The sequence below is a fragment of the Pongo pygmaeus genome, chromosome 10, assembly GCF_028885625.2.
Source record: "Pongo pygmaeus isolate AG05252 chromosome 10, NHGRI_mPonPyg2-v2.0_pri, whole genome shotgun sequence".
Classification (NCBI taxonomy): domain Eukaryota; kingdom Metazoa; phylum Chordata; class Mammalia; order Primates; family Hominidae; genus Pongo; species Pongo pygmaeus.
This window is the reverse complement of record NC_072383.2, coordinates 104,135,879-104,280,057: the sequence shown is the minus strand read 5'-3', so window position 1 is coordinate 104,280,057 and position 144,179 is coordinate 104,135,879.

The window sequence follows — 144,179 nt, the reverse complement described above, 5'->3', positions numbered from 1 at the left end:
AAGTCTGGCCAATGGACCAGTGGAATTGTGATGGGGTAATTCAAAAGTCACGCTTAAAAGATAGGTGGTTTTGACCTTTTACTTCTTTACTTTGTTCTTCATCCTCTGCCTAGAATGCAGATGTGACAGTTGATAGACTAGCTGCTACATTGGACTATGAAGACAAGGGTCACCCCTCTGGATGGGACAGTGTGGAGTTGGAAGAAGCTCAGCTCCCTGAGGATTTTGTGGAGTAGATCCATACCAGCCCATACAGGCTGACTGCAGACATTAATTTTATGTCATGCCCCTGGAAGCTGAGCCCAGTTCAAATGGCTGCTATCTTTCTATCTACTGTGTAAAGAACAATATTGGAGGGACAAGAGTGAAAATAGGGATAATCTCTATTTCATACATAGGAACCCTGAAGCCTGAAGAAGTTAAATGAAGTACATTAGGATTGTGGGCAAAAGTATTGGCTTTAAAGTTAGTAAACGTGTCTGTATTTAAATCCTCCTCCAATACTTCCTAACCTTGTAACCTTGGGCAATTCCTTAGCCTGGGTAAGCCTGATTTCCTCATCTGTAGAATGGGTGATAACAATGCCTATCTTAGACTATGATTGTGTGTATTAAATAAACCATGAAAAGACCTAACACAGCCTGGTAGAATTGGCATTCCTTGCCTGCCGGTTCCCTGTCCCTCCTTCGCTTCTTCTAACCTCTTGCATCTGTCCAGGAAATGGTGATCCTTCCAAGGTGGGTGAACAGCACAATCAGTTAAGAGAAATGACTTTTGTTACGAAGAGAGGGCAAAAAGAGGGAGAGAAGGGAGAAAGAAGGAAGCCTTAGCACATGAATGGATACGATGGACTTTCAAGTACCCAGAGGTTTCAGCTCACAGGAGACAAATGTCAGTAGTGAGCCTGGCGTACTGAAAGATCTAAGAAAAGAAGGCCAGAAGTTCAGCCTTCAGCTTCCAAGCTGTTCCCTTGCCAATCGCCTTCTTTTTCTCCCTTTCTCTATCACCTCTTCTCTTTCCTCTTCCAAAATAAAAATAGGAAGCGTGAAGAGCTTGGTAAATCATCTGGTTTTCAGGCTGTTTTTCCTTGGAGTGGCTAAGACTGCTTTTTATTGGCTTGGCAGGATGTTTTGAGATTGTGTGGAGAGGACTCCTCTGTGTGTGTGCCCATGTGTGCGTATGTGTGCCTGCCTGTGTGTGTGTGTGCACACATGTTGCGTGTTTATCTGAGTACTGGGCTTTGGAATGCAAAGTAGCACATACGTGTTTCCTTTTTGGTAGCAGATTCTCTTCCTAATTATGTTTTGCTCAGGCTAATATTAAAACGAATTGGTTTCCTCTGACAACAACAAGTGTAATAATAACAGGAAATGGCCCAGAATCACACAATAACAAAAATAGAGCCAGAGAGGAAGCAACAAGACTCTTGAGAACATTTTGCTGATCTACTTTTCCATTCCATTTTGTCCATGTATTCATCTCTTCATTGATTCAGAAAACTATGCTTATTACTGGTGAGACTAATGGGAAGCCTGAAAAAAATTCAACTTACTCTCTTTAATCAGAAATTTGTGAACAACTAAATATTAAAAATTAGGAAAAAAAAGATGCATGTCAGCTTCTGTATAAAGATTGACCTGTATTCTACCCAATACCACTCTTTTGTAAGAAGGGTTAAGTCAAAATAACACTTCCATTAATTACCTTATACATCAAAGGTTCTGATAAATTCTGCAGTAAAACAACCTGGCTCAATGTGTCAAAACTAGCAATGCCCAAATTTATTTGATCATGCAACTATCTTTTCCTTTTTTATTGACTACTTGTGAACTTTGAAATTAGGATTACAGAATACAAATCTTTCAATATTTTCATTCTCAATAAAATGCTCTACTTGTGTTCTGAATGCTGTCTCTGGGCATTTATTCTTAATATCATGCACATTAATTCTGCTATTTGGTTGCTTAAGCCTCTGTAAAGAGACTATTCTCTTAACAATAGCATATTCTATTCGCCATCATAATTGATTCAAGCAGAAGTTCGGAAGATAAAATGCCTTTGCAAGCTGATAACCATCATCTTGACCTTACCTGATACGTTCAGGAGGAGGAAAAGGGATATCTCTATTCCAAAGCACTTTCTTCTTTGCCCTCCCTGCACGGAAAGTCTTTGGGGTCATTTCTACCAGTGGATGGAACCTCAGGCCAGTTCACTTCCCACCACACACAGACCCTCTTTCTTAAGGAGAGAGATAAGCACCAGTAACAACCTCTTTACTTACTTAAATCTACGCGATGAAGGGTCCATAGTAATCCACCAGGGATTCACAGGGTGAATGGGTGGGTGAAGAATCTAGCTACAATAACTATTTACAATTGATGCCAATAAAGCCCTTGAGTCTAGCCTGTGTGTGTATTAAATGAGATGACAGAAGACGAGGCCGAGGTCTGAGTTCAGGGAACCTAGTCTAAGTACACTCCACGGGTCCAGGTTTGATCAGCAGACTGGGTACACACAGCAATCAACTATCAACCAGTTTGTCTGATTAATGACAACTGCCAAAAGCGGTCGCACACAAAGTACCAAAGCCCAGCTAAGCCCAAAAGGGGTCAGCTTGCTGGCCACAAAGGCTTTTTATTAGGTAAGACATCTGTTCAGATCTCTGTTGCCAATTAGGTTGTTACTGGATTCTGCTAACACGTATTGATAGCTGATAGTGGGAGATGCCATTGAGAGGATACATTAGCACCTTCACCGCTAACTGTAAATCAGCCTGCTCTGTCTGCCTGAGAGCATCTGAATAAGCACCTCCCCCTGGCTTTCCCAGCTGGGGGTTCTCCCCTGTTCCTGGAATGAGGCACAGCCAGAGTGGCTGTCTAAACACCCAGCAACCAATCAGAGCATCCAGGGCAAAAGTATTGAGCTCCACAGAGAAACTTTTGTATAAAAACATTCATTATTTTTATCATTCTAAAGTAATACACATGTGGCAGAAAATTTAGAATATTGTAGGCAATCAAAAGAAAGGAAATCAAGATGACCTATAGAGTCATAATCTTGCTATCTCTCCTTAGAATTTTTTTTCTCTACACTTAGTGTATTTCCACAGGGCCGAAATCATGCTGTTCCTGGCATACAAGCCTTTGTTTTACTCCATTCCAACCACACTGGCCCCCTTGAGATTCTCCCAACATGCCAGGCATATTTCCCACCTCATGGTGGAAAACCTTGCGGTTTTGCCCTCATGGAATGTTCTTCCTCCGGACCCTCCAATGACCAGCATTCACACCTGCGTCAGGTCACTGTTCAAATGTTGTTCCCTCCAAGAAACCTTCCTGACCAAATGAGCAAAAACAATTGTTTCTCTTTGCCATTCTTCGATTTCTTGTTCTGCTTTATTTTCCTTCAAGGCACTACATGAGCTGATAGCATGTTTTATAGTCATTTGTTTGTTATCAGTGTCTCCCACTGCAGTTTAAGCTCCACACAGGCAAATACTTTGCTTTGTTCACCATCAAATCCCTACAACCCAAAATATCGCCTGCCTGACCATAGCCAGTGTTCAATAAATATTTATTAAATACGTGAATATATTTTGTTTTGTGGCTTGATTTATTTCCCTTTAACAATATTCTACAGAGCCTTCAGGATCACTAAATATTCTTTAGTAAACTTTAAAAAAGACTACATCACATCCCATCCCATACTATGGCTGTATTATAATGAGTCTAATCGATTTCCAATGGTTGAACAGTTAGGTTAAATAGTCACCCATCTTTTTTTTTTTTTTTTTTAAGAGAGAGAGGAACTTGCTCTGTTTCCCAGGATGGAGTGCAGCAGTGTGATCACAGTTCACTGCAGCCTCGAACTCCAGGCTCAAGTGATCATCCCACCTCAGCCTCCAGAGTTGCTGGGACTACATTGGATGCCAACATGCTTAACCCCCCACCCCCCCACCCCCACCATCTTTTTTTCTCCCATTTTGAAACATATGTAGTACCTTGAAAGTATTTATATGATTTGTCTGTACAGGGCAAACCTTGACCTTGAAGATTTAGTTGAAAGTTTAACTGGAGGAACAGTCATTGGTAAACCCTTGACCCAGAAGGAATTTGAATTCCTTTGATAGAGAAGGTAGAGAGGATTGCACATCCCCAGCTGGCAGGATTGGCCACATTATTTTCAGTGGTCAGTGATGTGATAGTCACCCCACATGTGACTTCATGCAAGTACTCAAGCCTTGCGTAAAAGAAGAAAGCATACAGAGATATGTAGGCGTCATGGGCTAAATTGTGCCCTCCCATTCATATGTTGAAGCCCTAACCCCCGGTACCTCAGAGTGTGACTGCATTTGGAGATAAGGTCTTTAAAGAGGTGATTAAATTATAAGGAGGGCATGAGAGTGGCCTTGATCTAATCTGGCTGATGTCTTTAAAGAAGATGACATTTGGACACAGAGAGAGATACCAGGGATGTACAGGCACAGAGGAAAGACCATGTAAAGACACAGGCAGAAGACAGCCATCTCTAAGCCAAGGAAAGGGGCCTCAGAAGAAGCTATCCCCGTCAACACCTTGATCTTGTACTCCCAGATTCCAGAACTACGAGAAAATAAATTTCTGTTGTTTAAGCCACCTGGTATTTTATTATGACAGTCAGAGTAAACTAGTACAATAGGTAAGTGCAATGATGTTAAGATGTCTCTGAGCTGAGCGCAGTGGCTCATGCCTATAAGCCCAGCACTTTGGGAGGCTGAGGTGGGCGGATCACCTGAGGTCAGGAGTTCGAGACTAGCCTGGCCAACATGGCAGAACCCCGTCTCTACTAAAATACAAATTAGCCAGGCGTGGTGGCGGGCACCTGTAATCCCAGCTACTCGGGAGGCTGAGGCAGGAGAATTGCTTGAACCAGGAGGTGGAGGTTGTAGTGAGCCAAGATTGTGCCATTGCGCTCCAGCCTGGGCGACAAGAGCAAAACTCTGTCTCAAAAAAAAAAAAGATGTCTCTGAAAGGGGATTTGGGACTTGGTAAGTATATATTTTATTGCATCTCGAAGGTCACAATTTTCTATACAAACATTTCTAAAATTAAAATGAAAATTGTTAGGTGCATATAAATCAATAGTTGAACATTTACTTAACATGTAACTTTTCTGGAGCTCTTGGTGGTAAAAAAATTAAACAACAAAAGTGAATGTATCTGATCTCAAGAAATCAACGTAGATTTCAAATTACTGGTAATTTCTGTGCCTCTTGAGGGGTATTTTATTTCTACTCTAATTTGTCCACCTTTTTAACTGTTAATTAATTAATTTGACTAATATGTAGTAAGCACTTACTATGCAACCGTTCCTGGGGATACAGCAGTGTGCAAGGTAGATGCTTCCCAACCATCATGGAATTTAAACTTATTGTGAGAGTTAAAATGACAGGCAATTGCAATAGGGCACCTCTAACTGGCAAGGGAAGCTTCATTTCCTAAGTCAGGGGTTGGCAAACTTTCTGTAAAGGGCCAGAAAAGAAATACTTACAGCTTTGTGGGCCATGCAGTCTCTATCTCAACTACTCAACTCTGCTGTTGTAGAGTGAAAGCAGCCATAGACAGTAGGTAAACAATGAGCATAGCTGTGTTCCAATAAAACTCTATTTACAAAAACAGGATGTAGGCCAGATTTGACTTAGGGGCCATAGTTTGCTGACACCTGTCCTAAACTCTACACTGGAGGATTGTATCACCGTTTTTTTTTTTTCCTCAGGCCAATAGTAGACATCTCTGCATAAATAGCCTGTCAAGTGAGATGTGTCCAATAAAGCATGGATAGATTATTGGGCTCTGTAGCTTATGCAAGAGAACAGATGACTCTTGCAAGATCTGTCTGAGACCCCTAACTACACAAAACATGAAATTGCATATCCAGATGGTTCTACCAGAGATATGAGGTGTGGTCACCTGAGCTTGTGACACCAGTCCCTCCCTTCTCTAACTCTTCGGAACATTGAACACCACCCTTTCATATAATTCAAGGCAGAATGCTGGTGGGTGATTGTGCCTGAAGTTTGGGGCTGGGCTGGCAGCCTCTGAGCATTGCTGTCCTCCATTAGGGCTTATTCATGCTTCCTATCCAAGTTTCCAGTGCCTTTGCCCTCAAAACAGCCCTTCTCACAAACCATGATTTGTGGCCTAAACTGCATGTACCACACCCTGAAGTAAAACTTCCAGACCACATTAAAACATGGGTGTGAACAATTTCCAAAAATTTCTATGTCGAGTTGATCCACCTAGATATAGAAGTGGTATAAAGTCTTCAGTCCTGCAATTACAGGCTCTCTGAAGCCCTCACTTTCCAGTATAAAAAAGTCCCAAATCATTGGGAACTGCATCATAATCATGACTGAACTTTCGAACATCATTCCACACAAAACAGTTGCTCAACAACAAGCAGGGACAAGGTGTGAGGCACGGAGGACAAACAACTTTTCATCACTGAGGAGCTCATTCATGCATTCAACAAACATTTATTCTCTGCTTGCTATGAGCCAGGCACTGTTCTAGGTGCTGGAGAAGACAAAAATCACTGCCCCATGGAGATTACAGTCTGCACCCAGAAAGGCTTCCTGGTACAAGAGACAATTGAACTGGGAGGGGTTTTATATTGCACAACTCCGGTGGGGTGCCGTTCACATCACAGACTATTTGAATAGCATTCTCTGGTCTATAGGCATACCACTCTGAATGCAGCCAATCTCGTCTGAATAGCATTCCCTGGAATTGTGAGATGTACAACCCATGTGGTCTTATGTAGTCACCATGACTGGAGTCTTGAAGAAGGATGAGGATTTTAGTAGGTCCAGAAATGAAGGAAGTCAGTCCAAGGAGAGGGAAATAATATGTGCCAAGGTATTAATAATCATTTATTTAGTGCCTATTACATGACTCTGGGCCCCAGGGCTACTAAGAGGTAAACTCTTTTGACTTGCATTATAACACCACATCACTCCTTCAGTCATAGAATTTTTAAAATTGTTATTAGGCACCCACTGTGTTCTGGGCCCTTTTATAAAATACAGGGATGCAGCAGTGAAGAAATCAGAAGTGGTCCCTAACCTCATAGAATTCACAATCCAATGGGAAAGACATTTTCGCTAATTACAAGAATAATGAGTAATTCAAAAGTAAAGGCTGGGACTTAGGAAACTTGTAACTGGGTAGTTAAGAGACTTCTCTGTTGGATGAGGGTGGAAAGAAGGGAATAAAAGCTTGAGAGAGGGGAATAGATTTGGATTATCTAAGAAATCAAAAGTTCACAGCAGCAGCAAACCAGGTCCACCCTTTAGGAAAGTGGGCAGCTCAACTAGCAGAGATGTAACACACCATCTTCTTGCTAATCCTGGATATTAGGTCTCCCCGAGAATGAAGGAAAGGGAAGGTTGACCTCAATGTGCATTCTGTGGACACATGACTTGTTTCTTTAAATGACAGTGTAGGCATCAATATAAACTTGCTGAATACTAGGGGAACAGATTTAGGAAGAGCAGTGGTCCATGACTCCACACCCAAATATTTCTGAGAGTTTGACTTTTCTTCCCTTGGAAATGTTGAAGCAGAGGAATCCCAGAAACAATCTCTATAAGGAGGGGAAACTTGGGAACTCGAGAGAGAATAGGATGTGCTAATGCGGAAATTATGGACTGGGGCTAATTTTTGAGGTCAGACTTCTCTGAAGATGTCTGACATATGATCCAGAAGCCAGCAGGATGCACCACATTTTATTTATCTGGGCAAATTAACCTCAAAGTACAGCAGCCCTAAGGAGATTTGGAAAAGATGTTCTATAGTAAACACAGACACAGCAATGGCAGGTTGGGTTAAGAAGGAAAAGTCTCAATACTTTAGAAGAGTAGTTCTCAAACTATGGTGTGCATTAGAATTGAACTACATTTTTTACAAATTCCCAGATGATGCTCATACCATGGAACCACCTGTTTATAACCACCGTTTCTGCGTATATTTTGAGGCCTTCCAGAATCTGGCCCCAAATCTCCTGTTCACACTTCTTTGCCACATTTATGCTTCTCATCATGCACCTGACCATCCCAGAAAACTGAGATTCTTTTCACATGTCCAGAACATGCCAAAAATGAGGCCTTCTCTATGTATTTGTTTATTCTGTTTTCTCCATTCTTAACTCCTCACTCTGCCTCATAAAACCCTTAAACACCAGCTCAAATACTGCCTTCTCCAGCAAGTTTGTCTAAACAATTAACTCAGAATTACATTTTTAAGTTCAACTAGTGTTCAGTGCACTAATGTTTTGTGCAGATTATTATCTCCCTAAAGATATACACCTTGTTATTTAGGCATTTATTCAGCAAATACATATGAGGTACCACTGGGTTCATGTGCCAGGGCCCAGCTGGGAGCTGAAGTTATAAAGGAGAAAGATACAATCTCTAGACTTTCCAGGAGCATATTTCATGGGAGAAAGAGAAGGAAACTGGTCACTGCAACATAGGGTGATGAGGACTAAAAGCTGGTTACAGGAGCACTTGGGAAAGTCACCCAACAGTACTGACTAATTCAGGAAAGACTTTCCTGAAGAAATGATTGCTTTCTGACATGTCGAGGATAAGTGGGATTTATTGATGAAAGTGTAGGAAGAACAAAGTAGGGTAAGAGAAAGGGTGACCCAGGCCAGAGATGAGAGGGAAGGTATGACTGAACAGTCAAATCCAAGAGAGGAAGGATGAGAGATGAAGCTGGAGGGCAAAGCTAGGATTGGTTCATGTGATCCCTAGATCCATATGTGTCAGCCTTGGTCCAAGCAGGAGACAAAAACCACATGGTATGTTAAACAGGGAAAATTAGAGGCAATAAATCGATACCTGACATACCATGTCAGAAAATTTAGACTTCATCTATAAGGATTTTCAACAGGGGAGTGACAAGAACAATTACAAGTAGTATTAAATAGATGCTCAATAAATCTGACCTGAACTGTCACTTTCTCTTCTCAATACATGCCTAAGAAGGAAAAATAGCTCTTTCCACAAATAATTTTCTATGGAGTCCACCACACACTAACACCACCACCACCATCCAGTACTGAGCTTTAGAGCATATCTTCTACCTAAAGCCATATACCAGATTCAGGATTTTCCAAGAGCAACTGAGAGTTCCTCAAGCCAAGCCTCAAGAAAATTCATCCAAAATTCCCAATTGCAATGAAACCCCAAATCTAAAAAAGGCAATTTGTGCAGTGCCCATTATGGTTTTATTATGGAAGCTTTTGCACAGTTGTGGTTAGGGTCCTCCCAGTGCTTATGAAGTGATGAGTCACAGCAAATGAATAAAAGTGTGCATTATTCCATGAGGCTGACCATACAACATATTTAATATGTGATATTTAAGATCCTTCATAGTAAACATATACTAAATTTAGATATATGTGTATATGTTTGTATATAGAAGCTTTGTGGACTAGTGAATAACCCTCTTTGTGTATGTTTTAAAGGCTTAACAGAGAGCCAAAATTAACTCTATCTCCTCCTTTATGATACTTGTTTTGCTATAATAAGAATCAAGTGGTAAGAAAATGGGATCAGAGACGTCAGCAGATACTTCAGTTCTCTTATCTGGCTGAGAAAAAAAGTAGAGGGTTGAGAGTAGAGGGAAAAAATCATGAAATGCTTATCATTAGACCAATTAAAATTTCTTGTAAAGCCTTGGATTGTTTCTTCTGACAAAACTCCCTTTTACACTTTTGATTCCACCCTCCTAGTGTTCTTCTCATACTCCTCATCCTGCACTTACTTCCCAAATGAGGTTCCAGCGCCAGTCTTATCATTCAATACCCTCCCTTCTGTGTGCTGAAAAATATGCCTAAGGCTTCCACTATCAACTATGAATTCCTCACTTTTGAACTCCAGTCCCACCTTTCAACTGCCTATTTATGGTACACTGAATTATTCCTCCCAATTCTTTAAACCTCTCAGTTAAAGGATAATACAACCATATCCTCTGCCAGTAATTCAGCAAGATCTCTCACTAGAGTGGGTGAAGTTCATTTCCCCACCACTTTGATGTTGAGCTTTGCCATGTGACTTGTTTTGGCCAATGGAATGTTAATGGTCATGAAACAAGGAGAAGTTTTAAATGTCCTTGCATGATGTGGCTTGGCCTCATGTGCTTCTGCCATCAGCAAGGGAAGAATATACCGTATGAGCTGCTGGTCCCAGATTGAGACACCTGGAGCAGACTCCAACCTCACCTGCAGCCTGGAGCCAACCAGCCAAATTCAACCACGACCAGACAATGTCAGCTAAACTTCAGCTGACCCATAAACCTATACATGAGAGAAATAAATGTTTGTTGTTATATGCCATGATATTTTGGTATTATTTATGCTGCCGCATTATTAAAGTAGCAATAGCTGACTAACACTTACTGAATTCCTCAATCTGGAACTAATGTAAGTATTTCAAATTCAACACTGAATTCATCTCCTTTCCTCCAATCCTAATGCTTCTTTGCTTTTCTCTACATTTCATTCATTTCATACTCTGTTTCTTCCTTCATTCACTAATGTACACAATGGTTATTAAGCTGTAGATCATGGTGAAGGAGAATAAAAGAAAATAAATTTACTACTGAGACCAGACTCTAATCCCACAAACAAGAAATCAAAGAAACAGCCAAGTTTTCATTTTAATTCTTCTTCACTTCTTATATGCAGGCCTTCATATGCTTATCAATTGTACTTCTAACAAAGGAAAAAAAATCTATTATTTCTTTTTCTAGGGATGCCAGATTCCAGCAACGGGAGAAGCTTTTGTTTTCATCCTCAGTGTAATGGCTTTTACATTCTGAAAGCAGTGTTAAGGATTCAGTAGAGATATACAGTCTTGGAGACAGATGCCAGAAAAGAGTAGCTAAATTATATTGCCTAAAAACAAGGGAGAGATGAAAGGGCCCTAGGGTAGATCTGGCATTAACATAATATGAGCTTTGGGAAAAGGAGGGCAGTTGAAGAGTGGAGAGGAGAAGCAGCAACTACTTGGAAGGTGAGAAGAATCAGGAAATACATGTTGCACAGAGAACTTTCTAATAAAATGCTGAGTGCTTGCTGCACACTGTAAACTCCCACCTCTATTATTTCTACAAAATCTTCAGAAAACCCTTTATTTCTTATTAAGCAGTGTGAAGTGGGTTTTCTTTTCAGAGAATAAAAATAAGAAGCTGCCTTTAAAATTCATATGGTGCAAAATGGGTAAGTTGTCCTGTGTACCAAAGCAAAGTACATCTGAAAAAAAAGTTACATGGTTCCTATGTAGATCCCAATATTGAGCATTTCTTTTGACACTCATTTTTGGTAATGCAATCATTTTAAGTTTTCTGAAGTTCCTTAACATGGCATGCCTTTGAGGTCACTTCGTCTTTGTAATTTCTGCCTAGAATGACTTTCCTCCCTTTCTTCATCTGTCTAATGTATACTCATCCTGAAATTATATTAATTCCCTAAGCCTCAGTTCAAAAGACAAGCTTCCAAAAATGTTGACATCCCCTGCCAAGGTAATGGGAATTCAGAACCAATGCAGACAAATAGTTTTTGTTATATTATTTCTAAAATGATAAATCTGAACTTCTAATTCCAACTGAGATGGTGCTAGGATATTTGCAAGAAGGAAGAGGAGGAAGATGAAGGAAACTGACTCATAATTTGTAACATATACAAATATTTCATATGAGAAAATTTTTGTGACTTGGATTAGGCAAAGATGTCCTAGATATGATACCAGTAGCTTAATCCATAAAAGAAGAATTAATAAATTGAACTTTTAAGTAGAACTTCTTTTTAAGAAAAACACTGTAAAGAGAACAAAAAGACAAGGCACAGACTGAAAAAAGTATTTGGTAACCACATATCTGGTAACAAACTTAGCTCAAGAATATAGAAAACCTTCTTAAAACTCAAGAAGAAAACAACCCACTAAGGATAGACAAAAGATTTGAATTGATATTTTATAAAAGAAGAGATGCAGATGGTAAATAAGCATATGAAAAGATGATTAACACTATTAAGAGGGGAATTCAAATTAAACCTACAGTGAAATACCATTATGCCCCAATTAGAATTGCTAATATTAAAAAGATTGATCATGCAAGAATATGAAAGAACTCTCATACACTGTTAGTGAGAGTGTAAAATCATACAACCACTTTGGAAAACAATCCACAGCAGTTTGATTTACAATTGCCCCAAACTGGAAGTAACTCAAATGTCCATCAGTAACTGGGTATATATATTGTAATACAGTAGTCCCTCAGTATCTATGAGGGATTGGTTGCAGGACCTCCCTTGGATACCAAAATCTGCGGATGCTCAGGTCCCTTACATGAAATGGTCTAGTATTTGCACATAACCTACAGGCATCCTCTCCTATACTTTAAGTCCTGTCTACTTACAATACTTAATATAATATAAATGCTGCATAAATAGTTGTTTTACGGTATTTTTAATTTGCATTATTTTTATTGCTGTATTGTTATTTTCTATTGTTCTTTTTTTCCTGAATATTTTTGATCGCAGTTGGTTGAATCCAAGGATGCAGAAACTACCAATACCGAGGGGGCTGACTGTATATACGTATAAAGGGACACTCCTTAACAATAAAAAAGGACATATACAATACAAAATAGTTACACTGGAGAAAATCCAAACCAAAAAAGAGTGCATGCTATGATTCTATTTACATAAAAATCTAGAAAATGCAAAGTAATCTATAACAACAGAAAGAAAATCAGTAGCCTGCTAGAGATGAGAAACCAAATGGGGCTGGAGAAAGAACTTACACATGAACGATTACATATGAGCAAATTTTTGGGGTGGATAGCTATGTTATCTTGATTGTAGCAATGGCTTCACAGGTATATTTCTATGCCCAAACTTATCAAATTATATACTTTAAATACTTGTAGTTTATTATATGTCAATTATGCCTCAATAACTGTTCAAAAGACATACCGTAGTTTTGGTTTTTTTTTTTTTTTTTTTTGAGACAGAGTCTCACTCTGTCACCAAGGCTGGAGTGTAGTGGCGCAATCTCGGCTCACTGCCAGCTCCACCTCCCAGGTTCACGCCATTCTCCTGCCTCAGCCTCCCAAGTAGCTGGGACTACAGGTGCCTGCCACCACGCCCGGCTAATTTTGTTTCTGTATTTTTAGCAGAGACGGGGTTTCACTGTGTTAGCCAGGATGGTCTTGATCTCCTGACCTCGTGATCCTCCTGCCTCGGCCTCCCAAAGTGCTAGGATTACAGGCGTGAGCCACTGCGCCCGGCCGACATATCATAGTTTTTAAATGATGAGCTGTTAACATAAAATTTCAGGCTTGATAACAGGGTTTTGTCATATTAATGAAGGATTCATTTGCAATTGTTCTCCATTTGAGATAAGTCCCACATTCAGTTGGTTTCTTTTTGATTATATTATTTCATTTACAACATTAGATTGTTCTAAATACATTTTTTAATCTATTGGTGTGGAGAGTTACCCATGCTATAATTTGGAGTGATTAAAAAGCAAGTTGCAGAGTAAAATGCATGGTATATCTTCTTTTGTTAATAAAAAAATGAGCAAAGCAAGAACATATGTACCTGTATTTATACATGTTTAACACGTTTGAGCATAGAGGAAAGTGGTTGGGGATGGCAACAGGCACATAATAGTTTGGATATCTAGTTGTTAAACAAATCTTATCCAAAAGCTAGAAACTATACTTTTCAACTTGGGAGATGATGGTCAGTGAATTCCTAATAGACCCATTTGTTGCCTTCTGTTCTCAAAAGTATTTCCTCATGGCATGTTGGAGCATTTGGATGTGGTTTTAAAATACGGCCAATAATATAACATCAGTGATTATTTTCAACAAGCAAAGAAAATTAGCAAGCATTGGAAATGAATCAAATTCCCAGTAATGGAAGTATTTGTTCCACTTTGGTTTTCTTAAGTAATCCTAATATCTTATCTAATTCTTGACATTTATAGTCATAGCATTTGAAACTGGAGTATGTATATTGAGACAGTCTGCTTGAGCAAACCACTTAAAATGAATTTTTTAAAAGGTATTATAATGTCATAGAAAAATGTGGGGTTTTTTCCCTCATCCTTCATTTGAAAAAAAAAAAATTGTAAGAACACATTCTCCCTCAAAAGCTAGCATACTCTAGTGCCAGAAAGCAAAATGTTATTTATTACTCCCTGCTTAGTTATTAACAAAGGGCTAGAAAAGACATATACTCATTAGATGGAGTTGTGTGGACTTGCGATTTTCACCAATTCTTTCAACCCTGAATCAAGAGCAGGAGGCAGAGTCGGGGCCACCTTGTTGTATAACTTCGACTGGTCATACAGACGTTGTATTTCCCTAGAGCACAAAGCCAATAGTGTTCCTTGGAGTTGTGTCTGCCAGTTCTCTTTGGATCAAGCAGTGTGTGACCTGGCATTCAGGGCAGCTCTTTTATTTGTGTAGATATGCTTCACTACTGAGTCTAGCCACCTCTTGCAGCCAGCGCATGAATCACAGAATAACTGTTAACTGCATGGAAATGCCCTCTCCTGTGACAGGGGCTCTAAGTAATTAAATGAAACAAGATGTTGTCTTGCACTTTCCCCTCGTACGTGTCCTGCATAAAGGCTAGGAGCTGGTTCACACTCTGCATATCAATAGATTCATCTAACAATGAAGCCATAGCAAATTCTTTCCCTTGTGCACTACCAATAATAAGTCCAAAAGTGTCACTGAATAAAGGAGTCTTGCCAAAGGCCCCGATTTCTCTCAGGGCATAGTATTTTTCATTAACGTGAGGGCATAGTATTTTTTATTATAATCATCTTAACTACAGTATGGCTAAATATGAATTTGGATGATACTTCAAGAACTTTTGTCTCTTCACTGACTTAACTAATTCGCCAATTTTGTATCGAAAAGCATTATTCTGACCTTGTTTTAGAGAAATTCAAGTGCTAAACAATCATATCATCAAGATTTGTTTAAAAATTAAGTGAAAATGTTGTTGGGTTTATGTCTAAAAATTTCAAAACACATAATAGCCTAGGTGTTGACAAGTAATATAACTGACCTTCAGATATTCATTCATTCATTCATTCATTTGTCAATTCAGGATTACTTGGGTGTAATTTGCTTACAATAAAATGTACCCTCAGAAATTCGTTCTGATTATTCCTATGCATACATTTGTGGGGGGGGGGAACTGTCAGAAACTTGTCACATTAGCACACATACTCGCTTGTTCCAAGACATACATATTCACATTTACATTCAAATTCTATTTCCCGTTCATGTATAGGACATTATTTTGAGCTATAGTAACTATGTACCTATTGTCATCATTAACATTATGTTCAGCCAATCACTTTTGAGACACTTGTCTATTTATGAGAATTGTAAAGACACACAATAATGATGGGAAATGAGAACTCAGCAAATTCTTATTTAAGCAAATACACAAATGAGGTAAAAACACACTAGTCAAGTTAAGTGAATATTAGCAAGACAACCTGTAAAAACATAATGGAATCTGTGACAACAACAATTATTTTACATTTCAAATTTGCAAATAAATATGAATAAGTTTAAGTCATCAATTTTTCCTTGGAAACTATCAAGCCATTTCTGACTGCCAACAAGGCAGCATTCCAAGAAACACAGCTCTTAAGTGTCTCTCATGATGTTGAATGAATGAAGGAACTGAATTGAATGATTTGGAGAAACAAATTGCCAGATTAATTTATGCCATAGTTCAGCATAAACATAATCTCTCTCTCCTAAAGGCCAAGAATGTCCTATCCAGACAGAGGAGATCATTCCAAATTGACAGAAGAGCCACATGTACCAGTAGAGAGCTACCAGCAAGCTCACAAATATGGGACATGAGAAACTCCTTAATTTGAGATTACCACTTAGGCAAGTTTTAAGAAATTTTTCCTTTTACTGTAACAAAGAGCAAAATGAATGGCAGGAATTTACACAACCTCTTAAATGACTGATCACAGTCCCTATGAGTTCTCCATGTCAGGCCACAAAAGCTCTTTGGGCTTTTTGAGCAACGATGCAGGGTCCTTTTAAATGTATGGATATCCACGCAAGGATTATCAGGTTTCCTCTTTGTCTCTGGATTTCTTTTTCTTTTAATCTGATGACAATTTGCAAAGCATTGACTTAATACTTTTTTATTAGCAACACTTGCTGCTTGGGATTATTTTGGAAAGACAATGGCAAATATAGATATTTATACCTTATTTCACAATCTAGTGCATTCTATCTGACTTGAGATTTCAATATCCCCACTCTGCAAGATTCAACATCACGACAAGTGAGATTACTTTTTGTTTCATCGCCAAAGCCAGTTTCCTCCCATTGCCCCTGAAGCAGCTTCCTAAGTCTCAGCCTTAACTTTAGAAGATGCATGTTGGCATCTGCTGTAATGATTTTAACTACAAATCGTGCAAGCTAGATTCACCATGGCTGAAACAAATCAGGGTTTCTTTACCTGACGTAGTAAGACATCAACATGTAAAGTGTGACTGGGGTTGGTGCAGCCAGCACAATATGCTGGGGCTGACTGTCCTGTGATTCTCTCAGCCTCATTGTTACAAAAGGGCTTCTGCACCCCCTGACAGACAAATATCACATTCAAGAATGAATGAAGCAGATGGGAAATGGGGGAATGCTAGCTACCTTGTCCCTTTTTTTGAGAAATCAAGAGCTTTTCCAAGTCTTCACTCACGGCCTCTCTCTGCTGACTTCCACTTCTAACTCTTTGCCTCAAACTGTGTCACATGGCCAGCTGTTGTGCAGAGGATGCTGGGAAATAAAGTGTGTAGCTTTCTAGTTTCATAGGTTAGGAAAGTCAGGGAGAAGGGACTTGGGATAGATGCTTAAAGAGCCAAACTGCAATGTCTACCATCAATATGCTATTCTAAAAAAAACGAAGGGGAACAGAAAAGGAAAGGGGAAAGGGGGAAAATGGGCTACAGATGGGATAAAGTTTAGTTCAAAATCTGCTACTTCCTACCTATGTGATCCTGGAACTTTGAAAAAGTTTTTTAATGTGTCTATGCCTCAGTTTTCTCATCTGTGAAATGGGGATAATATAAATAACTACCCTACAGAGAACTGTGAATATAAAATGTGATTCATGCAAAGAGCTAAGCCCAACACCTGGCACATCATAATCACTCAAGGCTACTACCACTACCTTATGCCTCTTACTATTACTAATAATAACTCTACTGTTACCGATAATCACCATTATTATTACTATGTGTGAAAATATTTCCACTTACATAAGGCATTCTATAAACAATAACATTTATAAAATTTTATACATTCCCTTCCTTCTGTCTCTTCCCTTCTGGCCATTTGGCAACAGGACGTTATCATAGCGAACACTTTAAGAATTATCTATAGCCTTGGGATTTCATTCATTCATGAAATCAATAATATTTATTGAACATCTGCTATGTTACAGGCACTCTGCTGAATACTGATGATAAGGTGGTGAATAAAAATAGACAAAGTTTCTGTCCACATGACAAGTACAATCTGGCTAGACAGATGTTAAACAAATAGTCACAAACACGAAAGTGTAATTCAAACCTTGGTCAATTATAAAAACTGGGGTTTGCCTCTTTTAAGAACATGAATGCTTTTTAAAAGTCCAGAAGTTGAGGGATTTTCAGACATCTGTAAAAGTTATTCTGAAACTCTGAAACAACTTGAAACTCTTTGCCTGCTTTTGCATTAAGGCCATTTTGAAAATTAATTCCTGTACCTTGTTAGGAATGTATTTCTTTGCATGAGAACTATAGTTCCTGCAACTGAAAATTAATGTAAGATGTTGGCTGCCCTGGAATGGAACAATCGACCGTATGAAATCATTTTGTGGTTTGATACTTCATTATTAGCCAGTGAAGTCTCCACCCCCTCCCCGTCCCCCGACCTCATGCCACTGGAAATCGCAATTAGTTGAAGTAGAAAAGATTATAGCCAGGTGCACTGTTTGAAGTGGGATTTTTTTTCTCTTTCACTTGTGGTGGGAGTGAGAGTGTTGAGGGTGAGGGTGAGGGGGGTGTCAAGGAGGAGAAACTCCTTTTGTTAAGTATTTGCAGTCTATGAGCATCCTGGTAATTCAACAGGCATCTGTGGAATCTTAGGGCATTGGGACTCTTTGTGTTTAACCATCAAGCTCTAACCTCAAGGGTGTTTGCTGTGAGTAGAAACTGGAGATGTGAGGCTATTCACTGATGTGCAAAATGACATGATCCTCTTAAGAGCTAGAGTGAGTTTCACTAGATGAAAGGGAACGACATGGCTAAGCTAAATATCTTATAAAGGAATCCAGGAGATATTTATTAGAAATTGAATTATCTCTTTACAAATGCATAAGATGTGGCAGATGAAGTCCAGATAAAGTAAGTTTGCATCACGGCCCTTTTACAACCCCAACAAACAGGTGAAAAATTACCTGTAATCTTATCCTTTTTGATTATTTTAGAGTTCTTTAAAATTCTTGGTATAAATATTTTATATAAGTTTTGATAATTAGAATTGAATTAAAAGAAATATATTGAGAGAGTGATATTAGAGAGGTTCTCCTGAGTTCTAAAACTCTTCCAGTGTATTACTGACTACATTGGTCTCCAAAACTCCCCAGACAGGACAGAGTGACTTCAGGTATTGGACCCTGCATACACAATGAAAAGTGGTCAACATCCTTAGACTGGCCCAGTCTTCTCATTCATTAAATAACAGAAACATCAGTCGTTCTGTCTTGCTCTCAGAGCATCATGAAGATGAAGCGGGACAAAGGAAGTGTCAGTGTTTCTCTAAAACAAATTCCAACTATACAGATCCTCGGAGAGTAATAGAACATGCCCTTTGGTTGAGCCACATGTTATTTGGCCTCATTCTTTGAGCCAAAAACTTTAAAAACAAAGTCCTTCTGGTTTCCTGTCCAACCATAAATTCTGATCACATGAAAACACGTGAAAGAAGACAAAAAGAAGAGTGATCTAAAGAAATGTATAGGAAAGTATAAAGTCAACAATTCCATATAGGTAGAGATGCTTAAATCATTCAAAATAGAGGCCCATTCTCATATAATAACAGGATCTAGAGTCAAGCAGTCATGGTTCAAACTCAACTCTGCTATCTCAATTTCCTCAACTGAAAAGTGGGCACAATAACTCCTAACTTACAGGGGTATGGTAAAGGTTAACTGAAATATTCTCTGTAAAACACCTAAGCTCATTCGGAACAAGTGTAGCTGCCTGGTATAGAAAATCCAAAATAACAACAGCTTAACTGCACAAGGCTTCGTTTCCACATGCAAAGACAGCTGCAGGCTGGGAGTAGTGACTCATGCCTGTAATCCTAGTGCTTTGGGAGGCCAAGGCAGGAGGATTGCTTGAGGCCAGGAGTTCAAGACCAGCCTGGGCAACATGGTGAGATCCCATCTCTAAAACAAATTTTTTTTTTTAATTAGCCCACTGTGGTGGCATGCACCTGTAGTCCCAGCTACTTGGGAGGTTGAAGCGGGAGGATCTCTTGAGCCCAGGAGTTTGAGGTTACAGTGAGCTATGATAACACCACTGTACTCCAGCCTGGGTGAAAAAGCAACACACTGTCTCAAAAAAAATTTTTTTTAAATGTTTGGAGATAGCAGATTGCTGCTAAGATGTTGGTTCCATGACATCACAGGGATTCAGAATTTGTTCTTTTGGCTCTGGCATCTTAGAGACAGACTGCTCCTTCTAGGTAATCTCATGATCCAAAATGGCTCAGTGCAAGTACCAGTGTGACTTACCAAATGCTTATGTCCCCCCACCAATTCATATGTTACAACATATGAATGTTGAACCATTAACCCCAAGGTGATGGTATTAGGAGGTGGTGCCTTTGAGAGGTGATTAGGTCATGAGGATGGTGGCCTCATGAATAGGATTAGTGCCCTTATAAGAGGTTGCTGAGAACTCCCTTGCCCCTTCCATCACGTGAGGACACATGGAGAAGTCACTGTCTATGAATCAGGAAATAGGACCCCACCAGACATCAAATCTGCCAGCATCTTGATCTTGGGCTTCCCAGCCTCTAGACTGTGAGAAACAAATTTATTATTTATAAACCACTGAGTTTATAGCATTTTGTTATAGCAGCCCAAATGGACTAAGACAATTGAGAATGGGGAAAAGAGCTTTCCTAGAATGTCTATCTACCTTTTAGGAAGCCCTCTGGAAGTCCTTCTCAACATCTTTGTTCCAGCTCACTGGCTGGAACTTGGTCACAAGGCCATAGCCAACTCAAAAGAGCATGTAGACATGTGCATCATTACTGTCAATGAAATGGGAGTTCTGTTAGTAAGGAATAACTGGTGGTTTTTGCCATAGGAGCTGGTGCAAAGCCAGTTGCCTAAGATTAGTCGCTGCTACTATTGTGGTTAGAGATATGCCAATTACAAATGTATCTTTAAAATGGACTCCTATTATTCTATACGACCAATAAAATAATTCAGACACCCAGATGTCAGAGTATGTATGTGCCTCCAAACGAGTACTCCCTGGCTAAAGTTGTTACCAAGAGAGTTTAGATTAACTGTTTTGAGGTTGCTTTTTTTTAAAAAAAGGAAAAACATTGTTTTAATCCTTAGAGTTAGCCATTATTCAGTTATTAAGCATATATATTGATTTAGCACTTAGGCCCTATGCTAAGTGCTAGAGGCTATGAAGAGATCAGTTCCAATTCTCTAAGAGATCACAGATAAGTGGTGAGAGCAGCCGATAGAATATTACAATATGGTGGGGACAAAGGTAAACATTGGAGGCCCAGGAGTGCACAGGACAAACAATACGGCCTTGGAGGTCTGAGGATGAATTCTAGGGACACAGAGAGCTCAACTGATTCTGAAAGACAAGTTGTGAAACTAAAGGTGGGAGGGAGGAAGAGCCCTAAAGTCGGAAGAAGCCCAAAGACCCAGATACCAGAAAGAACCACGACTTAGAGGAAACTTTGATACCATGGTTCCATACAGCTTTAAGAACCTGCAGCACAACATCTTACATAACCTCAGTAAAGAAAATTTTCATCCTTTGTACACTGACGTGACTTTTTGAAACAGTCAAGTTGTGTGAACAAAGTGGACAATGGAGATGAGTGTTTCTATTTTTTTTTTTTTTTTTTTTTTGAGACCTCACTCTGTTGCACAGGCTGGAGTACAGTGGCGTGATTTCGGCTCACTGCAACCTCTGCCTCCTGGGTTCAAAAGATTCTCCTGCCTCAGCCTCCCAAGTAGCTGGAATTATAGGCGCATGCCACCATACCTGGCTATATTTTGTATTTTTGTAATTTTTAGTAGTAATTTTGTATTTTTGTAATTTTAGGGTTTTGTCATGTTGGCCAGGCTAGTCTCAAACTCGTGGCCTCAAGTGACTCACCTGCCTCAGCCTCCCAAAGTGTTGGGATTACAGGCATGAGCCACAGCAGGCCAGGCCACACAGAAACACACCTGGCCAGGGTGTTTCTATTTTAAAGTAAAAATCAGGTTGGTGGCCTAAGTAGTGGGAATTCTTTCTAACGCAATGCCCAGCTGACTTTAAAAATAACCTCCTTCAAAAAGGGTAGAAAATTTGCAGAAATGATGGGCAGCATCATTACAGTCAGACTGTAAACTTCCAAGGCGACCTCTTGAGACAGACAACATGTTAGAGTGTTAAAGTGCCACCCTATATAATGGCTACACTTATTTATGGTATACAGAGTCAACAGAATGATCACTACAATTCAAACTCTTGGTATACATTTAAATTCTGGACCTGATATAAAAAAATGTCCAATACAGAAAGAAATATCTTGCCTCTGCTCTCTCTTTTAAAAACCCTTTATATTTCTTTGAAGATTTTTTTAAAAACTGTTCATTAATTTACATTTACTGGCCCTTTAAGAAAATCTGGGATTTGCTGATATTCTTGAACCTCCCAGACTTCAGAATGTTCAGAAAAGGGAGACTATTTTAATCTTCTCCTTCTCTTTTCACATCTAGTAAGCCACTGTTTTTTAATTAACTCCCTTGCCCCATAAATATTTCAAATGTAGCCTCTCTTCCTTATCACCATGACTATTGTCTCAGTCCAAGCCTTCATAATCCCCCACCTAACTCAGCATTTAATTTCCCAGCTGCTTTCACTGCTTCTCCTCTCCTCCTTTCCCTAATCCATTCCAAACACTGCCACCAGAGTGACCTCTCCAAAAGGAAAATTGAATGATTTTCCTCCTTTACTTAAAACTCCCCAAAGGTTCCCTGAACATCTGAAATCCTTCCATTTGAAGAGAACTTCAAAATGAGGTCCTGCCTGCCTGCTCAGCCTCCTTGCTCCTGTTCCCAGTCTGCATTCATGGTTCCACTAACAGGAGTTCCTTGGTGCCTCTCTGGCACCCAAGGCCAGCATCTAATCTATTAGCAAATCCTATCCCTTGGCCTTGGGAGTACACCCTCTCTGTATCCACTTCTCACCACCTCCACTGCTAATTCTCTCACCTAACACCATTATCTCTAGCATCTGTGAAGACCATGGGCACCTCCTCACAGGTCTTTCTGCTGCTTCTTTTGGCCCCTGCAGTCCAGGCTTCCCACTGCTATAAATAACATTGTGACATTTTCCTGATTTCTTGTTCTACTTGGAATGCGAAGTCTTTACCTGGGCCTACAGGGCCCCACAAACTCTATTCTGTGGTTCTCTCTCCAGCCTTCTCTATCTCACTTCTCTACAGCTGGATTAGTATCTTTGATGTTCCCTGAACACGACCAAGAGATCATCTTTTCACAACCTTTGCATGTGCTGTTCCTTCTGCCAATAATGCTCTTCCCACCTCACACACTAGAATATAAGTGTCAGGGCACTGTTTTAGGCTCATCTCTGTATCCCTAGTACATAGGACAATGTCTGATAAAAGGTAGGCACTCAATAAATATTGAAGGGCTAATGAATGAGTCTATGTTTTGCCGTTTTTTGTTTGATACCTTTGTCCTAGGCAACATGGAAAGAGTAAAACATGGTGAGTTTGAATCCACGTCTGTGTTTAATGGGGTTATCTTGGGCAGGTAATCTCTGATCCTCTGTTTCGATATTTGTAAAAATGAAGCAGCCAATTTATGAAACACTCAGAATTTTTATGAGATTAAATAATATGTTAGTTTTTTCCTCTAGGAAACCTGAGATGATGCAAAGACAGTCAAGAGATCCTTGTGGCAACATCCTGAAGTGTCCTGAACACAGAAATGTGACTTCTTCTTTGGGGCCAGATGGAAACTTCTGATTGTTAGAAATACCTAGCTGGTTTCAAAACTATGATTGGAATTTCTTACTCTTTAAGAATTGCATTCTCATCTAGTAATGTAAAAATTCATTTTAAGTGAATTTTTTCTTCAGTTCACCCTACTTTGAAACAAAAATAGATTATAAACAACAGATTGGTTTTTAAACACTACCTATTGTTAACATTCTTCCTCATGTCTTTATCTTACCTTTGCCTCATGCCTATTGCCCTGAATAAGAAGGAAGGCAGTGTTCATAGACTCTGTGCCCCTGTCAAATATATTTTCTTTATTTACTGCTTTCTGATTCACACACACTCAGAAGTTTCTGCAAGGAGTAGGACCATGGCTGGGGTGTCATCTGTCCTGGCTTACACCTGTTGTCCCAGTGCAATTATTAATAATACCCCTTTCACTCTCAAACATGTCCTGGTTTGGGCAATAACTTTTGTTGTCACCCTAATTATAGTTCATGCATAAAAGCACATTTTGACTAGAATAAACTTCTGGGGTCTGTTGCATTCCTTTTCTTTTCTTTCTTTATTTTTTCTATTGCTGTCTTACTTAGATCTAGCCATAGTCTTGACATACTTTAAAAAACTGCTACTCTCCAGTTACAAGCATATTGCAAACTGAACTTGAGGGTCATTTTATTCCTACAATATGTGATGTGTCCATCCTGCTTCCCTCCAAATACTTTCCTCAATTTAGAGGACTTTTCTGATTACCTTTTCATGTACCTCTAGTAGCATCAGATAGAAATAAGCCTTATTCAGACAAATGGATGTGTTTGCAGAGAGAAGGGGTTTACTTACCTGATTTTTCCCACTCTGGGTTGCAGAGGCTTGACTCTACTTGTCCAGTATGGTTCACCTGGCTTATGACATGACAATTCACACAGAGATTCTTTAATTCTGGACTTTGAAGAACGGATAAAACAAGGTAGCATATCTGGAGGCATAACATTGTGTCTCAATTTTTAGTTTTGGTATCTTTATCCCAATAAAAATACATAAGGTCAGCTTGAGAATGATAGATACCCAGAATGTCCAAGCTCAAAGAAGCATTGGATTCAGTGAGTCCCACCTCACCTGGAGGGGAAAAATGGCTAATTCAACATAAACAAGTATGATTTAACGGTAGAGAGGGGGTCAGAATAGTCATAGAGTTGGAAGGGCAAATGGTGTTCTACTTGAGTACAACGCTATTCCATTGGTGTTGGCTTCTTAGAGTGGTGCGTTAAAAGGGGCATGAGGCTGAGCCTATGCTCAGAAAGAGGGATATGATTGATTAGTGATGTCAGCCCTGTGCACAGGGATGGAAAGTAGCTGCAACAAGGTCCGTGCATGAGTGACCTCTTTTCTAGGGTAAGAGGTTCAGCAGAGAAACTAACAGCACATTAATTGGTGTTAGATCAACAGGTCCAACTCTTCGTTTTATTGATGGCATAGCTGTGGCCTCAAAGGGGGAAGTAGCTTTCCTTAAGTTCTCCAGCTCAATCGGTTAGTAGCCTAGCCATTATCAGCCAAGGATCTGGCTCACTGAATATTGTTACCTCAAAAGGCTAAAGAAAGGTACAGAGAGAAAGAGTGGGGAAGACACACTTCCAATATTTTCCAGTGTTGCTTCAAGTTATCCCTACGTATAAGAAAGCAAAGCAAAATGAGGCAAAGCAACAAACAAACAAATGAATGAGGCTGATTTTTAATGGCCCATATAGATATTTCTAAGTTCAAAAGTCATGGGCCACAGATAGTTCCCTTTTCCTTAACAAGGAAAGTTTAATTTAAAAACAGCTTGATGCTAGCTTTGTCATTGAATCCAATCAAGTTTTCCTCTGGGGATTAACATCAGGACATACAGGGCAGGCAGTGTCTAGGGCATATGTCCTCTGTTTGGAATTTTTCCGGGAGGGGCTGGAATGAACTGTAGCAGCTGTGAGTAGCTTTCAGAGAACTCTGCGCTTTTGCTGCGGGTTTCAATTGTGTGGTCTGAGTGACTGAATTTATGTTTAAAAACAGCTTGGTACTAGCCTTGTCATCGAACATAATTAGCCTTATTCATGAATTTATTTTTGCTATGTCCCCTGCTTCCTGAAAACGAACCAGCTTGGGTCATGTGCAAACGATGGGGGAAGAGTACAGGAATGAACACCATCATTGTCACTCCTGCCTACCTGCAAGTCTGATGTTTTCCAAAACCAATTCTGACAAACATGGGCTAGCTTGAGAAGAAAAGAACTGCTGTGACAAAGCACCACGGACATTGCCTGATTCACAGTAAAGAGGCCCGGCCCACTGATAAAAGAAAAACTTCAGCTAAACTAAATTTAAAGGAGTTTAATTGAGCAATGAAAGATTCGCAAATTGGGCAGAATCACAGCAGATTCACAAAGTCTCCAAGGGTGCCCTGTGGTCAGAACAAATCTATAGACAAAAAGGGTAAAGTGACGTACAGGAACAGGAAGTGAGGTACAGAAACAGTGAGGCTGGTTACAGCTCGGCGTTTGCCTTACTTAAACACAGTTTGAAAACTCAGCAGTCTATGAGTGGTTGAAGTATGGCCTCTGGGATTGGCCAACACTCAGCTATTGTTAAAGGTGCATACTATTAAGTTAGGTTTTCAGTTTTGTCTGACTATTAAGGTAGGTTACATTTCATCACAAGGATTCAAATATAGAACTATGGAGTCCTTCTCAGGCCAGATTTAGTTTGCTTTAACACCACTGAGGGTTCATTTGAGGGCCACACTTAGTTGGAATAAAGAATCATCTTCCACCTGGTTCAGACAACACTGCAATATTTTGCCTGGGTCAGAAATTCACAGGGGCTTTATCTCTGGACCTCAAGGTGCTACTTATATCTGAAACTGACATTACTAGTCCCTGCTTCCCTGAATATCCCCAACCCCATGGCACTTCATCCAAAGGAATTATTCTTTATTCTTTTTGCTTTTTTTTTTTTTTTGAGGTGAGGTCTCATTCTGTCACCCAGGTTGGAGTGCCGTGGCACAATCACAGCTCACTGCAGCCTCAACCTCCTGGGCTCAAACAATCCTCCTGCCTCAGCCTCCTGAGCAGCTGGGACTATGGGTTCTCATACCACCATGCTTAGCTAATTTTTTAAAATTGTTTTTTGTAGAGACAGGGTCTCACTATGTTGCCCAAGCTGGTCTCAAACTCCTGGGCTCAAGTGATGCTTTAGCCTTGGATTACGGGTGTGAGCCACCGCGCCCAGCCAAGAATTATTCTTAAATTGTGGAGTTTCAAAATCACTGAGATTTGATTAGCCTCTTCCAACCACACAAATGTTTATCCTGCCGCCATATAGGGGGATTGTTCTTAGTTTTAAAGACTAGAAAAAACTGTCCTCCCTCCCATCATTAGGCCATAATATGAAGTGCTTTCTAAAATTGGGCTGCATTGGGGTCTGTAGACTCAAAAATATATAAAGGCCAGTAGATTAAGAAAAATGTGCAAATGGGAAGAGTATCAAAGCCATGGAGATTAGCGGGGCCTGAGGAACTGGATGGTACCTGCTCCTCTAAAGCTTTTTAAATTCGTTTTTTAAGACACTGATTATCAAGAAAAATACTCCAGTTTGCAATTGCTGAACTTCAAGATCCAGTAACGAAGCACTTCCTAAGTGGCAGGCTTTCCCCTAAAGGGATCACAAATCATCAGGGAAAAAAACAAAAAAACAAACAAACAAAAAAAAAACACCTGAAATAGCTATCATTACTATGTCTGACTTACAGAAAATGAAACTGAGGCACACAAATAAAGTTAATCACATAGTCAATAAGTACACGAGCCAAGATTTGCACTCAAAGCTCTCTGGCTCTAGAGACCATGCATTTAATCAAGAGCAAAGACCAAAGCTGGTGTCCTCACATCCTGCCAAGAGATTTAGAACCTAGATGCTGCAACTATTACATGGATGAAGAAGTCAGTGAGTGGTTTAAAATAAGAGGGAGCCCAGGGGAGATAGCTACCCACCCCCCAACCCCAGCCATGCCAAACCCCAGAACACTGAGTGGCCTCTGTAGATGAAGATGGTACAATTGAATGTAACGATTGTTTGTAGGTGTTTTCTGTGCCCTATTACAGTAATATTAAATCTTAATAGAGTTCTGTTCTACTCACTTGGCTAGCCAGCATCCACCTGTTGTTAGTTAATGCCAAGTTAAAGCTCCACTTGAATGCTGGAGGTGCCTTTTCAATTATTCAGACAGCATATGACTCTCCTTCAACAAAACTATTGTCTGAATGGTCCATTGCTATGGTGATGATGTACCTGGCTCCAGGCAGGTGACAGATACTGCTTATTGTCTTTTTAAAGACACACAAGTGTGATGTATTCTTATAAGCTGCCACCAATGTGAGAGAACAAAAGTCACAGGTAGTCATAGGAAGCCCCTTGCCTTTAGCCTTGTGATTGTCCAACCTCCTCCTGAAAATTTCTAACTAGATGTCTCCTAGGCACCTAAAGCTCAGCAAGCTCAAAACTGAGCTGTTCATCTCTTCCTTCATTCCCAAATCTGTTCTCCTGGAGAATTTTTTTATGATGGTTAGCAATTCCACCATCTTACTAGTCTACCTAACTTGAATGACCTTATACTTCTTCCTCTCTCTCGAGGCTCACATCCAGCTGGTCACCCAGTCTTGCTGATTCTTCCTCTGAAACATCTCTCAAAGTTACCTTTCCTCCTACTTTGCTATGATTGCCTTTGCACAAGCCCCCATTTTTTCTCATCTGAAACAGTGAAGTTGCTTCATTTTTCTCTCTAGCTCCCCATCATTCCTCACTCCAGTCTGAGTGACCTTCCTAACACATAAGCATCCTTGAATTTACTTTATTTGTACTTCTATTGGCTCTGTTTCTTACAGTCCAATAGTCTTAGCAAGTTCTTTTACCTCAATCTGCCACCCGTTCCTTATCCATGCCCCATCACCCCAAGCCAACACCTTCCAGAACTTTATCCTATAGCCCACCTTCGGCCATTTGCATATGCTTTCCATCCGTTTGGGTGTTTCTCCATTTTGAATGCTCATATTTATCTTTCAAGACACATCTCAAATATTACATTCTCCATGACATCTCCGTAGATTCCTTTGGGCATATTTCATTGCTCTCTTCTTTGTATCCCAAGATATATGGCCATCCTTGTATTATTACATTCCTGAAATTAAGAGCTTCAAAGTCTGTTTTCTGCACTAGATGATGAGATTCTAAATATAAAGGGCAATATCTAATGTATATTCACATCCCCAGAGAATGTCACATTTAGTGTTGTTGAATAAATCTATCCAACTTTCATCATTTAACAACTATTTATCAACTGCCTGTCATTTCACAAGCATTGAACTAAACACTTGAGACACAATGGTGAGCAAAACCAGATATGATCCCTGTCCTCAGGAAGCTCCTAGTCAATTGCAGAAACAGATATCAATCAAGCAAAAACAAAGATACCTGTAAATTCAAAACTGCACTAAACTGCTTTAAGTGTTCTGAAGGAAGATCCATGGTATTATGGGACTAGGTTATGACCTAGCCAGGGAAATCAGAGAAGGATTTGAGCTGAGTTATGCCCTGTGAATAGCAACTACTTCAATGAAGAGATAAGGGAAGACCAAACACAAGGAATAATGTGTGCAAAGTCTCTGTGGTAGAAGGGAGTCGAGAAAGAATGAAAAACTGAAGGAAGGCCATAGTGGCTGGAGCAGAGAAAACAAAATGAGCTTGTTGGAAGATGAAGTTGGAGAAGTAGGCAGGATTCACACCAGGCAGGGCCTTGTAGTTCATGTTGAGAAGTATCGTCTATCTTAAAAGAGGAATGGGAAACCATGCAGCATTTAAGCCAGGAAGAGATAAGATCATTTGGCATTTTGAGATCACTTTGGCTACTAGGTGGAGAAAAACTGGAATGTGTAAACAACACGCAAAAAATTAGGATGAAAGCCTGAGTAAGAGAGGCAGGTAACTTGGACTAGCAAGATAAGTAGTGGCGGAGATGAAAAAAGGTGGATGGATTTGTGAGATTTTCAAGAAAGTAATAGGATTTGGGGTGGGTTCAATATATATGAAAAGATAAATAAGATTCTAAGGTAGGAGATGTTTGAGCTGCTTATTGAGCAGTACATACTACAGATTTTCAACATTATACTGGACTTAGAAACCATTTACATTTTCTACTGCAGATCTCAGGAATGTGGGAAGAAGAGGGGATTAGGACTCTAGCTTTAACTGGTATCTCTAAGGTGGGTGATAGCGAGAGCAAAGGCAATAAAGATTTGGTGGGTCAGAGTGAGGACTGGTTCAGATGAGCTGCTAGATGTACAAGTGCCATGGAAGATCAGAAGAGGAGGTGAGAATGGTCAGGGCAGGCTTCCCAGTGAGACCTCAACTGTGCCTCAGATGATGGGTAGGTTTCAGACAGTTACAGAGATGGGGAAAGTGTCTCTGGCAGGAGACCATGGGGCCTGTGTGATGACAGGGGAAGGATGAGCTATTGGGTACCTCTTCTAATTCTCCTTCATTTCCTTTAAACTGGGGAACAAGATAAGCAAGCTTGTTATAGATTCTGCTCAAACGAGAAGTGTCTATGCCTGAGGGCATGAATTAGTGCAAAGATGCACCATTGGCCTTTTTAGAGGTCAGAGAGTGTTTATGTTTTGTCCTTCAGAGTTTAAGGCTGAGCGATCAAGATCTGAGATTGCACCTACTTTAAATCACAGCTGCATCCTTGGCTCAGTGAGATTCATGAACAGATTTTGAGAGTCTACTGTGTCACAGGCAGTGCACTAAGTTCTGAGACTAGAAAGATGAATAAGATGTGGCCTCTAACCAGCATGTCTTGCAATCTATACAATGCCATTGAATAAAGTTAAACTATAATAGTAATAATACATGTAAGCCTTTGAGTATATAAAATAGTTAAAACAAAAATAGAAAAATTCTAACTGGACAAAATTGAGTATGTATTAGACAAATGTTTCTGAAATTACAATCTCCCCGGACTAGAGGCAAATCAATCATCATGAAATGCCTGTTAAAATACAGATTTTTGCACCCAATACAGTTTACAGAATCAACACTCTGAGAGATGAGGCCTGAGAATCAACATTTTAAACAAGTTCCCCCAGAGATTCTAATGCCCACTAAAAGTACCACCCTATCAAACCAGAAGTGAATCTGGATATTACAAAATTAAAACCCCATTTTCTATTCTGTTGCCCTTTTTTAAAAAATGAATAAATAATAAATGTGACGAGGGCCAAATTCCTTGTATATCCAGCTTCAAAATTAGGATCCAGGCTGAATGTGGTGGCTCGCACCTGTAATCCCAGCATTTTGGGAGGCCGAGGTGGGCGGATCACCTGAGGTCAGGAGTTTGAGACCAGCCGGGCCAATACGGTGAAACTCCCTCTCTGCTAAAAATACAAAAATTAGCCAGCATGGTGGTGCATGCCTGTAGTCCCAGCGAATTGGGAGGCTGAGGTAGGAGAATCACTCGAACCTAGGTGGTAGAGGTTGCAGTGAGCCGAGATCACGTTACTACACTCCAACCTGTGCAACAGAGTGAGACTCCCTCTCCAAAAAAAAAAAAAAAAAAAGACTAGGATCCTAAATAGTCGATAGACAGGGAGTTTCAATGTTAAAATTCTTTCCACTCTCTTTCACCCATACATAAGTAGTCTGTGTTCTTATTTGCCAATGCTAAACAGAGGCCTTCCTATGTGATTATTTATGTTGTCAAGTATATCACATAAAATATAAGACATAAATTACTCTATGTGTGGCTTCTTATCAGCTTTGAGTGTATACATTTTCAGCCTCAATGTGAAATTAGAGTTTGCTTCTAAATGGTATCTGGACATGCAGAATTTGTAAAGAAATCTATCCTCTTTGTTTAAGAGAAGATATCAATGTAATTTTGCCTCGTGCAGATTCTGTCCTTATTTTTTTTTTTACTTTAACTACTTTAAAAACCTTTTTTTTCCCGGTACAAAAGGTGAATCCATTTCACGAGGAAGAGCTCAGTCAAATTTTATATGAGGGGAGACCAAGTTTGATCTTGCTGAGAGATCCTCGTTCTGTAAACCCCGTAAATAGGAGTGTGAAGGGAGAAAGCCAGAAACGGGTTTTAATATGGATGTGAAAAAGGTTCAAGGAAAGAGGAAGAGGAAAAGAAAGCAAACCTCCCGTGTTTATCTGCTCCATCTATTTCCTGCCTGTAATTTATGCCATAGGTTAATTCCTGGGAAGTAGGAAAAAGACTCACCTTGTACTATAGTTAAATCTTGTGGAGAATAAGTAAAATTCCAAATATATGCCAAAGTGATGTAAGAGCAGAGGCGTCTTATTTTGCGGAGGAAAGAGGCCTCCTAAAAATGCTGCACACAGATGTTTAAGCATCAGAGAGGCATGGACTAGTAGATCCTTGGAGCGAAAAGGTGCAAAGAGAGAAATTGCCCAGTCCAGAGGAAGAACATGAACCCCGGAGTGAAGAGGAGTCCCTCCCAAATTTACAGGGCAAGTCAGTGGCAGAGCTGGTCTAGAAACTGCACCCCTGACTTCTAGCCCCTGCCTGATTCTGTGTGCCCATGTAAGCTCTAAAGGACGCCATTCACCATGTGGTCCCAGTCAAATCTTTTATGTGCTATGTACGATGGCTGACCCAAAAAGAACTGTCTCATCATTGCCCTTCCTCTCCCCTCTGCAAAAAAAACAAAACAAAACAAAAAACAACCTTGTGGCTTTGTCCTTACTAGGCAACAATTTCATCACACTTTGTCATTTAGTAAGTATAAAACAGCCAGCCAACTTCTAAGGACAGAAATACACATCCCTGGTCTAATTCTTGCCTCCAGCCTTTCAAAGCTCAAGGCCTGGCTTTGGGGCAAGAGGGTCCACGTGTGTATGTGTGTGTGCACATGTGTGCATGTGTGTGGGTGTGTGTGGCAGGGGATAGAAAGCCCATCACATGTACCTGGAACACAGCTTTGATTCACATCTTTCTCAGCCCAGTAAAAAACTTCTAGCCACTAAAGCATCTGAGCACTGAAGCATCTTAACCACTAAAGCATGTGGGGCATTGTCATCAGACCCCACTGCCATAGGCCCCTTTTTACAGATGGCTGAATACTTTCTCAATGAGGCCATTGCACTTGCCCTGAGGGGGAGGACCTCTCATCACTCACCTGCTGCCATTCTTTTCCAGGGCCCAGAACAATCCCAGGGGCCTTAACTACGGGCTCTAATTGGGCACATCGGCATCATGAGTAGGACTCCTCAGGTAAGAAAGGGGCACATTTATGTTTCTTATCATGTGTCTAAAGGGAGGGGCTGAAAAGGACTCAACAGCCTATGAAAACTTGTATTGCAGATGGGGAGGAGGGATGAGGGGAGAAACAAAAAATAATATACAGCACTTTATCCAACCATTTTATAACAAGTTGAAATCAGGCTCCTTCCAGATTGAAATGGATCTTCCAGTCCCGTAATTAAATTGGGAAAATGAAGCCATTTCATGCCTTTGGCTCCCTTTGATCATTGTTATTTCTGTGACTAACGTGTAACTGGAGCTGCTTTTTCTGGGGCATGAGCCTCGCCTGGGCGGCTGCTAGGAGAGTGTGGCCTGGTCTCCTGTTGTCAGCACAGGCTGACGGCACCGCCAGGGCTCAGCAAGGTCAGGTTAGTCTCAGCCAAAGTGGACCAGAAGAGATGCACCTGCACTGACAAGCAGCTATCTGTTCCCATTTGCCTCTGATTGCATTTCTCCAAGGCCTCCCTTGTCCTGGAGAACTCTTGGGTGGGAACTGGTGTTTTTTCCCTTGAAAGGAAGAGATAGAGGACATTTCAAGAGATAGGAGCAGAACATTGCCTCTCAAATTGTAAAGGTGACTTCTGAAGCTCATCATTTTAATTTTCCCTCCCTTTTGTCCCTTGTCAACTTCTATTCCTGCATCCTCCCTAACTCCTCCATGCGTGCATCACACACACACATACACTCACACTCACACGCTGGGCACAGCAGGCATGCAAGCACAGTTGGGAACTCTGTGAGTCCTTCTAGACTAAGGAAACTCAAACTAAAAAGTAAAATCTAGTAATACAACTCCCTCCTTCCCATTTCCTATGGAATTTGCTCTTGCGGATTCTCTAGAGCGCCCTCATGTGACGCCCTGTTGTAATAGCATTCAAGACTTTGGAAGGATGTAAGAATCTGTTGAAACACTGTATCACCACAATTCAAAATATCACTTTTCTGGATGAATAAGGCCTAGTATTTGATAGCACGAAATGAGGACTGTAGTCAATAATAATTTAATTGTACATTTTTTTAAATGCTCAAATTATTTAAATTTCAGAAAGAGATGGGCCCTTCAGGGAGAGGAAGTCTTGGCTGTCTTAATCTCTGGGAGCCCTGTAGAAGAATGAGAAGACGAACAGCTGACTTTTTTCAAATTTTTAACGGCTACTTGTGGACCAAGGTGACACTTAGGAATCCCAAGAAGCTCCATCTATAAAGGGAGTCGGTATCCTTCCTCCAACTGTAAACCCCAGCACTCCCATTGAACACACTGGCCACGCCAAAAGTTCACACACCGGCCACGCAAAGAGCTCAAAGAGATCCATTCAGTACCTGGGAAGGCACGATCACTACGGGGAGAACTAGAATCCACGCGATTGCCAGGTGGCCTTCAAAGAAGCCTCCTCCAGAAGGTCCGGAATCCCATCTAGAGACATTTCTGTCACTCTTCTCAAGCCACCTCATCATCTCTCTCTGCAGTTGAACTGCTGATGTTTCTGAGATTGTGGGTTTGTTCAAAATGAAGCTTGGCAGAATCATAATTTATAGGCTAGTATCTTATAAGTAGAGAGAATTCATGACTTAGAATCTTATGAATAAATTGCTCCCGTTTTATTGCTCTGCGTGTGTGTGTGTGTGTGTGTGCGTATAACTTTTCTTTTTCCACGTTTACCTCTTGAGTGGGCCCATTAAACTGAGAAGTACTGTGTGAGGTCTTGAGACAGCACAAGCCTTCGCCACCCCTGTAAAAGTGTGACGTGTGTCTAGGCAAAATCCTGGCAGGTCTCCAGGCGGTCCTTCTGAGTTAGGGCTCTGAACACTCTCTCTTAAATACCTGAGCTATGAACACAGCTTTGAACTGGACAGAGAAAGACCAAGTCAGACGGGGAGCAGCTGTGTCCTTCTCCTCTCTGCTTCATTATAGACAAAATTGACTCTGGGCCAAGTCTCATTAACTAATTGAAGAGTTCATATTCACACAGTGTGTCTCAAAATGAGATTCAGAGAACACGAGCATCAGAAACATCTGAAGTGTTTGTTGGAATTGCAGCTACCTGGGCCCCAATTGGTGCCTGTTGAATCAGAATCTGTGGTATGAGAACCTAAGATCTGCATTTCCAATACACTTATAAGTTGAGTGTCAAGCACAGTAAAGTTTGGGCAGCCTGTCCCTTAATCTTTTCACATCCCCTCAGATTACAGATTCATATTTTAACAAAAGCCTTTATTTCCATAAGCCAACAGGGGAACTTCAGATACTGCTGTGGGGCAGCAGGGGTGATGTTGTTAAGTAAGCAAAGGGAGAAGGGCTTCCAGCGCCTCTTGATTTTTTCTGCAGAGGTAGCTGCACATGCAACTGGTCAGAGTTTACCTTCTATGTCCTACCCCTGTGAATGCACCCCAGAGCTGGAGCACGCATTGAGGTCAGTGGGGCGCCTACCTGGAAGGACCTACCTGGAAACTGGATATCCAGTTAGGAGGGGAGAACGGACTGTCAGAGAGTCAGCTCACCTCTAGAGGGCGGCAACTCAGGAATAAGAGGAGCTTGTACTTCCGGTCTCTCCTCCCTCATCCCTTTCTGGTTGGGAAATTTTGTTCAAGCCACGGCTGTATGCTTCTGTTTTCTCTGAAGAAAATGGAGACTAATATTTGTGCCTGCCTCAATAAATACATTTTTATTATAATTAATTTTGAAAGGTCCTGAGATTGGTAGGAAGATCACGTCCTCAGAGGCAGGTGTTGTGAACAGTGGATATGAAGTTGCATGGAAAATCTTCCACATGCTCAGTCCATCCCCAAGGGAAAAGGAATGTCTGGTGGGAAGTGAAGAGCTCTGAGCCCCTGTCTTCTCTGCTGCAGCACCCACCATCCTCCTCTTCTATTCCAGCCATGCGAGGCTTTTTTCTATTCCTTGAACCCAACAAACATTGCTCGTCTTCAGCCAGGATTGGGAAGCACTGCTCAATCCACTGCTGTATATAAATCTAGCTCACGAGTTGGGACTTTGCGGGCAGGGAAAGGCCCGGGGCTCATTAGGAAACTGAGGCTGGTTTTGGATGTTTCCAGGTCAGGAAGGTTGTATGTAGGTTTTCTTCTGCATTGGGCACAGAGCATTGGATGGTCATTCTCATTCCCATCTTTGGCAAAGGCTGGGATGAAGTATGTGCTGGTGCTTCCTGAGCTGCCTAGCAGAGACGTGGGCTTGGGGAGGAGGACATTTTCCTTCCAGCAGGTGCTCAAGAGGACTCAAAGAGGTGATGAATGGAGCAAACAGAGCCTGGACTCCGTCCAGGTAGACAGGGCTTATAACCAAATCTGTCACTTACTAGTTGTATGATCTTGGTTAAGCCTTGGTTTCCTCCTCTATAAAATGACTCTAAGTAGTAACCTACCTCAGAGTTGTTATGAAGATTAACAGACATAAGGTGTGTAAACCAATTACACTGTGTCTAGTACACATGACTGCCCTGTTCATACTAACTATGGTGATTTGATGTCTGGGAGCCGCACTTTTTAGTCGTTAAGGTCTGTGTAAGATCGCTCTCTTGTTTTATTTTATATTTCCCCATTTATTCTCTATTCTCACTCTTGTTTCCTCCCATTTCTCTCTCCTGTCTTCCTTCCTGGGATTTCTTATATGTCCTTAGATTATCTCCAAAAAACACAGAACTTGGTTTTGTGTGTATATTAAAGTTTAATATCCTTAAGTAGTAACATGCTATAAATCGTTTACCACCTTTTGCACTCAACACTAAGATTTTTAGAGGTATCCATATTATGGTTTGCCAATGGTTCTCAACTTCACTATGAAACAGAATCACTTGGGAGCTTTTGAAAAATTTCAATACCTGGACCTCCATTCCAGTTATTCTGATTTAATTTGTCTAGGGTGTGGGCCAAGCCTCAGGTCATTCTGAAGTGCAGCCAGGATTGAGAAGCACTGCTCAATCCACTGCTGTATACAAATCTAGCTCACAGGTTGGGACTTCTCAGGCAGGGAAAGGCCCGGGGTTCACCTTTTTCTGCCTCATCAAGTCTCTGCAGCAAAATCAGGTGATGACGACCCTAAGGACAGCGTTAAAAGGAAAAAGAAGAGAGGAGAAGGCAACTTGTAGCCTAAGGCATATGTAAGGAAGAGCAGAAATCAGAACTCCTACTCTGCCCTATTTGTCAGAGTCATGTTATTGATTCATCTGTTCATCCATTTAACCACACAGGATTTACTGAGCTCCTCAGACATTCTTCTAGGTGCAGGGAATACAACAGTGAACAGGGTAGACAGTCTCAACACTCAGTGGCTTTCATACCTGTTAAAATAAAGCTTCTCAGGCCTCATTTCGAGAGGTTCTGACCCAGTAGGTACAGGGCTTGGCTCAGGAGTCTGCATCTTGAAAAATTGCAGCAGGTGATACCAATGCCTATGATCCTCGGAATCTTTTGTAGAAAATTGGTCTAGCCAATTTATGAGTCAGGTTGTTTTAAGCATGCTTGGTAAATTTAGCCCATTTCTCCCTTTTAGAATTTTTTTTGAAATAGCAGAACCCTTATTTACTATGTGTCTTTAGCAGCAACTACAGCCTTAGAACTCTCTTCCTCTGACCAGACATTCCTATACATGATACCGCCAACAATTAATTCATTGTTGCTGGTGCACCCATATTATACAGTTGCTATAGAGTCATGGTCACATTTAAGCCCTATCAAAACTCTGCGAGGTAGGTCTCATCCTTCATATGAGAAAACTGAGGCTCATGTTGGTTAAGTGATTTTCCCAAGATTATACCTCCAGGAATTAACCACATGTCCCTCTGCTTCAAGACCTGGGCTCCTCGCCACCACATTGCATGAGGCTCCCTAGAAGGCCAGGACAGTCTTTACTCATCCTGTTATCTCTTGGAATACCCAACTACACTAACAGATGGCTATTCCAGTCACAATCGCTGAACCAGTTATTAGCTGGATGCTACATTCTTTCCATACGCAAAGTATACAGAGGAATCCCTCTCATCTGGAGTTAACTGGCACTAGTAGCTGGTTGGCTCATTGGAAAAACGTAGCTAAATCTGGGAATCATTAAAAGGTGATGTATATATACAGTAAGTATTTTATTTTAACCTGAAACATATAAATGTATATTCATGAACCAGACTTCTAATGTGGAGCCAAAGGGTTTTTTTATTTTTTTCCACTCTAAGTTCTCTGATTGGAGTTTCAGTACTCTTTTTAACATAAACTATACCCATAATATATATTCTAGAATTTCTAATGTTTATTTTCTTAAAGTAGAGTAAAACATATTTGTACCTTCTAAATAAGCTAAGTACAAAATCCTATTAAAATACATAATTCAGGAATATATTAAGATTTTAAATATACAGATAAGTTGATAGAATGGCAAGATAAACACCAAATACCCACTGCTTAAATTAAACAACTGTTAACATTTTGTCATATTTACCTTATTTCTCATGCTAGTTTTAGAGCTGCATCTATATCCATTCATCTATCATCCATCTATACATTGTTTTTTTGCTAAATATTTGAAAATAAGTTGCAGACATCATGACACTTCACCCATAAATACGTCAGCAGCTACCTCCTGAGTATAAGAACATGCCTCTATATCATTTTCACACCCTGAAAAATAATGGTAACTTTAAAATAACATCTGATATTGAGCATCAAATTTCCCCAACCGTCACAAGACTGTCTTTTAGAGGTCATTTTTTTCTCAATCAAGATTCAGTCTTGGTTCATGCATTGCATTTGATGTTATATTTTTTTGGCTCACCATTTTTTTTTTGATAGTGACTTTTGGAAGGGTTCAGACCATTTTTTAATATTCTGGATTGAACTGTTTTCTCATGGTACATGTTTCTCTTTACCCTGTGATATAGTTTGGATATTTGTCCCTTCAAAATCTCATGTCAACATTCGATCCCCAACACTGGAGGTGGAACCTAGTAACAGGTGTTTGTGTCATGGAGGTGGATCCCTTATGTATGACTTTGTGCTGTCATTGCAGTAATGAGTGAGTTCTCACTATACTAGTTCTCATGAGATCTGATTTTTTTTTTAATATTTAACTCTTTTTTATTATTATTATACTTTAAATTTTAGGGTACATGTGCACAATGTACAGGTTAGTTACATATGTATACATGTGCCATGCTGGTGCGCTGCACACCCTAACTCGTCATCTAGCATTAGGTATATCTCCCAATGCTATCTCTCCCCTCTCCCCCCACCCCACAACACTGATACCAAAGCCGGGCAGAGACACAACCAAAAAAGAGAATTTTACACCAATATCCTTGATGAACATTGATGCAAAAATCCTCAATAAAATACTGGCAAACCGAATCCAGCAGCACATCAAAAAGCTTATCCACCATGATCAAGTGGGCTTCATCCCTGCGATGCAAGGCTGGTTCAATATACACAAATCAATAAATGTAATCCAGCATATAAACAGAACCAAAGACAAAAACCACATGATTATCTCAATAGAGCAGAAAAGGACTTTGACAAAATTCAACAACCTTCATGCTAAAAACTCTCAATAAATTAGGTATTGATGGGACATATCTCAAAATAATAAGAGCTATCTATGACAAACCCACAGCCAATATCATACTGAATGGACAAAAACTGGAAGCATTCCCTTTGAAAACTGGCACAAGACAGGGATGCCCTCTCTCACCACTGCTATTCAACATAGTGTTGGAAGTTCTGGCCAGGGCAATCAGGCAGGAGAAGGAAATAAAGGGTATTCAATTAGGAAAAGAGGAAGTCAAATTGTCCCTGTTTGCAGATGACATGATTGTATATCTAGAAAACCCCACTGTCTCAGCCCAAAATCTCCTTAAGCTGATAAGCAACTTCAGCAAAGTCTCAGGATACAAAATCAATGTACAAAAATCACAAGCATTCTTATACATCAATAACAGACAAACAGAGAGCCAAATCATGAGTGAACTCCCATTCACAATTGCTTCAAAGAGAATAAAATACCTAGGAATCCAACTTACAAGGGATGTGAAGGACCTCTTCAAGGAGAACTACAAACCACTGCTCAAGGAAATAAAAGAGGATACAAACAAATGGAAGAACATTCCATGCTCATGGGTAGGAAGAATCAATATCGTGAAAATGGCCATCCTTCCCAAGGTAATTTACAGATTCAATGCCATCCCCATCAAGCTACCAATGACTTTCTTCACAGAATTGGAAAAAACTACTTTAAAGTTCATATGGAACCAAAAAAGAGCCCGCATCGCCAAGTCAATCCTAAGCCAAAAGAACAAAGCTGGAGGCATCACACTACCTGACTTCAAACTATACTTCAAGGCTACAGTAACCAAAACAGCATGGTACTGGTACCAAAACAGAGATATAGATCAATGGAACAGAACAGAGCCATCAGAAATAATGCCACATATCTACAACTATCTGATCTTTGACAAACCTGAGAAAAACAAGAAATGGGGAAAGGATTCCCTATTTAATAAATGGTGCTGGGAAAACTGGCTAGCCATATGTAGAAAGCTGAAACTGGATCCCTTCCTTACACCTTATACAAAAATCAATTCAAGATGGATTAAAGACTTAAATGTTAGACCTAAAACCATAAAAAACCCTAGAAGAAAACCTAGGAATTACCATTCAGGACATAGGCATGGGCAAGGACCTCATGTCTAAAACACCAAAAGCAATGGCAACAAAAGCCAAAATTGACAAATAGGATCTAATGAAACTAAAGAGCTTCTGCACAGCAAAAGAAACTACCATCAGAGTGAACAGGCAACCTACAAAATGGGAGATCTGATTGTTAAAAAGAGTCTGTCACCTCTTCCCTCTTCTAATCTTGGCAGAAGGTGCACAGGGAGCTTGTCACATGGCTCCCTCTCTTGTTATGTGACATGCCTGCTCCCTCTGCACCTTCCGCCATGATTAGAAGATTCCTGAAGCCCTCACCAGAATCAGTTGCTGGCACCATGCTTCTTATATAGCCTGCAGAACTGTGAGCCAAATAAACCTCTTTTCTTTATAAATTACCCAGCCTCGGGTATTCCTTTATAGCAACACAATGGTCTAAGACACCCTGAATTCACTGTAAACTGGATTACGGTTATAAGCTTCAGTAGATTCAGGTTGAATATTTAGGACAGAATTCTTCACTGGGAATGCTGTGTACTTCATATGGCATTACATCTTCTGCAGGTATTTCTGGCAAAGAAATGTAAGCATTTATCTTAAGTACATACTTGGAAATGAAATTTCTGGGTCATAGCATATACAAATGTACAGTTTTTTCAAGTCGCCATATCAGTTGTCACCCTTCAAATTCATCCTACAAACAGAGTTCCAGTGACTCCACATCCTCACCAACATTTGAAATTGTCAGTCTAATAAGTTTGTAATGGTATTGGATTATGATTTCAATTTGTCTTTCTCTGATGACCTCGAGCTTATTGTATGCTTATTGTTTAATTAGATGTAAAGTGCTTAATTCTTTTGCCCAGTTTTAAACTGGCATGTCTTCCTTTTTAAATAAGTGATTTGTAAGATTAAACATGAGTCTGATTGTTGGTTATATATACTTAAAATACCTCCAACTATGTGGTTTGTATTTTCACATGCCAAATAGTGCCCTTTAATGAACATAATTCCTAATTTTAATATACCCAAATTTATAAATGAATTCCATTTTGTTTAGTGGTTTCATATCCTGTTTCAGAAATCTTTGCCTACCCCAGTTATCATGAAGATATGTTATCTTATAAAAACTATTTTTTTCTTATACATTGAGATTCAAAATCCATCTAGAATTAGTTTTTTTACATGATGTAGACAGGAATCAATATTATTTTTTCCATGTGACCAAAACATTTTATTAAGAAAAGTACCCACTTTCCAGGGCTTTACTACATTCCCTTTGTCATAAATCATGTGTTCATATGTGTGTGAGTCTCTATCTGGACTTTATTTTGCTCCATTGGTTTGTCTATTTTTATGTCAAGAATGTCATGCTGTTTTAATTACTATAGCTATAAAACTCTTAACATCCAGCAGGATATGAGGTCTAAACTTGTTCTTCCTCCTCAAGATTGCCTTGGTTGTTGGGGGAGGAGTTTGCATTTCCATATAAATTTTCTAAAGCAACTTGATAATTTCCAATAAAAGCTACCGGATTTTTATGAAGATTGCATTGAAACTAGCTCATTTTGGGGAGAAGCCATAGTATCTCTCTGTATTTATTTAGATCTTGTTTAATTTCTTTTTATAATGTTTTGTAGTTTTGCTTAATTCACTATTGATTTTAATATGTGCAGATTACTTGAGATTTTCTAGGTACACAATCATAGCATATATGAATAACAGTAATTTCTTCTTTTTGTATTTTTATGCATTTTATTCCTTTTTCTTGCCTTTATTGCACATGCTGGGCCCTCTAATACAATGTTGAATAGTGGTGATACAATGATGAGATATAATGATAATCAGTAGTATTTCTTCTTCAACCCCAATCTTAGGAAGAAACTGTTCAATATTTTACCATTGAATATAGAGTTTTCAGTAGATTTCTTTTATAGGTATTTATCAAATTAAGGAAGTTCCCTCTATTTTAGTTTGCTATGAATCTTCTTAAGTTCTGAACTGGTATTAAATGTTATCAAATATTTTTCTGTATCTGTCAGTACGATTATGTGATTTCCCTTCTGTTTTCTATTAGTGTACTTAACTTTATTGGTAATTTTCTAATGCCAAATCAACTGTGCTTTTTTGAGAGAGAAAAAGCAACCTGGTCTTGTTGTATACTTTTTTTCTATATCATTTATTTATATATTTGGTTTAAAATACTATCATGGAATTTTAGATTAAGACTGCAGATAGGAGGCAGGACTAGCTTGCAGCTCCCACTTGGAAAGGCAGAGCAGTGTGTGGAGACTCACATCACGAACTTTTGCACCAAGAACTACTGCAGGAACATACCAAGAATGCTGAGAGAATCCACAGACCTTTTGAAGGAACTGGATCACCACAGCAGGCTCCCTGAGACACCAAAAAACTGTGAGTCGGCTTGCTTTCTCAACAGGGAGTCTCATGGTCTGGGGCAAGTTCTCAGCCCTGGTCACCTGCTGCCTGGAAGTAAACTTGGTGCAATTGGTGGGGTGGGGGTGGCAGGGACACAGCGAGAGTGAGACTGGCTTTTAGGACTGTGGGCTGCATATCCCTGGGAACCTGTATGACTCAGCAGAGGGAGCCATAATCCCCCTGGGAATATAACACCATTAGACTGGGAACCACACCCCTACCCCCCACAGCAGCACAGCAATCCCTACCCAAGGAGAGATTGAGCCCAGACATGCCTATCCCCACCCTGACCTGGTGATCTTTCTCTACCCACCCTGGTAGCCCAAGACAAAGGTCATAATCTCTTGACGGCTCTATGGCCCTGCCCACCACCTGAGAAACCTGAATACCTAACTAGGTGTCCCTAGGGCAAGTTTGCATCCTCCCTATAGGATCACAGCTGATATGCTCTTGAAAGCACCACCTCCTGGGTGGAGGCTAACCAACACAAAACCAGTGCATTAAACAAAAACAGTCAATGACCCTCACAGAGTCCACTTTACTCCCCTGCTACCTCCACTGGAGCAGATGCTGGTATCCATGGCTGAAGACCTGAAGATGGATCACATCACAGGACTCTTTGCCGACACTCCCCAATACCAACCTGGAGTCTGGTAGCTCCGCTGGGTGGCTAGACCCAGAAGTGGAAAAACAATCACTTGTCAGGAAGCCCCATTCCCAGGGGAAAGCAGAGAACACCAGATCAAGGGATTACCCTGTGGGATAAAAGAATTTGAATAGCAGCCCTTGAATTCCAGATCTTCTCTCTAACGTAGTCTACCCAAATGAGAAGGAACCAGAAAAATAATTCTGGCAATATAACAAAACGAACTTCTTGAACACCCTCAAAAGATTATACCATCTCACCAGCAATGGATCCAAGACATGCAAATACATGGAAATTAAATAACCTGCTCCTGAATAATTATTGGGTCAAAAATGAAATCAAGATGGAAATTTAAAAATTCTTTAAACTGAATGACAATAGTGACACAACATATCAAAACCTCTGGAATACAGCAAAGGCGATGCAAAGAGGAAAGTTCATAGCCCTAAACACCTACATCAAAAAGCCTGAAAGAGCACAAACAGGCAATGTAAGGTCACACCTCAGGGAACTAAAGAAACAAAAACCAACCAAACCCAAACCCAGCAGAAGAAAGGAAATAACCAAGATCAGAGTAGAACTAAATGAAATTGAAACCAAAAAAAAAAAAAAAAAGATAAATGAAACAAAAAGCTAGCTCTTTGAAAAGGTAAATAAAATTGATATGTCATTAGCAAGATTAACCAAGAAGAGAGAAAATCCAAATAAGCTCAGTAATAAATGAAATGGGAGATATTACAACTGACACCACAGAAATACAAAAGATCATTCAACGCTACTATGAACACCTTTATGCACATAAACTAGAAAACCTAGATGAGGTGGATAAATTCCTGGAAACATACAACCCTCTAGCATAAGTCAGGAAGACTTAGATATCCTGAACAGACAAAAACAAGCAGTGAGAGTGAAATGGTAATGTAAAAATTACCAACAAAAAAATGTCCAGGTCTAGACAGATTCACAGCAGAATTCTACCAGACATTTAAAGAAGAATTGGTACCAATCCTATTGACACTATTTCACAAGATATAGAAAGAGGGAACCCTCCCTAAATGATTCTATGAAGCCAGTATCATCCAAATACCAAAACCAGTAAAGGACATAACAAACAAAGAAAACTACAGACCAATATCCCTGAGGAAAATAGATGCTAAAATCACTTAACAAAATACTAGTTAACTGAATCCAACAACATATCAAAAAGATAATCCACCATGATCAAGTGGGTTTTATACCAAAGATGCAGGGATGGTTTAACATATGCAAATCAAGAAATGTGATATAACACACAAACAGAATTAAAAACAAAAATCACATGATCATCTTAATAGATGCAGAAAAAGCATTTGACAAAATCCAGCCTCCCTTTATGATTAAAACTCTCAGTAAAATCACCATACAGGGGACATATCTCAATGTAATAAAAGCCATCTATGGCAAACCCACAGCCAACATAATACTGACTGAGGGAAAGTATGAGGAAAAGTTGAAACCCTTCCCTATGAGAACTGGAACAAGACAGGGATGCACACTGTCACCACTCCTCTTCAACATAGTACTTGAAGTCCTAGCCAGAGCAATCAGAAAAGACAAAGAAATAAAAGGCATCCACATTGGTAAAGAGAAAGTCAAACTGTCACTGTTTGCTGATGATATAATTGTTTACCTAGAAAACCCTAAATCTCCTCCAGAAAGCTCCTAGAACTGATGAAAGAGTTCAGCAAAGTTTCCAGATACAAAATTAATGTACACAAATCCGCAGCTCTTCTATACACCAACAATGACCAAGCTGAGAATCGTATCAAGAACACAACCCCTTTTACAATAGCTGCAAAAATAAAAAAATATATACTTAGGAATATACCTAACCAAGGAGGTGAAAGACCTCTATGAGAAAAACTACAAAACACTGCTGAGAGAAATCATAGATGACACAAACTAATGAAAAAACATCCCATGCTCATGGATAGGTAGAATCAATATTGTGAAAATGAGCATACTGCCAAAAGCAATCCACAAATTCAAAGCAATTCCCATCAAAATTCCACCATCGTTCTTCACACAATTAGAAAAACAATTCTAAAATTCATATGGAACCAACAAAGAGCCCACCTAGCCAAAGCAAGACTAAACAAAAAGAACAAATCTGGAGGCATTACATTACCTGATTTCAAACTATGCTATAAGGCCATAGTCACCAAAACAGCATGGTACTGGTAAAAAAAAAAAAAAAAGGCACATAGACCAATGGAACAGAATACAGACCCAGAAATAAACCAAATACAGCCAACTGATCTTCAACAAAGCAAACAAAAACATAAAGTGGCGAAAGGACACCCTATTCAACAAATGGTGCTAGGATAATTGGCTAGCCACATGTAGGAGAATGAAATTGGATCCTCATCTCTCACCTTCTAAAAAAAATCAACTAAAGATGGATTAAGGACTTAAATCTAAGACATGAAACTATTAAAATTCTAGAAGATAACATTGGAAAAACCCTTTTAGTCTTTGGCTTAGGCAAGGATTTCATGACCAAGAGCCCAAAAGCAAATGCAATATAAGCAAGGATAAATAGCTGGGACTTAATTAAACTAAAGAGCTTTTGCACTGCAAAAGGAACAGTCAGCAGAGTACATAGACAACCCACAGAGTCTGAGAAAGTCTCCACAATCTATACATCTGACAAAGGACTAATACCCAGATCCACAGTGAATTCAAACAAATCAGCAAGAGAAAGACAAAGAATCTCATCAAAAAGTGGGCTAAGGCCATGAATAGATGATTCTCAAAAGAAAATATACAAATGACCAACAAACATATTAAAAAATGCTCAACATTGCTAATGATAAGGGAAATACAAATCAAAACCACAATGTGATACCACCTTAGTCCTGCAAGAATGGCCATAATCAAAAAATCAAAAAATATTAGATGTTGGCATGGATGCGGTGAACAGGGAACACTCCTACACTGCTGGTGGGAATGTAAACTAGTACAGCCACTATGGATAACAGTGTGAAGATTCCTTAAAGAACTAAAAGTAGAACTACCATTTGATCCAGCAATCCCACTACTGGGTATCTACCCTGAGGAAAAGAAGTCATTATATGAAAAAGATACTTGCACATGTATGTTTATAATAGCACAATTCACAATTGCAAAAACGTGGAACCAACCCAAATGCTCATCAACCAACAAGTGGATAAAGAAACTGTGATTTTTATATATATATATAATGGAATACTAATCAGCCATAAAAAGGAATGAATTAATGGCATTCGATACCACCTGGATGAGATCAGAGACTATTATTCTAAGTGAGGTAACTCAGGAATGGAAAACCAAATATTGTATGTTCCCATTCATAAGTGATAGCTAAGCTATGAGGATGCAAAGACATGACAATGACACAGTGGACTTTGGGGACTCAGGGGGAAGGGTGAGAAGTGGGTGAGGGATAAAAGACTCCAAATAGGATGCGGTGTATACTGCTCAGGTGATGGGTGCACCAAAATCTCACAAGTCACGACTATGTAACCAAACACCACCCCTTCCCCAATAACCTATGGAAATAAATTTTTTTAAAGAAATGTCTTCATTGGACTATTGCATGAGTCAGTAAAATTCTCTTTTTTAAGGCATTGAGATTTCGAGGTTTGTTTCTTACAATGCCTAGCATTATTTTAACTAGAACATATATGCAAATGATGTGGACTGGGTGAATTTCTACAGTAGTGCTGTCATAGTGTTTGTTGGTAGCATAGATAAACATTTATTGGATTTTAAAACATTAGTTATTATGTGTTTCATTATAAGATTGCCACAAGCACATGAAATTGTTTTTCTGGTAAGGATCCTATCAAAGGTAAAAACATTTAACAACGCAATTTAAGAAATTCTTACTTGTTACTTTTCATAAAGAGATAATTGTGTTTGTAAATTAAGTTTGACATTGTGTATAGTTGCAATTTTTAAAGATCACCTCAATATTCTTCATGGCTCTATGATAGAGAACACTAAATATTTTGAATGGAAGTAAAATATTAAGTTGATTCTCAAGCTTTGGAATGACTATAAATCATGTGAGAACTTGACAAAAATGCAAATTTGAGATTGATTTCCTCAGAAATTTGACTTATAATTTGGGGTAGGAGCCCAGAAATATGCATTTATATATAATCCCACAAGTTCTTTTCATTCGGTGTTTTACAGATTCGGCTTTAAAACGTCCTGACATGAGTTTGTGAGTTCCACATAAATGCAAAAATCCTGAACAAAAGACTAGCTAACTACATCCAACAGCACATCAAAAAGATAATACAACACAATCAAATGGGTTTTATTCCAGGGAGGCAAGGTTGGTTCAACATATGCAAATCAAAAAATGCAATTCACCACATAAACAGAATTAAAACAAAAACCATGTAATCTTATGAATAGGTGCAGAAAAAAATTTAATAAAATCTAGCATCGCTTAATGATAAAAACCCTTACCAAACTAGGTGTAGAAGGAACATACCTAAAAATAATAAAAACCACATATGAGAAATTCACAGCCAACATCACACTCAACAGGGAAAAGTTGAAAGCATTCCCCCTAAGAACTGGAACAAGACAAGGATGCTCACTATTACCACTTCTACTCAACAGAGTATGAGAAGTCCTAGCTAAAGCAGTCAGCCAAGAGAAAGAAATAAAAGGCATCCAAATTGAAAAAGAGGAAGTCAAATTATCTGTATTCACAGTTGGTATGATCTTATATCTAGAAAACCCTAATCCAAAAGACTTCTAGATTTGATAAATGACTTCAGTAAAGTTTCAGAATACAAAATCAATGTACAAAAATCAGTAGCATGTCTACACACCAATAGCAATCAAGCTGAAAAGCAAATTAAGAACTCAATCCCATTTACAATAGCTACAAAAAAAAAGTACCTAGGAACACATCTAACCAAGGAGGTGAATGATCTCTTCAAGGAGAACTGCAAAACACTGATGAAATAACACATAGATGACACAAATGGAAAAACATCCCATGATCATAGGTCAGAAGAATCAATATTGTTGACATGACTATACTTCCCAAAGCAATCTACAGATTCAACAGTTCCCATTAAGTTATCAATGTCATTCTTTACAGAGTTAGAAAAAAAACGATCCTAAAATTCATATGGAACTGAAAAAGAGCCCAAATAGCCAAAGCAATCCCAAGCTAAAAGAATAAAGCTGAAGCTATCACATTACTTCACTTCAAATTATACTATAAAGCTATAGTAATGAAAACAGCATGGTACTAGCATAAAAACAGACACATAGATCAGTGGAACAGAATAGAGAACCCAGAAATAAAGCCACATATCTACAACCAACCAATCTTTGAAAAAGTTGACAAAAATATAAAATGGGAAAAAACACCTTATTCAATAAATGGTGCTGGGAAAATTGGAGAACCATATGCTGAAGAATGAAACTGGGCCCCTATCTGTCACCATATGCCAAAAATAAGTCAAGATAGATTAAAGAATTAAATATAAGGCCTGAAACTATAAAAACCCTAGAAGAAAACCTAGAAAAAATTCTTCTGGACATTGGTCTAGGCAAAGAATTTATGACTAAGTCCTCAAAAGGAAATGCAACACTATCAAAATGAGACAAATGGGACTTAATTAAACTAAAAAGCTTTTGCTTTTATAATCAACAGAGTAAACAGACAACCTACAGAATGTGAGAAAATATGTGCAGTTTTGCAAGGGATAATATCCAGAATCTACGAGGAACTCAAACAACTCAACAAGAAAAAAAAAATAATAACCCCATTAAAAAGTGGGCAAAGAACATGAACAGAGACTTTTCAAAAGAAGACATACAAGTGGCCAACAAACAAATGAAAAATGCTCAACATCACTAATCATCAGAGAAATGCAAATCAAAATTACAGTGAGAAACCATCTCACACCAGACAGGATGGCTATTATTAAAAAGTCCAAAAGCAACAGATGTTGGCAAGGAGAATAAGGAAGCTTATGCATTGGTGGTGGAAATGTAAATTAGTACAACATCTATAAAAAACAATATGGAAATTTGTCTAAGAACTAAAAATAGAACTACTCTTCAATCTATCAATCCTGCTACTGGGTATCTACCCAAAGAAAAAGAAATCGTTTTATCAGAAAAGACACCTGCACTCATACATTTATGACAGCATTAGTCACAATGGCAAAATCATGGAATCAACCTAAGTGTTTATCAATGGATGATTGTATAAAAAACTGTGAGATATACATATATATATGTGTGTATATATATATCACACACACACACACACACACACACACACACACAACATGGAATGCTACTCAGCCATAAAAATGAATGAAATTTGCTGGGTGGGGTGGCTCATGCCTGTAATCCCAGAACTTTGGGAGGCTGAGACACGTGGATCACGAGGTCAAGAGACAGAGACCATTCTGGCCAACATGGTGAAACCCTGTCTCTACTGAAAATACAAAAATTAGCTGGGCGTGGTGGCAGGCTCCTGTAGTCCCAGCTACTCGGGAGGCTGAGGCAGGAACCCGGGAGGCAGAGGTTGCAGTGAGCCGAGATTGCACCACTGCACTCCAGCCTGCTGACAGAGCGAGACTCCATCTCAAAAAAATAAAAAAATAAATAAATAAATAAACAAATAATAAATAAAATAAATGAAATCATGTCTTTTGCAGCAACGTGGATGAAACTGGAGGCCATTATCCTTAGTGACATGACTCAGAAACAGAAAGTCAAAAATTGCATGCTCTCATTTACAAATGCAAGCTAAATAATGAGTAAACACAGACATACAGAGTGAAACAATACACACTGAAGACTGCAGAAGATGGGAAAGTGGAAGGGGATGAGGGATGAAATACTACCTGTTGGGTACAATGTACACTATTTGGCTTACACTAAAAGCCCAGACTTCACCACTAGGCAATGTATCCATGTAACACAACTGCACTTGTATCCCAGAATCCATAAAAGTAATTCTTTTTTTTTTTTTTTAGCAAAAAGAGTTTGTGAGTTCTGGCAGGTAAAGCTCCCATGAGAATAAGAATTTTCATCAGGATATGAATCTTGCCAGGGCTGTGAAGATGCTAATAATGTTCATTTCTATCACAGGCAATTGATTTGAAACCCATGCTTTTTATTGTAGTGTGCATTTGTATTGTTTAGATTGGGTTTAATTACAAGAAAGAGAAAACCCAACCTAGTAGTTTGAACACGCAGGGTTTATTTCCTCATGCAAACATTCTGGGTCAACCATACAAGTCTAGTGTTATAATTTCATGAATCTATCAGGAACCTAGGCTTTTTCCACTCACTCTGAGATTCTTACAGTATGGCTCTCATCTTTCTTGTTCTAGATGACTGCTGTAGCACCAGTCGTTTTGTCCAAATTCCATTCAAAATGAAAAAAGAAAAAGGAAGGAGAAGGTAATATTCTTTCATTTTGAGGAATACTTGTGAGATGTTGCACACATCTCTTCTGCTTAAGTCCCATTGGTCATGCTTAGTTAGAAGAGAGATTGGAAGCTTTAATGTTACTCTGGGTAAACTGACTCAAATATAAGAGGTATGTTATTTAGAGACTCGGAAATAATAAATATTGGGTGACAACGAGCAGTGTCTACACAATTTTCTTGTTGGAATAGAGATTCCTCTTGGATTCCACAATAACAACCATATGTGACCTCATTCTAGTGTTTTAACATTTATATTTCATTATGTTATTAGATCCCTACAATAACTCTGGGAAGTATAGGAGGTATTGTGATATCCATAGGGGAATGAGAAAATTCAGTCTCAGCATGTTCAAGTAGCAAGTAAGTAATAAATTCAGGGTTCAACTGGAGTCTTCTGGCACTTGCTTTATTATCCAACAGCTCCTTGTAGGCAGTAGGTATCAAAAGCAGGTCCCAGATATGCAAAAAGGAGACTAAGACTCAGAGTCCTGGCATGATCTGGGCACAGAAGAAGTCCTCAGTAATAGTTAGATCCAAGGCCACTTTGTTATTGGATGAGACAAAGAAGGAAAGGCATTTCCAGCACCAGAAGACAGGTCTTTAAGGAGTCAGTGTATATTGACTCTGAGAAACCATGCTAGAAGCTCTCTCTAGTGTTCTTCCTTAAAGAAAGTGGGGGATTAGGCACACGAACAATCATATCAATAGAGGACTTCCACTTCCACTGCAGGCTGTAACAGGTGTCAACATCTCCACTGGACTGGTGTTACAGAAGGCCAAGTAGGGAGCCGGGACTTTCCTTTCTATCAGCCAGTAACAAATTCTCTTTCCTCCTGTTGTGTTAATGGAGGCCACATAGGGAGGCTGGTCCTTTACTCTCATCAGGAGGTAAAAAAGATCCCATCCTGTCCTCATGGGATTGATATCAGAGGAGACCTAGTGGAGAGTCATGGCTTTAATCACTGCTCAGGAGTAATGAGCCACCTTCACTCTCCAGACAGTGTCAGTAGTGACAATGTGAGAAGCAGTAAGGAAGCCCCCTTCCCCTCTCAGATGCGTGGTATCAGCAGAGGCCCAGTGGAATCCTCACTCAGTAAGAACAAGGAGGCTCTCTCCCTCTGGGTGTCAACATAGACTAAGTAGAGAACCCAAACATTCACTCAGATCTGGCAGTAATAAAGGATCATCTCTCTATGCGTGCACAATAGTTAAAATACAAGAGTTAAATAAGATCTACAGTCTTATAACATAATACCCAAAATGTCCAGGTTTTAATAAAAGTCACTCATTACACCAAGAATTAGGAAGATCTTAACTTGAATGAGGAAATACAATCACAGATGCCAATATGAGATGACACAGAAGCTAGAACTATCTGATAAGAATTTTAAAACAGCCATTATAAAATAAATGCTTCAAGGAGCAATTATGAGCAAATTTTTAAAATACAAAATCTCAGCAAAGAAATAGAAAGTCTCAGAAAGAAAATGAAAGATACAAGGAAAAACTAAAAAAAAAAAAATTAGAACTAAAAATGCAACAACTAAAATTAACTAAATAAATAACTAAAATTATTAATAAAAACTCAATGGATGAGCCAAACAAGAGAATGGAGAGAACAAAAGAAAGAATCAGTGAGAACTTGAAAACAGAACAATCAAAATTACCCAACATGGATGACAGAGATAGCAATAGACTGAAAAAATTAACAAAGCTTAGAAATATGTGGGAATGTGACAGGAGATTTAAAATTCATGTCATTTGAGTTCTATAAGGAGAGGAGAAAGAGGGTCAGGCTGAAATAGCATTTGAGAAACAATGGCAGAAAAGTTTTTCCAAACTTGGCAAAATATATATATATATACAGATTCAAGAAGCTTAGAAAACTTTAAATTGGGAAAACCCAAAGAAATCGACACAAAGATATATTATAGTCAAGCCTCTGAAAAACAAGAGAGTAAGAAAAAAATCTTATAAGCAGACAGAGAGAAACAATGCGTTACCTATAAAGAAAAAAATATATAATGACAGTATATTTCCAGGTCATAAAGAAGTGACACAATATTTTTTAAGTGCTAAAAAAAAAAAACAACCTTGTGAACTCAACATTCTATACACTAAGAAAATATCCTTCAGGAACCAAGACATTCTCAAATGAAGAAAAAGTAAGAGAATTTATTGTCAACGGAACTACACCAAAAGAATGGCGAAGGGAAGCTCTTTAAACAGAAAGAGAATTACAAAAGAATGAATCTAAGAATATCAGTAAGAAATAAAGAACACAGAAAGGGGAAAAATATGGGTAAATATAATATATTTTCTCTTGAGTTTTCTAAATTGTGCCTGTCAGTTGAAGCAAAAATCATGTCTGATGTGGTTTTCATGTGAAGGAAATATTTAAGACAAGTATATTATAAATAATGGGAGGGCTAAGGGACATAAAGGGAGATAAAATTTCTCCACTTTCCTCAAACTGATAAAATGTTAGCAAAAGTAAATTGTGATTATATATATAACATATTATATAATATGTTATATATGTGATCATATGTTATATATGACATATGATCACATATGGTATTATATATACATAATCACATATATATGTTATATATATCACATTACATATATGTAATATAGTACCTAGAGCAGCCACTAAAAATATGTACAAATATACATACTCAAAAATATTATAAATATATTAAAGTAACCCACAGGGAAATGAAAACATTGTGACAGAAAACAAAGACAACAAAGAAAACAGCAAAAAATAAGACGGCAGACTTAAGCTTTAACATAATAATTACATTAAGGGTAAATAGTCTAAATATACAAATTTTTAAAAACAGAGGCTTGCAAAATGGTTTAACAAAATATGACCCAATTACATGCTGCCTAATAAAAAACTTACTTCAAATATAATGACATAGGTAGGCTGAACATAAAAGGAGAGGGAAGGATATGCTATAAAAATATTAACAAAAAAAACAGGAATGGCTAAGATACTATCAGATAAAGTAGACTTTGGAGCAAAGGAAATTACCAGGGACATAGAGTGACATTGCATAATGTTAAAAAAGTTAAGCCACCAAGCAGACATAGCTATCCTAAACCCACATACAGCCAACTAGTTTTTAACAAAGATGCAGTTCAATAAAGGAAGGATAGTCTCTTTAACAAATGGTGCTGGAGCAATTGGATATCCATGGACAAAAAAACGATGTAAGCTGAAACCTAACACCTTATAAAAATTAATTCAAAATGGATCATAGATTTAAAACATAAAATTATAAAACTTTTAAAAGAAAACATAGGAGAAAATGTTTAGGGCTCGGGGCTTTGTGAAGAGCTCTTAGCTACAACACCAAAAGCATGATCCATAAAATAAAAAATTGATAATTTGGACTTCATCAAAATTAATAACTGTTGCTCTGTGAAAGATCCTATGGAGGATGCTGAATAACTCAGCCAAGGCTCACAAGCATGGATCATGATGCTCAGGGCACCAACCAGGAACGCATGCTGCAGCAAACCAGGAAACAATTCAGGTAAAGGATGTTGAATGCTGAAGAAGACCCAGATCAAGCCAAAATTAAATGCCTTTTTAGCTACTACCATAACCAGAAATTCATTGATTCCTTATTACATATTCGTATTAAGAAATAAAACTAGGAAATGGATTTCTGTCATCATACCATCAAGCATCATTTTCATTTCAAGGAGCCAAAGTAAGTTTAAGGTTTCAAGGTAGAAAACAAGAAAGAAGGCAAAAAATTCCACTTGGCTTCTGAAGCAGAAGCAGAAGCAGACATGCACAATCATTCCTGCCCCTTAAGCTTTCGCCTGGAATGCAGGGTCCTGGGAGGAACTGAATGCAGAGATGATGTCTTAAATGAATCATTTAAATGAAAACCCTTCAGAAGTTGACTTTGTTAAAACCAGTTCAGAAGGTTGTGGAGAGAAAGCCTATAATTAGCTTTTCTATAGTAACTGACTCTTTCTATTTTCTGTAAATACCAGTTGCCATATTTATACGTTTGTAATTAAGTTACATTTTAATCCTAAACTTACTCCCTGTTACATTTTAATCCTAAATGTACTCCCTGTACAGGAACTATTTAACTAGACCACTTCACACAAAACAAGTGTCCAACAGAAAGTATAAAATGGATTTGAAGGAGGGGTAGCAGTGGGGAGGAGAGGAGAGTATAGAAAGTATAAAGCAGGGAATAGAAGATTGTGGCAGAGACTATTATAACTCCAGTTAAACCCTTCCTTCCAACGAAAACATCAATTATTTAGCACCTATTATGTGGCAGTCACTAAAGATGTAAAGATGATATTATATAAGTTATTTCTTATCAAAAGAAAGTGAGATCTTTTCCATCAACTATTGCCTATTTTTTAAAAAAGAAAAATGTTAGAGCTTTACGGTCAAGAATAATAATCAGTTACCTAACACTTGCTCTATGCCTGACAAAGTTTCAGCCCTTTCATTTGATCATCCAGTAGTGCATGCAAGGTAAAAATTATTCTCCCCATTTTACAGACAAGGAAATGGCAAATCAGGAAGGAAAAGTAGCGTGCCCAGACTTTGAAACCTAGGACTGTCTGAATGCAAAGCTCATATGAAGAGATCTTGTCTTGAACTTTTCTGTATACCCCATAACCTGTAGCATATAGAACCATAAAGCCCTCCATATTAGTCACGGTTCCCTAGGGGGACAGAACTAATAGGATATATATGGCAGTTTATTAAGTATTAACTTACACAATCACAAGGTCCCACAACAGGCTGTCTGTAAGCCTGAGGAGCAAGGAGAGCTAGTCTGAGTCTCGAAACTGAAGAACTTGGAGTCCGATGTTTAAGGGCAGGATGCATTCAGCACAGGAGAAAGAGGCAGTATGGGAGGTTAGGCCAATCTCGCCTTTTCACATTTTTCTGCCTGCTTTATATTCCCTGGCAGCTGATTAGATGGGGCCCACCTGATTAAGGGCAGGTCTGCCTTTGCCAGCCCACTGACTCAAATGTTAATCTCTTTTGGCAACACCCTCACAGACACATCCAGGATCAATACTTTGTATCCTTCAATCCAGTCAAATTGAAACTCAGTATTAACCATCACAAGTCCATCCCTTGTCAACTGAAACCCATGCACATTGGCGATCATGTATAGTCTTCAAATAAAGAAAATAGTAAGGTCATAATTATGCCTAACATAATACAGCTATCCTTCCTACAGTGGGAAACACCAATCCCCAACCCAAATACTATTACATAAACTTAACAATACTTAAATGCTGATGTGAAGTCAATAAATCTTATGTCACATGATAAGGGAGAAAGGAAATAAAATAAAGATATTTTCTTAGTACAAGTGTATACATCCACAAACATGTTTTTAACAAAAGAAGGAGAAAATACTCATGACAATTACAGTCCTCGTTTCTGCAGCTCATCACGTGGTCATAACTGGTATTGATGACTACCTTCTTCTACTACCCATTCTGTATTCCCTTGGCCTTCAGTAATCACCTCAGCAGGTTGTGGCTTCTTTCCTGGTGGAGTGACCCAAACCTTCATTCCTGAAGAGTCTGGGCCATTTGTAGTCCTGCCTGGATTGGGCTATTGTAGTTTCCCATTGACCTTAATCACAAGACATGGTAATGCTAAAAGATGCTCTAATGGATTTCCTGTATTCCATGCATACTCTTCCTTACCTCCACTGTGGAATAGTAGACTGATTTCATCTTGATAGTCCAGGTCAGTCACCACAGCCCACACTGTAACTCCCTTCTTAGCCTGTTGACTTAAAGGTAGGATGAACCCAAAGTGTCTAGGTGGCAATCTTAACTTCCAGTTTAACACAATCATTGTTGTATCTCCGTATTGCTGCATTCCTCCCTCTGGAACTAAGACCTCTAGGCCAGCAGAACATAGTGTCGCAGGAAGAGCAAGCAAAAATTTTGCTAGTGGATCACTAAGGGTGATGGTGAGTGGTGCCACTTTCACTTCCACCCCCTGATTCTTGGACCCGTGAATCTTGAATATGGGAGAAACAGTACCATATATTGGATGCTGATTCAGCACATACATGCCCTTCTGGAGAACTTTGCCTCAGCCCTGTGAAGTATTGTCACCTAGTTGGCATTGTAATCACAACATCAAAAGGCCATTCCAGCATTCTATCAATCCGGCTGCTTCAGGATGATGGGGAACATGGTAAGACCAGTGAATTCCATGAGCATGAGCCCACTGCTGCACTTCTTCAGCTGTAAAGTGAGTGCCTTGGTCAGAAGCAATGCTAGGTGGAATACCATGATGGTGGACAAGGCATTCCATGAGTCCATGGATGGTAGTCTTGGCAGAAACATTGCATGCAGGATAGGCAAACCCATATCCAAAGTGAATGTCTATTCCAGTGAGGACAAACCTCTGCCCTTTTCATGATGGAAGAGGTCCAATATAATCAACCTGCCACCAGGTAGCTGACTGATCACCCTGAGGAATGGTGCCATTATCAAGGGCTCAGTGTTGGTCTCTGCTGCTAGCAATTGGGCACTCAGCAGTGGCTGTAGCCAGCTCAGCTTGGGTGAGTAGAAGTCCATGTTGCTGAGCCCATGTGTAACCTCCATCCCTGCCACCATGGCCACTTTGTTCATGGGCTCATTGGGCGATGACAGGAGTGGCTGGGGAAAGAGGCTGAGTGGTGTCCACAGAATGGGTCATCCTATTCACTTCATTATTAAAATCCTCCTCTGCTGAGGTCACGCATTGGTGAGCACTCACATGGAATACAAATATCTTCACAGTTTTCGACCAGTCAGAAAAGTCCACCTACATACTTCTTCCCCAAGTTTCTTCATCACCAATTTTCCAACCATGCTTCTCCAAGTCTCTGACCATCCAGACAAACCATTGGTTATAGCCCATGAATCAGTAGTATATAATCGCACATCTGGCCATTTCTCCTTCCATGCAAAGTGTACAACCAGGTGCACTGCTCAAAGTTCTGCTCACTGGGAAGATTTCCCTTCACCGCTGTCCTTCATGAATGTCCTGGAAAGGGGCTATAGTGCTGCAGCTGTCCACCTTCCGGTGGTGACCGCATATTGTGCAGAACCGTCTGTCAACCCAGCCTTAGTCTTCTCTTCCTCTGTCAACTGATTATAGGGAACTCCCCATGAAGCCATGGGTGCAGGCTGGGGGAGAGAAGGCAGGGTGGCAGAAGTGGAGACATGGGCATTTGAGCCACTTCCTCACATAACTTACTTGTGCCTTCAGGACCTTCTTGAGCCCAACCATGTATATACCACTTCCACTGGATTTTGGAATGCTGCTGTGCATGACCCACTTTATGGCTAGATGGGTCAGAAAGCACCCAATTCATGGAAGGCAGTTCAAGTCGCATGGTGACTTGATGACCAGTTGTCAAAAGTTCAATTTCCACCAAAGCCCAGTAACAGGCCAAGAGCTGTCTCTCAAAAAGAGAGTAGTTATCTGCAGAAGATGGCAGGGCCTTGCTCCAAAATCCTATAGGCCTCTGCTGTGATTCACCTATGGGGGCCTGCCAAAGGCTCCAGACAGCATCTCTATCTTCCACTGATGTGTCAGGCACCATTGGATCTGCTGGTTCATATGGCCCAAGTGGCAGAGCAGCTTGCACAGCAGCCTGGACCTGTTGCAGAGCCTTCTCCTGTTCTGGACCCCACTCAAAATTAGCGGCCTTTCAGGTCACTCGATAAATGAGGAATGTGTTGCCTCCAAATTCCAAATAGACCCACTAGGCATTGTGCCTTTTTCTTGGTTGCAGGAGGTGCCAAATGCAGCAACTTATCCTTCAACTTAGATGGGATATCTCAACAGGCCCCACACCATTGGACCCCTAAAAATTTTGCCGAGGTAAAAGGTCCCTGAATTTTAGTCAGATTTATTTCCCACTCTCTGGCACACAAATATCTCACCAATAAGTCCAGTGTGTTTGCTACTTCTTGCCCACTGGTTCCAATAAGCATAATGTCATCAATGTAATGGATCAGTATGATATCTTGTGGAAGCGAAATGCCATCAAGTTCTCTCTGAATGAGATTATGACACAAAGTCATAGAGTTGATATACCCCTAAGGTAGGACAGTAAAGGTACATTGCTGGCCTTGCCTGCTGAAAGCAAATTGCTTCTGGTGGGCCTTATGGACAGGAATGGAGAAAAAGGTATTTGTCAAGTCAATGGTACCAGGAGATGTGTTAATTTGCTCAAGCAATGAAACCACATCTGGTACAGCAGCTGCCGCTGAAGTTGCCACTTGGTTAAGCTTACAATAATCCACTGTTATTCTCCAAGATCCATCTGTCTTTTGCACAGGCCAAATGGGAGAGTTGAATGGGGATGTGGTGAGAATGGCCACCCCTGAGTATTTCAAGTCCTTGATGGTGATGCTACTCTCCGCAGTCCCTCCAGGGATGCGATACTGTTTTTGATTTACCATTTTTCTAGGTAGAGGCAGCTCTAATGTCTTCTATTTGGCCTCTCCCACCATAATAGCCCTTACACTACCAGTCAGGGAGCCAATGTGGGGATTATGCCAGCTGCTAAGTATGTTTATGCCAATTATGCATTCTGGCACTGGGGAAATGACCACAAGATGAGTCCAGGGACCCACTGAACCTACTGTAAATAGAACCTGAGCTAAAACTCAGTTAATTACCTGACTTCCATAAGCCCTTATTTTAACTGGAGGACGACAATGATGTTTTGGGTCCCCTGGAATCAACATCAGCTCAGAGTCAGTGTCCAGTAGTCCCTGAAATCTCCGACCATTTCTTTTTCCCCAATGCAGAGTTACCCTGGTGAAAGGCTAGAGGTCTCCCTGAGAAAAGATGGGAGAAAAATTCACTGCATAAATTGTTAGTAATGTAGTGAGGTCCTTCCTCAAAGGGACCCAGCCTCCCCTTCATTCAAGGGGATTCTGGGTCTGTAAACTGGCTCAAGTCTGGAAATTGATTGAGGGGCCATGATTCTCTGTTTTTATAATCCAAATTACTCTTTTGTCCATTCAACCTAGAAGTTTTCTGCTTGTATAAATTAAGTAGGAATGTAGTAGGCTTCCTATTAATTGCACTTCTAGGAACACTGTGAACGATTAGCCAGTGCCAGAACTCTACATGAGTCAGACTATTCTGATAGCCACTTTGCCTCTGCTGTCCTTTATGGTAGCTACACCCACCTTGCCTTTGATGGTTGGGTGCCACCACTTGGCCTCTGCCACTTTGGGATCCAATTCTTCCCATTGTATTTAAATTTTGTAGTTGAGTGACTGTGGTTCCCACGTTTAGATCTGACACATAGAGAAGAGCAATTACAGGGCTCTTCAAAGATGCAAGTGCTGTCCTCACAAATCTATTTCACAAGACATCAATCAAGGATATATCTTCTGGACCCTCCCAGCTGGGATGAGTAGGTCTAAAGTGACTAATCCACTCCACCATCTTAATCTCCCTAAGCTTTTGGATCCCTTCCTCTACATTAAACCAAGGGAGATCAGGCATTCCCAGCTCGCTCACAGTGGGCCATCTTCTAATCCATCTAGTCCATATTTCAGCTAACCAAGCAAATAAACTATTAGAACCTTTTTTGACTCCCTGAACTGCAACATTAAATGCAGAGTCCCTACTTAGTGAACTCAAATCAATAAATTCAGCCTGATCCAACTCTATATTCCTTCCACCGTTATCCCACACCTTTAGTATCCATTCCCATGCCTGTTCTCCAGATTTGTGTATATAAATTGGAAAACTCAAGCAGTTCTTTTTGAGTGTAGTGCACCTCCTCATGGGTCACACTCTCAACCTCACCTCTAAGGGCCTGCTGGAACTTTAGTCTAGTTATAAGTCTAGAAGCAAACACGGGTGTTGGTGTTGGCACATTATTTTGCCTGGCAACTCCCTCAGGGGAGGCCATCAGACAGCACAGCATTTATCTGTTGCCTCAGACAGCACAGCACTTATCTCCTCAGATAAAGGTGGAATGGCTGATGGCAGCATGGGTCCGGGAGGGGATGTTGCCATTACTGGAAATGGGGAAGCTGTTCCTTCTGGCAAAAAAGATTCATCAGCATTTACAAACTCAGTGTCCTCACCTTCATCAGGGTTGTCCCACACGTCCCCATTCCAAGTTGCAGGGTCCCATTCTTTTCCAATCAATGTCCTCACTTTAACAGTAGACACCTGGCGAAGCTGTGCATGCACCTTTTGTTGCAGGTCAGTCACTTGCATGATAAGAGTGTCTAGGGATAATGGTGTCTGTTTTTCCACAGTTTCAGATCTTTCTCTATAGGCAATAGACTCTCACTTAGGGCAATCTTAGCATATTTGAGGCTCAGTATCTGCTTCTGAAGCTGGGAGACAGAACTCCTGAGTTCATCATTTTCTTTTATCACTTTGTCCACTGAATTTAGGAGTAACCAACCAGCTTCATTGCATTCCTTGGTTCTCCACACATGGTCAAAGGTATTATGTATAGAGTCAGTAAACTCCTTGCCTCTCATAAGCATCAAACGCATTTATTTGCATAACTCTCTAAACAGTTCATGCCAATGACTATCAGTGTTCTCCATACTATTAGAAGTCAAGTCCTTAGCATTTTTGGGTCTACTCGTATTAAGAAGCCAACTCCAGAAATCCCCAAACCAATGAGAGAATGCCATCCTTAATATTCTGTTCCTCTAGAACCACTCCTGGTACCAAAATCTGTTTTAGTAAGGATTCCCTAGGAGGGTAGAACTAATAGGAGATATCTAGATCTATATAGATCTAGATATCTATATCTCTATCTATAGATATATATCTATATCTCTATCTATAGATATATATATTATATATAATATATATTATATATACACACACAGACACACATACACATATATATACATATATACCCTATTAGTTTATTAAGTATTAACTTACACAATCACAAGTTCCCGCAATAGGCTGTCTGCAAGCTTGAGGAAAAAGGAGAGCCAGTCCAAGTCTCAAAACTGAAGAACTTGGAGTCCGATGTTTAAGGGCAGGAAGCATCCAGCATGGGAGAAAGATGTAGGCTAGGAGGCTAGGCCAGTGTCACTTTTTCACATTTTTCTGCCTGTTTTATACTCCCTGGAAGCTGATTAGATGGGGCCCACCAGATTAAGGGCACATCTGCCTTTCCCAGCCCACTGACCCAAATGTTAATCTTTGGGAACACTCTCAGAGACACACCCAGGATCAATACTTTGCATCATTTAATCCAATCAAGTTGACACTCAGTATTAATCATCACAGCCTCTTAAAACTCCACACTAGTGAAATCTTCAAAATTCCATGAGTGGCCATATTTGCTGAGTGATGGTGACTTACTAAGGTTCCAGCCTGAATGGAAAATTGCAAAGGACAAGAGAGTCAGAGTTGAGAGAAGCCACCCTCCTTCCTAGTGGTCACCTCCTTTGTAATCTCAATGGATATTGAGAGTCTCCCCTGCATCAGCTCACCCACTCTTCCCAGCAGTCCTATGTGGTGGGTGCTGCTATTTCCATTTTACAAACAAGGGAATCAAGGTCCAGGGACCTTGGCTAACTTGCTGAAGTCGCTCAAATAGTAAGTATCAAAGCCTGGGCTTAAAGAGAGAGAGTATGGTTCAGCGCTTAAGTTCTTTACCCTGATATTAATGTTGCTTCACATTTAACCACTCACCCGACTACAGGGTGCAAGCCTTCACCAGCATGATCTCATTAATCCTGATAACAATCCTAAAAAAATCAGTACTACATTTCTTCCATTTTATAGTAGAAAATTAAAGCTGACTAAGGTAAGGCGATGAGCTGGAGGTTCCAATGCAGCAAGTGTCAAAACCAAAATGTGAAGCCACATTTGTCATCTGAGCCTGGCATTTAGACCACTTCAAAATCCTGCTTCCCCATGTATAGAAATTATCCCAGAGCCATTAGGTGACTCAAGTGCTTAAGACCTAGTTAATTTGCAAGGAACGAGAGACCATAATATCTTCCTTGACATGTTTATTTGTTAGGATCCTGATGTGGGGTGCTATTGCCTGGCTACGTCCTGGCACTTAGGAAAGGGGCCACCTGTTCAGCTCAGCATATCATGTGTTGTACAATCACCCCGTTTTTGCTATGTGTGAGACATGTACATGACCCCTCCCACTAAGCCTAAAAGGCAATCTGGCTTAGTGGAAAGTACATGATACTTGGAGTTGGTCACTCAAATTTAAGAACAAAGCTAGATTTCTTTTGCTCACTGCTGTAAATCATAACAGATAAACCCTTATGTTCTAGAACCAGACTGCCTCGGTTCAAATCTACTCACCACTTTACCCCCTTGCCACTTTGCCTCTCTATGACTCAGTTTCTTCATCTGTAAAAAGTGGTTGATAATAATAGCATGTTTATCTCATGGTTATGAAAACATAAGAAAAACATGTGTGCAAAGCCCTGGGGACAACCCTGGCCCAGGGGAAGTGTTGGCACTGAATGCCCTTCCAGCCTTTATATGGCCCCTGGAAAGTAGTGCTTGCTCAGTGCATATTTCTAAAATGTGGGAATTAACCAGAGCCTGTTTCCTCAGCTATAAAGAAGCTACTTCTATCTTCCTCCTGCAGCTGGCTTTTGAGGATTGCCCCAATGAAGCATTAGAAAAGCAGCTGGGACCTTACCTGGCATGTAGTTGGTGCCCAGCAAGCTTTCAATGACCCACTTATGATTTCAGCCTCAACTTACTTTTCAGCAAAATGGGCAGCCTCATGAAGCCTCCCTGGTGTAATAATGGCGGTCAAAATAGCTGTGTAAGAAATGAAATTTTGTACAAATGTAACTAACATCCCCCACCTCTTCCTCCCCTGCTAGCACCACTCCCCTCCAATCACTCCCTCCCTCCCTTTCCGGTTGTAAACTGCCCTTCTGTTTCCTGCTGCTTCCTTGCTTCTCCCACCCTCTGTTATTCCTTAGCTGCTCCTGGCCCCTCCTGCCTCCCCTGGATAGATCCTCCAGGCCCAAGAAACCTTCCAACTCCTCTCCTCTTGCCCACTGGGCTGCTGGCAGGAAGCCCTTCCCTTCTCTCTCCCCACCCTGTTCCCTTTGGTAACACCCTGTACACATGGGGATTATTGCTCTTGGCAGCAGGTGTCCAGTTGTCAAAAAGACAGATTGGTCTTGGCCAGGAGGAGGTGGGAAGGCAGGTAAGGAAATGAGACCCAAATGGAAAAGGTCCCCTGGCCGGGAACTCTAAGAAATGAGGAGGGTGTGAATGGAAGCCACTGAACCCAGAAGGGTGCGAGAAAGCAAATTACAGATCTTTATCTGGGGTGATCTAGATTCACCAAGGCCCAGCTTTTTACCCAGACCACCAAGTACAAACAGGATGCAAAAAAGGTGCCAAGCTAGAGAGGAAGGGGAAAAAGCAAAGGTAAAAGATCACCTACCCTGAAGACTCATTTCTAATCACTTTTGCATTTGCATTTTCTGCCTACAAAATATAGCATAGGATTGTCATGAAGATTAAATTAATTACTGTAAGCATAAGGATAGTGCCTGGCACACAGCAAGTACCAGGCAAGTATTAGCTAATTGTATTGTTTTTATCATCAGTCATGATAATAATACATCAAAAGTTCTGAACATGGAGATCACGGATTTTGAAGTCAGAGAGACTGGGTCTTAAATTCTACTTTGTCCACTTCTTGGCTCTGAAAGCTTGGCCCAAGGACAACTTATCTGAGCCTCAGTTACCTAATCTTTGATTACAGCAATATTACCTTCTTTGCCTTGCCTTGAATGGCCCCTGAGAGCTATTTCCTCTCTACCTATGTCTAAGTTGGAGAAATAAAATTAGAGGACACATCACCTTGTACAGTTAACATTCCTGCCCATTGTCCAGGGTCTGTGGGAGTCCAGGGCAGCTTCCTGGGCATGGGCCATCTCTCCCTGGCAGAGGGGGTGAGGGAAGAAAGAGTCAGATTGTCAGAAAGATGGGTAAGAAGGGGGCAGTAAGCATGCAGTGTGGCTCCGGTTTCTGGAAAGAACAAAGTTTGGAACCAGAATATCCAGGTCAAATGGCTCTGCCACCCACCAGTTGTATGGCTTTGGGCAGATGATTTGGTCTTCTTCAGCCCCAGCATTTTGGAGGCAATCAAATGAAGAAGTATATATAAGCCTGGAGAATTAGTCAGGACTCTCCTGTGGGCAGGGGACAGAAACAAACTCAAAGTAGGTTAAACACAATATGGGACTGTACTGGCCCCAGCAAGAGTCTGACTGAGGCCGAGTTGCCAAGTCCAAATCACCAGGTTCCCTGACCCCTCTGCCAAGCCCTTCCTGTAACTTACTTTCCTACAGTCCTGAGTTCACTCTCCCTCACTCCGTTTTTTTCTATGTCAGTCCTCAGTTGTTGCCTTCACAGAGTTTATTCAATTTCCTTTCACTGAAGCTCTGTTTACTTTTGAAGATGCATGCTTTCATTCCACACACTCCACCTCCACCCTCCATAAACTTGGTTCCATGGAAAAGGCAAACCATGGAAATAGAAACCTCATAAACCGCTTGGCCAATACTTTGGCAGATTTTCTTAGAGTTTTCAAACCCTAACCTCTGGTCATTTACAAAGTTTATTCTTCTAGGAGGTCAAGCTACATGCAGTGGATGTATATTTTGAGTCCAAATTCCTGAGGGCACCTTTTAGTGACTAACATTTAAACATCATCTTCTTAGGAAGTTTCTGGAAGGACAATCAGATGCAGGCTAAGAGATATGACATACCACTTGTGACCCCAGATTCCACTCTGGAAACTTGACCTCAGTGTCCCTGTTGAGGCTTTTTCACTTTTACTTCCTAGTCCATGCCTGACCCACTCCTACCCCCAAAAGCACACTATGCAAATAAATCCTGTGTTTCCAGCCATGAAGAGCTATCCCAGGTTCCCCAAACATAGCATGTGCTCTCACCCCTATCCCAATGGGAAACTCTGATTCATCTTTCAACTCCTAGCTCAAGCACGTCCCCCAGGAACATTTGTCCCTTTTCTCTGGTCTCATGACACTTTGACTAAACATATTATAATGTGGCCATTTGTTTGTCTGCTTTTCTTTCTGATTATGAACCTTCAAGGTCAGAAACTATCTTAGTCATCTACTTCCCCCAGCACCTGGTGGAGTACCTGGTACACAATAGATGCTCAAGGAATGTGTGAAAAATGAAATGCTGGACTGTCTGGGAGGTTATTTCATGTGAATGGGCCTCATACCTCATTTAAGATCTCCTGGTGGAGCTGTCATATTCTTCTTATCTACTGCTGTGTAACAAAACTCCCCAATATGCAGTCACTTAAAACAACAATAATTTTATTAGCCCTTAAAATGTCTGTGAGTTAGGAATTCAGGAAAGGCTTGACTTGGGGGCTCTGGCTCAGGGTCTCTTCCTTCGGTTACAGTCTGACAGTGGGTGAAGCTGGAACAGGGCCAGGCCAGAGCAGCTGGTAGGTAGAGAGGCTGCAGCATAGGTAAGCATCCCTCTTTGTGGAGTCTCAAGGCCTCTCCATGTTGTCTCTCTCCATTGGCTACTTGGCTTCCTGCCAACATGGCGGTCTCAGGGCAGTTGGCCTTTTTATATGAAGCTGGAGACTTCAAGGGTGAATGTTTCAGTGAGCAAGGCAGAATCTGAACCACCATGTAGGGCCTAGATGCAGAAGTCACCTAGTGTCACTTCCACTGTTCCCTGCTGGTCAAAACAGTCACCAAAGCCTGTCCAGTTTCAAGGCAAGGGGATACAGACCTCACTCTCTCTATTAAGAGTGTTATGGAATTTGCAAATGTATTTTAAAACTGCTACAGTTAAATGCAATGTGGACAACAAAAGGACATCAATGGAAAAACTAGTGAAATTGAATAAAGTCTAGAATTCAGTTAATAGCAATGTATAAATGCTAATTTCTTAGTTTTGATAAATACACCATGGCAGTGTAAAGGATTATGGGAAACTGGATACTGGGTATGTGAAATTCTGGGAAAAGGATTATGGGTATGTGAGAATGCTTTGTTCTATCTTCACAAATTTTCTATAAGCCTAAAATTATTAGGAAAAAAAATTTAATTTAGGCCAGGTGTAGTGGCTCATGCCTATAATCCCAGCCAAGGATTTAGGAGGCCAAGGCAGGAGGATTGCTTGAGCCCAGGATGTAGAGGCTGCAGTGAGCTATGATTGCACCACTGCACTTCAGCCTGGGCGACAGAGTGAGACCCTGTCTCAAAAAATAATAATAATTTAAAAGAGAATGCTGGTCGGGCGCAGTGGCTCATGCCTGTACTCCCAGCACTTTGGGAGGCTGAGGCAGGTGGATCACGAGGTCAGGAGATCGAGACCATCCTGGCTAACACAGTGAAACCCTGTCTTTACTAAAAATACAAAAAGAAATAAGCCGGGAATGGTGGCAGGCGCCTGTAGTCCCAGCTACTCAGGAGGCTGAGGCAGAAGAATGGCGTGAACTCGGGAGAAAGAGCTTGCAGTGAGCCGAGATCATGCCACTGCACTCCAGCCTGGGCAACAGAGCGAGACTCCATCTTAAAAAAAAAGAGAGAGAATGCTATATTTCTCCTTCTTCCTACTCTAAGTACTAGTAGAGAGTAAGTGGTCTTAAAGAAACTTGTGTCCATGCTGTCACTAAGAACCAATTCTGGTAAGCTCTCCTATTCTACTCAAGCAGGATTTGACACTGCTTTCTTTCTGCCCGTGGTATATACCTCTACATTTGCACTAACCACAATGTTCTGTAGTCGTCTACCTACACTCCCATCTCCGTACTAGATGCTGTGTTCTCTGAAAGACATTTTCTTATGTGTACTTCTTGTCCACAGTTCCCAGGACACTGTCAAAATAATATAGTAGTTTGAACCACTTGAAAAAAATACCAGTTTTGTAGCTCAAAAAGAGTTGCATAGTAGCAATTAATCTATAAACAAAATGGAATGGAATGGAATGTATTTATATTATTCCATGCTTTTGCTCAAAGGAAATAACAGAGTCCAACATCCCTGAAAAAAGAACTCTTTCAAAGCAATGAATATTGACCAATGTTTTTCACTGGGAGTTCCACAAAGGCCTTAGGGTTTCTTACCCATTGGCTTCTAGAGTCCTCTCTAGCGTCGTTTCCAGAGCCAACGCCTGTGCTGGACTGAGAAATCCTGCCTTGCTCTAGTAGGCCAACAGCCAGAGGCCGTGGGGCCTCCAGACTCAGACACAAACATGTAGGGTGGGGTCCCTGATAGCAGGGTATCCAGGCCCAGTGGGAAGGCAGCCAGGGCGCTGCGGAACAAGGGGCTGCAGGAAGTGGAGGAAAGAGGAAGCCCTCTTGGCGACAAGCCCCACCCCTTTTCCATGTCCCAGGAGGTTAAGCAGATGTCATCAGATAAATTTTTCCAGGCCTGAATGGAGGCTCTAATAAATTCAAACAGGATCTCATCACTGCCACTTTCTTTCTTCCCTTTTCTCCTTGTAAACCTAACCTTAAGAGTCACGGCAGCAGCCCTGGAATAGTTTCAGGTTGTGTGTCACCCTGCAAGGCTCATGTGAACAAGAAATGGCCACCAAAAGGACCAAGGCAATTCAACAGACTCACGCCTGCTGCATGAATTCTTCAAGGATGGGACTGAGACATGGCCTCAGGCACATCCGAGGGGAGAAGGTGGGGATCGGGGCTTGGTGGCCAAAGAAGCCCTGCCACCATGATGGTTTCCAACTTGCTGCTGAACGAGATCCAGAAATGTGTTGCCTGTTTCTCTGTTTATGAATTATCCTTCCCTGAACAGAACAGCTGGGGCATTTTGTTTTCCATTCTTTAAACATGGCTGGGTTTAGGCCTTTCCAATTTCTTGTTCTCCATAGTTTAACACACAAGGCAATAAAATACAGAGCCATTTTCTGTGGTATTTAGTTAATGATGCAGTATCTGGCAGCCTCTCCTCCCTCACCAAAGCCATCCTCGGGAAAAGTTCTCATTCAAACACTCAAGAAGTTGTTTTTAAGCAGTGAATCCCAAGACTTAAACATTTTTGGGCAATCTGGTTCTTATTTTAACTGAAACTGGTTTATTCTCCTCAGAACAAAAGAATGCCAACAATTCGGTGGTCCTTCACGCTGCTACGTCACCAGCCAGAGCCTTCCTGAGCTCTGAGAAACAGCACAGTGTGGCTTCTGGAAATTGGAAATAGAGAGGACTCCTGATGGTTGTTTCAAGGCATCTGCTTTTAATTGATCTCATTCTTTATTCTATGGAACATCCAGCCAGGAGTATATTGAGCTCCAACATACATCACTGCTGAGAGCCTCTGGGGCCAGATGTAATCCCAGAGCTGCAAGCCACCTTCCATTGGCAACAGGGATGTAGTCAATACAAGGTGAACAGGGAAGGTTTTTTTGTTCATTACCAGGACTGCAAGATTGGATCAAGGGACTAGATGCAAAAGAACCTGCTTGAAGAGCAGCCCTACAGTCTGTCCTTATCTGGAGACCACAGGCATCACGTGTGATCAGTAACATCACTGAAAAATCTACCTGATGACCAACTAAAAAGAGTGGGTGTCCCCAAGACTTCTGGATTTTATCACAAACCCCAAATGGGCCTGCCTTTTATCATGATATCTCAATCTTTGGGAAGTATATCTCTAGATGGAAGAATTCTTACTATTTTAGGCCCCTGTCCTGCAGAAGATGACCCATTGTGAGTCACTTTATTTAGCCTCATCCTAACTTTGGCTTTTTTCCTCCCCTCTTCTTCCCACCTTTCTTTTCTTCTTTCCCTCATTCAGTTGGCTGACACATAATTATGTTGTACTTAGCTATGTGCCTGATTATTTTGGGGTGCCGGAGGATACAGCAATGTATCTGTCAGGATGTGCTAAGTTATGTTGCAGTAACGAACAATCTCAGGAATTTAATGTCTTAAAACAACAAAGGTTTATTCTCCTGCTTCTTATCCATTGAGAGTTTTTGGAGGGCTCTGATCTCACAAAATCTTTAGGCAGAAAACCAGGCTGATAGAATGTCCAGAATTTCTGGAATGTTTATGGCTGCCATTGAGGGCAGGAGGATTTCAGGCAGTCAAAAGGCATGAGCATATGAGGGAGTTCCTGGGAGAGGTTCCTCTAATTGTGTGGTCAGGTAGGCCTCTCAGAGGGGGTGACTGTGAATTAAGCCATGGAGTATGAGAAGGAGGTAGGCTTGGGAGGATCTTGTGGAAGAGCATTCCAAGAGGCAGCAACAGTGTCAAGGCCTTGTATTAGGAGCAGGCTTGTTCACAACCAGTGAACATGGCCAGTGTAGCTGGACCATGGTGAGTGATGGAGAAAGTAATGGAGGATGTAGCCTGCAAGGTCGCCAGAGACCAGACTCTGCTGGACCTCACAACCAGGGCAGGGAGTTAGAGCTGTTTTCAAAATCTTTATTTTGTCTGTATATTTAATCTTAGCAAACAAAGCCCTTAGCTTCTAGGGAGATCAAGCCCTTGCAGAGCTTGGCCCTCTGCTGAAATGTCCTCCCCCATCCTTCCTCACTCAACTCACTCCAGTGTCACTTCCTCCAGGAATCTTCCCTAACACCTCAGTCTGATGAAATGCCTCAGTGCACAGGTACTATCAATTATGCATTTGCTCGCAGAACTCCCCATTCCATGGGACAAGTTCCTTGGGGGCAGAAACCAACTCCCTAGCTAGACTATGTTGGTTCTGAACTGATGGTTATGAATGAATGAATGGATGAATATGCTCTTGCACCTTGTGATATTAGGCAGTATATGGAATACAAGTAAGTGGTAAAATGCTACATACCTATCATCATTACCACTGCATGACCTAGACAAGGCCTTACCATAGAGTTTGATGAAGACTCTCGAAATTGATTCAGAAGAGGCCTAGCTTACTTCAAGAAAACAATACAGAAGACATCTAAAAGCAGGAATGTAAAGAGGATGTATGGATATATTCTACATACCAATAGGGTATAAGCTGTTCTGCTCACATTGTCTCATTTAATTTTCACAATACCCCTACAAGGTAGAAAGCTGAGACTCAGAGAAAAATTAGACCCACATAGCAGATGCTCTATAAACATTTGCTGCTATTATTATAATCAGCGTTATTATTATTATTGTTACTGAAAGTGGGGGAGGAGTTTAGGGCAGTATATTCCATGCCAGGGGAAAAATATGTTCAAAGCAGAGAGCCCAAGTCAGAAGTGCTCCAAAATCAGGGAGGAGAACCTCTCGGGCAGAAACCCTTTGGCTCTTAGGAAGTCTGGGATACTTCTAAGAGGCACTGATGAATACCACAGACCTACTCCCCAGAAATGTGTACATACACACAAAGCTTGTACAGTTCTGCAAATTTACAGACACATAAAAGCTCATCCATGAATTTCAAAATAATGAATATTAATAATTTCATATGAATTAATCTTATTTAATCCTTAGAGCAACCCTAAGAGTTAACCACTACTGTAATTTCCTCCTTTACAGACAAGGAAACTAAGCCTGAGGAGTTAGGTAACTTGCCATAGATCACACAAAGTGTGAGAATAAGAAGTAGTGCCAGGATTTGAACCACACTGGCTCTAGAGGAAGGGCAACCCCCCACACCACACCAACTGCCTTGAAAGGCCCAGCCTCCTTGCAGCCTACTGAGCTCCCCTCCCTCTTGCATCCAAAGAAGAGACTTGCTCTTTCAAGAACAAACTCTGACCAATCAAACAAGTGTGGGCCACTGATATGGTTTGGCTCTGTGTCCCACCCAAATCTCACCTTGAATTATAATAATCCCCAAATGTCATGGGAAGGACCCAGAGGGAGGTAATTGAATCATGGGGGTGGGTCTTTCCAGTGCTGTTCTCCTGACAGTGGATAAGTCTCATGAGATCTAATGGTTTTATAAAGCGGAGTTCCCCTGCACATGTTCTCTTGCCTGCCACCATGTAAGACGTCCCTTTGCTCTTCCTTCCTCTTCCGCCATGAATGTGAAGCTTTCCCAGCCATGTGGAACTGTGAGTCCATTAAACCTCTTTCCTTTATAAATTACCCACTCTTGGTTATGTCTTTATCAGCAGCGTGAGACCAGACTAATATAGCCGCCTATTCCTCTCACCTGGCACCTGCAAACCAAGGTTTCTTCCCAGCATGACCATAAAAGCACAAACCACTTGATCCTATAACCATCCTGGCTCAGAAGCAATCTCTTCCAGAGGTAAAACCCATGCAAACCCTTTGGAAGAATGAGCTGCCTCATTCAAGCAGAAACTTCTTCTCCACCAGCCTCCTCATCCCCTCTTTGGAGGAATGTGCAGAAATTCCTTTTCCACCTTAGGATATCAGATATACCTATGGCTTAAGCCCTCACCCACACTACATATTCAGTTATGCTTTCAATCCTTCTTCATTAAGCCCAGTAGTATAACAGAATGATGGAGAGGAGAGGCCAAGAACTCAGGGAAGGTCTTACACTAGCAGAGACAGGTAGCATACCCACAATTAATTATATACATTTATTGGAGAGCTGGTAAGCAAATCAATGTTTTTGATGATTTATTTTCTAATTTTCTTTGAGTATGCACTTCATTAATCAATAACAGAAAATGGTATTAAAGCATTGGTGTTAACTGTCAGCAAAAGGCAGCATACCAATTCCTTTAATTAAAATAATGTGTGTGGTGAGTATGTCCATGTGTTATATTAGATATGGTACATTCTAAAATTGCTTTTTCACATCAAAAGCAATGCTAAGAGTTTGGAAGAAAACAAAGAACTGTAAATTCACAGTAAGCAGCAAGAGTCCTGGCATTCCTGGGTAATGTATGGTAATTTGACATGTAGCCTCACCCAAGAGCATTCTGGGAATAGAGATAATGTTCTCTGGTTCCGGGCCAGACTGAATGACTTCAGAATAAGAGCCATGGCTGGCGCTGCATCAGAAAGACATAGAAAACAATGAGATGAGGCATCTTGCCCTTTTAGGTACCAGACAAAATTGATTCTATCTTTCCCAAGGAAGGATATATGGGATGTAGAAATTAAGTGTTTACCCAAAATTAAGACAGTCATGGTTAGCAATACTTTCCCTCTCCCCCAAAGTTCTGAAGATCAGATAATTTTCCTAGGTAAGAAGTCAACAAAAATTAGTATACAGGGTTGGAGCTTTGAGCCAGGGGATATCAGCCCAACCTGTGGGGTGGGGTAGGGTGGGAGGCTGGAGACTGAGTTCAGTCACATGGCCAACGATTCACTGAATAACATCTATGATGAAATCCCAATAAAAATTCTGGACACTGAGGCTTGAGGGAGCATCCTGGTTGGTGAACACAGAGGTGTGCCAGATTCTATGGGGACAGAGCCTGGAACCTGTGCATTTGGGACCCTCCCCTGAGGCCTTGCCCTATGTGTCTCTTTGTTTGGTTGCTCCTGATTTGTACTCTTTATAATAAAACTGTAATTGCAAGTATTAAAAAAAAAAAAAAAAAAAAAATTACACGCTTACCTGGATGAGGAAAACAGAAGCCATTGCAATATAGGATCAATTTTTATTTCAGATTTGCCTACAAATACCATGTTATTACAATGGATGGCAAAGGGAAGAAATACACTTTTAAAAGAGCAAGCTTATTATGTTTGTATAGGGACATCCATGTCTCAAGGAGAATATAGACTGCTAGCCAATTAGTGCTTCCAGCTTACACGTAATTAAGCTTCCACAAAGCTGTGGGTGAGAGGCTCTATGGGTGACTGGGTGTGAATACAGGCTTTGTCAGGTAGATAAGGGGTGAAATTCTGGCTCAACCAAATAGCAGTTGTGTGAACTGGGCCTGAGCACTGTAATCTCCCGCTCTCAGTTTTTGCAACTGTAAGATGCAAAGGGCATAAGAAAAGCTATAATTTATAGGACAGTTATAGGATGACAAAAGATGTTGCTTGCAAATGAATTAGCAGGCATGGTTATGCCTTGACCCATATTTATGCCCATTAAATGGTAAAAACAAAAGAAAATACAACAAAACAAACCTACAAAAACCAAGATGGGGGCAGGGAAGGGAGAACTGATGCACCTTGCAAAGCCACACCATGGAGGTAATAAATTAGTGTGCATGCCTGAAGGTAGAGAAATTTACTGGAGTTGTTGGATTGGAAGAAAGTGGGATGGTAGAGGTAGGGAGTGGTGACTAAAGGAAAGAGACCAGGGAGGGAATGAAACTGCTGAATAGTGGCTGTGTGACCTTGGGCTGGTCAAGGCCCATCTCGAGCCTCAGTTTCTAGGCAGTAAAAAGGAAGTTTTAGGCTAGATCATCCCTGTGTCATTTTTGTGTCCCTCCTAGCTCTAAAGGTCTAGGAGTTTGTCAGCCAGAGATCACAGTAAGTGGGGAACTTCCTGGTATCCCAAGATAATGTGTTTGTTGTGCCCCCGTGTTGAGGTCAGTGTTAGCCACTCATTTCTTAGACTAGATTTCCTTTCTCACTCCTCAAATCAACACTATAAATGGGCCAAGAGGACCAGAAACATGCTGTTCTCGAGTTGAGTCGATGCTGTATTTGGCTTCTTTACTGCTCAAGGCATCTGAGACCCATTTGTGTGTGTTGTGTGTGGTAGAGTAGGGGGCACAGAGGGAAGGGAGGAAGTCCACGGTCAGTCTTGCAGGATTGTCTCATTACTCTCAGAGCTACAGGGATCATATGTCCTACTTCCAAGTAAGACAGTCCTGTGAGGTGTGTGACCTTGGATAAAGTACATAGCCCTTCTATGTCTGTTTCCTCATCTGTAAAACGAGGTTACCGATACCTATGTCATAAATTGCATGAAGTATAGATGATGTCTATTGTGTAATATATCCAGTACCCCCTTTTATAGGACTTCCTCCTGCATTTCATCTATCTGGTTAGTAGGAAAACTACCTTGTTAGGGTGACATGCCCCTGCTACACAGCAATGCATCCATTCAGGTTAGCCCCCAACCCAAATTGGGCCACTCACAGCTCTTCTCCTGGGATTTAGAAACCGTTTAACGATGATTTGTAAATCTTGAGTGATGTTGGCTATTGGTTTCTGGCTGCATGGCCTAGAGAAGCAAAGGAAACTAGTCTGCTGAGAGTGAAACAGATGCATGACCACGCAGAGAGGACTAGGGATGAGAGACAGAGACCTAAACTGGCATTAAGTCTTATACTCCAGTCATTCTTGAAGCTCAGCAGTTTTCCTCGCCTTGGGTTTCATGAGTTATTCAGTAGCGTTATTATGTCCTTTGTATGCTAGTTCAAATTAGATATTTGTCATTTTTAACTAAATTGTCCTTAATATGAGGATGAAGTGAAATAACACAGGAACACACCTAGTATACAGTAGGGGTTCCACTAATGTTAGTTCATTTTCCCTCCTCTCTTCTGGTTACTCCGTGGGTTGTAGAAATGGGAGGCCCTAATAAATATTCAGCAACTAGCTATAACTCTGTTCCCTCACACATTCCTTGCACCAGGTGCTGTTGAGAATGGCAAGAAGAAATAGGTAAGGCAAGAGAGGGAGCTGGCAGGGTCTTCTTAAGTACCCACCTTGCCTCCCCTAACTCTTTGTTCACACTCTTCTCTCTGCTTGGAATGCCCTCGTTACCTTCGATCGCTCTCTGTCTGAGGAAGATCTCTTATCTTTCTTTTAGGATCTGAGGAACATGGCACCCTCCCCAAGAAGTGATTTATGTTTCCTTTGATAGATATGCTTCTTCTCTGATTTTCCCCCACAGCAGGTTGCATTTCTCTTCTGGCATTTGCTGCATCCTAACTTGTGTTATAACCCTGCCCTCTAGACACCCCCTTTAGGGTCCAAGCCAATTTATCCAACTGCCGGCTCCATGGCAAACCTGGAGCTCGTGATGCTCCCTGCAGAGTATAGTGGTTAAGAGCTGGAGACACACAATCTGCTCCATCATGCACCATCATGGATGAACTTGGGCAAGTTACATAATTCCTCTCTGCTTCAGTTTTCTCTTTATCTTAGAGATGGAGATAATAGTATTCCCAGTTGGATCAGGTACCCTAATAAGGCTCTGGTGATGCTCTAATTCTTGCCTTTGTGGCACATAGAACAAATGTAATGAAGTCGTTAACTAGGAATTAACATTTTAGTATATACCTTCTGTTAGACCATGAGCTCCACTGAAACAGATACCTCATCTACATTATTTGCTGCTTTATTCCAAATTTCTAGGACTTGGTTGTGCGGGTGGAGAAATGAATGAATGAATGAACATATAGATGAATGAATTAAATACTTATCATAGTCTCCTAATAGATGGTTATTCCCTGGACGAAGAATTGCTTCTTTCTTATCTTTCTGTCTCTCACAGTGCTTAATGTGAAATAGGTGTTGGACATTAAAGAGAGTCAAGTTAATAGGCCAACTCCATAGAAGGACATGTACACCAGGGAGACCTCTCTCCATAAATCCTCAGTGTGCTTCAAAGGTAGATCAATTGTCTTTCTGCTGCTTTTGTCTCAGCTTCTTCACCTATGGAAGCAGAGTTAATTGTCCCATGACATGCCAACACTACATCACCAGACCTCAGGCTGCCTGGGGCAGACCTTTTCTAGTTCCTATGACCTCATTGAGCAAAATGATGAGGCAGGGTGGACCCCACCCTCAATTTAACTCACTGGTATGAACACACAGCAGACATCAGAGTTTGGATCATCCTTGCTTATTCCGTGGAGTTGCTGCCTCAGCCACACTCACAGGGTTTTACAAAAGATATTTGTGTCGACTTACACTATAGGCCAATGCTTCCAGTAAACCCACCCCAGGCATACCGAATCTGAGAATCTGGACTGAAAGTACATGGATGTTAAAATTTGGGGTCTTTTAAAATTTTGAATCTGCCAGATCCAAAGGATTTGGAAGTAAGTTGCTATTGATTATTCTCTTATATAACTATATAAAGCACTGAACCTGAGACCTGCAGAAAGCTTAAAAGATTACATAAATACAAAGGTATAAATTCATGATTATAGATACATTTTCATGGAAATATGCATTCATTGTCTATCGATATAAAACATGGAGCTATATGTGACCAGGAACACAAATACAGATATGAATATGAAACAAACCCAACTCCCAATGATCCTGCTGACAAACAGCAGAAATGATATCATAATAACTTTTGTCAATCAAAGTGTTTCTACACGCATATGACAGAAAACACTAATTCACATTGGCTTTAGTAATTTGAAACCATAGGAGCAAGTACAAAGGTGGGGTAAATTTCAGGTTGGGGTGATTTTGTGGCTGACAGTATCATGGAGAACCCAGATCCCTTCTATTGCTCTACTCTGCATCTTCACTGTTGGCTGTGTCCTTAGTCTGGGAAGTTACCTAAGTCCTCTCCACCAGTTCCAGATGTAACATCGGGACATGACAATTTCCAGAGGCAAAAGTGAGGCTATCTCTTCTGTTTTCTCCTCATAGAAGAAAGGATACCTTTCCCACAAACCTTCTAGAAAGTCTTTTTTCCCATCTATTGTCCACACCTGGGTGACATTCCCTTCCCTACATCAATTGCTGATAAAATGGTTATGGGACAACTGTGGTGAGGATTTATTCCTGGGGCTGTAGATGTGGTCAGTGTTCCCAGAATCATGTGAGAGAGACAGAGACCAAAACATAATTGAGGGTCTGGAAGTCAGCAAAAACAGGGTGGATAGATGGCAAGAGGGCAACCAGCAATATCTGCTAAAATATTTAACATTAGCCTGGCAATGAATGGTATACAAATCATTTTCATACACATGATCACTTGAATATAAATTCCATAAGCTCAGGAATTTTTGTATGTTTTATTCTAGGAAGTATCTCAAATATATAGAAAGTCCCTGGCACATAATATGTACTCAAGAAATATTTGTTGAATGAATGAAATCCTAGCTGCATCATTGCACCCTCATTTTACAGATATGGAAATAGAAGTGTGAGAACAGTTATGAGGATCAGCCAGTCACCTAGCTACCAAGTGTGAAAGAAAGATTTGAACTTGTATTTGCCAGGCTCCAAATCAATGCTTATTTGAATCACTTTGGCCTAGCTCTCTTATTTACTAAGAGGTATAGATAAAGTGTTTTGGAATTTCCAAAGACATAGGTATCGATTCTTTTTTTTTTTTTTTTTTTTTTTTTGAGACGGAGTCTCGCTCTGTCGCCCAGGCTAGAGTGCAGTGGCATGATCTCGGCTCACTGCAAGCTCCGCCTCCCAGGTTCACGCCATTCTCCTGCCTCAGCCTCCGGAGTAGCTGGGACTACAGGTGCCTGCCACCACACCCGGCTAATTTTTTGTGTTTTTAGTAGAGACGGGGTTTCGCCATGTTAGCCAGGATGGTCTCGATCTCCTGACCTCATGATCCTCCTGCCTCAGCCTCCCAAAGTGCTGGGATTACAGGCATGAGCCACCGCACCCGGCCAGGTATTAATTCTTACTGGGAAAGTTGTTAGGTTGGTGCAAATGTAATTGCGGTTTTTGCCATTAAGAGTAATGGTAAAAACCGCAATTACGTTTCCACCAGCCTAATAGAAGACTTCATGGAGGAGGCATGAGTAATTTCTACATGGAGTTCTAAATGCCCATTCATATGGATAATAACAAAACAACTCTTCCTAAGTGGGATCAAATCCCAAACTCTAACTTTTAATGTAATGATTACAAGCACATAACCTGTATATGAGAATAATATAAGCATTTTTCATATTTTTATTATAAATCTTTGTGTTATTTTTGGCTACTATATTTAATAGAAACTGCTGGATTTCATCAGCTTGTACCTTGATATGTCAATATTTACCTGAAGTTATAATGTGAAATTGGCCTCATCATCTGGAATGGTGTGCCTGGGCCATTTCATTCACGAATACAGTATTCAGCAACTATTTACTGAGCATGCTATGTGGGCCATGCACCGTTCTAAATGCAAAGACATAGCAGAAAACAACACTGACCAAGCATCTGCTTGTATATTATGACAGGTGGTGATGTGAGCGCTGAATGGGAATGAAGCAGTGGAAAGGGATAGAGTCCCAGATAAGTGAAATGGGGAATCAGAGGAGAGGATGCTTTTTTATACACAATGATTAGAGACTTACAGCCTTTCAGCTAAGGTGGCATTTAGCAGATCTGAGTGAAGTGAGGGAGTGAACTCAGCAGTCAGTGGGGTGAAGAACATTCCAGAAAGAAACAACAGGAAGCACTAAGTGCCTAAGACAGGAGAATGCTTGATGTGTTTGAGGAAGAATGAGGAGGTCAGTGAGGACAGAAGGGACAAGGGGGTATAATGACAGCAGGAGGTAAGGTGAGAGGCTCCCAAAGCACATGGATGAAGGTTCATAGGCCTTGCAGGCAGGTCTGTGGGAGGGGTGATGGAGGAGTGTACATTCTCCCGCAAAGCTGCTTCACTGAATTCCACCTGGGGAAGAGACACAGCAGCAAAGGCCATCATGTAATATCCACATACACGAATGAAGTCACCCCCAGCTCAGCACATGAAAGAAGTCATGGGACATAGTGGTTACAAGGCTGAACGTGGGGTCAGAATGGCCTGCAATGGAATCCAGTTTTCATCATGTACTTGCTATCACATACTGGTATGGTCTGAATGTGTTCCCAAATTTCATGTGTTGGAAACTTAATCCCCAATGCAACAGTATGTAAAGGTGAGGCTTTTGCAGAGCTGTTTAGGTCATGGGGACTCCAACCACATGAATGGATAAATGCTGCCATAAAAAGGGCTTGCGACAGTGGGGTTCTCTCTCCCTTGCTGTTCTGCCATGTGAGGACACAGAGTTCATCCCTTTTTGACCCTTCTATCTTCCACCATGAGATGACACAGCAAGAAAGTCCCCCATTAAATGCAGGGGACTTGATCGTGGACTTCTCAACCTCCAGAACTGTGAGAGAATAAGTTTCTGGTCTTTATAAATTATTCGGTCTGTGGCATTCTGTTATAGCAACACCAAATGGACTAAGACACATACTTTGTCCCTGGGAAAATTATGTGAACTCTGAGTCTCAAGTTTTTCATCTTAAAATGCAACTGTCATACCTACCTTACCTTGTTGTGAGGACTCAGCAAAATAATGCATGCAAGCAATTAAAATAGTGGCTGGCACTTAGTAATTGTTCAATTAAAGCTCACTGCTGTGTTGCTATTACCATTATTATTACTGTCATTATTTATTTGTATTTATTCGGCATAACAGACACGCTCACTAGGTTAGGATCTCCCCAAGCCAGGCTAAATATTCAAAACCAAAAGGAGTCTTCTTAGCAATCTAAACCCTTGCACTTGCAGAAACAGCAACTATATTCTTTAGTGAAGGTCTGGCAGCTGCACAAGGCAGCTGAGAATCTGGCATCCCTTCATGTCAAAGAGCAGAGACCAGTCTGCCAGAGGCTGGGGTGGAGGGGGAAGAAGAACAAAGCGTCCTCTTTCACAGCCCTTAGATACTGCCTGGGAGGCCACACCTAATAAGGGCTTTCAGGTCTGTCTTTCTCAGCATCCTGAGAGCAGACTGTTTTCCCTACTTGTTCTTCAAGAAGCCAAATATGACTCATCCAGACTGCACACCTGGGCCTGTGGTTTGGGCCATGGCAGAGGGCAAAGAAGGGGAGAACTGCTGTCAAGCCTGGGATGGATGTGGAAAACCTTGATCTTGGTCAAGGGACACTACAGCCCCAAGGCTACTTGACTGCAAAGTCCTCTTGCCTCCCTACCACAATGAAGGGGGAGCCACTGGCTCCAACAAGCTTCGTGTGGGGGAGGAAGATGACCATGTCCCTGGAGCAATCAGGGTATCAGGCAGGAGGGAACAGAGGATGGGGCAGGTATTACAGACACAAAAGGGCTGGGCTCTGAAGGACTGCTGTTTGGCAACATGTTGAGGCAACGTGGAGGCAGAGAAAGGTGTCTGTGTTACTTCCTCTATGACTGAAATAAATGAAAGCAAATAAATTTTGTTGCCATTGCACCATACAGTTTAAAAGCACATTTCTTGGGCAGTCTTTTATTAAAACCTTACTTACTGTGCATCAGACACCCTAAGCAATTCCCCTACCCTTTCTCCCCAGTGGGGACTACTGTTCCTGCTACATAAAGGCTCAGTCCTTCCCTGATCTGAAGCCAATCCTGACTCCTGGTGGTTTCCTTTTAATCAATTTTAACAAATATCTGAGACCTCCTGTGTAAGCCAGGCACAGGCCAGGCAACAGGGATTCAAAGGTGCAGAAAATATGAGCCTCTGTTTTCAAATCTTTTATATAGTCTATCCTCACTCCTTACAGCTGCACTCCTCCAACCCCACAAACCCACACCTCCCCATCCAGTGGGGTATAATATTAAGCTCCGAGTTCAACTTTAACACTACCACTTATCAGTTGTGTGACCTTAGGCAGGAAATATATTCTTTGAGAAACTGTTTTCTCATCTGTGAAGTGGGAATAATGACTCTTGGCCTGCCTACCTCAGCATGGTTGTGGTGGATCCTTTGAGACAACAATCACCAAATACTTTAAAAAGAAATGGAACATTATACGAAAGCCAGATACTAAAAAGGGCTTGCAATTCCTCAGGTGGCATGAATAGCAAACACATGGAGGCTTCAGGCACAATGGGATGCCCTCTCCATCAGAAGGCACCAATGTGAAGGCTCTAGAAGCCCACAGGATCCTTCTCAGCTTTATTCCAAAGTTAAAATTAAATTCTCTGGCCACATTCAATGGACTAAAAGACCATCCAGAACCAAAGCTAGTAGCCCCAAACACCCACACGGCTTCCTTCCTGGCTCTCCTCAAGTGGCTTGTTTTTACTGGAACTCAGTTTCCTCTTCCTGCCTGGAAAACTTTGTTTATAGAAATTAGCTCTTAAAGGAAAGCAAAAAAGAAACTTTTTTCCACAAACCAATCTTGGATTTTCACCAGGTTGCAGTTCTAACCTTAACTAAAATAGACTGTGACTGAACATTTGTGCTTGGGGGACTCCATTCCCCATTTATCTCCCCAGGAGATAACGTGCTTCGTGATTATCAGCAAAAAGCAAGCTGCATGGATGCCTCCACAGGAAAAAAAATAGAGAAAAAATTATTTTTGGAACTCCATCCTCACTACACTTACCTTTTACTACTGAGTTCCCCCAGGTTATTTTCTGCCATCTTATCCTTGTCTAGCAGTTTGGAGATCTCTCCATTGCTTCTGCTCATCCAAATCAAATATTCCTTCAGTCCTTACCCTTTTGCCTCAAATTGACCCATCCCTACCTTATGATCCTCGAAATAGATCCTCAACCTTTAATTTCCTCACCTGCAGTATGGGGATAGCAAAAGCAGCACTAGCCTGAGCACCATTTGCCACATATTAATTCATTTCATCCTTGAAAGGAGGGGCAGCTATGCCTATCTTCGTTTTACAGATGAAGACGCTGAGTCACGTGGACATGGAGCAGCAGAAACTCTAATTCATTGCTGGTGAAAATGCAAAATGGTATAGCTACTTTGGAAAATAGTTGGGCAGTGTATTAGTCTGTTCTCACACTGCCATAAAAAACTGCCTGAGACTGGGTAATTTATGAAGGAAAGAGGTTTAATTAAGGAAAGAGGCATAACAGCTCTGCACGGCTTGGGAGGCCACAGGAAACTTACAATCATGGCGGAAGGTGAAGGGAAAGCAAGGCACCTTCTTCACAAGGCAGCAGGAAGGAGAATTGCTGAGCCAAGCGGGAAGAGCCCCTTATAAAATCATCAGATCTCATGAGAACTCACTCGCTATCATGAGAACAGCATGGGGAAAACTGCCCCATGATTCAATTACCTCCACCTGGTCTCTCCCTTGACACATGGAGATTATGGGGATTACAATTCAAGAAGAGATTGGGGTGGGGACACAAAGCCTAACCATATCAGACAGTTTCTTACAAAACTAACTACACTCTCACTATGCAACCCAGAAATTATCTCCTTGATATTTACCTAAATGAATAAAAAAATTTGTCCACACAAAAACATGCACAGGTATGTTTATATTTGCTTTATTCATAATTGTCAAAACCCAGAAGTAACCAAGATGTCTTCAGTGGGTGAATGGATGAACTGTCATCCATCCAGACAATGGAATGTTATTCAACACTGAAAAGAAATGAGCTATCAAGCCATGAAAAGACATGGATAAAATTTAGACGTATATTACTAACTGAAAGAAGCCAATCTGGAAAGTCTACATGCTGTATGAGTCCAACTCTATGACATTCTGGAAAAGGCAAAACTCTGTTATGGCAACTAGGAATGTTTAAAATGGTAGTTGCTCTATTAGCTGGGTCCTTGGGCAGAGCCTCCCTTCAAGCCATAATAAACATGCAGCATGAGCAAAGAAATGACATGTTAGTGTATTTTAAGCCACTTTAGAAAACAGCTTGGCAATTTCTTAAATATTAAGCACACACTTACCATACAATTTTGCTTATACACACACACACACACACACACACATATATATATATATATATTTTTTTTTTTTTTGAGGTGGAGTCTCACTCTGTCTCCAAGGCTGGAGTGCAGTGGCATGATCTCAGCTCACTGCAAGCTCTGCCTCCCAGGTTCACACCATTCTCCTGCCTCAGCCTCCCGAGTAGCTGGGACGATAGGCGCCCACCACCACACCCAGCTAATTTTTTGTATTTTTAGTAGAGACGGGGCTTCACCGTTTTAGCCAAGATGGATTAATCCAAGAGAAATGCATATATATGTCTATGAAATGTCTTGTATACAAATGTTCATAACTGCTTTATTTGTGATATGGTTTGGCTCTGTGTCCCCACACAAATCACAAGTTGAATTGTAATCCCTAGTGTTGGTGAGGAACCTGGTGGGAGGTGATTGAATCATAGGGGCAGACTTTGCCCTTGCTGTTCTTGTGATAGAGTTCTCACAAGATCTGGTTGTTTTGAAAGTGTGTATATCACATTCTCCTTCATAATCTCTGTCTCCTGCTCCACCACAGTAAGATGTGTTTGCTTCTCCTTTGCCTTCTGTCATGATTGTAAGTTTCCTGAGGCCTCCCAACCATGCTTTCCACACAATCTGTGTAACTGTGAGTCAATTAAACTCCTTTTCTTCATAAATTACCCAGTCTCAGATAGTTCTTTATAGCAGTGTGAGAACAGACTAATACAATTTGTAATATCCAAAAACTGGGAACGACTTAAAATGTTCATCAACAGGTGAACAGATAAGTGAATATTGGTATAGCCATACAATGGAATGTACTACTTAGCAATAAAAATGAAAAAACTATGACACACCCTCCAACATGAATTAATTATACTGAGTGAAAGAAAACAGACAACAGGAGTATATACTGTATGATTTCATTTATATAAAATTTGAAACAATGTGAACTAATGTATAATGGTAGAAAATAGATCAGTGATTGCTTTGGAAAGGGGGGATGAGTGTGGAGGGCCTACAAAGAGGGACAAGGAAACTTGTGTGGCTACGGGTTTGTTTATTTTTTTCTTTGTTCCCTTGAATAATATGCGGTTTGTTGTATTATGTCAATTATACCTCAGTGAAACTTGGGGAAAAATCAGGAAACTAACTAAACAGGCAGTGCCGAGATGATTAACACAGACTTTCAAACAATTTGGGTTGAAATTAGAGCCCTACCATCACCTTGAGAAGGTTTTGTTCTCCTCTACCACCTTTCTAAATTCCCCTCATCCTCACCACCACCTTTTCTGGCTGTGGTATGTTAGTGGTGTCATGACCTAGATACTCCTTCCCAAGGCTTCCTTAGCCCTAGTCACTATGCCCCTTTCAGGCCTGAGTTGTTGTAACATCAATTTACCATTCAGGACCAGCTACATAACTTGAAGGGCTCAGTGAAAAATAAAAAGATGGGTCTATCTTAGTCCACTAGGGAGGGATGCTATAGCAAAATACCATAAACTGGGTGGATTACAAACACCAGAAATGTATTTTTTACAGTTCTGGAGGCTGAGAAGTCCAAGATTAAGGTGCATCTTAGTCTGTTTTGTGCTGTTACAACAGAATACCATGGACTGGGTAATTTATAATAAACAGAAATTTATTAGCTCACCATTCTGGAGACTAGGAAGTCTACCATCAAGGTGCCAGCATCTGGCAAGGGACTTCTTGATATGTCATCCTACAGCAGAAGGTCCAAGAGACACAAGAGGGCAAAACTCATGTCATCCTACAGCAGAAGGTCCAAGAGACATAAGAGGGCAAAACTCATCCTTTATAATGGCCATAATCCCACCCACAAGGGTTCTGCCCTCATGGCCCAATCACACTTTCAACACTGTTATAATGGCAACTAAATTTCAGCATGAGTTTTGGAAGACACAAACATCTAAACCATCCAACAGATTTGGTGTCTGATGAGGGCCTGCTTCCTGGTTCATGAATGGCCATGTTTTCACTGTAACTCACACGGCAGGGATGAGGAAGCTCGTTCGGAACTTTTTTATCAGGGCACTAATGACATTCATGAGGAATTTGCCCTCATGACCGAATCACCTCCCAAAGGCCTACTTCCTAATACCTTCACCTTGGGGATTAGAATTTCAACATATGAATTTTTGAGAGTCACAAACATTCAGACCATAGCTGAACTCCTTGAAAAAAAAAAAGAAAAAAAAAGAAAAATAAACCTAAGAATTTCAAGATGGCTACAGTAGAACATTAAACAAAGTGTGAGGCCCTTTCAAGCCTGGGGTCCAGTGTAACTGCACTGGCCACAAGCTCCTGAAGCCAGCCCTATTTACAGTTACAATTGTGCAACGGAGGACCAAGAGACACCCACACTGATCTTCTAGATTCCCCAGGTATTCCTTCCCATCCCTATTATTTAACAGCAGCCCCACCTTCTCCTAATGATTAGGGTCAATAGCCTTGCAAAACAGTAACCTCTCTTTTCACTTGCTGGAACCCATACTCAAGAAGCTCAAAGTGCCCAGGTGAGAAGCCATAACTAATAATTCAGCGGGCCTCTTGCTCTGTTCTCTAGTGAAAATCCGCCCTTTTTGGGACTATAATCTTCAACCCTGAAAAGCCCAAACTAGAGAGGTAAGAAGCACAAAGTCCCCCAGTGGGTTGTTGGATGTAATGGTAAGTGGGAACACTCATGATCTTCCCATGGTTCCCATTTATGCTTCCTGTTGGGAAGGTAGTGATATATAAAGTTCATTGAGTCAAAGAGTGTGCTGCATCCAGGAGGATGGAGCACATCTTCACAGAGAATTGGCTCTTGGCTGGCCTTTTAGCTCTCTTTTTAGCAGGTGGTCCCAGTGCTCAACTAAGCTAACAGCTTCCCTGTGATGGGTATGTGTGGTCAGCAGCCTACTACCACATCTCTTCTGCTGTAAAGTAGATCCCACGGGCTTGAGGGACTGCCAGCGGGTGGATCAAAATCTGTGCTTAAATCTAGATAGTGGTGATGAGTAAGGCCTTGCCAGGTGGAAAGACAAACTCATACCAAGAATACACATCCATTTCTATGAGAAGAAACCAGTGGTCCTTCCAAAATAGAGGGGGCCAATCCAGTATACTCAACTTGCCACCACATGGTCAGTTTGTCCCCTCAAAAAACAGCTCCACATGGGGCTTTGCCTGGCCATTTTGTCTACCTGGCTATTTAGTTTCTTCCACAGGGAATGCTTTCTGGTGATGTTAATCTATGACACAAAGATCTCCACACTTCATGCCCACCTCCACATGTTCTTCCATATGCCTTTATGCCAGGCCTCCTTGTCCCCAGTCTTTCAATTGTTTTCCCTTCTGTCTCCTGACCACCCAGCCAGGCAATTTGCCAGTCTCCATGAGTTCATCTATTTTATAACCTCTGGCCATTTCTGTTTCCATACAAAGTGGATGAACATATTTGCCCTCAACAAAGCTCTGCCTACTGGGAAATTTCTCCTTTCTCCCCAGTCTTGTAAGGCAGGAGTCCCCGGCCCCAGGGCCACAGACCAGTACTGGGCTGCACAGCAAGGGGTGAGTGTTGGGAAAGTGCGTGAGGCTGCATCTGTATTTATAAGTACTCCCCATCACTCATATTACTGCCTGAGCTCCACCTCCTGTCAGATCAGCAGTGGTATTAGATTCTCATAGGAGAGTGAATCTTATTGTGAACTGCACATATGAGGGATCTAGGTTGCATGCTCCTTATGAGAATCTAATGCCTGATGATCTACCACCATCTCCCATCACCCCGAGATGGGACCATCTAGTTGCAGAAAAACAAGCTCAGGGCTCCCACTGATTCTACATTATGGTGAGTTGTATAATTATTTCATTATATATTACAATGTAATAATTATAGAAATAAAGTACACAATAATTGTTATGCACTTAAATCATCCCCAAACCATTGGAAAATGGAAAAACTGTCTTCCACTAAACTGGTGTGAAAAAGGTTGGGGACTGCTCTTTTAAGGCCACCCCGAGTGATGCTATAGTGTAGCAACATGTGCTTTTTTGCTTTTTCCCACATGCTGAGCCAATCTCACTAATAACTCAACTTGAGTTCTTCCCTCCTCCTTCAGCTGGTTAAAGCCTTCCCCCACTCAACCATGGCCTTGAGGTAACAGAAGGACACTGTTACAACAGTGGTCCATGCCATGGGGGTCTGGGCTACCTCTTCCTACAACTTGCTTATGCCATCTACCCTTCTTTGTGCTCTACCTTGACTTTACAACTTCCATCTTATGATGGATCATTGCTAGGCTCACTCACAATTATGACTTGGTACATCCGACAAGACCCAACTCATGACAGACAATTGAAGCCACATGATCATCTGGCATTCCATATGATCCAACATTCTGTTTCTATGAGTGTTGAGTGGCATGCCAGGAGTTGTTTCTTCAAAAGCTACATGATTATCTGCTGCAGTTGGCATGGCCTTGCTCCATAACCCCAGATACCTGTGTTGTAGTTCCATCAATAGGGTGTGGTAAAAATTCTACATTGTAACTTTTCCCTCCATGGATACTTAAAAAACTATGGAGTCTACTGGATCATAGGCCCCAAGGGTAGGGATTCTCATACCATAGCCTGGACCTACTGCGAAGCCTTCTTCTACCCGCAGCCCATTCAAAGCCTTTGGCATCAGCCAGTATACAGACTTAGCATAGTCTAAGTATAGAATATGCTGCTTCCAAAACCCAAAGAGATTCACTAGGCTTTGTGCTCTCTTCTTTGTAATAAGAGGTTCAGTGTGCAACAATGTGTCTTTTACTTTGAAAAGGATGCCCCAGTGTATATAATACACTGGATATTTAAAAACTGTATGGATGTGTCAGACCCTGGAGCTGAGCAGGGTTTATCTACCACCTCCTGGAGCACATGGATCTTACCAAAGTCTCTGGTGCTCAGCCACCTCTTGCTCCTACAGCCCAATCAACATAATGTCATGGATGTAACAGGTCAATTTATGACCTGGCCTCTGTATGCCCAACCCTAACACAGAGGCTGTGATGACCCTTTGGTCACAAAGGGTTCAGACACTCTGTTCAATCCTCCTCCAATGTCTTAGCGGCCCCCTCTCCCCAGTGCACAATTATTCAAGTGTTATGGGTTGAACTGTATTCCCCAAAAAGATAGGTTGAAATCCTACCCCCAGTACTTCAGAATATGACCTTATTTAGAAATAGGTTCATTGCAGATGTAATTAGTTATGATGAGATCACATTGGAGTAGAGTGGACCTTTAATCCGATGTGACAGCCATCCTTATAAGGAGGAAAAACTGGGCACAGACACAGAGGAAAGACAGCTACGTGAAGATGGAGAAAGAAATTGGAGCAATGCTGCCACAATCTGAAGAATACCTGGGGCAACCAAAGCTAGAAGAGGCAAAGAAGGATCCTCCTAAGGAGAATTCGAAGGGAGCATGGCCCTGCTAACAACTTAATTTTGAACTTCTAGCCTCCAGAACTATGAAACAATAAATTTCTGTTGTTTTAAGCCATCCAGTTTGTAGTACTTTGTTCCAGCAGCTCTAGGAAACTAGTATACCAACTAAAGGCTCACAAATGCCTTTAGGCAATAAGTGATGAATCATTATCACTTCATGTTGTTGCAGGGCCTATCCTCTTGGGTACACGGACAACTCTTCAGTCAATGTGTTCTGGGTCTGAAACTGGGTAAGTTCTAAAAATTGGATGAGGGATTGACTTCATTTAATTCTACTTACAAGCCTAGTAGCCAGAAATTGAGGTAGAGAAAGATCCTGAGGGGTGACTTTCTAGGAAGATGCATCTGTATCATGTCCCAGCATGAGGCACAGGGGTACTAGCTCTTAACAGGGTAAGGTAATGACCTGCTTCTGCAGGCTTAGAAGGTTCAGAGAAGTCCAGAAAGTACAAATCCTGAGAGGAATCCACTCAGTTGTCTCCCTGTCCTATGTCAGGGACCTAGTTTTCTCTCAAAATGGGCTCGGACTGGCATCTAACAAGTCAGTGTATACCTTGGTTGGGTGTTTAACTTTCTTTATTCAGCTACTTAACTATCAATTTCTGGTTTGGTCTTCTGCTTTCTCCATCCTCCCATGCAGGAAAAGAGAAATTCTTTGTCTGCGGCCAAAGAGGTCCTCTGACTTTCACTCCTGGATTTCAGTTGCCTATTTCATGTCCTTCACTGTTCATTATCTTTCTGTAGCTAATCAGTGGCACTTAGCAATTCTCATCCAATACCATTATCTTCATAGCGAATGCTTCCTCCATGTATCTCAAGCACCTGACACACATGCTGGTGCATCTGTATCCACTGACACCTACCCCAATTCACTACCAGTAAAAGTTTTAACAACTGGACTCCCACCCTATGCCAAGAGGTATCTTTGCTCCACCTACTACTGATGATGGGGTACTCACTGCCAGCTAGTTAGTGAGTGATTTGGTTTTGAAACCCTGTCATAGCTCTTGTTTTCTAAGATGACTTTTAGCAGCAACTATGGCAGTTGGGTTCTCCTGAAGCAGACAGTGGGACAATGTTTGGAGAACAAGATCTGTATTGGGGATTAATCATGTTAAAGGAAGTGGGAGGACACAGAATTGGTCAGAAGGGATAGTTATATAGGGGTGCAAAATTCACCAAAGCCTTAACCAACCTATCAGAGATCTCTAGAGAAAATTTTCCAACCATAATTGTCTCAAAATGGGCCAAAATGGCCAGGCCTTTTTATCCCTACTTTGTCCAGTTACCAGGTATGGGAAGCCTCAGGAAGACCATGATGTCAAGTGAGGCACGTCTTTGTAGTTAAGGCAGGCCTTGAGGGAGCAGATGACTAGAAGCTATCTGCTGACTGGACTTCATGCAGTTGAGCAACAAATCCTTTCTTAAAAGGGGTTCTGGGAAGCACATCTCCATGTCTACCACAAAAGCCTCAGCTACCACGTAAGCAATTTGAGTGTCCTGAGGTCACCATACTGTAAGGAAGCCCAAAGTAGTGAATGCCAAGAGATCACATAAAAAGAATCTGAGACAACTGGAAAAGAGAGTCGTTTGGCTAGCCCCCAGCTGTCCTAGTCCTCCATAGTTTCAGATTCTACCACTGTCAGATTGCAATCGCATGGGTCCCCAAGATGGAACCACTTAGGCTTTCCTGAATTCCTGACCCCCTCAAAATATTATTCCTATTACTGCTGGGGCTTTGTTGGTGGTGGTGGCGGTGGTTTTCTGTCTCTCTATCTCCTTTCTCTTTTCATAGTGCTCCACATACATGTGTATTAGGTCATTTGATATTGTTCCATAGCTCACTGGTGCTGGGTTCATTTTCTTTTATCTCTCTGTTGTTTTATTTGTGATAACTTCTATTGCTGTGTCTTCCACTTCATTAATACTTTCTTCTGCAATGTCTAACAGGCTGTTAATCTCAGCTAGTGTATTTTTCATTTCAGATATTTTATTTTTCATGTCTATACATTGGATTGGGGTCTTGTTTATATCTTACACTATTCTTTTTACCATGCTCATTTTTCTCTACTTTCTCCATCATATGGAATGTATTTATAATAGCAGTTTTAACATCTTTGTCAACTAATTTTATCATCAGTATCATTTTTGGATTATCTTCTATAAATTGATTTTTTTCCTCATTATGGGTCATACTTTCTTGCTTCTTTGTATGCCTGGTTTTTTTTTTTATTGGACACTAGGCATTGTGAATTTTACATTGTTGAATGATAGATTTCTTTTTTGGTATGCCTTTAAATAATTTGGGGCTTTTTCTGAGATGCAGTTAAGTTACTTGGAAACAGTTCTATTTTCTCAAGGATTAGTTTTAAGGTTTTCAGGCAGAACCAGAAGAGCCTGTTGTCTGGAGTTATTTGGCCCCAAATACTAAAGCAATATTCTTCTGATGACTTTACACGATGCTCTACATGTTTAGAGGTCTTTCCACTCTGCTTGGTGGAAACATGAACTATTCCCAGACCTCAGGCCTCCTGTGTGCTACAAGAATTATTCCACATGCCTTTCTAGTGGTTCTTTTCTCTGTCTCTATACTTTCTTCACACACATGTTCAGAGCACCTAAGACTAGAGGGAAACCCTCTTCTGATCCCCAAAGTGCACTTATTCTCTCACCAACCCCCACCTCATCTCCAGTACTCTCTGCCCCAAGAATTCCATCTGCCTTGGTCTCCCTGAACTCCAAACTCTCATTTCTCAACTCAAGAAGACTCCTGGGCTCTGTGTCAGCTTCTACTCCCTATGCTTCCCCATGAAATCTTTTTCCAGGCAGTAATTTAGGAAAATCATTAATTTCTCTTCTCTCAGAGATCACTGTCCTGAGTTGCTTGCTGTCCAACGTCATGCACTACCATTGTTTCACAATTTTATCTGGTTTTTAGTTGCTTAACATGATAGACTAAATCCAGTACCTCTTAGTCCATTATGACCAAGGGTAAAAGTCCTCTCATTGCTACTTCAATGCTCTTCTTTTACCTTTCTCTGTCACACAATTAGTACTTGGGTTGGCCTCAATGCAATCAGGCTACTTTCTGTATGAGAGTCAGAGCTATGAGCCATGCAGAGACCCAAATGTTCTGCCTCCCTAGTTTCTCATGTATCATTAACAGCTCACATTTTGCATGTTCTTGGACATGTATTCCATAGTGGAACTTTTGGCTAAAGGCACTGAAAGCAAAATAACCTATAACAACTACAGGTTACAAAATATTTTCAGGTTCTGGCATAGCATATATACTTAGCCCTTGCTCTTATTGCATCAGTGAAGAAAGATGTATAACCTTTTTTGCTCATTTTTTTCATGAACCCAGCTCTCCTATATAAGCCTATGCTTCATGTGTGTGTGCTGTGGGTTGTGGGGGTGGGGGAAATGTATACACATGTGCATGCTGGGGCTGGGGGGATAGTTGGCAGGAAATCAAGGCAAAAATTTTCATACCACCTACCATTTTGTAATCTACCTTATGACTTGCACAATGTGTCAAATGACTTAAAATACATTGTGACCTTTAATCTTCACAGTTACCCTGGAAAATGAGTGCAATTCTTATGCTCATTTAACAGAAGAAGAACCTGAGTTCAAGGGCAAGTTCCTCAAGGTGATGCAGTAGATCTGTGATAAAGCCAAGTTTTGAACACCTATCTATCTCTCTTAGAAGACTTACACCCTTGGTTACTATCCTCTTCTGGATTTTAAAATTTTACTTCCTATATTGCCTAGAAGGATGGTAAAAATATACCTGGGTCTATATCAATGCTTTTGCCATTACTGAATTGTTAAGATAGATTCTTGTCAAAAATATTTAAAAGTACTTGTGTTCTTAGCACTTCACTCAATCACAGCGCCTATCACATAGTAAATGTTAAATAAATATTTTTGTTTTAACATGCAACATGGCAACTATCTAAGGAAAACATACTACTATAGAGTGTGACTTCACTCGTTTGATAGTAGGTTGTGTTTTGTCTACCTGTTTGCAAGTATTTTTTTGCCTCTTTTAACATAGCTGGCTGTTTTCATTATAAGGAGAGATAAAGCATAGCTGAGTGAGGAAAAAAAATACTTTTTTTGAACATTTCTTTCTTAATCATGGAAGTCTTATAACTTAGCCCAAGAGCCAATAACTTCACTATCACCTCTGCACAGATCAAATGTAAAGTAATTCTGAGAGAATAAACAGCCTCCTGAGTGTGAACAAACCCAGGACAAGGAGGAGGAAAGTGAACCTTGTTTTTGCTTCTCTAGTGTCCACTTACTGTTATCTTATTGTCTTAGTCTGTTTTGTGCTGTTACAACAGAATGCCACAAACTGGGTAATCTATAATAAACAGCAATAGATAGGCTCAGAGTTCTGGAGGCTGGGAAGTCCAATATCAAGGTGCCAGTATCTAGCGAGGGCCTTCTTGCTGCATCATAACATGGAGAAAGGGCAAAGAAAAGGCAAGAGAGAAAGAGCAGAAAGGGACAAACCTACTCCCACGATAACAAACACACTCCTGAGCCCACTTCTGAGGTAACAATGTTAGTCCACTAATGAAGGCAGAACCCTCATGACCTTAACACCTCTTAAAGGTCCCACCTCTTAATACTGTTACAATGGCAACTAAATTTCAACACAAGTTTTGCAGGGGACAAACATTCAAATCAGAGCACCTGTCAAGGACATTCTAATTGTTTTATGGAGAACTAACCCTCCCCCACTCTCAATTTATATGTTCCTGGAAGGTTACCCCATCCTTTGCCACCAACATCCCCAAGATCCAGAAGTGGGCATGTGGCCAGAACCTGACCTTTTGATTTATTACTTAACCATGTGGCATAGTGACTTATTCTGTACCTGACTTGTTCATTTTATGTTTTTTTTATTTTGTTTTTGAGATGGAATCTCGCTCTGTTGCCCAGGCTGGAGTACAGTGGTATGATCTTGGCTTACTGCAACCTCCGCCTGCCGGGTTCAAGCAATTCTCCCACCTCAGCCTCCTGAGGAGCTGGAATTACAGGCATGCCCTACCATGCCTGGCTAATTTTTATATTTTTAGTAGAAACAGGGTCTCACCATGTTGGCCAGGCTGGTCTCAAATTCCTGACCTCAAGTGATCTGCCTGCCTTGGCCTCCCAAAGTTTTGGGATTACAGGTGTGAGCCACCATGGCCAGCCTCATTTTGTTTTATCAGAGCTAGGCCAATATGGCTTAATCCTGACACCATCAGTGAAAAGAGTAGAAAAGAAGCATTATTTTTTTTTTCTGGAATGGAACCTTATAAGAGGGAAGCCTGGAGCTGCTGACAGCCATCTTGTCACATCAAGAGGGAGCTGGCCTGAGAATGTCACCAATGCAGAGAAAAGTTGTGATTTCTAATGCTACCATTTAGGACTATGAGAATGGGAGAGAGTTAGTTCTCCATAAAACAATAGAATGTCCTTGACAGGTGCTATCGTTTGAATGTTAGTCCCCTCCAAGGCTCATGTTGCAATTTAGTTGCCATTGTAATAGTATTCAGAGGTGGGGCCTTTCAGAGGTGCTAAGATCATGAGGGTTCCACCCTCATGAATGGACTAACACTATCTACCCAAAGTCATTTAGATACCCTAACAAATTTCATTTTATGCTCAAACCAGTTTGAGTGTCTATCATTTGCAACCCAATAATCCTAAAGAGAAGAGGACCAAGATTTATCAACAACACCTACTATGTCCCTCTTGCCTTGGGAACAACATCCTTTTTAATTTAACTGTCATAACATCCTTAAAAAGTGTATATTAGTCTTCCACATTTTACAATTAAGAAAACTAAGACCCACAAAAGTCAAGAAACTAGGCACACACAACTAGAAAATAGCTGGACTTGGATTCAGTCCTATGTCTTCCTGGCTCTAAAACCTAGGTCCTTCCTCAACTGAATATAGCAGGAGCAAATCTTTGTGATAAACAGCCCTTTCCAGTGGGGTGTGTGGAAAGCACACTAAACAAAGGAGACCGATTCTTTTTTTCTTCTTTTTTTGCCTGGCTCACCATACCTTTCAGCATGACCTTGAGCATATTTCTTCTCTGAATCTGAGGGTTTTGTTTGTTTTTGCTTTTGTTTTTTGGTATATGATACTATGGGGTTCGGAATAGATGATCTATTTCCAAGTTCTTTTCAGCCCTAAAAATGTAGAACGTCAATTCTTGACTATTTTCTTGAAATTCCCAAGTTAGGTACTAGAAGAACCACACATCGAAGCAAGCCAATAGGCAAAGATTCCCTCAGCAAATCTTCTCTCCTAATTTGGGCAAATGGGTGAAGTATGTGTAATTAAAACTGCAAAAATAACAAGCTTTCAGCCAAGTTCTACCCTTACTTAACCATACTCTCGGGAGTTGATTTTAGGAGGGGCAGCGGATGTAGAACCCAGGGTGGAATTTGGCCTGATATGTGGATTCTTATAACTTCCAAATGATGTCAGTGCACTTATTTGAGAGACTGAGAAAGTGCTGAGTTTAGTCTATTCACCTCCATAAAGAAAAACTAGAAACCACTGGACTTGGGCCAGCGTCGACCAATGTTAAAAAGCTAAGAACACTTTTGGCAGGGCAAAGCCATTCGGGGATGATCATACCTAATTGATGTCGATTTATGGTGTGACCTTTCTTTCTGATTAATGGTTTGTTCTAAGATAGAGAATACCAGCCCCATTCTTGCAACTGGCTCAGAGAAAATGGAACTGCTAAACTTTCAGTATTTGTTGATCCCAGAATCACTGAGGTTGTAGAAATTGCAGCTACAAGGAGTCAATGAGTTAAATTCTCATTCAGGAGAGAGTTGGAAAACTATTGAAAAAATTATCGAGATAATGCAACTTAAAGTAGAGTTTTGGTTCTAATTATCCAGATAATGACTTTTCTTTCCTGTGTGTGTTTGCCAGAGAATTGGACTCTGTTAGGGGTTCTAGGCAGAGTTTTGATTATATTAAGATAGTGTATGATCAGGGGACCCAAGAATACTGACATTCTACCCAGACCCAGCCATCTTCTCCCACAGGGAGTTCCTAAGAAGATAAAGTATAATGAGTTACAGTAGAGTGGGCTCAAGAGTCAGGAGGTGTAGGTTCAAACTCTTGCTCCATCACTCACCAGCAAAAAAACTTTGGGCAATTTTTTCCATCTGGACTAAAAGGAATAATAATGATACTTTCTTACAGCTTTGTTAGGAAGATTAAGTAAGTTAATTCATGCAAAGTACTCATGCAAAATACTCACTGTTGGCCAAATAGCAGGCACTAAATAAATGTTAGTTATTAACACTGAAGATCCTATGCACTTAAGAAATAAGATCAAATGAAAACAAGATACAACTTCATTTTTCAGGACCAATGCTTGGTATAATCAATGTGGAATTCTGGTAACAATAAGGACAGCTTGCAACTTAGTCTAAATATCTACAGGAGCCTCTATCTCCCAACTGAAACTCTTGGTTCTTATCACCATATGATCTAGGGACCAGAGTTTTCATGAGGCCATTTAAAAAAACATTAAAAAAAAAAAAGCAAAAGACAAGGATGAAGTAGTCAGCAGACACCAAGGGACCTTGTCTCAGCCTAGTGATACCACATCACAGTGGCAGCAAGAAGCAGAAAAGAGGGGAAACATACAAGTACTTGACATTTAAAACACAATGACAATATCCATTTGTAAATATGGTTCAGTTTATGTCCTAGAATTCAGCCAATCAGGAAAGCAACTCCTTCTCATGTAAAGAAGGACAGAGAAGGATCAGGAAAAGCAACAGAAAGGGAGTTAGACAGCCTTTCCCCACCCAAAACCCCCTGGCTTCAGTGATTCTCAAAATGTGGTGGGTGAACCACCTGCAACAGACTCACCTGAGATGCAAATTCCTGGACTCTCCACAAACGCACTGAAACTGAACCTATGGGGTGGGGATCAAGAGTCTGCATCTTGTCCTGGGCTCAGTGACTCATGCCTGTAATCCCAGCACTGTGGGAGGCAGGTGAATCCTTTGAGGTCAGGAGTTTGAGACCAGCCTGGCCAACATGGCAAAACCTGTCTCTACTAAAAATGCAAAAAAAAAAAAAAAAAAAAAATTAGCCAGGCATGGTGGCATGGGCCTGTACTCCCAACTACTCAGGAAGCTGAGGTATGAGAATCGTTTGAACCCAGGAGGTGGAGGCTGCAGAGAGCCAAGGTCACGCCACTGCACTCTAGCCTGGGTGAGAGCAAGACTCTGTCTCAAAAAAAAAAAAAAAAGGATCTGCATCTTACAATTTCCCCAAGTGAACTATGAGAACCATTTGTCTAATTCCTAATTCACTGTGAAGTCAATGAAGAGTGGAGGCAGTATTGTAGTGAGGGAGGGGCTAAAGACCTGGCAGCCACTCCCTGCAGTCAGGGTGGAAACAGCCCTGGGTCAGCTGGCTCGGGTGCTCAGCCATCAAAGCATCTGGATACATCAGAGGGACTGCCTGCATCTCTCCTTCCTCATCTGTGACCGTAGAGGGGCAGCTCTCCCCTGAATTTCATGACGTTTTTGTGAACATAAAATGAGCTGATGTGTAAAAAAGCTTTTAAAACTTATATAACCTAAGGAATTATTTATTCCTATGAACTCAGAAATAACCACCCTTCCCCACTTCCCCTGCAGTTATGGGGAATCAAAGGTTTGTATTTTCCTCTCAACAGGCTCTCCACAAAGATTATATTCACCAGATAATTGCAGACTTTATTCTCTTCAGCTTGTGGATTCAGTCCCAGGATGGGTGCCTACAACTAATGGGAAAAAACATTTTTAAAGAAAAATCTATCTTCTCTCCTTAATGTTATTAAAAGGTCACTGCAATTTGATGCTACAGACTTCCATCTTGAGCTCTAGGCTTGGGTATGTCTACCTGGATATGCCTCTGCTCAACCCTGCAACTTACGTGTGTCCCAAAATGAACTTCTAAGTTTTCATCCCAAATAACTAGTTTCCTCCTCTTGAGTTCCTCATTCTGATGAATGTCCTCGCCATCTTCCAGCACCTCTAACTCAAGAATGCATTGTCAACTTGGGCCCCTCTAGATCCAGTCACTCTCCCCCCGGAGTTTCTTGCTTACATATTCTTTCTTTTCTAATCCTTCCACTACTGCCTTCATTATGGCCCCCATCCATCACCACTTTGGCTCAGGTATCTGGCTGTGCAGTAGTAAAAATGTAAAGTAAGGTCTAGAATGTCTGCTCAGAGCTGAGTTGTTCTCACATAAGTGAGCCTTACACAAAAACAAAAGACATCATCTATTTGGTTGGGTATGTGCTTGAAGGCTGACAAGACCTGGGAGAGGATTTTAGAGATCTCTCTGCTATGGAAGCTCTGCTCTGCTTCCACACTTAGGGAAGCTTCCAGCACAGATTGAGAACAGCATCTGTCCTGGGAATTCTGAGATGCACTGAGCGATTTGGCTTGTTTATTCACCATCACTGCATCCTTTCCTGAAAATAAACTACATTCCACAGAGATCTTTGGGGTTAGATTCTTGCCCATGACAACTCTCTAAGGATTCAAAACAGGAAGCCAGCAGGAGCTGGTCCACAAGGGAATCCTTGAGCCCCTATGCTAGCCCTGGCCTGCCTCCTTCTGGACTTCTGGTTGTGGAAGATGAGTAACTCCCTTACTTTAAGCCATCACTGGTCAACTTTTCTGTTGCTTGCAACCAAATTCAACCTTGTCTGAGAGTGAAAAGATGGAGCTGAAACTTAAGCCCAAATCTGTCTAACTTGTCAAACATATTCGCATAAACGCTTCTCATACTCTATACTGTGACTTATCTGAGGCAACAGATGTGCAAATGGAGAAGGAAAAAATAAGATATCCTAACATGCCAGAGAAGGCTCAAGCTAGCAGCTGATATTCTGCAGCCCCTGCTTCAAGGTTTCCAACCTGTATGACTACTGTGACAGGCACCATCCATAGGTAGCCAGCTGCAACTTTAGCATAACTTTAAGCATTCTGGGAGCTAATTCCGCTATGTTTGGGGAATAGGGTTAGAGTAAGACCCTGATTTGGTTTTTACAGTCTGCCAGCGGCTATTCCTTTCCTTTGACCACTTCCTGGGCCTTTAAACCTCCAGCTTGGCCTCAGGAAATTTTATGAAACCAGAACCTCCATAACTGAAGTCACAGCCTCCATCAACATTTGAATCAGATGGCCCTTCCACTCTGGGTGACAGAAAGGAAACCTCTTTGCCTTATGCCCTAGGAAACCAGCAACCCTCATCTAATGTGATCAATGTTTGTATTTTGTGGCCTGGCACCAAACTAGAGAAAATGGATACAAACAAAGACATAAGGTGGGGAGTTTTGTACTAATCAGAACCTTGCTCTAGATCATCCCTAAGGCATTAGAATGAAAGAATATAGCAGAGGAAAAGTGGGCTAGAGGGAGCTGGTGGGGGGAGAGCAGCCAGCTAACAGCAAAGGAATGCACCATCAGCTTTGATCAGGTTTGACAGGGCATCCATCCTCTGTAGCAGGTCCCATTCTCCAGTGTTTACATTTGTCACATCTCTTTTCCTTCCAAACAAAGGATGCTTGACAGTCTGAATGGGTAATTTGTAAGGTACCAGAGCTCCTCAGCCACGCATACACATACATTTTCAGATGGGTTGAGGGCAAGTGGAGGGCACCAGCTACATTTTGAAGACAATGAGGCCAATACCCCTGAAATGTGCCCAGCGCAAAAATAACGTCTTGCAAGCCCTTATCTTCATTGTGCAAAACTAAATTAATGACTCTTTCACCCACTATGGAGGCCAGCATGTATCAGAGCCCAGGACTTCAAGAATGAGGCTCAAAACACATCTGCAGGAAAATTTAGTGATTTTGACTCTCTGCCCAGACTAATATACTTCTTAAAGTTTGCAAAATTTTCTTTTCAGTTTCAGTTGTCTATTATGCAACTTACCTATTGCATGAAAAATGGGTTTTTATTTCTCCCCTCAGGTGTTTGGAGCACTCAGGGATCTGCCTCCATTTCTTGTACCAGAGCTAAGAGGGGCTACATGTGAATGTTCATGCACATGCCTGCATGAGTGAACTTGACGAGCATGGGGTACAAGGCACCACTGAACCTTGCATTCTTGATTAGAGTTTTGGCTACAATAGCTGGGCCTGATTCAGTTGATTTCAGTTTTACAAATACCTTCAAACTGTTGATCAGCTACATTTTTGCTTCTAAGCAGACCCACCATAGGAATACCAAACAAACTCCCTTAGTTTAGCCAATCAGCATATTTACTGGAAACTGAACAATTATTGTTCTGAGCAGACACAGGACATGACCAAGATAAGACCCAGACCTGTAAGGTATGACAGTATAAGAGAGACAGAATAAGGCAGGGAGTCTTCAATGGGCCTTCAGAGACTGTTAGAATAGGAACAAATGAGTATTGTGGCTTATGAACCCTGTTGTGGTTTGACTGTGTCCCCACCCAAATCGCACCTTGAATTGTAGCTCTCGTAATTCCCACGTTATGGAAGGGACACAGTGGGAAATAATTGAATCATGGGGACAATTTCCCCCAGACTGTTCTTGTGGTAGTAAATAAGTCTCATGAGATCTGATGGTTTTATAAGGGGCTTCTCCTTTTGCTTGGCTCTCATTCTGTCTTGCCTGCCGCCATGTAACACACGTCTTTTGCCTTCAATCACGATTGTGGGGCCTCCTCAACCATGTGGAACTATGAGTCCATAAACTTCTTTTTCTTTAGCCAGTCTCAGGTATGTCTTTATCAGCAGTGTGAAAACAAACTAATAAAAACCCCTAAATTTGAATGAAGTTTTATGTTTAAATGCATGTGTGAATTTTTCCTGAGAACGACTCTTTATCTTACACCAGATTCACGAAAGGATCTGAGAGACAGTAAAATGCTATGGGACAGAGTACTGCCTAATGGGCTCTGGAGATAGCTGGCATGCTTGGGCAAGAGACTGAATCTCAGTAAACCTTGGTTTCCTCATTTGTGAAATAAGGGCAACAATATGAACTTGCAACAATTACATTTTAAAATGTTGACCAGGCATAGTGGCTCAAGCCTGTAATCCCAGCACTTTGGGAGGCCAGGGCAGATGGACTGTTTGAGCCAGGAATTCAAGACCAGCCTGAACAACATGGCAAAACTCTGTCTCTACAAAAAATACAAATACAAAAAATTAGCCGGCTGTGGTGGCACATGCCTGTAGTCCTAGTTACTTGGGAGGCTGAAGTGGAAGGATCCCTTGAGCTTGGGAGGCAGAGGTTGCAGTGAGCCAAGATCACACCACTGTACTCTAGCCTGGGCAACAGACCCTGTCTCAAAAGAAATAAATAAAAAATAAATAAATAAATAAAATAAGTGTGGTACTCAAAATATAGTAGGCCATCAGTACATGTGAACATGTGAGCTATCATAAAAAAGGAGGCAGAGATAAAGAAGGAGAAAAGAAAGCATTGGTGCAGTACATTTTCTAGGAAATACCATACTTTGTGGGTCCCAAGTGCTCTGGGGCTGAGGAAATCAAAGAAGCCTGCTTGGATGAAGTGAGGTAGGATTTTGCCCTTAAAGAACAAAGAGGATATAGATTGGCAGAATGAGTGAGTGTTAGGGTTAGAGCTAGAGTGGGGTAAAGGTTAGAAATAAGGATAGAAATAGGGTTAAGGATTTGGGTTAATGGCACATTCAGGTTTAGTTTTAAGATTAGAGATTAACTTTAAGGAAGCAGTAATATTGTCACACAGAGAATTAACAGTCTAGCCAAATACATGGTGGGAAGGAGGCAGATGGCCCATGGTGCTTAAAAGTGAGTGACAAATTAGACAGCAAGAGTCTTGAATCAAAGCTAGCAGTTTCTCCAGAGTGCTGGGATACAGCAAGCTCCATCAGCCCACTGGCCTTTTTATGTAGGGTTGCACAAGACAATCCAGGTTAATGCCATGTGCTCATTAATACAAGGACCATGCTTTATTCATCTCAGTCTCCCCAGCTTCCAGTCCAGTGCACAAAACATAGTAGATGCCCAATAAATACTTGCACCAAATCCAAGCTGAAGAAGACTCCTAGAAACATGGAAGGCAAAAACTGTCACTGCACAGCAAGTGCTCCATTAATTCTCCTGCATTTATCACTCTACTCTCTCTCCTAAAACCCTATTTTCATTGCTTCTAACCAGGAGAGAGAAGAGAGAGTAAGGGGTGGCTTCTCTTTGAAATCTTCTGCTTCCCTTTCTAAAAGCTGCTTTTGAGATGCAAGTTTATACAGTGAAACAAATAAAGAAATAATCATCTTTCAAATACAGGTTCTGCTACCTCTATGTCTGTGGCCTGGTTAAGTCTTAAAACCTCTCTCTGGTATGTTTTCATCATGTGTAAATGTGACTGTTATTGACTGCTCCATTGGGCTATTGTGAATTCAAATTATATAGCACCCAAGAGAGTTACCATTTCTAGTGCTTTTTATTTATTCCTAAAGATGCATGTGTCCTCTTTTTCTTTCTGTATATCATTTTTCTTCAGACTAAGGAATTTCATTTAGCCCATCTTGTCATGCAGGTCTGATGGCAATAAATGTGCTTAGCTTATCTTTCTCTGAAAATGTCATTATTCTGTTTATATTATTTAAGGATATTTTTGCTAGGTATAGAACTCTGTATTAACTTTTTTTTCCTTTTCACACATTAAAAATGTTATTCCATTGTCTTCTGGCTCTCGTGGTTTTTGATAAGAAGTCAGCAGTCAAATGACTCCTAACTTCAATTGAAATATTTTCTCACATATGTAATGTGCCTTTTCTTTGACTGCTTTCAAGATTTTCTCTTTGTGATTTTCTATAATTTGGCCATCATGTATCTGGATGTGATTTTTATTTTATTTATCCTCTTTGGGTTTGCTGAGCCTCTTGAATTCACAAATTTATGTCTTTCACCAAACTTGGAAAGCACACAGCCATTATTTCAAGTATTTTTTTCTGTCCCATTCCCCCTTTTCTCTTCTGGAATTATAATTATCCATATTTAAGATTTATTGATATTATCCCACAGATCTCTGAATTTTTATTTATTCATCCTTACTTGTTTTTTCTTCCCTTACTCAAAGTAGATGATTTTTATTGATCTATCTTTAAGTTACTGACTCTTTCCTTTATTATCTCCATTTTGTTCATAAGCCCATCCAGCAAACACTGATTTCAGATAGTGAGTTTTTCAGTTATAAAATTTTCATTTTTTTTAGTTGACTGTTTGTCTGATGAGATTTCCTATTGTTTCATTTGTTTCCAGTGCATTTTTCCTTTACTTCATTGAGCATAATTATAAAAAAGCAGCCTTAATGTCCTTGTTTGATCATTCCAGTGTAGGGATTATCTTGGGGTTGGTATCTGTTTATTTCTTTTCCCCTTGAAATTGGGTCACATTTTCATGGCTTGTTGAATGTTGAGAAGTTGTTTGATTTTATCCTGGTTATTGCAAATTTTATGTTGTGAAGACTCTGAATTGTGTTGGATTCCTTAAAGAGTACTTATCTTTTTGTTTTAGCAAGAAGTTAAATTGGTTATATTCTGGCTGTGAACTCTATCATGTATTAGTTCAGACTGCTTTCATTCTGCCCTTTTCATACAAGGTTCATACAAGGTTTCTCCTAGGCACAGAGACAGGCTTCATTTCCCAGCCTTTGTTTCAGTTAATGTTGCCATATGACTGACTTCCAAGCAACAGAATGTGAGTAAAAGTAAGGTGTACCACTTCCAGACAGAAGATTCCACATACCATCTCCCATTCTCTTTCCCTCCTACTAGCTGGTGGTGTCCATGCCCTGAGTGATCACCTGTTGCAGACGGAAGAGCTTCTGGCAGCCTAGATATGTAGTAGACTGTGATGAGCAGAGCCCCACAACTCTGATCATTCATTGCTGCCAATCCTGGAATGGCTATAGACTGTGAGAACAAAATAACTAGTACTCTGCTAATCCACTGGAATTTGAGATATGATTGTTAGAGAAGTTATATCACTTTAATTAATATAAGGTACTTTAAGAACTTCTGAAGGAGAAAGTAAGATCCTGGTTAGAATTGGATATTTTAAAATGATATCCACATTAAAGTAGTGATTAAAATAGTGGTTACAGCAGTTGGTGTGGGCGAGGCCTCCTAAGGAAGAACAAAGGACTGAGGCTGGAGCTCCCAAATACCCTGACTTTTAAGAGTTGAGCAGGGAAGAGGAGCCACAAAAGAGACTGAGAAACAATGGCCAGTGAGCTGGGAGAAAATACGTAAGATGGTCAAATAAGCAAAGCGTAACAGTGACGTAAGAAAGAGAGAAATCACCCATGGTGAATAGCAGAGAGAGACTAAGTATAGTAAAGACCAAAATGGTCCATTGGACACAGCAATACAGAGGTCTTTAGTGATCTTGGTGATAATAGTTTCAATAGTGTGGCAGGGACAAAAGTTAAGCTGTAATACATTGAAGAATATTTTCTTAAAGTAGATATAGCAAATATAAACTAATTATTTGGAAGCTTTGCAGTAAAAATAAGATGGGAGAATAAATTCATGACTAATTGAGGGAGGTATTTTTGTTTTAAGATGGGAGGACCTTGTGCAAGTTTAAGTACTATTAGGAATTAGCCAGTGGGGATGGAGATGTTGACGCCACAGGAAAGAAAAAGGGAGTAATTTAACAGAAACCATATAGTATCTGATTGGCTTCTAAAAGGCAAAAGAATAAAAGTGTATTAAATGACTACTGCATTCCACATGCTACTCTAGGCACTTTATATTATTTTTACTTTTAGTCTTCCAAAATATTTCCTGTCACTATTCCCCTCTCTCACTCCACTCTAATTACAATGGCCTGCTATTCTTTGGACATACCAAGCCCGTATTCTAGCCTTGGACTGTGGCACTTAGGGGTCTCTCTGCCTGAATATCTTCCCCTATATCCACATGACAGCTCACTCCCTCATTTCCTTCAGGTCTTTGCTCAAATACCATCTTCTTAGACAGGCTTTCCCTGGGCACCTTGTATGAAGTAGCAACCACACTCCCACTCTCTTTTTTTTTTTTTTTTTTGCTCTCTTCTATTTTTCTTCGTAGAACACACTAATACAGTAAACCCTCCATATCCATGGGTTCCGTATTAACAGATTCAACTAACCATGGATAGAAAATATTCAGAAAAATAAATAAAAAGTAACAATGCAACAATAAAAACTACAAATTTTAAACACAGCATAACAGCTATTTATATAGCACTTAAATTACATGAGGTATTATAAGTAATCTAGAGATGGTTTAAAGTATATGGAAGGATGTACACAGCCTACATACAAGCACTATGCCATTTTATGTAAGGAGCTTGAGCATCTGTGGATTTTGGTATCTATGGGGGTTCTTGAACCAATCATCCTTTCATACTAAGGATGACTGTATTAATTTATCTATTTAATGTTTACTGTTCTCACCCAGATACCACCAACACCTGCCACTTTCTGCCCAGAATGTAAAGTCCATCAGGACAGAAATCTTATCTGTTATTTTCATTGCTGTATCTCTAGTGCCTAGAAGAGAGCTGGGCTCTGTGCTGTGAGACTCAGAGAGGTTGCGTAACTTTCCCATGTAACACAGCTACTGGGTTGTGGGAGCCAAAACTGGAACCAGTTCTCTTTGACTTCAAAGTCCCTGCTTGTGTTTCTATCCTACACTAAGGAGGGTCAGTCTCACATTACATTTCTCAGATTGGTTGATATGACTTCTTTACAGCTAACCATTTTTCAATCTGAAAGTCATTCCCTCGCTGAGCCTGTTCCCCTGGGAAACAAGACATGACTCCGAAGCATTTAATTTCCATTGAATTAACAGTAGCCTTTAAATGAAATAAGCTATCTCTTCTTTACATGAAAATATTAGATTCTGTAAAAGAGACCTAGCACGAGAGATATTCTAGTCTAATGAAACTTTAGGATTGCATTTTTAATTTCTGTGGAAAATGACATTAGAATTTGATATGAATTACAATGAATGTGAAGATTGCTTTGGGTAGTATGGACATTTTAGCCATGTTATTTATTCTAATCCATGAACATGAGATATTTTTCCATTTATTTCTGTTTTCTTTCATTTCTCTCATTAATGTTTTTTAGTTTTCAGTGTACAGATCTTTTAGTTCATTGATTAAATTTACTCCTAAGTATTTTATTTGTTTAAGCTATCATAAAGGAGTTTTCTTAATTTCTTTTCCAGATGATTTGTTGTTAGTGTATAGAAATGCTACTGGTTTTTGTAGGTTAATTTTGCAACCTGCAACTTTATTGAATTTGTTTATCAGTGTTAACAGTTTTTTTAACAGAGTCTTCAGGGTTTTCTATATATAAGATAATGTCATCAGCAAACAGAGACAATTCTACTTGTAAACAAAAAAATAAAATTCTAAGCCCTCTCAACTGACTGATGGACCCCCTCTCAGGCAAGGGCATTCCAAAGTAAACCTGAAAATATTGTTCAGGTGATGATGGAAAGTGAGGGGTTGGACAAGCCTCATTATCTCCCGCGCACTGAAATTTAGGCTCAGCTGACCTGCATTAACATTAAAGCAGAGCTTAAGACCAACAAAGCAGACTCTTTATAGCGATAAGATACCAAATTCCATCCTGGCTGTAGTATAGCATCAGATGATAGCAGGCTCTGAAAGAAACTGAAGTATTTTACCCCAAAATACATTTCTTCAACACATTTTAAAATGGGCCTGTGAAGCTGTCTCTTGTGGGAAAAACCTACATTATATAGAGAATCCCCTTCCCTTTCCAGATCTTTTCCTGAACCAAGAGTGAATTAACTGAGAGTCTAGCACCTTTTAAAGTCTGATAAGAAACATTTACAATCTATTCTCTCTGAAGCCTGCTACCTGGTGGCTTCCTCTGCATAATAAGAACCTTGGTCTCCACAACCCCCTATCTTAACCCAGACACTCCCTTCTATTGATTCCAGGTCTTTAGATAATAACTTAACTCTTTCAACCAATTGTCAATCACAAAATCTTTGAGTCCACCTATGACCTGGAAGCCACCCCACTTCAAGTTGTCTTGCTTTTCTAGACTGAACCAATGTACATCTTACATGTATTGATTGATGTCTTATGTCTCCCCAAAACGTATAAAACCAAGCTGTAGGCTAGGTGTGGTGGCTCGCACCTGTAATCCCAGCACTTTGGGAGGCCAAGGTGGGTGGATAACTTGAGATCAGGAGTTCGAGACCAGCCTGGCCAACATGGTGAAATCCTGTCTCTACTAAAATACAAAAATAAGCCAGGCGTTGTGGTGGGTGCCTATAACCCCAGCTACTCAGGGGGCTGAGGCAGGAGAATTGCTCGAACCCAGGAGGTGGAGGTTGTGGTGAGCCAAGATCATGCCATTGCTCTGCAGCCTGGGCAACAGAATAAGACTCCATCTCAAAAAAAGAAAAAAAAAAAAAAACCCAAGCTGTACAATCATCTTGGGCACATGTTCTCAGCAGGGCCCCTGAGACTGTGTCATGGATCATTGGTCATCACATTTGGCTCAGAATAAATCTCTTCAAATATTTTACAGGATTTGACTCTTTTTGTAGACACATTTCTTCCTTTTCTATATGGATGTCTTTATTTCTTTTTCTTACCTAATTGCTCTGGAGAGGACTTTTGGTATGATATTGAATAGAAACGGTGAGAATGGGCATTCTTGTCTTATTCCTGATCTTAAAGGAGAAGCTTTCAACTTTTCATCACTGAGTATGATGTTAGCTATGGGCTTGTCATATATGGCCTTTCTTATGTCGAGGTACATTCCTTTTATGCCTATTTTTGAGAGGGTTTTTTTTTTTTACCATGAATTAATATTGAATTGTGTCAAATGCTTTTTCTGCATCTGAGGTGATCATGTGGTTTTCATCCTTCATTTTGTTAATATGGTATATTACATTTTTTAATTTATGTATGTTGAACAATCTTTGCATTCCTGGAATAAATCCCACTTGATCACAGTGAATGATCTCTTTAATGTGCAGCTGATTTTGGTTTGTTAGCATTTTGCTAGGGGTATTTGCATGTATGTTCATTGGGAATATTGGCCTATAGTCTTCTTTTCTTGCAGTGTCCTGTCAGGAACTTAACTACGAAAACCAGCAGAGCAAAAAGTTTCCAAATCATGTTAAAATTTATTTCTTCAGTTACCAAGGGGAAAAACAAATGTGTATAGAGCCCATTTATTTGTATCAGAATGAACTTAAGAAGAAGCAATTTAAGGCCAGGTGTGGTGGCTCATGCCTGTAATCCCAGCACTTTGGGTGGCCGAGGTGGGAGAATGCTTGAGCCCAGGAGTTCAAAACCACCCTGAGCAACATAGGGAAACCTTGCCTCTACAAAAAAATTTTAAAAATTAGCTGGGAGTGTTGATGCATGCCTATGGTGCCAGCTACTCAAGAGGCTGAAGGGGGAGGATCACTCGAGCCTGGGAGATTGAGGCTTCAGTGAGCTATCATCACACCCCTGTACTCCAGCCTGGATGACAGAGCAAGACCCTGCCTCAGAAAAAATACAAAAAAAGAAGAACCAATTTATACTTAACAATTTTCTAGAATAAGCAAATGAACCCTGCTTCTAAGATCTTACACATCAGAGTACCAAGGACAAACAGGCAAATATGGAGTAGATAAGTTGAAATATATTTATGAAAAAGTACTTTTCTAAATCTGAAGTTTTTCAAATGTACTCATATGCATTGTCTTATTTGATCTTCCAACTTTTTCTGATGCATGTGTGGTATCTGTTATTCCTATTAAATCCATTTTTTTACAGTTAAAGCTTGGAGAAGTTACTACCAATAAGTGGAAAATTAGGATTTTGATCCAGATATTTCAAATCTAAATCCTATTTCCCTGAGGCTCACCAGGCTGCTGAAAGCAGTTGTATATATAGATAAGGTAAAATATTTACTCCAAGACTAGAATGAGTAATTGAGTACCAAATGGAAATGGGCAGCACTATTGGATGTTCATGTTCACATAAGGTGAGATCGAACTGATTGGAAATACACCTGTGTGTGCAGTGTGCATATGATGTTTGCATATATGAATATATTTTATATATGTACACATACATATATATGTGTTTGTGTTTGCATTATACTTGGGACTATACATATATGCAGTTGGGCAAATCTTAAAATAAGCGTGAAGATATCATAAGCTGATTTAATAGAGCAGAAACGAGTGAGAGAAATTTGGAAGAAGAATCAGAGAGCAAAAAGGAAAGATTAGAAGTGAAAAATGAGAAATGCTTCCTGCTGCCAGTCAGTCCATCTGGATCTAAAGAGTCTAGCATTCAAATCACTGTTACCTCCACACCCATAGCAGAGCTCATTCATTGATCAGGGCAGTCTTTCCCACTAGCCTGGATACAACCACAGAGTCCACCCCAAAAGTGCCCCAAGCAGCCATTACCAACAGATCAGAGAGCACTTGCAAAGCCTCTCCAACACTGTCCTGGGAGGCACTCACTGACTTTACTCTCAACAGTATTTTAAATTGAACTCAGTGGACTACAAGGACCTCCCATTTAGATTCATTCATTCAATCAGTCATTGAGCAGTTAATATGCCCTTTTCTAAAGCTAGTTTCTCCTTTTCTGGGTCTTAACTTACATACCACATCCTCAAGGAAACTGCTTCCTGATCCTGTTTATGGTATAGTGGTCGTCCCATTTCATTATCTCAGCACCTGTTTTCTTTCTTTTTCACATTTTTTGGGGGGGGAGGGTACTGTGTTTTCTGTCTCCCTCACTAGTCTGAAAGAGAGGATGTGCATGTCACAAGCTCCGTTGTATTTTTAGCACCGTACTCAGCACATAGTATGTGTTGAATAAGTACTGATTCAATGATTGAATAAGCAGATGAAGTAATGAATAAATACTCAGTGCCTGACCTCAATTGGCTCACAGTCGAGGGCAAGAAGTTTTTTTGTTTTGTTTTGTTTTGTTTGTTGTTTTTGTTTTTTTAGAGATGGTGCCTTGCTCTGTCACCCAGGCTGGAGTGCAATGGCGCGATTTCAGCTCACTGCAACCTCCGCCTCCCAGGTTCAAGCATTTCTCCTGCCTCGGCCTCCCAAGTAGCTGAAATTACAGGTGTGTGCCACCACACCTGGCTAATTTTTGTATTTTTAGTAGAGACGGGGTTTCGCCATGTTGGCCGGTTGAAAGTAAGAGACAAGTCGAACCCTCGTGAAGCCATTCATACAAGTCCCCATTTAAGGAACAAGTGATTATGCTACCTTTGCACGGTCAGGGTACCGCGGCCGTTAAACATATGTCACCAGGCAGGCGGTGCCTCTAATACTGGTAATGCTAGAGGTGATGTTTTTGGTAAACAGGCGGGGTGAGATTTGCCGAGTTCCTTTTACTTTTTTTAACCTTTCCTGATGAGCATGCCTGTGTTGGGTTAACAGTGGGGGTAATAATGGTTTATTTGTTAATTATGCATATTGAACTGTTAATTGTCAGTGTGATGTTTTGGTCTAACGTAGGCTTATGCAGAGGAGAATGTCTTCATGTTACTTATACTAACATTGTTTCTTCTATGGGATAATAGATGGGTCCAATGGGGGATAAGGAGTTCAGTTCTGTGTTCGGTATTTTTTTGGTATTTAGGTGTCGAGCTTGAACGCTTTCTTAATTGATGGCTGCTTTTGGGCCCACTATGGATGTTGTGTTTTTTACTCTCTTTTCAAGGTTTTTTCCTAGTGTCTAAAGAGCTGTTCCTCTTTAGACTAGCAGTTAAATTTACGAGGGGATTGGGGGTTCTGTAAGTAAATTTAAAGTTGAACTAAGATTCTGTCTTGGACAACCAGCTATCACCAGGCTCGGTAGGTTTGTCGCCTCTACCTATAAATCTTCCCACTATTTTGCTACATAGACGGGTGTGCTCTTTTAGCTGTTTATGGTAGCTCGTCTGGTTTCGGGGGCTTTAGCTTTGGTTCTCCTTGCAAAGTTATTTCTAGTTAATTCATTATGCAAAAGGTACAAGGGTTAATCCTTGCTATGTTGTGCTTGGTTGCGTTTTTTTCATCTTTCCCTTGCGGTACTATGTCTATTGCGCCGGGTTATAATTTCTATCGCCTATACTTTATTTGAGTAAATGGTTTGGTTAGGGTTGTTTGGTAGTAGGGTGAGTTGGGTTTGGGGCTAGAGTTAGCTCAGAGGGGTCAAGTTGAGTTGAAATCTCCCAGGTGTAAGCCGGGTGCTTTATGTTAAGCTACCTTCTGGTTCATCCAAGCGCACTTTCCAGTACGCTTACCATGTTACGACTTGCCTCCTCTATATAGATGCATAGGGGTTTTAGTTAGATAGTCCTTGAAATATACTTGAAGAGGGTGACAGGCGGTGTGTACGCGCTTCAGGGACCTGAAGTTGCTCTTCCACAGGCAAAAAATCAGAGAAAAAGCACTTAACTTCACCGTCAGCCCCCAAAGCCAACATTCTAATTTAAACTACTCTCTGTTCTTTCATGGGGGACCAAATTTGGGTACCACCCCAGTATTGACTCATTTATAACGGCTTATGTATTTCGTACATTACTGCTAGCCAACATGAATATTACCTAGTACTATAATCACTTAACCGTCCATAGTGCATATCAAACCCAATCCACACTCAACCCCCACCCACATGCTTACAAGCAAGTACCCCCTCATTCCCCCACCCCCAAGCACATACACCCCTCCCTTCACATCCCCCGTCCCCCCACCCCCCCGCATACCAACCAAACTGGAAAGACCTCAAAGTAGATAGCACATAACACCGTCCACCGTACATAGCACATCCTCTTTAAACTCCTTCTCGCCCCCACGGATGCCCCCCCTCAGTTAGTGGTCCCTTACTCACCATCCTCCGTGAAATCAATATCCCGCACAAGTGTGCTACTCTCCTCGCTCCGGGCCCATAATACCTGGGGGTGGCTAAAGTGAGCTGTATCCGGCATCTGGTTCCTACCTCATGGCCATAGCATCTAAAATCACCCACACGTTCCCCTTAAATAAGACATCACGATGGATCACGGGTCTATCACCCTATTAACCACTCACGGGAGCTCTCCATGCATTTGGTATTTTTGTTTGGGGGGTATGCATGCGATAGCATCGCAGGCCCTGGGGCCGGAGCACCCTATGTCGCAGGATCTGTCTTTGATTCCTACCCCATGACGTCATTAATCGCACCTACGTTCAATATCCTAGCCCCACCCTCCGACTAAAAGGTGTTATTTAATTCATGCTTGCGGACATAAAACAACCAAAACGAACAAGCCTACAACGGCTTCTTCACACCAACCCAGCAGAATCTAATTTTCATCTTTAGGCTATATACACTTTTAACAGCCACCCCTCAACTAACGCAACCCTTTCCCATCTCACCCGCCAACCCTGCTAACCACCCTCCCTACAGCCACTTTATCCAACGTAAGTACCGCTGCTACTCCGACACCTCAGATCGACCTAACCCAAAAGACATCCCGCACAGTTTATGTAGCTTATTTTGTCCAAAGCAATACACTGAAAATGTCTCGATGGGCCCACACCGCCCCATAAACAAACAGGTTTGGTCCTAGCCTTTCTATTAGCTCTTAGTAAGATTACACATGCAAGCATCCCCGCCCCAGTGAGTCGCCCTCCAAGTCATTCCGACTAAGAGGAGCAAGCATCAAGCACGCAACAATGTGGCTCAAGACGCTCAGCCTAGCCACACCCCCACGGGAGACAGCAGTGATAAGCCTTTAGCAATAAACGAAAGTTCAACTAAGCTATACTAACCCCAGGGTTGGTCAATTTCGTGCCAGCCACCGCGGTCACACGATTAGCCCAAGTTAATAGACACCGGCGTAGAGAGTGTTTTAGATTATCTTCCCTTCCCCCAATAAAGCTAAAATTTACCTGAGTTGTAGAAAACTTAAGTTAATATAAAATAAACTACGAAAGTGGCTTTAGTATATCTGAACACACAATAGCTAAGACCCAAACTGGGATTAGATACCCCACTATGCTTAGCCCTAAACTTTAACAGTTAAATCAACAAAACTGCTCGCCAGAACACTACGAGCCACAGCTTAAAACTCAAAGGACCTGGCGGTGCTTCACATCCCTCTAGAGGAGCCTGTTCTGTAATCGATAAACCCCGATCAACCTCACCACCCCTTGCTCAGCCTATATACCGCCATCTTCAGCAAACCCTGATGAAGGCCACAAAGTAAGCGCAAACATCCACGTAAAGACGTTAGGTCAAGGTGTAGCCCATGAGGTGGCAAGAAATGGGCTACATTTTCTACTTCAGAAAATTACGATAACCCTCATGAAACCTGGGGGTCGAAGGTGGATTTAGCAGTAAACTAAGAGTAGAGTGCTTAGTTGAACAGGGCCCTGAAGCGCGTACACACCGCCCGTCACCCTCTTCAAGTATATTTCAAGGACTATCTAACTAAAACCCCTATGCATCTATATAGAGGAGGCAAGTCGTAACATGGTAAGCGTACTGGAAAGTGCGCTTGGACGAACCAGAAGGTAGCTTAACATAAAGCACCCGGCTTACACCTGGGAGATTTCAACTCAACTTGACCCCTCTGAGCTAACTCTAGCCCCAAACCCAACTCACCCTACTACCAAACAACCCTAACCAAACCATTTACTCAAATAAAGTATAGGCAATAGAAATTATAACCCGGCGCAATAGACATAGTACCGCAAGGGAAAGATGAAAAAAACGCAACCAAGCACAACATAGCAAGGATTAACCCCTGTACCTTTTGCATAATGAATTAACTAGAAATAACTTTGCAAGGAGAACCAAAGCTAAAGCCCCCGAAACCAGACGAGCTACCCATAAACAGCTAAAAGAGCACACTCATCTACGTAGCAAAATAGTGGGAAGATTTATAGGTAGAGGCGACAAACCTACCGAGCCTGGTGATAGCTGGTTGTCCAAGACAGAATCTTAGTTCAACTTTAAATTTACTTACAGAACCCCCAATCCCCTCGTAAATTTAACTGCTAGTCTAAAGAGGAACAGCTCTTTAGACACTAGGAAAAAACCTTGAAAAGAGAGTAAAAAACACAACATCCATAGTGGGCCCAAAAGCAGCCATCAATTAAGAAAGCGTTCAAGCTCGACACCTAAATACCAAAAAAATACCGAACACAGAACTGAACTCCTTATCCCCCATTGGACCAATCTATTATCCCATAGAAGAAACAATGTTAGTATAAGTAACATGAAGACATTCTCCTCTGCATAAGCCTACGTTAGACCAAAACATCACACTGACAATTAACAGTTCAATATGCATAATTAACAAATAAACCATTATTACCCCCACTGTTAACCCAACACAGGCATGCTCATCAGGAAAGGTTAAAAAAAGTAAAAGGAACTCGGCAAATCTCACCCCGCCTGTTTACCAAAAACATCACCTCTAGCATTACCAGTATTAGAGGCACCGCCTGCCTGGTGACATATGTTTAACGGCCGCGGTACCCTGACCGTGCAAAGGTAGCATAATCACTTGTTCCTTAAATGGGGACTTGTATGAATGGCTTCACGAGGGTTCGACTGTCTCTTACTTTCAACCGGTGAAATTGACCTGCCCGTGAAGAGGCGGGCATAACATAACAAGACGAGAAGACCCTATGGAGCTTCAATTTACTAGTGCAAATAACACCTAACAAGCTCACAGGCTCTAAACCACTAAACCTGCACTAAAAATTTCGGTTGGGGCGACCTCGGAGTACAGCCCAACCTCCGAGAAACACATGTTGAGACTTCACAAGTCAAAGCGAACTTCTACACACAATTGATCCAACAACTTGACCAACGGAACAAGTTACCCTAGGGATAACAGCGCAATCCTGTTCTAGAGTCCATATCAACAACAGGGTTTACGACCTCGATGTTGGATCAGGACATCCCAATGGTGCAGCTGCTATTAAAGGTTCGTTTGTTCAACGATTAAAGTCCTACGTGATCTGAGTTCAGACCGGAGCAATCCAGGTCGGTTTCTATCTATTTCACATTTCTCCCTGTACGAAAGGACAAGAGAAATGAGGCCTACTTCATAAAGCACCTTTCCCAAATAAATGATATCACCTCAATTTAACACCACACCAACACCCACCAGAGAAAAGGGTTTGTTAAGATGGCAGAGCCCGGCAATTGCATAAAATTTAAAGCTTTACAGTCAGAGGTTCAACTCCTCTTCTTAACAAAATGCCCATAATTAACCTCCTACTCCTCATTATATCCATCCTAATCGCCATAGCATTTCTAATGCTAACCAAACGAAAAATCCTAGGTTATACACAACTACGCAAAGGACCTAACATTGTAGGCCCCTACGGCCTACTACAACCCTTTGCTGACGCCCTAAAACTATTCACCAAAGAACCCCTAAAACCTTCCACATCAACCATCACCCTTTACATCATCTCCCCCCGCCCTAGCCCTCACCATCGCCCTCCTATTATGAGCCCCCCTCCCCATACCCAACCCCTTAATCAACCTCAATTTAGGCCTCCTATTCATCCTAGCCACATCCAGCTTAGCCGTCTACTCCATCCTTTGATCAGGATGAGCATCAAATTCAAACTACGCCCTAATCGGCGCATTACGGGCAGTAGCCCAAACGATCTCATACGAAATCACCCTGGCCCTCATCCTATTGTCAGTACTACTAATAAGTGGCTCATTCAACCTCTCCACCCTCATCACAACACAAGAACACTTATGACTACTTCTACCATCATGACCTTTGGCCATAATATGATTTATCTCAACACTAGCAGAGACCAACCGAGCCCCCTTCGACCTCACCGAAGGGGAATCCGAACTAGTCTCAGGCTTTAATATTGAATATGCCGCAGGCCCGTTCGCCCTATTTTTTATGGCCGAGTACACAAACATTATTATAATAAACACCCTCACTACCATAATTTTCCTAGGGACAACATTCAACATCCACTCCCCAGAACTCTACACAACACTCTTCACCATCAAAACCCTACTCCTAACTTCCCTATTTTTATGAATTCGATCAACATATCCCCGATTCCGCTACGACCAACTCATACACCTCCTGTGAAAAAATTTCCTGCCACTCACCCTAGCACTACTCATATGACACATCTCCATACCCATTACAACCTCCAGCATTCCCCCCCAAACTTAAGAAATATGTCTGACAAAAGAGTTACTTTGATAGAGTAAAAAATAGAGGTTTAAATCCCCTTATTTCTAGGACCATGGGAATTGAACCCACCCCTGAGAATCCAAAATTCTCCGTGCCACCTGTCGCACCCTATCCTAAAGTAAGGTCAGCTAAATAAGCTATCGGGCCCATACCCCGAAAATGTTGGTTATACCCTTCCCGTACTAATTAATCCCTTAGCCCAACCCATCATCTACCTCACCATCTTCACAGGCACACTTATTACAGCACTGAGCTCTCACTGATTCTTTGCCTGACTGGGATTAGAAATAAATATATTCACCTTCATCCCAGTCCTAACCAAAAAAATAAGCCCCCGCTGGTCTCAAACTCCTGACCTCAGGTGATCCACCTGCTTCAGCCTCCCAAAGTGCTGGGATTACAGGCGTGAGCCACTGCGCCTGACCAAGAGGTTCTTATGCATACAGATAATTGACACTTTCAACACCGTCAGTCAACAAGCTCAGAGAGCACACTGAGCAGAGGATTTTGAGAGAACAAAAAGAGGACAGCTGGAAGGATTTCCAAAGAGAAGATGCTTGAAGGATGGGTAGGGAGAAGCAAAGCAAAGAAGTGAAAAAGGATATTCAAGTCCAGAGGCAAATTTAAAACTACGGCATTGAAGATGACCTATGCTTGAGTGAGGCTGAAACAGAGGAAGCCACAGTGGGGTGGGGATGGACTAGTGGCCAGTTGGGAGGGTACCAAGGCAGAGGGGCCACACCAAGGAGGGCTCCCAGCTGCTTGTTTTTTCTCTCCCCTCTTGCCAGCTCCCACCTTTCCTCCCCTAGAACTGTCTGGCCAGGAATCTCATTCATTTTCGCAACAAACTTGCTGCTCTTTGGTAGACAGCCTAAGCCCAGAAATGGAGTAAGATTATCTTTGTGTTTATTTTAGTCTCACTTTAAGGATCTTATCTCTAGCAAATCCCCCATTATGGTTCACCATAGCGAGACACATAGGAAGAGCCACTTTTGCAAAAAATAAAGGTCCAATGATTTTCCCCAGCCCCATTAAACTGTCATGAAGTTATGCTTTATTTACCAATGCAGATTCATTGCTTGCAGTCCATGGGCCCCAAGGCAGGAGGACAGAAATGAAATCCTGAGGTATACAATCGTTTTGGTGTCTGGACTTTAGGGGAAAATTTTTCAGGGTTTTATGAAGAATTAGTTTTCATACTAAACTTTATTAAACTTTATCACTGAATTCTTTTCCTTTGGAAAGGGCTTTTCAGCTAGTAAGCCTGGATAACAGCCCACGTCGGATTAATTCCAAATGAAATGTAGTGGAGGATCTGGAATCCTCTGAGCACAGACACATAAGTCTCATTAAATGTGTATAGATGCTCACAACAAAGCCCAGCTCAATTATACCCTGAGAACGGCACTCAGAGAGACTGACAGGGTTGAGGCCTGGCCAGGGGTCTCCCGGGCACACACAAAGAAGCTTCAGGGAGAATGCAAGCATCACTCTCCCCCACGAAATTTTCTTTGGCTAATTGTAAAGCAAAAATTACTTGGAAGTGCCAATTAGCCTCACTTCTTTTTGTCCATTTTAATTTCATTCCCCTTATCAAATCAAGATCTGTGACAGCTTAATCCGAACTCAAACTCTCGGTCAAATATTTAGAGGCCAAAAGTGGTGAAGAAAAATTCCAAATGAAACCCCAGGCTGGGACCCAAGTAGAGAACTAATTCACCTTGATGAAATAATTGCATTGCTAATATCTTGAAAGAAAGAAAATTATTTTATCAGACAAAAAGAGCTGACCTCCCACTTTCACCCCCTATGCTCTTCCTGAGAAGCAGAAATCACCAGCCCTCAACTGGCAGCAATAGAGAACAAATATTTGGGGTCTCTGTTTTGGTCTTGGGGCTTGGTTGGTTTGGGTCCTATTTTCAACAGCACTTTTTCCTTAAAATGTAGCAAATATTACACAGCTAATAGGAAATCTACTTATTCTTTTCACAGGCCAAATAAGCTTGGAGAACATACATTCTTAAGGCGTGTGAAGTTTGCTTTTGGCACAGAAAGCGATCCAGAAAGTCATGCAGAGAGGGCAGGACTACATGGTTGAGAGCTTCTTGGAGGCAGAATGAATCAAGAAAAGGTTCTTTAGCTAAATAATTACTGAGCCCTTTGTGGACACTAAATAAATGATACCTATTAGCATATGTCTTTAACTCCCAGACCTACAACTTTTTCCTGTTTTAATCTCTCTGGAATTTCAGTATGTCTTGTCATTAAAGTGTTCATTGATTTAGTGTAGTAGTGTTTCTTTTCTTTCTGAAAAGCTATTATTAAATTGAGAGTGAATCTTGTAATAGATTATACCTGATTATTAAAGAAATATCATTATTAATACTGTCATAGTTGTTATTATCATTATTTAAAGTTAAGAAATGACACAGAGAGATATCTCATGGGAGGGGACTTTGATGAATTAGTAAATGGACAATTAAATGACCAGGAAGGACCTTGAGTACAATGTTTAGGAATTTGTAAATTTGTGCAATGTTTAATGCTTTCTGAGCAAGGGAGTGGCACACCTACAGACATTTATAATAGTGATATGGAAGGCAGAACAGAAGAATGAGATGCTGGAGAAAAAAAGAACAAAGACTATAAAAAATGTCCTGACAACAGCTATGAGAACTTGAGCTACAGTAATATCAGTATTCAGACAAAGAGACGAGGCAAGGCTTGTGGGATTTTTGGAAGGTAGAAAGATCGTAATTTGATGACCCACTGATGTTGACAGCCTGCCTTGATTTCCCATTTCACACATAAGCGAGTCTCCTTATGTAGTATAAAGATCAAAATGCACAATCTGACTGGGGCTCCAGGCCTTGAGTCTGGCACACATTTTACATTTTAAAAGCCCTGTGTTTGGCAACTCACACTAAATCTCTCAACCATCCAACTTGGGACTCATAGAGCACAGCAGGTATTCCAACACATGAGACATCCTTGAGGCCAGAGAGAAATGGTTGCTCATGAGGCAGGGAAAAATCTTTAAGGTATTATTGCTGTGTCACAAGGAGGAGATACCTAGAATGATATGTAGAAAGCTCTGCCTCGACTGAAACCTCACCAAGGACAAGATCACATCTGAAGTTGAGGTAAGTTTTCAACTCTCAAGGAATTAATTATATAGATCTAAACTACAGTAGAAAAAAATCACTCCATGGTTTAATGTGCATTTCAAATAAAATTCAGATGCATAGAATGATATGTAGAGGACTCTGCCTCCACCAAAACCTGATAAATGAATTCAGTAAAGTTGCAAGATACCAAATCAACATGCAAAAATCAGTGGCATTTCCACAAGCCAGAAGTGAACAATCTGAAAAATAAACCAAGAAAGCAATCTCATTTACAATAGCTACAAAAAATACCTAGGAATTCATTTAACCAAAAAAGTGAAAGATCTGTACAAGGAAAACTATAAAACATTGATGAAAGAAATTGAAAAGGACAAAAAAATATGGAAAGATATTTCACATTTATGGATTGGAAGAATCAACATTGTTAAAATGTTTACACTACCCAAAGTGATCTACAGATTCAATGCTATCCCTATCAAAATCCCAATGACATTCTTTACAGAAATAGAAAAGAAAATTCTAAAATTTATATGGAACTACAAAAGACCCAGAGTAGTCACAGCAATCCTGAATAAAGAGAACAAAGCTGGAGGCATCACATTACCTGAATTCAAATTATACTACAAAGCTATAGTAACCAAAACAGTATAATACTGTCATAAAATCAGACACATAGACCAATGGAGCAGAATATAACACCCAGAAACAAATCCATACATCTACAGTGAACTCATTGTTTTAAAAGGGTGCCAAGAACCTACATTAAGGAAGCGACAGTCTCTTCAACAAATGGTGTTAGAAAAACTGGAGATCCATATGCAGTAGAATGAAAGTAAAGCCCTATTATCTCATCATATACAAAAATCAAATCAAAATGAATTAAAAACTTAAATGTAAGACCTGAAACTATGAAACTACTAGAAGAAAACTCTGGCAAAATGCTTCAGGACATTGGTCTGGGCAAAGATTTATTGAGTAAGACCTCAAAAACACAGGCAACCAAAGCAAAAATGGGCAAATGAGATCACATCAAGTTAAAAAGCTTCTGCACAACAAAGGAAACAATTAACAAAGTGAAGAGACAACATAAACAATGGGAGAAAATATTTGCAAACTCTTCAGCTGACAAGGGATCCATAACCAGAATGTATGAGGAACTCAAACAACTCAGTAGCAAAAAAACAAATAATCCAATTAAAAATGGATGAAGGATCTGAATAGACATTTCTAAAAGGAAGACATACAAGTAGCCAACAGGTATATGGAAAAATGCTCAACATCACTAATCATCAGAGAAATGCAAGTCAAAATCATAATGAGATATCATCTCACCCCAGTTAAAATGGCTTTTATCAGACAAAAAATAATGAATGCTGGCAAGGATTGGCGGGAAGGTAAATTAGCACAGCCACTATGGAAAACAGTATGGAGATTCTTTAAAAAAGTAAATATAGAACTACCATATGATCCAGGAATTCACTGCTGGGTATGTGTCCAACAGAAATGAGATTAATATATTGAAGAAATATCTGCACTCCCATGTTTATTGCTGCATTATTCACAATAGCCAAGATATGGCATCAACCTAAGTGTCCACCAACCATGAATGTATAAAGAAAATATGGCACATGTACACAATGAAATATTATTCAGCCATAAAAAAACAACAAAATTCTGTCATTTGCAACAATATGAATGAAATAAGAGGGCGTTATGTTAAGTGAAATAAACTAAACACAGAAAGACAAACGTCACCTCTTCTCACTCGTATGTGGGAGCTAAAATATTTTATTTCATGGAGGTAGAGAGTAGAGTAATCGTTACCAAAGTCTACAAAGGGTAGTAAGGGAGGATAAAGAGGGGTTGGTTAATGGGTACTAGGGGTTAGATAGTAGGAATAAGATCAAGTGTTTGGTATCACAATAGGATGACTATAGTTAACAATAATTTATTGTATATTTCAAAAAAGCTAGAGGAATGGATTTCGAATGCTCTCAACTCAAAGAAATGATAAATGTTTGAGGTGGTGGATACCCCAATTACTCTGATTTGATCATTACATATTGTATGCATGTATCAAAATATCACATGTACCCCATAAATAGGTACAACTATTATGTATCCATAAAAATTAAAAATAAAAAAGGTTAAAAACAGAAATAATGGCTGAAAATTTCCCAAATTTGTCAGGCAGCTTTTCTTTATACCTTCAAAACACAAAGAATCTAATTACTCCTTCTTCTTCAAATTGTGGGGCTATATACCATCTTCTAAGTGAGTAGTAATAATCACAATACTACCACTAGTACTAAAGTAATAGTGGTGACCCCCAATAATTTGTTCATCCAAGAGAAACTTTCCAAGTGATTGTGAGATTCCCACACCTACTCCAGCAGGGAAAATAGGGGAGAATGGAGGTATGACGGAAGTACTGCCTTCAATGATTTCAAAAGCAATATTATGACATCCCCTCAACGAAAAAAAATCATTGAAAACACACAGAATTTTAGTCTCTGATAGAATATTCCATTACTTATATGTATGAATATTTTTAAATGTCTGTTAATGTCATGGGAACTAATAAAATACAAATCAATTTAAAGGCATTAATATATAGTGACCTTTCAGCATTTCTTTTTTTTCTTTTTTTTTTTTTGAGAAGGAGTCTTGCTCTGTCACTCAGGCTGGAGTGCAGTGGCACGATCTCGGCCCACTGAAATCTCTGCCTCCCGGGTTCACACCATTCTCCTGCCTCAGCTTCCCGAGTAGCTGGCACTACAAGTGCCCGCCACCATGCCCGGCTAATTTTTTTGTATTTTCAGTAGAGACAGGGTTTCACCGTGGTAGCCAGGATGGTCTCGATCTCCTGACCTCGTGATCCGCCCACCTCGGCCTCCCAAAGTGCAGGGATTACAGGCGTGAGCCACCGCACTCAGCCCATCATTTCTTATTTCTCAATAAGTGAGTATCAAAATTCCAGCAACTGTCCTGCATGTGTGGGGGGACAGGAGTGGGAGAAAGCAATTCAGACTTTAGGATATTAAGATAGAGTATTTATACTCAAAAACTTTGTGCTATTTATCTAATAGGATTCTCCATATTTCTTTTATATCTCATTACTTTTTGGGCCTCTCCCATGTGCTGGGCACCATGGTTAGGTGCTGCACCTACAGTGATGAGAAGGTCACTTTCCTGACTTTGAGAAGCTCTGAGTCCAGCTGGAGAAGCCATGAGTTCAGCTACTGTAATACCAGTGACAAGCACCACTGTGGGGAAAAGCAGAGTACTAAGGGAGGGATTATCAGGGGGCCTTCACCCACCAGAAGAAGATCCACCAAGACTTTCAAGTGTGCAGGAATTACTGCCTTCGATAATTCCAAAAGCAGTATTATGACACCTCTCTCACTGAAAAAAAAAAAAAAACATTAAAAACATACATGATTTTCATCTCTGATGGAGTATTCCACTATTCACATGTGTGAATGTTTTCAAACGTATGTTGATGTCATGATGATTAATAAAATAACTAATAATTTAAAGACATTGCTTATGTAAGTGACCTTTTGTCATTTCCTATTTCTCATTCAATGGTTATCAAAACTCCAGCAACTACTTAAATTAGGCTTGAAGGATATGCAGGAATTAACCAATCAAAGAGCAGAGAAAATCATATTCTGGCATATCTCAGGGAAGGTCTTTGGGTAACAGCTAGAGGCAATGGGAAGAAAGGAAAGTTGAAAGAGCTGAAAGGAGCTCTATGAGGCTAGCATGGAGTGTGCTATGGAGGGAGAGGGCAACAGAAGAAGTTGGAGATGTGGACAGCAGTCCAATAAGGTGAAGCTATATGTGTGTGTGTGTGTGTATAAATATATATATACACACACATATATGTGTGTGTATATATATACACATATATGTGTGTATATATATATACATATATGTGTGTATATATATATATACATATATGTGTGTATATATATATATAAAAGACAGAGTTTTCTTCTTGTTGCCCAAGCTGGAGTGCAATGGCGTGGTCTCAGCCCACTGCAACCTCCACCTCCTGGGTTCAAGTGATTCTCCTGCCTCAGCCTCCCGAGTAGCTGGGATTACAGGCACCCGCCACCACACCCGGCTAATTTATTTTTTGGTATTTTTAGTAGAGACAGGGTTTCCCTATGTTGGCCAGGCTGGTCTCGAACTCCTGACCTCAGGTGATCTGCCCACCTCGGCCCCCCAAAGTGCTGAGATTCCAGGCATGAGCCACCACACATGGCCAGGAGGGGCTTTAAAAGCCATGTTAAATTCAAGAAAACTGGGGTTGAAGGCATACCAAGAAACTTGCTCATGGTTACAGAGCAAACTAGGCAGAGAGCTAGCCTGGGCTCCCGCCTTTCCAAGTTTTAAACCAAAACCTGCCACTTGACTTCTTGAAGATAGGAGTAAGGGCAGCAATTTCCACGAATGAGAATGACAGGCCAGGGACCTGTGCCCAAGCCCGTGTCATTGACTAAGCACAAACAGTAGGCAAGAACGCGATGGTCCTTATTACCCATCTGGGACTGTCCGAGCTAATTAATCATAGTGACAGCTCCTTGGTGCGAGTCAGAAGGATTCTTTCTTTTAGTGAATGCTGCTAGTTTAACCTGCCTCAGGCAAGACTTTGCTTTACAGCAGCAGGATGAAGCCTTGTTGAAAATGATGAATGTCTTTTGGAGAAAAATAACATTTTGATAAAGACCCTTCCCGTCAGCCTCATCAGGTTAGAGGAGAATGGTTTTCCTCGCGTGTTTTCACAGTCCTATTACAAGAAAGCCAGGTTTATATCTGGGCTCCAAATCAACTAAGCTACAGAGGCCTTTTATGATTACAAATGAAATAAATAACCTGTCTTTGTCTCTGGCTTTTCATGAGAAATTATGGCTGAAGCTGCCACTTAGATTTCAGCTTTCTTCGAAGGCCTGTGTGTATCTCATTATTCCAGTTGCTGACTCTGACAGCCCCTGAAGATCATGATTTGGGCTTAAGCTACAAGCAGGCCCAAAAAACAGACGTTATAAGAGGTTTGGAGGCTTTGTGCTTCACGTTATTATTTTATCCTTGCTTTTTGGCATTAGATTTGACCTTTTTTCCCATCATATAATTCTCCGTTTTCTTCTTTGGAAAACGCTTCAGCAGGAAGAGGAAGAAGAGAGAGAACAAAGAAAAGAAATGGAAGGAGGGAGAAAGGACAAAAAGTGACTTCTGAAAAGCATTTGAAAACCTATTCATGGGAGGAAGAAAAATTTCTCTTTTGGTTGTATACTGATGAGGTTCGCTCACTCCAGATTTGTCATGAATTCCCCTTAGTGGCGGCAGGGTGGGAAGAGTGGCCGGGAAGAAAGCCCAATGGGGCATGTCCTGTAAGAGCCAAAGCCAGCAGAGAGCAAGCCTCACCTCCAGCTGAGAGGGACCTCAACTCCAGGGGTTCTCACGGCTTCGTAATTCCACTGACCATTGCTGGAAATGCAGATTACATGGTGAGGGGGAAAAAAAACAACAGATGTCAGAAGCCAGGGTATGGGTTAGGGTTCTGCAAGTCAGCCAGGAAAATAAGGACAAAATGGTAGATTGAGACTAAGAAAGGCACTGACTTAGAAGCAGGGACTGCTAGCTTTTGTTTGCCTGCACGAGACAATTAGCAGGCCACATGTACACTCACAAGCATATACGTAGGCACACACATGCCTGCATGCTACAAACGCACGTGCACATACACACACAGAAATACACATAGTGCCTAAAACCAGCAACGAACCAATCAATACCATGATTAAAGATTGGATTGAGCCTGCCTTTAACTGTATCAGCCTGCTTTCCTGCTTCTGTTTACTAATAATTCATTTATATTGTAGAATATCACTATTAGTTACTATTGTGGCACCCAGATGCATGGTAGCAAAAAAAGAAATAGGGTCTTATGAAAGCGCACATTCTGTATTCCAGGAATTCCACTTTCAATAATTTGTACTAAGAATGTAACTGAGTGTATCCACAGATATATCTATGAGTGTTAATTGCAGTGATTTATAACAGAAATATCCTAAATAGCCAACAATACAGGATCGTCTAAATCATCTTACATCATAAAAATCAAATCTTATGGGGCTACTACAGATTATATTACTGGACAGCATTCATTTCAGCAGTCAAGAAATACTTATTGGGCACCAACAATGTATGAAATATGATAAAGCAAAGTGGGGGAAAATTGATAAAACTATGGCCATAATATGCTTGCATTTTTCTTTTCTTTACTTTTCTTTTTTTTTTTTTTTTTTTTTCTGAGGCGGAGTCTCACTCTGTTGCCCAGGCTGGAGTGCAGTGGTGTGATCTCGGCTCACCACAACCTCTGCCTCCCAGGTTCAAGCAATTCTCCTGCCTCAGCCTCCCGAGTAGCTGGGACTACAGGCGTGCACCACCATATCCGGCTAATTTTTGTATTTTTAGTAGAGATGGGGTTTCACTGTGTTGACCAGGCTGGTCTCAAACTCCTGACCTCGCGATCCGCCCACCTTGGCCTCCCAAAGTGCTGGGATTACAGGCGTGAGCCACTGAGCCCAGCCGCATTTTTCTTTAAAATTTATAAATACACATAAAATGTCTAAAAGATAGACACTAAAATGCTAGCCAACATTAGATTGGTAGGCTTATAGATCATTTTGATATTTTATTTTTGTTTATAATGAACATATATAAACTATGTAAACAGAGAAAAGTAATACAATTTTTTAATGCAAAGCCAATTTTTTTTTTACCCATACACAATGGAATTGACTTTGACATGTGAAATACCCCTAACATTACCAGTAACTTTTAGTTAAATAATAAGGTTTTGCATTTAGAAGTTTTTGCTAACCCCAAATAACAGCTAAGAACAAATATTTTAGCCGTTAATAGATATTGATCAACTGATGAATTTTATTCTGAATGTCACATAAACACCAGGTCTTCCCCAAAACTGTATCAGTAAGGCAAACCAAGCTCCAGTCAAGCTCAAATTCAAGTTTAGGGAGATCTTCCTTTTCACTAGACAACATGCCAACATTGTCACAGCCTGGACTTAAGGGTTCTGCAGGGACAGGCTGCTATGTGTATTGCTAAATTCCTAGAAGGTTCTTCCCCATAGGACTCATGTCGATAGTTTCCAAGGCAGAATCTCTGCCAGGTGTGGAAAGTACCAGGTAATGGGCTTAGCTAATCCTAGAGATATTTTGATCTCTCTGCAATTGGGATCACATCTAAGTTATCCAGGGGAAGGTCAAAGAACTCATAACCTATAGGTCCCATGGTCTTTTTCCTTAAATAGGTCCTCTGAGGAAAGATAGGAAGATGGGGATCACTTCTCCCACCGAAAAGAGGAGAGAGGGAAGGTTTAATAACACTGCATGGCCCACATGCTATTAAAGCATGAAGGGATTAGTCAGCATCAGTTTTGAGTTTCCGCCTTCCTTAGTTACTCCTTCAACATTATATGCATTTCAAACTCTCCCCTAGCTTTGAAGGTGGGAAGGGAGGATAACTGTTTGACTTTCTTGCAAAACTCCTCAAAATGCTATGAAAATGTGTTAATGAATAATGCATGATCCAATCACCTCCTGCTGAGTCCCTCCCTCGACACATGGGGATTATGGGGATTATAATTCAAGATGATATTTGGGTGGGGACACAGCCAAACCATATCAATAAGGAATCAAGTAGTCAAATTCTCAGAGGCAGAAAGTGGAATCGTAGTTTCCCGGAGCTGGAGAGCGAGAAAGCAATGGGGTGTTATTGTTTAATCAGTACAGAGTTTCGATTTTAAACAATGAAAAGAGTTTTGGTTTTAAACAATGGATAGCGGTGATGGTTGCACAACAAGGGGAATGTAGTTAAAGCCACTGAACTGTACATTAAAAAATGGTTAAGATGGTAAATTTTGTGATGTATATTTTACCACAATTTTCAAAAATAAAAATTAATTAATCGATTTTTTAAAAAGGAAAAATATAAGCAGAGTCACCAAATTTGATTGGGAAGGGGCTCAAGGGAGGTCTATTTGAAGAGGTGACATTAGGCTTGAGAGTCTGCAGGATCTGCCAGATGAAGAGTATGAGGGAGGCTCTTCTGAGCAGAAGGAACAGCACACCCAAGGGCCCTGGGGCAGCAGGGATCCTGGGGAACCTAGTGAGTGAGGGGAGCATGACACAGGGTGAGGTCATGCAGGGCTTCATGGACCCTGGAAAGGAGCTTGGGATTTATTTTAAATGCTTCGGGAAGCCACAGATGGATATTGAGCAGAACTGTGACACGATTTGGCAAGATTTGCTTTATTTTTTAAACCTCCACCCACCAGCCCTGGGATAGTGGTGTGGAGGGGGCAAGTTAGAAGGCAATCACCCCAGTGTGAATGTAGATGATGTCATGTTTGAACTGAGGAAACTAAGGTTCAGAGAGGTTGAGTACTTCACCTGGGGTCACACAGCGCACAGCTCTCAGAATTCAGAACCAAGGTCTGTGCTTCCAAAGCCTGTGTTCCTTACAATTTGTAGATTAAAGAAAAAAGGAAATAAATGAAGAAAAGAAATTAGAATACACTGATATATTAGTCAATTTTTGCACTGCTATAAAGAAATATCCCAGACTGGGAAATTTATAAAGGAAAGAGCTTTAATTGACTCACAGTTCCACAAGGCTGGGGAGGCCTCAGGAAACTTAACAATCATGGCCGAATGGGAAGCAGGCACCTTTATCACAAGGTAGCAGGACAGACAGAGAGGAGGGCATAGGAAACTGCCATTTATAAAACCATTACATCTCGTGAGAACTCACTATCATGAGAACAGCATGAGGGGAACCTCCCCCATGATCCAATCATCTCCCTCCCTCCACAGGCGGGGATTACAGGTCCCTCCCTCAATACGTGGGGATTACAATTTGAGATGAGATTTGAGTTGGGACATACAGCCAAACCACAACAACAGGAAAGAAGATACCTCGTAGTTCAGATCCTTTTAAGAGAGAGATGCATCATACCATTGTTCAGCACTTCTGGATGTGACACCGAACAACTTGACGATAAAAGGGGTAGAGAAGGGAGATCGACACACAGAGATGAGACAGCAGAAAACGAGAGAACGAGAAGGGGAAAAGGAGACAAAGGAGCATTCTCAGGGATCCTGAAACACTCCTGTGGCCTGGATGTTTCCTAAGCCAGATATCAACACCCTTTCCTCCCCAACCTGAGGTCTGATCAGCCAGCGAAGAGTTGAGGGTCAGAAGGCCAGAGGGTGACCAAGTAGCAATTTGAGGCTATGAATGTGATGAAGCAAACAGTAGGAGTTCTGGGGCCCATTGGCAGCTTCTCTGAGGAGGACAGCAAGTACCAGGGCAAGCTTCTAAAACTCATGGGGCCCTCAGGGTGATGAGGCCTTGCTAGTTTTTGGAAGATGAGAATGGGAATAACAAAAAGGATTAATGAGCATGTTTCTCAACAAAGAAAATCCCTGGCAGTGTTGAGTCCCCTTCTCCTGGGATTAGGTCCCATTTGTATATTAACTGGTACCAACAAACACAGTACAAAACCTCTACCACCTCCAACCTACCAGTCAGAAACCCTCGATTACTGATCTTGGGTGCAATCCTCTACATGGAGGAGAAGAGGCAAATCTCAATCCTTTAAGAAAAAAAAAAGTTTCTGTTAAGGATTTATCCCAAACAAGCCTTGTGTGATGGTTCAGGCCCATAATCCTAGCATTTCCAGAGGCTGAAGCAGGAGGATCTTTCGAGGCCAGGAGTTTGAGACCAACCTGGACAACAGAGCAAGACCCTGGATCAAAAAGAAATAAAAAGAATTTACCCAAAATAACTTTCAGGATTTCAAAGACTCTAGCTAAACTACAACACAGAATCAGAGAAGGTTACAGTTGAAAGAGACTCTTAAAATGTTTCTTGTACACCCCATCATTTTAGAGGCAAGGAGTTGCAGTGTTGGGAAAGGACGTGACTTGCCCAAGGTCACATGATTTCTTACTGGCCAAACTAAGAATTGAATCCAAGCTTTTTTACTCACAGTCCAGTGCTCCTTCTAAGTATACTTTCTATCCTGTTTCATTCCACATCTGCATTTGACCCATAGTCCTGCAAAACAGCAAAAACATCCAGCTCCACGCTGCACAAAATATTATCTCTGCTGCTTTTCTCAGCTCTCCTGAGAGGTAGGGGGCCAGTAAGACAGGGTTTTGTCCTCATTTGTCTTGGTAAGTGTTCTATATGCAGTGCCTAACACGTACTGGGCCCCAGGGGATGGAGATTGAGTTAATAAAAATAGCTGCCCTTTGTACACTGCTGACTCCATGCCAAACTCTGGAAACTGAGGGCTTGACGTGTGCTATTTTATTATTATTCCTCATTGTAAAGCTTTGAGGTGGGCCCTGATATCATCCTTCCTTCACAAATGGAGAAACTGAGGCTGAGAGGCGTTTGGTGACCTACTGGGGTCATAGATCTCTTCTCCCAAGTCCCAGGATTTGAGCTCACAAAATCAGACTCCAGAATCTACTTTCTTCATGCTATACAATTATCTATATCTCTCTCTCTTTCTCTCCCTCTCTCTCTCTCTTTCCTTCTCTCTTTCTTTTGTTTGGGCAAAAGAACAAATGTCCATTTGACAAATGAAAACCAAAGAACTGAAGGCCCTTGCCCAAGGTCACACAGCAAGGAAGCCATGTCAGTGAGGCCCCTGAGCCAGTCCTTCTGCTCCAGGTCTAGTGTCCCTCCTTCCATCCCCAGAAATCTGCTTAATCTTAGCTTCTCCATGAAGAACTTGGCTGCATTATGTGTCATATAGTTGTTAAAGGAGGAACACAGAATGATGTACCTTAGAAAGGAAGGTGATGAGTGCAATGCCATGAGCTCTGGCTCTGCAGTAAGGCGTGCCTGGCTGAACCCTGGATGCTTCAGATTCAGCTCATTGACTTTGAGGTTTTTAACCTTCCTGTGCTTCAGTCATTTCATTAATAAAATGGGAGAAGTATTACCTCTCTCAAAGAACTTCAGTACAATCTGGAATTTGCTGGCTGTGATTTATTAGTGTCGTTAATACCTGCCCCACCCCCTGTAGACACCCCATTATCTGAGAGTCAGTAAATAACATGGTGTGGATAGTCAGTCATATAGCATGATGTTTATCAGCACAAACGTGACATTGCCACATCCACGTTGAATGATTTACATCTTTCTACCTTAGGTTTCTGTGATGGTTCATACTGAGTGTTAACTTGATTGAATGATGCAAAGTATTGATCCTGGGTGTCTGTGAGGGTGTTGCTAAAGGAGATTAACATTCGAGTGAATAGGCTGGGACGGTACACCCACCCTTAATCTGGGTGGGCACAATCTAATCAGCTGCCAGTGCAGCCATAGTAAAAAGCAGGCAGAAGGATGTGAAAAGACTAGGCTGGCTTAGCGTCCCAGCCTACATTTTTCTCCCATGCTGGATGCTTCCTGCCCTTGAACATCGGACTCCAAGTTCTTCAGCTCTGGGACTCAGACTGGTTTCTTTGCTCCTTAGCTTGCAGATGGCCTATTGTGGGATCTTGTGATCCTATGAGTTAATACTACTTAATAAAAACCCATATATGTTGTGTGTGTGATGGTTAATACTGTCAACTTGATTGGATTGAAGGATACAAAGTATTGATCCTGGGTGTGTCTGTGAGGGTGCTGCCAAAGGAAATTAACATTTGAATCAGTGGGCTGGGAAAGGCAGACCCACCCTTAATTTGGTGGGTCTGCCTAATAAGCTGCCAGCACGACTAGAATATAAGTAGGCAGAAATATGTGAAAAGGTGAGACTGGCCTAGCCTCCCAGCCTACGTCTTTCTCCCATGCTGGATGCTTCCTGCCCTCAAACATTGGACTCTAAGTTCTTCAGTTTTGAGACTTGGACTGGCTCTCCTTGCTCCTCAAGCTTGCAGACAAACTATTGTGGGACTTTGTGATTGTGTAAGTTAGTACTTAATAAACTCCCCATTGGCCAGGCACGGCGGCTCACGCCTGTAATCCCAGCACTTTGGGAGGCCGAGGCCGGCAGATTACGAGGTCAGGAGATCGAGACCATCCTGGCTAACACGGTGAAACCCCATCTCCACTAAAAATACAAAAATTAGCCAGGCATGGTGGTGGGCGCCTGTAGTCCCAGCTACTCGGGAGGCTGAGGCAGGAGAATGGTGTGAACCTCGGAGGCGGAGCTTGCAGTGAGCCGAGACTGCGCCACTGTACTCCAGCCTGGGCAACAGAGCAAGACTCCGTTTAAAAAAAAAAACCTCGCCTTTATATATATCTATCTATCCTATTAGTTCTGTCCCCCTAGGGAAAGCTGATTGAAACACATTTTGATACCAGGAATCGTTCTAGAGGAACAGAATATTAAGGGTGGAGTTCTTTCATTGATTTTGGGGTTTCTGGAGTTGGCTGCTTAAAATGATTAGAACCAAAAATGCAAAGGACTCTACTTCTAATAGTATGGGGAACACTGATAGTCCTTGGCATGAACTGTTTAGAGAGTTATGCAAAATAAATGCATTTGACACTTCTGATTCCTCGCTTGTGAGAGGCAAGGAGCTCAGTGACTCTATACATAATACCTTTGACCATATGTGGAGAACCAAGGAACATAATGAAGCTGATTGGTTGCTCCTAAGTTCAGTGGACAAAGTGATGAAAGAAAATGATGAACTCAGGGATTCTATCTACTGGCTTCAGAAGCAGATACTGAGCCTCAAATCTGCTAAGATTGCCCTGAGTGAGCATCTTATCTCCTGTAGAAAAAGAGCTGAAATTGTGGAAAAACAGACACAAGCTCTTATCACTTGAGTGGCTGACCTGCAACGAAAGGGGCATGCACAGCCTCACCAGGTGTCTACTGTTAAAGTGAGGGCATTGACTGGAAAAGAATGAGACCCTGCAACATGGAATGGGGATGTGTGGAAGGACCCTGATGAAGCTGAGGATACTGAGTTTGTAAACTCTGATGAACCTTTTTTGCCAGAAGAAACTGCTTCCCCATCCCCAGTAGTGGCAACATCCTCTCTTGGAACTGTACTGCCATTAGCCTTTCCACCTTTATCCTAGGAGATAAACCCTGAGCTGCCTGAGGCAACAATGATGGCCTCCCCTGAGGCAGTTGCCAGGCAAGATAAAGTTGATTCTCCTCAGGAGCCACCCCTAACACCCCTGTTTGCTTCTAGACCTATAATTAGGCTAGTCACTGCAGACCCCTAGAAGTGAGGATGAGAGTGTGACCCATGAGGAGGTGCCCTACATTCAAAAAGAACTGCTTGAGTTTTCTAATTTATATACACAGAAATTTGGAGAACACGTGTGGGAATGTATACTAAGGGTGTGGGATAATGGTGGAAGGAACATAGAGTTGGATCAGGCTGAATTTGTTGATTTGAGCCCACTAAGTAGGGACTCTGCATTTAATGTTGCAGCTCAGGGAGTTAAAAAAGGTTCTAATCATTTATTTGCTTGGTTAGCTGAAATATGGATTAAAAGATGACCCACTGTGAGCGAGCTGGAAATGCCTGATCTTTCTTGGTTTAATGTAGAGGAAGGGATCCAAAGGCTTAGGGAGATTGGGATGGTGGAGTGGATTAGTCACTTTAGACTTACTCATCCCAGCTGGGAGGGTCCAGAAGATACGCCCTTGATCAATGCCTTGCGAAACAGATTGGTGAGGGCAGCACCTGCATCTTTGAAGAGCCCTGTAATTGTTCTTCTCTGTATGTCAGATCTAACAGTGGGAACGGCAGTTACTCAACTACAGAATTTAAATACAGTGGGAATAATTAGATCCCAAGGTGGCAGGAGCCAAGTGGTGGCACTCAACTGTCAAAGGCAAGGTGGGTGTAGCTACCGTAATGGACAGCAGAATCAAAGTGGCAATCAGAATAATCTGACTCGTGTAGAGCTCTGGCATTTGGCTAATTAATCGTGGTGTTCCTAGAAGTGAAATTGATAGGAAGCCTACTGCATTCCTACTTAATTTATACAGGCAGAAAACTTCTAGGCCGAATGAACTAAAGACTAATTTGAATTATAAAAATAGAGAATCACAGCCCCTCAATTTCCAGACTTGAGCCAGTTTACAGACCCAGAACCCCTTGAATGAAGGGGAGGCTGGGTCCCCTTGAGGAATGACCTCACTACATTACTGACAATTTATGCAGTAAATCTTTCTCCCATCCTTTCCCAAGGAGACCCCCCAGCCTTGTACCAGGGTAACTGGGCACTGGGGAAAGTGAAATGATCAGACATTTTGGGGACTACTGGACACTGCCTCTGAGCTGACGTTAATTCCAGGGGACACAAAACATCATTGTGGTCATTCAGTTAAAAAGGGAGGCTTATGGAGGCCAGCTGATTAATGGAGTTTTAGCTCAGGTCTGATATACAGGGGGTCCTCAGACTTATCCCGTGGTCGTTTCCCCAGTGCCAGAATGCATAATTGTCATAGACAACTTAGCAGTTGGCATAACCCCTACATTGGCTCCCTGACTGGTAGTGTAAGGGCTATTATGGTGGGAAAGGCCAAATGGAAGCCATTAGAGCTGACTCTACCTAGAAAAATAGTAAATCAAAAACAATATCACATCCCTGGAGAGATTGCGGAGATTAGTGCCACCACCAAGGACTTGAAAGATGCAGGGGTGGCGATTCCCACCACATCCCCATTCAACTCTCCCATTTGGCCTTTGCAAAAGACAGATAGATCATGGAGAATGACAGTGGATTATTGTAAGTTTAACCAAGTGGTGACTCCAGTTGCAGCTGCTGTACCAGATGTGGTTTCATTGCTTGAGCAAATTAACACATCGCCTGGTACCTGGTATGCAGCCATTGACTTGGTAAATGCCCTTTTCTCCATTCCTGTCCATAAGGCCTACCAGAAGCAATTTGCCTTCAGCTGGCAAGGCCAGCAATATACCTTTACTGTCCTACCTCAGGGGTATATCAACTCCCTGGCTTTGTGTCATAATCTTATTTGAAAAGAACTTGGTTGCATTTCACTTCCACAAGATATCACACCGGTCCATTACACTGATGACATTATACTGATTGGATTCAATGAGCAAGAAGTAGCAAACCAATGGACTTATTGCTGAGGCACTTGTGTGCCAGATGATGGAAAATAAATCCAACTAAAATTCAGGGACTTTCTACCTCACTAAAATTTCTAGGGGTCCAGTGGTGTGGGGCCTGTTGAGATATTCCTTCTAATGTGAAGGATAAGCTGCTGCATTTGGCCCCTCCTACAACCAAGAAAGAGACACAACACCTAGTGGGTCTGTTGGAATTTTGGAGGCAATACATTCTTCATTTGGGTGTGTTACTCTGGCCCATTTATCGAGTGACCTAAAAGGCTGCCAGTTTTGAGTGGGGTCCAGAACAGGAGAAGGCTCTGCAACAGGTTCAGGCTGCTGTGCAAGCTGCTCTGCCACTTGGGCCACATGACTCAGCAGATCCAATGGTGCTTGAGGTGTCAGTGGCAGATAGGGATGCTATTTGGAGCCTTGGGCAGGCCCCCATAGGTGAATCACAGCAGAGGCCTATAGGATTTTGCAGCAAGGCCCTGCCATCTTCTGCAGATAACTACTCTCTTTTTGAGAGACAGCTCTTGGCCTGTTACTGGGCTTTGGTGGAAATTGGACATTTGACAATGGGTCACCAAGTCACCATGTGACTTGAACTGCCTGTCATGAACTGGGTGTTTTCTGACTCATCTAGCCATAAAGTGGGTTGTGCACAGCAGCATTTCATCATCAAGTGGAACTGGCATATACAAGATCGGGTTCGAGCAGGCCCTGAAGGTACAAGTAAGTTACACGAGGAAGTGGCTCAAATGCCCATGTCTCCACTTCTGCCACCCTGCCTTCTCTCCCTGAGCCTGCACCAATGGCCTCATGGGGAGTTCCCTATAATCAGTTGACAGAGGAAGAGAAGACTAGGCACTGCTTCACAGATGGTTCTGCACGATATACAGGCACCACCCAAAAGTGGACAGCTGCAGCACTGTAGCCCATTTCCAGGACATTCCTGAAGGACAGCAGTGAAGGGAAATCTTCCCAGTGGCAGAACTTCCAGCAGTGCACCTGGTTGTACACTTTGCATGGAAGGAGAAATGGCCAGATGTGCAATTATACATGGATTCATGGGCTGTAGCCAATGGTTTGTCTGGATGATCAGGGACTTGGAGAAGCATGATTGGAAAATTGGCGACAAAGAAACTTGGGAAAAAGGTATGTGGGTTGAATTTTCTGAGTGGTCAAAAACTGTGAAGACATTTGTATCCAATGTGAGTACTCACCAATGGGTGACCTCAGCAGAGGAGGATTTTAATAATCAAGTAGATAGGATGACCCATTCTGTAGACACCACTCAGCCTCTTTCCCCAGCCTCCCCTGTCATCGCCCAATGGGCCCATGAATAAAGTGGCCATGGTGGCAGGGTTGGAGGTTACACATGGGCTCAGCAACATGGACTTCTACTCACCAAGGCTGAGCCAGCTACAGTTCAAGGATTTGAAGAAACATGATTGGAAAATTGGTGACAAAGAAATTTGGGGAAGTGGTGTGTGGATTACCTCTCTGAGTGGTCACAAACTATAAACATATTTGTATCCCATGTGAGTGCTCACCAACGGGTGACCTCAGCAGAGGAAGATTTTAATAATCAAGTAAATAGGATGACCTGTTTTGTGAACACCACTCAGCCTCTTTTCCCAGCCACCCCTGTCGTCACCAGGTCACCCCTGTCATTGGCCAATGGGCCCATGAACAAAGTGGTCATGGTGGCAGAACAGAGGATATGCATGGGGTGAGCAACATGGATTCTCACTCACCAAGGCTGACCTGGCTACAGCCACTGCTGAGTCCCAATTTGCCAGCAGCAGAGACCAACACTGAGCCCTCGATATGGCACCATTCCTAGGGGTGATCAGCCAGCTACCTGGTGGCAGGTTGATTATATTGGACCTCTTCGATCATGAAAAGGGCAGAGGTTTGTTCTCACTGGAACAGACACTTACTTCGGATATGGGTTTGCCTATCCTGCACACAATGCTTCTGCCAAGACTACTATCTGTGGACTCACAGAATGCCTTATCTACCGTTACAGTATTCCACACAGCATTGCCTCTGCCCAAGGTACTCACTTTACAGCTAAAGAAGTGCAGCAGTGGGCTCATGCTCATGGAATTCACTGGTCTTACCTTGTTCCCCATAGTCCTGAAGCAGCTGGATTGACAGAACAGTGGAATGGCCTTTTGAAGTCACGATTACAATGCCAACTAGGTGATAATACTTTGCAGAGCTGAGGTGAAGTTCTCCAAAAGGCCATTTATGCTCTGAATCAGCATCCAATATATGGTACTGTTTCTCCCATAGCCAGGATTCATGGGTCCAGGAATCAAGGAGTGGAAGTGGAAGTGGCACCACTCACCATCACCCCTAGTGATCCACTAGCAAAACTTACTTCCTGTTCCCACGACATTAAGTTCTGCTGGCCTAGAGGTCCTAGTTCCAGAGGGAGGAACGCTGGTGCCAGGAGACACAACAATGATTCCATTAAACTGGAAGTTATGATTGCCACCAGGACACTTTGCGTGCCTCCTACCTTTAAGTCAACAGACTAAGAAGGGAGTTACAGTGTTGGTTGTGGTGATTGACCCAGACTATCAAGATGAAATCAGTCTACGACTCCACAACAAGGGTAAGGAAGAGTATGCATGGAATACAGGAGATTCATTAGGGCATCTCTTAGTATCACCATGCCATGTGGTTAAGGTCAATGGGAAACTACAACAGCCCAATCCAGGCAGGACTACAAACAGCCCAGACCCTTCAGGAATGAAGGTCTCCACCAGGAAAAAAAATCACGACCTGCTGAGGTGCTTGCTGAAGGCAAAGGATACACAGAATGGGTAGTAGAAGAAGGTAGTCATCAATACCAGCTATGACCACGTGATCAGCTGCAGAAATGAGGACTGCAATTGTCATGAGTATTTTCTCCTTCTTCTGTTAAAAACATGTTTGTGGATGTATACACTTGTACTAAGAAAATGTCTTCATTTTATTTCCTTTCTCCTTTATCATGGGACATAAAATTTTTTTGACTTCACATCAGCATTTAAGTATTGTTAACTTTATGTGATAGTATTTGGATTGGGGATTGGTGCTTTTCTGGTTTTAAGAAAGATAGTTGTATTATGTTAGGTGTAATTATGACGTTATTATTGTCTTTATTTGAAGATCATGTATGATCTCAGGAGATGTGTATAGGTTCAAGTTGATAAGGGGTGGACTTGTGATGGTTAATACTGAGTGTCAACTTGACTGGATTGAAGGGTACAAAATACTGATCCTGGGTGTGTCCCTGAGGATGTTGCCAAAGGAGATTAACATTTGAGTCAGTGGGCTGGGAAAGGCAGATAGATCCACCTGTAATTTGGGTGGGCACAATCTAATCAGGGGCTAGCAAGGCTAGAACATAAGCAGGCAGAATAATTTGAAAAGCAAGACTGGCCTAGCCTCCCAGCCTACATCTTTCTCTCATGCTGGATGCTTCCTGCCCTCAAACATCGGACTCCTAGTTCTTCAGTTCTGAGACTCAGACTAGCTCTTCTTGCTCCTCAAGCTTTCAGACAGCCTATTGTGGTAGCTTGTGATCATATAAGTTAATACTTAATAAACTCATATATATATTTCCTATTAGTTCTGTCCCTCTAGGGAACCCTGACTAATGCAATATATCTATCCTATTGGTTCTTTCCCTCTAGAGAACTCTAACTATTACAGTTTCCTTGTCTATATGTAGGGATAACAATACCATCTACCTCCTGGGGTTGATGTGAAGACTAAACGAATTTTTACATGAGAGACACTTAGAGCAGTGACTGGCATGTGCTACCTATGTGTTAGCCATCAGTTATACTTCATCCATATAGATGGAAGCCTCAGTTTATGGCTATGAAGATATAAAGTTTTACATTATAATTTTATATATACCTAGTGTATTAGTTCGTTTTCCTGCTGCTGATAAAGACATACCTGAGACTAAGTAATTTATAAAGAAAAAGAGGTTTAATGAACTCAGAGTTTCACGTGGTGGGGAGGCCTCACAATCATGGTGGAAGGTGAATGGCACTTCTTACACTGGCAGCAGGCAAGAGAGAGAATGAGAACCAAGCAAAGGGGTTTCCCCTTAGAAACCATCAGATCTGGTGAGACTTACTCACTACCAAGAGAACAGTATGGAGGAAACCGCCCCCAGATTCAATTATCTCCCACCGAGTCCCTCCCACACCATGTAGGAATTATGGGAACTACAATCCAAGATGAGATTTGAATGGGGACAAAGCCAAACCATATCACCCAGGAAAGAGAAGCTTGCTGGAAGTAAGGAGGGAGAATGTGATGGGAAAGGAAATGTCAAAGCTACAGGACCTCCTTCATGATTCAGGTCCTTTAGCCTGGTTGGGTACCCAATGGGGAAAAAAGATGGAGTGGAAGCTGATGAGGATTTAGTGAGATGCTGAGCACAGGAAAAGCTGCTTTGGGGGCCCAGTGGCAAAGTGGGATATAGAGTTGTGAGGACTCCTTGACTCTATAAATATGACCCAGCTCTCTCCTGGCAGCAGCTGGAAGTGGGCCTGACATAAATAATGGTGGAATTAGCAGTACGAGAGGAAGGAGAATTTTCCTGATACCTAAGGAGGCACTGGCCGAAGGAAAGGGGAGCTGAAGCAGAAGCCAAGTCGCAGAGTGATGCTTTCTGGTGACTGCGGCCACTGGGCTGGCTTGGGAGCTACCAGAGATACTGCAGAACTCAGGGAAGGAGCATTGAGCTTCAGCCCTGCTGTTAGGCAGGGGAAGGTTATGGAGGTGGTAGACATTTGGGCCGCAATTGTGGATGTGGAGATATGACACACAAAAGTACACTGATGTCAGAGTCCCTGACACAACATAGATGCCCTGAAAAAAACAGGAAGGCCAGGAAAACTTTACACAAGGAGGAGAGAAAATATTTCTGATTAGTCCTGAATCATAAAAAACAAAATTGATCAGGATCACGTACTCTGGGTCACTGAGGTTGTGCTGTCTATGTAAGAGAGAGAGATTCATTCATTTGGAGTTGGGGGAAACCAAGGAAGATATAATATTTTGTTTCTGTAATCCAAGTTGACACACTGAACACTTTCAAGCTTTTCAAGAAAAGTTGGAATTCAGCAAGGGCATTTTGACAGCACTGAAATTTATGTCTGGCTGGAATGAGATAGTACTCCGCATTTTTAAACAGTTTTGGTCAGAGGAGAAAAATGTAAAATTGGTCCCTAGCTAATGAGGCCCTGATCTTCCTTTTATGGCTCTCTAGTATGCAATTAAGGTTAGCTTCATGTAAACTGCCAGTGTGCTCAGACTTTTAACAGCCTTATGTATGTCAGGAAGGAAAATAAATAGTCCCCCTGTTTGTGCTTTATGCGGGGAAATTATTGAGATAAACAGCTTGGGCCTGGCAGGTATGACTTCTTTCAGCTTAACGTGATGGATTTGCCAGTGGAAGCTAGGCTGATAGCACCAAACTGTTCATAGAGGAAAAACATGGTAAAGATTCTGACAGTTATATAAGCACCAGAGCTAGGCATGGTCTGACTTGTAACTGTGAGATTCTCAGATTTTCAGTGTCTGAGTATGGAAGAAACTAGAATGCTGAGATAGAGGAGACTCGTTCTGCAGGAATAGGTCAAATCCTAGAGCTCTGGAGGAATTTAGAGATAAGGAAGTGAGGCCTAGAAAGGACTAAAGGCTACCCAGCTATTCAGATTTGGACCCAAGGTCTCCAGAACCCATGCTGTTCCCACTATTCTAAATGGCTTCCAAGCACCTTGACAAATCATGCATTGATGAATTCAGTCTCGGAGACCTGGGTTTGGCCCCTGGTATGGCCACCATCCCCTTGCTCTAGTCACCCCTTCTATTACCTCCACTATAATCCATATTCTTCACCACCTCTAGCGTTTCCTAAAATGCAGATCTGAGCATGTCTCACACCCTGTCCCCTATTTAAAACTCTTTGATGACCCTCTCTGCTATCAGAATAAAATTTTTAGTATGGCTTAAAAGGACCTTCCCAAGCCTGGTCTGTGCTTACTTCTCCATTTTCATAATCTCCAATTCCCTCTCACCCAAACTCTATGCTCTGGTCATTCTGAACTATTTGCTCTTTCCCTAAATGTAGAATAGCCAGATAAAACACAGGATCCAGCTTAACTGTAACTTTCAGATAGACAGTGGATAACTTTTAGTATAAGTACATCCCATGGAATGTTTGGGTCATATTTATCCCAAATAATATTTTAGAATGAATGAATCCTAAAATATTAATAAATAAACAAATAAAATTTAAATGTGACTATATATATAGAGAGAGAGAGACAGCGAGAGACGGAGTCTTGCCCTGTCACCCAGGCTGGAGTGCAGCGGGACGATCTTGACTCACTGCAACCTCTGCCTCCCAGGCTCAAGTAATTCTCATGCCTCAGCCTCCCGAGTAGCTGGGATTACAGGTACATGCCACCATGCCAGGCTTTTTTTTTTTTTTTTTGTATTTTTTGTAGAGATGGGGTTTTGCCATGTTGGCCAAGCTGGTCTCAAACTTTTGACCTCAAGCAATCTGCCTGCCTCGGCCTCCCAAAGTGCTGGGATTACAGGCATGAGCCACTGCACCCAGCTATTTTTATTGGTTAAATGTGGCATAAATCTGGCAACGTTCAAATTGGACCCAGCTTTTCCTCACCTCTGGGACTTTTTAAAATGTGCCATCTTTTAGCCGGAACACCAAGCCTCTTTCTCATTGCTTGGCTAACTCATTGAGTCAGAGACACTAAAGCTTCATTTTCACCTTCCACAGAATGCAGTTATTGCTGGCATGTGGCTACCAAGTCAGCAACTATATTTCCAAGCCTTTTGCATCCAGGTGGGCCATGTGACTAGATGTCCCCAGTAGAATGTGAGTGTAAATATGCAGCCACTCCTGGGCACAGTGGTTAAGAGGCAGGTGTGCCTACTCTGCCCTATTTTTCCATCTACCAACTGGAAGTAAAGGACTTCCAGGTCCTAGGAGATGATGGAGCTACAAGATGGATGGAGCCTGGGTCCCCAAATCATTGTGAGGAAGGCCACCCACCAAACACATTGGCAGTTCCATGAGTGAGAAGTAAACTTCAGTCATGTCAGTGAAATGCAGGGATGTGGGGATTTGTTTGTTACAGCAGCTAGCATTACCTTAGCTAATATACCCATTCTTTGGGTCTGAGTTTTGATATCCCTTCCTCATACAGGGCACCCCAAACTGGGTTAGTGGCTCCTCTTATGTGGTCTCAACCCTCCCATTCTTACTCCTCCAGTAACACCCACCATGCTGTATTGTGATCAGCTCTTTGCTTGTGTATTTACTTTTTCTGCAGGACAAAATGTTTCTTGGAGGTTGGTATTATGATTGTGTTCACTATGGTTATATCTGCAAAGCATAGTACTAATGAATGAATGAATGAATGAGTGGAGCCTTTCCAATTCTTTGAGTCTGTATCCTTATCTTTAAAATTGAGAGGACAGACAAAATGATCTATAAGATCACTCCCAAATCTATGATTCAGGAGTCTATAAACATAACTGAAGTGGATACCTGTTGTTCTGTCTTCCCAGAAACCCCTTTTCCTTGGGAGAAATCTTATTCCATTCCATGTGCTTCTGATGGACTGGGAATCACTGCAATTCATGCACCCCACACTGTCCCACCTTTTATCACCACAAAGGTGGGCAGGTCACCCAGGCTGGACTATAAGGTTTTACGTTCCATCAACAGTGATTGGTCAGGGACAGGACCCAATCCAAATTTTTCTCTGAATATATATATATATATATATGTAATTTCCCTAAAATAAATACACACACATATATATGTGTGTGTGTAATATATGTATATATTAAATATATATATATATAAAATCAGGGAAAATATTTGGATTGGGTCCTGTCTCTGACCAATCACTCCAAGGAAGGTGGAACCCTACATACATACATAAATTAAGTATATGTCTAATTTATACACACATACATAAATTTATATATGTATATATATGGATATGTATGTATGTATATACATACATATACAAAACAGACTTCAGTTTTGTCCACTGGGGTTCCTAAGCTGGAAGGGTGTATATATAGGCCTCTCAGTGGCAATCTGCCCCATTATTAGAAAAAGAGTATCTACAAAGTGAAGCTAACACATAAGAGAAATCAGAGCCAAGAGACAATGATAAAAATCCATCCTCAATAATATTTTCTAAGTTTCTGGATCTAGCTGTTCCTGAAGCCAGACACCTCTGGACTTCTACATTACATGAGCCAATAAACTCTAACCGAGGCTTGAGCCAAATCTTAGACTCTGCCCCTTACATCAAAAAAATTGCTGACTAATGTTTAAACATTGGGTTTAAAATAAAATATGACCGGGACTACACACTGTTTTGCACATAATAGGTTTAAAACAAACTTTACTGAATTGATAATGAGAAAAAAGTAGATAAGATGGGTATCTTAATATTTAACACAAAACATAAAGCATGTGCCTACCTCATTGGCGATAAAAGTGAATGAACTTAGGAATATTTTTCAAATTCAATTTTGTGCTACAAGGGCAAGCCTAGAGAACAGTTACATCATATAATTTTTAAAATTTGGAGAGCCCTTGTCAGAGGGCACTTGTCCTTTTCTCATTTTCACACAGTACGGAAGGAAGATACAGGTTTTGTTTTTTTTTTTTAAGCTTTGTTTTAGGTTCAGGGGTACATGTGCAGGTTTGTTATATAGGTAAACTTGTGTTCCATGTCACAGAGGTTTGGTGTACAGATTATTTCATCACTCAGGTACTAAGCATAGTACCTGAAAGTTATTTTTCCTGGTCCTCTCCCTCCTCCTCCACTCCTCCCTCAAGTAGACCCCAGTGTCTGTTGTTCCCCTCTTTGTACCCACTGGTTCTCATATTTAGCTCCCACTTTTAAGTGAGAACATGTGGTATTTGGTTTTCTGCATTAGTTTGCTAAGGATAATGACCTCCAGCTCCATCCATGTTCCTTCAAAGGACATCATCTCATTCTTTTTTATGGCTGCATAACATTCAATGGTGTATATGTACCACATTTTCTTTATCCATTCTTCTGTTGATGGGCATTTAGGTTGATTCCATCTCTTTGCTATTGTGAATAGTGCTGCCATGAACATATGTGTGCATATTTCTTTATGGTAGAATGATTTATGTTTCTTTGTGTATATACCCATTAATGAGATTGCTGGATCAAATGGTAGCCCTGGTTTTAGTTCTTTGAGGAATCACCACACTACTTTCCACAATAGCTGAACTAATTTTCACTCCCACCAGCAGTGTACAAGGGTTCCCTTTTCTCTGCAACTTCACCGGCGTCTGTTATTCTTTGATATTTTAGTACCAGCCATTCTGACCGGTGTGAGATGGTATCTCACTGTGGTTTTCATTTGCGTTTCTCTAATGATTAATGATATTGAGCAGTTTTTCATAGGCTTGTTGGCTGCATTTATGTCTTCTTTTGAAAAGTGTCTGTTGATGTCCCAGAAGAAGGATAGATTTTTAACAAAATTTGACTGATGATTACAGAA